This window comes from Uloborus diversus, chromosome 10, assembly GCF_026930045.1.
Source record: "Uloborus diversus isolate 005 chromosome 10, Udiv.v.3.1, whole genome shotgun sequence".
Classification (NCBI taxonomy): domain Eukaryota; kingdom Metazoa; phylum Arthropoda; class Arachnida; order Araneae; family Uloboridae; genus Uloborus; species Uloborus diversus.
In genome coordinates, this window is record NC_072740.1 from 121,210,883 (window position 1) to 121,355,061 (window position 144,179).

At 33.5% G+C, this 144,179-nt stretch overlaps 1 protein-coding gene across 1 annotated transcript; it reads right to left on the bottom strand.

Moving 5' to 3' along the window:
* Positions 1–3,112: 3,112 nt before the first annotated feature.
* LOC129231155 (carboxylesterase 5A-like) lies at positions 3,113–108,367 on the bottom strand. The gene is made up of 4 exons (XM_054865403.1): positions 107,201–108,367; positions 106,911–107,080; positions 98,801–99,080; positions 3,113–3,292 (listed from the first exon to the last, which is right to left on the bottom strand). The coding sequence occupies exons 1-4, from the start codon at positions 108,365–108,367 to the stop codon at positions 3,113–3,115; spliced, it is 1,797 nt and encodes a 598-aa protein (XP_054721378.1).
* Positions 108,368–144,179: the final 35,812 nt, after the last annotated feature.

The following is a 144,179-nucleotide window of genomic DNA, read 5'->3' on the forward strand; positions in this document are numbered from 1 at the left end:
ATGGAGACATCCGGTACAAAGAGTAGGTAAACATGTTTTGAGACAAGAGATAGTACTAGTAGTCCTGGTAGGTACTGCTATGCAGCAAGATTTTAAAAAGATTTTCAATGCAAACCTCATTAGGAACGTAACTATAAACTAATTATACTCAAAACTTGAAAATGTACAGCTAGATCCCTTTGCTTCTACATACCTCATTTCTGCATTAATCCGAGTAAAAATACATTTACTACATTTATAAAAATGAGAATTACAATCATTGTGACCTACTTCATCAGATGAAGTGAAAAAGTCACGATCATCAAGGATTTAAGCGCTGTGCGGTCTGTCTGGCACCAAAAAGTCACTGGAATCCACTGTAATGAGAACAAGACACATTAAGTGCTTGTAAGTAAAACATATCCAACATGAAAGTAATTATTTCCCTATATGAATGCTCGGAACTAAAGGAAAAGGAGTTTTTGCAGATAAAGAAGCCCATGCTTATAACCCTACAGTGGATAAATTGTGCATCTCATTACATACCGCCAAAATTGAAAGATTGACTTCATGGCGCTATTGTGGTGTTCGACTTAGTACAAAAAGAGCTAAAAGTTATTAATTTTAACTCAAATTAGTTATTAATTTTAATTGCATTTCATTTCCAAGCCCAGCACGTTAGCTCTTTAATCAGGGACGGAGTAGCCCCTCGGTCAGTAGGTCCTCGGGTCCGTGCGCTGTTACGCATTGACACACGTGCCCGTACGAATTCTTGCACTCTTTGCAATTCCGAAAAGATTAGCTAAAGTAGTTTTTATATTAAATCATTTAGGCATACTAAGTAAAAATTGATTAACATTGTATTCAACATTAAATGATTTAAACATTTTGTATGAATAAATCTTGAAGTTACTCCATTGAGCTTTGATGGTAAAATAAACCCATTTCTGACCAATTATTTCTTTATACCGGAGGTGAGAAATAATGAGCTCAATCTTTTCTAAAATAACGACGATCTTAAGACAAACACGTAACTTCAAATCCCAATTAACTTAGGTAAATATTTCAAACGATAACTATTTTAAAACTGAGACCATATTCATCTGCATTAAAATAACATTCTTCCTAACATCCAGAATTTTTTTTATCGCCAAAATAGAGGCTCCTCACAAATCATTTCAAAGACCTGCTCTGTAAAAACGAAGTCTACTCGACCTATAGCACAAGAACTTTAATCGATTACTGACCTAGCAGCATTTTGTTTGATCGCATAGAGCAAGGAGATAACAGCTTAGTAAGCAATCAGTTTAAGCACCAACTCGTTTCCATAAGAATCACTAAGGGCTATTCATTAGAGAGGAGACGAGCTGTTGAACTTAACATAGGATTTAGGGTAAGGAATTAGCAAAATTTCTTCACCCATGACCTCTGAAGGGTGTTTTCACCCTGAATTCACCCCCTTTGCTGTGCCACTGCCTCACGTGAAAGATAAAGTAATAAAAACAGAAAATAAATCAACAGTTATTTATGATAATCTTTGACCGATTACATTATAGCACATAATACTGCATTTAATGGAGTGCATTTTGAAAAGAAAAATTAAAAGTATTTAATAGAAATAATTTTAAGAATGAGCCAATCAGCATCTGCAATATAAGTACCCACATTTAGTTGATGTAAAATAATTTCATTCAATGACGTCGAACTCGATTGGGTTCGGTTTCTAATGCAAGAAACTTTCCTTCGGCTCGAATTTCGGCACAAGAAATATTACCTGGGCTCGGGGGGGGGGGACTTTGTTCACAATATGTATTCGGGCTTCCAAAATGAGCCCGAACTCATCTCTTTATTCATGACAACGCCCACCGCACTTATCTATCCCCCTCGAAGCGCTTCCACTTCCTACTTTTTTTTCTAGATTATACTATTGTGTGGTGTCCTGATATGGACATTTTACAAGCAATCGAGAAGGGCTACCAGCAGCTGAAAACTCCGTGGTGGCTAAAGTCGTAATCAACTCTTGCTTCATTGCGCGCCTTAAGGGAAGCAGCCGAAAGCGCTCATCTGATTACAGCGCCCATACCGATTAAAGAGTTCATTACGGAAGATAAGCGTTGTCTTTCGGGAGAAAAAGCACTGCATGCTCGTTTCCCTATTTATTTTTTTTCCGAATTTAAGACATCTATGTGTTTGAACTTAAATCAAATCAATTTTATTAAGTTCTCTTCTGAGTGGTGGGAGCTAGTCAGGCTATAGTTATAGCCTTTACTCCCACCTACTCAATCAGGAATTTTCAAATAGACAGGGTGAAATATACTTCTGTTTGTAATTTCTTTCCCGTTATTTTATCTGCGAAATTCATTTATTTTTGTAAAAAATATTACCCTGATTGAAATATAATGAATTGAATTAAATATTATGGTATTAAAACACTGACAACCTCACTCAAAATTTCTTAAATATGTTCCTAAAATTGTGCAAAAACATTTTTCAAACATTCTTACTCTCCACTTGTTAAAAATGATAAACTAAGAAAAGTGAACCGACTTACTGGCAACGGCAGCATCCGTGTTAGAAGTGTTGAGAGATAGCCTCCTTCGAATAGAGGACCACCTTGGAGCTGTAACAGGAACAGCACGTGCAGCACCGGGTACCAAAAAGGATGGTCGGGCAGGAGAGGCGATAGGGACTTGTTGAGAAGAATCCTGAGCAGATACAGCGTTAATCGGGGAAGCTTGAAATGATGAAAAATTTTGGAACGATGAGCTTGCGGAGGAGGCTTTTTTTCGGCGGGTAGGATCTTTAGGTGAGGCGCGCCTGGTGGACTTGGGTGAAGAGGTTGAACGGGGAGATTTTGGTGAAGGAGTTGAACGGGGAGATGTTGGTGACCTTCTTGAAGTAGATGGAGGGGAAGATGAACTGCCGGATGAAGAGGAAATCGAATGGGCGCGTCTCACTTGTGCGTTGTAATAACGTTTAGCTTTCTGGGTTTCTACTCCCAGTTCATTCCCAGTTTTGATGCACTGAGCGGATACTTTTTCACCTTTTGCAATTAATTTTTTGTATTGGGTCCAAAATTTCTTGCTAGGACTTTTCCGCTTTTTTTTAGCGCTTGAGTCTGACGAGTCGTAGCTCAATCTGGAGGGTGCTTGGCGAGATCGGGGCGATCTTCTCGGTGACTGCCCTTGAGCTTGCCCTGGGTCCTGTGGGTTGGCAGGAGACGCCACAGGAGAAGCCACAGGTGGGAGTTGGGCCGGTGATTGAGCGTTTGATGGAACAGGAGATTGATTGCCGCTGTTATCTGCATCAGGAACTGAAAAAATAAGTTGGAACTACATTATGACTTTTGTCGTAATTAAATATCGTGTCAAAACTTTGAGCGCACTTAACTTATCACGTCAAAGATTTCCACTCGGTGCATGGTCTAATAAATTAAACGATGAAAAAAATTCTTAAATCTTTTGCGTGAATTTGATGATGGCGAACTTTCCTAAAGATTTGAAGTTATAATTCGTTAAAGAAAATGCGTAAAGTTGACTTTCTCTTCATTTTACACTAACCTTTACTTTGTTTTCCCCTATAAATCTCGTTCTCTGGAACATTTGGCTACAAACTGGTAAAAATAACTGCTTTAAGAGGTTACGGGACACATTTTGAAAGAAAAATGTTATTAAATAGTTAAGAGTTTTTGAAATCTTTTGCACTGATTCACCATCTATTTAATAGCAAAAATATTAATTCAATTAAAAAATATAAAATATTTAAAGAAAAATTTCGAAAGATTTTTTTTAAACCACGTTTTTTGCAGTTTTTTTTTTTTTTTCAAATTTGCCGTATAAAAAATAAGCTAAACTGTTTGAAGATACGCTCCGAATTTCATTACTTCATCCGTTCTTGACTTATGAGTTTGAATGTAAAATCGGCCAAAATTGCATTATGGAGAATAACGCATTTAAAATTTCAAAGTTAAATATAATATCAGTTAAATGCATGCAAAAAAAATTCTCTCGTTTTAAATAAGATAGAAACTAGATTCAAACGTCCTTTTAAGCAGAAAAAAAATGGAGAAAGTTTTTTAATGATGAAAAAAAAAAATGCAAAATTAGACAATTTGTTTAATGAACCCCCTCAAACAAATGATTGTGGAAGCGACAACTACAATTTTTTTCATGAAATGTTAATTTCCACTGGAAATATGCCGCTAGTTTCGATCAAAAGTAAAGTTTCTTTGGATATTTGGTGTGTTTCATCATCTTTTCTCATGAAATAGTTCATAAAAGAAAAATCTTATCCAAAAGTATATTTTTATATCGGTGTCCTTTAATTTCTGTTTTTATTTTTATTTCTTTACTTATTTGGTAGAATTGTTAAAGTAAGCCAATCGACGAAAAAACCCGTCGTGGATTAAAAAATTAAAAGTAGTAAGTAATAGGGCAACAAGGATCTTTATTTTCACAGTTTAATGTATTCCCGAGAAACAGACCACCTAAAAAAAAAAAAAAGCAGCCATCCAATATACAGCTAAGTTTTAAAAAATGCCATCATACAAGATTTTAAATTCCATTAAAATGTGAGAAAGTTCTGTAAATTAAATTAAAGTAAATTAGAAGATTCACCAAATTATAAAATAATCTCCCAAATAAATGCAGGGTGCCCGTCTACAAAAGACTTACGGAGCTTTGAAAAATCAGTCAATTTCAAGCACACCAATTTCGCTTTTTTAACATAAGTAGAGAAATATTAGTTCACACCTCCACCTAGCTAATGACAATTTTTAATTTTGACACTTATTTTTGAAAACTTTAATGATATTCTGGAAACTTATTTTCTGCCATTCTTTTCGATAGCAAAGTTTAAGTTATGATAAAAACCCTCTACTATTCTGTAATTTTGTTGACAAGTTATAATACGAATGCTATAAACAAGGACCAAGCACGTTACTTACTTGTGCCGAATTTCGAAGTCAATAAAGCTTTAAGGGACTGGATAGCTGCAACAAGAAAAAAATATGCTTAAATTTAAATAAAGTCATAGTTTTATCTATATATTTTGAACTTTTCTTGATAGAAGATGAGAACTATTTGTATAAACAAATAACACATGTATCGAATAATTACTGTTATCATTGCAGGATTATGTTTCTTCACCAGGGATGTGAGAAGTTGGAACTATCAATTCAAAGTTTTAAAAAGCAGATTTTCAAATTACAACCCTTTTTCTTTCAAAAAGAAGTTATAGTCATAAAACAGATAAAATCAAGATGCCATTGTAGGGCCGTAAAAAGAAAATTTGGAGGAAGGTTGAAAAAACTTTCATGCGGAACTTTGCGCTACTTATGCAGATGTTCCAAGTCCTCGGGATATCTATTATAATAGCGTTTTATGCAATTAATATACATATTAAATACATTTGAGTTTTGGAACAATATTCTTTGGAAATTTTTTAATATAAGGGTTATTCCATGCGAAATGTGCAAATCAGCTGTGGCTGACATGTCACAAATTTCAATGAAAATCATTTAGGTTAACCATGCATATCTATGAGGGAAAGCAAAGTATGGAAGTTTAAAAACTGTTGCTTTATTATTGAAATTAGAAGTTTGTTTACGCTAAGCCTAAATTTTCACAGTTCATTGCTGCCAGTTTGTGACTCAATAACTCCATAAGTTATAAAGGTACACTTAAAAAATAAATATTTCCGCATTCTATAAACAAATCTCTATTGGGAAAGAGCAAAGCAACATTTATTCGGATCTTTTTTTGAATCTGAGATATTAACAAATATTGAAATTTTGCCAATTTACTTCAGATTTCAATTCACTCTTCTAGCTCTTTTAATGAAAAAACAGTAAAAATGATTTAGATTGAAAAACTATAACTACTATCTGCTTTAATTTAGTAAATGTTTATGAATTTCTCGATGGCGAAATCTTGCTTTAAAAAATCGAAAATTTCCGAAAATTTCATTTTTTCCTTTATTTCAGATGTTCTTGTAAAAATGAGAGAATGCTCTAAATTAACTCAATTTTTTTTTACGTAACCTATTGAAGTGTCTTAGATGCTACTAAATTTTAATCATTGGAATCAGCGTATTTTTGTTACTAGAAAAACTTGAACTAAGACAAAAATTTCATTAGTTACTTTTTATTGTAAGTTTAGCAAAACTAATCATTTCTTTCGTGTTTCATTTTCTCAGAAGCATGTTTATAAAGTACTTGCTAAAATGTAATTTTTGTAAAAATCGAAATAGATATATTTGCTTTTGCATCATCGAGTCGTTTATCTAGTTTTTTTTATTCTTGTAACTTCACATAAGGGTCAATCCATACAGATTACTCATTCATGTACAAATATTTCTGAGTTATAAAATTAAAATAATTATTAATATGTTTTTTAGTATAATGTATTATATAGAGCACAATATACATAACTTAAGAAGGTGCAATGAAGTTCACACTTTTTATTTCTGTTTTAGTGTGTGAATTGACTACCAAAATTGCTCAATTTTAAAGACCTGTATCTTTTTTACAAACCAAATACAAAAAACAATATGTATAACATGTATACTGCCGTGTGCAGGTAAACGGCAGTATCTATAAAAATGAGTTTGAGATATTTGAAGAAACGCGTTTTTGATTTCCCAAATATCAATTAAATATTGAAATTTGATTTTAGGCTATTCTATGTTTATATCGAAGTATTTTTTGGGCAGTTTGTTTCAATTTGATTTTGCAATCAAAACTTTAATTAATGCAGATACTGCCGTTTACCTGCACTTCGCAGTAGTAATTTTCATGTTTTTTACTGGTAATCAGCAGTAACTGCACAATGTACTATTGAATGACCAATAATTACAAATTCAACATAATACGGAGTAGATATGTCTTTACGAAGTATATTTATTGCAATGTGAATAATATATTTTACTTTAAAAAATAAATAATACCGTGTATACACTTGACATAAATTTAATATCAATAAATGAAATGTAATTTAAAAATAAAATAGGCATATGTTTTGATTGCTTACTACATTGTCGAACTCTTTAATGTTCATACGTTGTCACTTGGCAACTGGAAGATTCTTTAGGCATTTTTAAAACTACGACAAATCGCTTAATGTTCCGCACTTTGCAATAAAGCAATAAATATCCATGAAAATTTAGGCGAAAGAAATGCTTTGTGTGTTGATAATGACTCATCGAACTACTAAAAGTGCAGCAGCTTAGTATATATAAAAGATTGTGAAAAATATCGTCTGCGACAGAACAAAACAAATGGAACATAATCGTTCTGTTGGTACACGTTTATTTATCGTCTGCCAAGCATTACTTGTGTTTACTCGTATGTTATCTTCTGTAACTGTACATTAGCAAAAAATAATTTTGTTTTATTGTTTTTAGAGCACGGATAGGAAGAATTAAAGACTTTTTTTTTTAAATGTTTGAGGGCTGCGAAATTACAAAACATTTTCTTCGACTGTATTTGAAATAAAGTATGATTATTTTCCCCCAAGTATCTCCCCCTTTTAAGTATCTCTTTCGCTCAAGGACGAGAGACGGTAATTCCTAAATTTTGCGAAAGATAAAATACGACCTGGCACGCATACCTACATCTGAGAAGCGACTAGGAATCAGTTTGAAAAATGCAATATTTTCTTTAAATTTGCCTAATCAAGGACATTTGAGAGGTCACACAATGACCTCCCATCGGGGCGTTACTGCTTGTCCTTAGTTGAGCTAAAAAGAAATCGCGAAAACCGTTTATGCGTCTTGGTTCAAATTTCGGAGGCGATTCATTTATGTTGTATTCTCCAGACAATGATTATGGGCAGGTATAGAGCAATAAGTACATACTGCTGATTACCTGCATAATGTAGCGATAATATCGGTTACTGCTAACCAATGATAAAAAAAATGCTTTTATTTAGCGCTAACCAAATGAACATGTTTGCACCATAAAACTGAAGAAGCATAGATTTGAAAAAAAAAAAAAGGGAAAAAATTGCAGTTATTACCATTTACCCTCCCTCGGCAGAACGATCATGAGCAAAAAATTTAATGAAAATAAAAAAATTGTAGTTACTGCCGTTTGCCTGCCCACGGGAGAAAGTTTTCGTTCTTCCGAGTGCAGGTAAAGAGCAGTAAGTGCATTCTGCTAATTACCTGCAAAATGTAGCGACAAAAGCAGTTACTGCCGTTTACCAGCCCACGGGAGAAAGTTTTCGTTCTTCCGTGGGCAGGTAAAGAGCAGTATGTACATACTGCCGACTTCCCGCAAAATGTTGCTAGAAAGCAGTTACTGCTAATTACCACTGATAAAAAAATGTTTTTTTCTGCGGCAGCCAAATAAGTGTTTGTACCATAAAACTATAGTAATAAAGATTTCAAAAATGCAAAAAAATGAAATTCGAAAAATCTGCAGTTACTGCCGTTTACCTGCATACCGCAGTATAGTACTTGAATGGAATGTTCAGTTGGCCAAGAAATTTTATTTTTAATTCCCACCTCTTTTGGTTTACAGCGTACTGAAACTCATGTCATTTTTCCGATTTTTGAGGGGCTTTTATCCATAAAGGGCGCACAAACACACAGCTACAGTTACATATTCTTTTTAGCATGGTTCCAGTGATTAGTTTTTGCCGTATTCCATTTTGTGTTTACGTCTCCTACGCGTGTTATCCCCTTTGAAGTGAGTAAAATTTTTACATTTGACCCTGAACCTATTGCCGTTATTTTAATTATTAACTTACAGCTACGTAACTCAGCATGTAAGACTATCAATTTATACAGTAACATTAGAGTGTTAAATTAACTGTCATAAATGTAATTTAAATAGATTTTGGCCAAAATGCAAAGGTCTAAAAGTCGCATTTTTGACTACGAAAATCACTTTTGATGACCTCAAAAAAATTAAATGTCCATTTGAGTAAAAAAAAATAAAAGTGGCTTTAAACATCTATCATATCCAGCTTTTAGGGATATGAATTTCAAAAATATTAAAATGGTCGAGCGCACCCATCCGTCGAACCTGTATGGATTGGCCCATAAAACATAAATGCTATTTTTCTGAATTTTACTTTACGTTTGGAAATAAAAAACCAATTTCGAGTTTCTTCAAGCCAATAGAAACTCAGCTCTATATTCTTGTAGAATTTTAAGGTTGTCTGAATTTTCCCTCATTTGAATTTTTGTGTCTATGTGAAGGGGAAAATCATTTTACAAAATGTCATTAAGTTTAAAACTGATTTTGAAGCCAAAGGAGTTAAAATACAACTTCTAAAGTAAGGTATTTCTTTTATGATACCTTGCACATTATTGGGTATTAATTTCATCAAAGCTAATGCATTCCTTAAAGATTGAGATTAAAAAAAATAAAATGCTTAATGAGAAAATTGAAATATTTTCAATTTTTGAAACTCTGTTAAAAGTTGACTATAAAAGCTTTGAAAATTTTACTCTGACATCAGATTAATTACCCTACTCCATAGATTGCAACATAACTTTTATGTTTTCATTAAATAGTTAATAAGATACAAGACTAAAAAAATGCAACATATAGCATTTATGAGAATGCTGTTCAATTTGACCAATTTTCAATCGCATGTAACTATTCAAATAAATTAAGCAAACATATTTTTATATAGGCATAAAAGGATCCTGTATACCAAATTTTATAAAAATCTTATCATGCAGCCACCACTTTTTTGCGAATTTCGCTCATTTCGTGTGGAATGACCCATAAATGAACATTTAAATGCGAAACTGAAATTTTCGGGGCGGATTGAACCCCAAGAACCCTCTCCCGCCCCTTGTATGCAGCTCTGTGTCCTTGTGTACCAGCTCCAATTAATATTTTTCTCGATTTGACTAGTTATGCTAAAATTAGTAGTACTAAGATCAATACTCGTACTTAGATTTTACTTGCTTTTAAGGCAAATGCTAAACCAGTCCTCTATCTCCACACCTACAAAAAAAAATTCACGGCTGCCAATTCTATAATCGGGAGGCGAAAAAATCAGAAATACTTGAATAAAAATACTCTGCTCGCATGCAATTTATAATGTACCTTACAAACGCTTTTGGGAGTAGTCAGTTTTCTGTCTACTAATTAAGTAATTAAATGTATTGGAAAGTTATCCGTAAACACAGAGGAAGCTTTAAAATCTTTATGGTGTTTCTCAGTTGTTACAATCAGGGTGAAATCGTTAAAAAATTGTATTTTAACTGCACCTAGTATCAATTTTTTCCTTGTCAAAACGTTTAGACACAGAAAATTTCTTAACCAAATAGACAACCAAATAGATGACAGTTGTATACAAACAATGTCTTCCGCCACTCGCGGGCGTGCCAAATCAGAACAATGCACAGCATGGAAGAAAACTGTTTACACCAACTGCATAAACTTCCTACGTCACATAGTCATCAACCAAAGGAAGCTGGTTTTGGGGGAGTGTTTACCAGGAAACCATACGATAGTGTAATGATGAAAAGAAATAACTAAGAAACAATTAAGAGCACAGAGTAAAACATGTTTCTGGAGGTATGAATTTTCCCGCGTGTCTCCGTTGTTGAAACATGAACTCAAAGGCTGCCGAAAGTTTAAGAAAAGCGTCCAAATTGAGCGAGTTTTGATGAGCATTACAAGGCATCTTTTACGCGCTTTGCCGATGGATGTTCTGCCACATGCAGACGGTGAAGTTTTGTCCTTTTTAATTTCTCGCCCAATTCTTTAAATTTGTCGCTTTTTAGCAGTTCGGAAAATATTGAAGACTTTTTTCCCTCGGTAACGGGAGCCCAAGGGCAAGTATTTTTGCATCGAAAAATGTATCTATTTGAATATGCGTTTTCAATTGCTACCTATTTAAACTTTTTTCCATTTTTAAATTATTCGTGTAGCTCCCTGGCTAGTACTGTAAGAGTTCATAGTATTACTACGTGGGAGTGAAAGTAAGTTTAAGTGACGGATTGTGGAGAGGCAATAAATATGCAAAGATATGCTAATTATATTTTTTTCAACCCATGACATGCACATGTGGCGACAAAAGTGTCCTAAACAGTGAGAAGCAGCTTACGTGTTTAAAATTTAAGTTCGTAACAGTAATAAACGTGAACTGTATTTAGCAAATCGTCACTGTTTATGTAATTGGTTCAAATTTTATTAACGTCCTGCCGCCAGATATATTTCACTTACTACCCAGTATTACGCAAGTGCTTATTAATGCCTTATATCTCATAGAATTGGATGAATTATATACACATGAACGAAAAGTATCAACTCCAACTTCCTTTATTTATGTTACACTTGTTTAAAAAAGCTTCGAACTTTTTTTTCTTTTGAACATAATGTCTAAAACCTTCTCTGTATGGTTATTTAACTACAAACTAGCAAAAAAGGTAGCCGCAAGTAATCATTTTATACTTGCGTTATTTATTTTCAGACACTTTTTTTGTGACTTCTTGGTGCGATTTCAAATGTTATCAAGTTAATGGAAATCGTTTTGGGATATCTCGGATAATGCTCCCCCTCTCTGAAAAATGGTCTGTCACTAATTTTTGCCAAAGGGATATTTACTCCAAATGCTAAGATACTTTTGGAGGCCATAAACTGATGCTAAAAGTTTTCATCCGAAATGTTTCCGAGATGAGTAGGAAAAGTTTGGAGATTGTTTTAAATTGTACAAAATGGCCAGTTAATGTAAGTTCGGACCGCCAAGAAATTTTTTTGCAGTCCTGTGCTTCAAAAACAGAGTTGGGAAAACTTAAAGGCTTCAGCCATTAAAATATTTTTCCAAAACATTTGACGAGATTTCTGGTTTATTGAATAATAACTGTCCAATCAGCGGAAATAAATTAAAATAGCTATTAAATTGCATTAAAGTTCCATTAAAAAAGTTAAGACATTCAAAGTTCCATTGCATTCAAGTCCATATATTATTTGCCAAACTTGTCGAGCGACTACGTTATCGTAGCCCTGAAACATTTACCTAGCTTTAGGAAATAAAGCAGAGTCAAAAATATTCTAGAAAAAATTTTGCCTGTCGCACAAAACTTGTTTTTAAAAAAGCGAGAAAAAAAGGTCGCTTAGAAAATATTAATGTACTTGCAAATGAGAATAAATTATTACAGTTTGAAGCACAAAACATTTTAAAAGCAGTTATGAAGTGAGGAAAATGTTGCTTCAAGATTTGGCTGGAGACGCCACTTGACAGTCAGACAAAAAGCAGAAATGATCTACGCAATTTTAGCCATTGGCGGAGAGTCGAGATGATAAACTAAATACTGAAATGGGTTGATGAAAGCCTTCAAACAAGGAACTAAACAGCTTATAACTCTTAATTTATTTACTTGCTACATCGCCCGGCTTTGCACGGTCTACCTCGAAAATAAAAGTTATGTCACTTTACGCATGTTGACCTATCATGCTTCAATTTGAGAAAAAATACTGTAGCATTTCCCCATCAAAATTATTCTTAAAGAAAACGGCAAATCAAAAATTCACGAACAAATTAAACGCAACCCTCCATAAATACAACTAAACTCCTAAAAAAAGATAAATAGATAAAAATGGGGAAATTTTTACCTCAAAACAAAAAAATTTAATTAGTCATAGCAGAGAAAAAATGTGGCATTCTCAGTTCCATTAGGCTTAAAAGTACTTTTGAATTTCCCGGTGATTTTAGTTTTTTTTATTCGAAGGAAATGAAGGAACGCTATAGGTGTTTTTTGCGTGCTTTCGAATGGTGCCAACATTTAACTGATCGGATAATTATTTCGGATAGAAAGAGCCATTTGATGATATTTTCGGGCCCTAAAATTAAAATTCGAACGGTCCGGTTCTTTTTTTGCGTTTGAAATCCCCCCTACGTTCCTTCTCGGGTGCCTAAGTACCTTCCTGCCAAATTTGGTCAAGATCCGACTTAAACTGTGGATTGATATATAGAACATACACATTAAATATATTCTCTATTTTATTTGAATGGATTCTTTTAATTCGAACAGATGCCATCTTTAGCAGAAAAAATAGCGCTTCTGATGGGCATATGAGGCAGTGAGAAGCAAAGGAATGTAAGTGAACACTTAAGTTTCGAGTAAAACGCATTTAAAGCTACGGTCCTAGGTAGGCTTTAAATGATTTTTCCCCTTAAATCAGGCTGTATAGCAGCACCTACCAAGATCACTAGTACTATCTCTTGCCCCAAGACAGAGGGGAAGTTCACTTACCATTTGGATTGGTTATCTAAATTTTATTTTGGCACTCGCATCCCTTTGCTTCTCACTGCCTCATATAATGTTAAATATGCAAGTATTCTACCTCCTGATAAAGTAATGTAGAAATTGTATCTGAGCCCACCTATGCTCCTTCCCTCCACAGGACGGAACGAAAACTACCCTATGTAAATTTGAGCATCAAAGGACCTGTGGAAAGTTTGGAAAACAAATCGACGTAAACGTCAGCACGGACAGTAACTACCAACTTGCTAAAACCAAAGCTCCGAAAGCTTTTAATTACATGAAATACACCGCCAGCTCAGTCAATTCCAGCCGAGGACTGCAGCTTACTGAATATACCTGCCTTGCCTTCAGTATTCGAGCTGAACCAACCATTGCTTCAGTTACTCGACTGGTTCGTGCTAATTCTGTATTAACTACCAATTTGTTTGGCACTCTTGGCTTCCTTAAGAGATTTTCCACCTCAGTCACTACTATGCCGGGCTGATGAGTGCTAATAAGCACGAAACTACAGTCCTCGGCTCGAATTGACTGAGCTGGCGTTGTATTTCACGTATTCCTGCCTTAGATCTGGCTATAGGGCGGTAACTTACTGAACTTTTGATTAGCTATAAAATTATTCATTTAAATAAGTCATTTTTTTTCTTTCAAAATATCATGCGAGAGAAGAAAATTTCTCAGTTATTATAACAAAGTGAAAAGATCAAAATTTCTGCCGCTGTTTGTACGAACTGATGGTACTCTTTTGGAAAAGTGTCCAAAATTTTGCATCGTTTTTTTAATAATATTAAGAACACTATTTTAAAGCATAAAACACTAAAGCATAAAATATAGTATACAATTAAATACAATACAAAAAATTAGAAAAAGCTTTCAGAAGTAGTACTTTTGTCCGACTCCTTGACTTTTTTCTCGAGGACGGTGTTTCTCCTTTTTATCTCCTTTATGTCCCTCTTCATTTCTTTGTTCTCATTTTGAAGGGCCAAGTTGTCCACTTCAAGGGTCTTTAAGCGGCCATCCTTTTCCTTTTTGTCTGATTCAAGATCAACTATGCGGGCACCTGCGGTATTTTCAAAAACAAAACCCGTCAGAACACAGGAATGATTTATTTTAAATATACTAAAAGTAAAATAATTACTCATTTAATATGTTATTAATATTTAAAAGTATGATCAATTAAGCACTTTTACTTTTTTTTGCACTTTCTGTGAAATGGTATCAAAATTGTGGGTCGATTTTTCAAGTCAGTTACCAGACATTCTATTGATATTAGATTCACAATTAAGTTTTCAAAAAAAAACGAAACTCAGAGCCCTTGTCAGCGTGTTGTATTCTTTTAACAAGGAGCATAGAGTCATTCAAAACTTTATGGTTGTTTGATTTCGAATAGAAAACCAATTTCCTTTAAGATATATGGCAAACCGTTAAATTCTTTAGCAGTAGCATAGTAACAGTCTTGCCCTGTAACAGATTTGACCAAAATATCTAGCAAGGCTTACATGCGAATCTATATCAAATAAATGAAGAAACATTGAAATATGTACGGATTATATCAAAGCAAAATAAAGTTTTGTGCATATTTTTCACATAAAACAAGAAAATCCATCCAGAACTAAAGGAACCTACTTTCCCATATACCAACATCAAGCTTTTAGTATCTAATCGGTATTCCCTAAACAGCTAACACTACCAATTATAGGTTAAAACACCTTTTTAACGTTTTAAGTTGATTTCTAGAAAACAAAATATGCCTCGCCCATGATGATATACGAACATACGTAAAAAATGAATAAACGAACAAGTTCAGTAGTATTCTTTTTAAACAACGCAGCTGGTACAATCCATGTCAATTCAACAAGGGGTGTAACATGGTCTGATTTTTTGAATTTAACCATACGTTAAAATTCATAAAAAAATTAATACGTTTTTTTGTTTTGCCCAAAAATTTTCCTGGGCCGAGATACAGGCAGCCAAAGATGGCGGTCCTGTCATGATTTCTGACTTTGGATTTTCGTCCATTATCTCCGGATCAGTAGAACATTTTACTGCCGTTTGTTTTATTTAAAATGATTTTTTTCTTGTTTAAAAACATATGCAACATTTTGAAATATGTGCTTTAGTTTTACTTTTCAGTCTTGTGAAAAAAATTTGATTTTTCAAAAATGACAATTTGAAAGAAATTGACTTGTTCAAGACAATAGCTCAATTTGTCGCAGCTGAACAGTACATGTTCAGTAAAAACTGCATGAAAAATATTTTAGTTAAGTTATGTACATTATACCAAAAAAAAAAAAACATTTTAAGAACAGCAGCTTTTAAATTATTTTTAAGATGAATTACTTTAATTGGCTGATACATTTTCTCTTAATTGCAAGAGCTTTTCAGAGCCGTATTTTGGATATCGTCCCCTAAGTCTTATGTCCCATAAATACGCATATTCATCTCCCTCACGTAATAAAAATCATGGACATAATTTTGTTGCAGAAGTTTACTTTCAAACAAGTATCAAAACTAAAATCAGTTACACTACTAAGTTAAGAAATTGCTATTCATACCATAGGTCCCCGGTGCCTTAGAAATAAAAAACCGATCGTGAAGCAGTTTTAATTAAGCCATTCACAGCAACTCTTGGCCACAATCCAGCTTGTCTTTCGGTTTCGAAAAGTACTATCTAGTAAAACACTTCAAAAATCTTGGAAGGAGTACGCAGAATCAATAAGGAGTAAATTCAAACCAAATTTCCCTCCAGTGGTAAACTAAACCAGTGATTTAATTAATTACCCATATTTTTATCTGGAGATGGTATTAATCTCTACAAAGAACCAAAACTGACTGCTAGTGCTTCAGAAAATGCAACTATGCTACACATATTTTACTGAAAGAATTGAATGTCACTGAATTGGTTCAAGCAGTACACTTTGACACAATGTGCGTAAACACTGGCTTTTTAAATGGTGTCGGTGTTGTACTTGAAAGAAAACAAACCTAAAATTGTGGCTCGTTTGTCGGAATGGAATTGCCTTTCGGCAAAAATATTTAGTTCATGTTTTGGTACTTTAATTTTTCCATACAACTCCTTTACAAGATAAAGTGTTGTAGAAGATAGTCTACACAGTGTTGCCATACATGTTAACTTAAACAACTTTTCATTTTTAATATTTAAGATACAGGAAAAATCGTGGGACATATATTATTAACATTTTGAAAATGACTCACCTAAGCTATTTATTTTCTCCGTGAATTCTCGTTTTACAATCTGTAAACATTCACCCAAATATTGCTTGTTCACGTAATCAGCTAGGGAAGGGGAAAAAAGGACTCATTAAAAGGGAGAACATGTGAATAAACATTTTAAAAATAAATTGAAATATAAACGCTTAAGATAAAAAAAACATTTTTAAAGACTGTGTGGATGAATATTTAAAAAACACTAGGGGCAACGTGTCCGTAAAAGTTACAATTTCTTCAAACAATTGACTCGACATACAATAATCGAGCTTAACTCCTTAAAACATCGAGTTTTTTTCCGGAAGAGCAGGAAAAAGTGATCGACTTTTATTTGACAGCAAAAATACGTAGGTAGTGTAAATTATTTTTTACGCTTTCAGTTGTGAGAAGGGGATGACTGGGAAGTAGAGGGGGAGTATTACCAAATTTATACAAACAAACTGTAAAGCTTGAAATTTTACGCTGTAGTTTGTGTTAGAAGTTATAAAATTACCGCACTAAGGCTTAAAGTTCAGCGGAATTCAAAATATTTGTAAGATACTCTTTATATTTTTCTAAAAATCTCGAAACTCCAAGTATTTTGCCACAGCAGAAGACACTAACTTCGAGTCGCGAAATTTTGCACAGTAACTAATGTTAGCCTTAGTGCGGAAAATTTGCGACTCTCTAAGTACTTTGCAGAATTACGAGGTTTTTTAGTCCACTCTATTGTACAATAAGCAAGCTTGTACAGTAAATGTGTACAACTATTGTCCGTTTTTCAGGAGAAGGCACTTTACTCCTCATCACGTCGTAGCCGATGATCTTATTTCGCCGGTTTCGGCAGAAAGTATATTCAGATCACAGCATTTTGTCGTAAAAGCAGCAGTTTAAAATGTAAGAATAACTAAAATGAAAACAGACAAGTGATGTAAAGGACACTAAGACTTTTTACACATTAAAATGCACACCCAAGTTAAGGATGTCTGGTTGTCTCCTTTATAAGCGCGTGGATTGCTTGTTGTATAATTCCAGTGTCTCCGATATTACTTTTTATCTCATGAAAAAAATTTGACTAAGGCATTAAAAAAAAAAAAAAAACAATAGTTATGAAAATGTGCAACTGATTATTTACTTCCTCTAAAGCTATTTTACTCCTTTGAAGTGTGAAGAATTAAAAACTCAAAACCCAAAAAATTATTGAAATACAACCTAATTCGAATCCGTCATGCTATAAGATTTTTAGATTTTTTTTTAAAACTACGATGCTAATTTGTTAAGAAATAGAATGGTTTAATCTAATTCATTTAGGAAGTTTTTAAAAGCTATTTTAAACGCTGTCACACCTATCCCAATGATTTTGTCAAACCCGTCACGCCAAATTTTCCTAGAGAATAAATATTTGATCAAATTTAAACGTTCTACTCCTATTCAGACCTGCAAACATTAGAACTTTGGAAAATTTAACGTTTTTCCATGGATGAATACATTTGCTATGGCAACTTAAGCATCTTTTTTGTGACGGGTGTGATAGCGAGACCTTATAATACTACTTATAATAAAAATCCTGTTAAATAATTTGTTATGAAAAATTACGTGTTCTAAAGGATAGACAAATGTCCCAAATGGTAATACAGAGTACTATACAGTACATATATAGTACAGAGTCTATAAATGAACCCGATTTTAAAAAATCATATTTTCAAAAGTTCTCAACGGAATAAAATTAATGCGTAAAATTAAGAACAAAAGTACCAAGTTTTTATGTTACCAAAAAAAAAAAAAAAACTACGCCAGACGCTCCCAGAATTGAAACAACGCATTTCTGCAGCATTACAAACCATTAACAGAGACATGTTAGAAAATGTGTGGAATGAACTAGATTATCGAATGAACGTATGCCGTGTGACAAGAGGGTCCCATATCGAACATTTGAGGTAAAAAAACTTGGTACTTTTCTGCTTAATTTTACGCGATAATAATTTTATTCTGTCGAGAACTTTTGAAAATACGATTTTTTAAAATCGGGTCCATCATTTATAGACACCCTGTATATCTGTTACGGTTTTTAAACTTGATAAATCCGGCGATTTTGTACAATCCCCGATGATTGTTCACAATCCCCTCTAAAAGTGGTAAATGTGATGAATTATTGAACATTTAGCCCTATTTATCACATTTACTTGTTAATTTAAACAATCCCCGACTCGTAATGGGGAACGTAATAAAAGTTGATACTTCGGCAATTTTTTTTCAATTTGCTCAGCTACTTTGCTTTTTCTTATGACGTATAGTATCTCAACATGACGAGGGCTTTTTGTCGGATGCACTTGTCAGCGCATTTATTGACCATGTTAGGATTTTAATTTCAATTCAATTATTTAATAGGGTTTGGATTAGTGAGGGGTTAAACTAGATTTTGATTAATCCGAATAGCCATTAAGTGTACACTATAAATAAAACGCAATTTAGCGTAATAATGAGCCTTTGTAGGCCTTTTATTTACTTTTTGTTATGCATTTTAAAACTTCTGTTCTCGTTTTGTTTTATTCTCTTGAATTCAAAACACAATTTTTGCTGTGTACAGTAGTTCGTTTATGTACATCGACTCAATTTTTCGGCTATTTTGCTTAACCGTACTTTCATTAATTCGCACAACCTGGCTCCCCTGTTTGTACAGATTAATAGGTTCTACTGCATTTCTGATGCACTGGCGAAACCTTTTTCGGGATGTTTGCTTTCTCCCCTTTATAGGGTTTCTAATAATGGCCGATATGCTTCAGCGTTTCAACTTCAAGTTTTAGTAACTGTCATGTACTGGAAAAAAGTACAGATTGACGAAAGAAAAATATGACGATTCGTTAATAAATGTGAATTTTAGTAAAAACAAAGTTTGTGGAAACAAATAGCGTAAAAAATTCCGAAGGGTATGGTAGACTAAAAAGATGACGTAATGACAGTTCTGTCAACGTTTAAAGTCTAATCCATCCCGTAAACAAGACAGCTACAATGTTAAATTTTACTTGTAGTTTGAAATGTTTACCGTAATTCCTGAAACATTGATCAGTCGGCCACAGTGGCAGAAACAGAATATTAAACGAGCCCTTAAGAGGTACATAAGTAATATTACCAAAGCAGTTGATATTTTTCAATGTAATTTACAATACATATTGTACGCCAGAAAGTGTTTCATGAAATATCTAATGAAAATAAAGTAAAAGAGTTGCTTTTCCTCATTTATTTTGTTTGAAACATTACTGTACGTTTTAACAGCCATCACGACGTCTTTCTAATTAACTGCGCATTTTCAGAAAAGCTAAAAAAATTTCCCATCATTGGAATTAAGACCTTCTTCGAAAAATTCATCGAAATTTATTGTATTCCCATTACGAATCTAACTGTAGAGAAAAAAACAGTAAATTTGAACACTTGGTTTAATGGTGTTTATGTCTTCCGGGGCGAGAATTTGTACTACACCCCCACCCCACCGCCTGGACACTCGGAAAAAAGTTTATGCAAACATGAAGTTCATACAATTGTCAGAAATAAATTTTAATTTTTGTGGTTAATCGAAAATTCTCATTAAAAGACAAGTACAATTATGAACGCATTTTATAAAATTGCCCCACGCAATATTGCAATCAATTTTCTTTAAAATTCGATAAATTAAGCAATATAAGATTTTTTGAGGGACATTTATCAGAACTGCAATATTTGCATTTTCTTATAAACTGACTATTTTGAGTTTCACCTACCCCCCCTCCAGAAAGCTGCAATCTGGAGTGGACTGCTTCCTCCTTCCCCTCCCATAGTGACGCGTCCGATTACATTATGAATTTTTACATTATGAATTTTGAATTTATTACATTATGAATTTTGAATTTATGAATTTAGAACAAATTAGATATATAATCTAATTTGTTCTAAAAAAATTAAAGTAAAGCAAAGTCAGTTTTATTAATTTTATTTAAAGATTTTTGTGAGCTTTGATAGATATCAAACCTTGTTTTAATTGGTACAGTAATTTTTAATGTTGACAATATTTTAGAATTATACCCTCGTTACTCTACAGAATTATTCAAATGTAGTATTACAATCCCCAGCACGAGTCGGGGATTGTATAAATAAACCGGTAAATATAATAAATATTGAATAATTGATCACATTTACGAAGTTTATTGTGTATAATCACCGGTAATTATATACAATCGTCAATTTATCACATTTACCGTAATATATACACACACAAACAAAGTTATCTTGCTTTAAATAGTAATTTTGGACAAATGAAAGTACTATGTTTTTCCTAAATACAAGTTTTTTACATTACGTTAAATTTAGGCTCAAAAAATTAATAAGGTTACTTTTATGAAAATTCTCTTTATAATTTCATACACCTCATGTTATTGGCTTTAATTTGATTTATTACTTGTAATAAATCAAATTTCAACACTCATGTCCACTTTTTCATGTAACTGACCCGTAGTCATTTTGGACGTGAGCCAAAAATTTTAATTTCTTTAAAAAAACTTGTTCGACAACTGCATCTTTAGTTTCAATTAGATTTCAATTTTAAATATCATGTCCAATACTTAGAACATGGAATTTTTTAGCAATGATATCATCGGAAGAATCTTACACAATCGTGTTTTAAGCCTTGAATCAACGTGGAACACGTAGAATTTACTCCCAAAATTCACTAAAGTTCTGGGTTGATTCCTCAAAATTACTGGAGTTATTCCCGTTGCTCTAAAACTGGGTTTTATACATTTCTACAAACAAATGAGGCAGTGAGAAGCAAAGGGATGTAAGTGGACATTTTCAAGTTTTGAGTCAAATGCGTTTAAAGCGAGCTTCCTAGGTAGGCTTTCATTGAAATTTTTTTCTAAATCATGCTGTACAGCTGCAACTACCAGGGCTACTACTAGTACCATCTTGCCCCAAGACAGAGGAGAGGTTCACCTACCATGTGTACTGGTTATCTCCAAATTTTTTATTCTGCCACTTACATCCCTTTGCTTCTCACTGCCTCAAATGACAAAGAAAAATGAGTAATTTGCCTCTTGCTTGCTAACTGATAATACTGCCGTGGGCGAGTAAACGGCAGTACCTGCAGATATAAGTTTTCGAGACATTTGAAGAAACACGTTTCGGATTTAGTGCTAGCATGGAAATGAATAATTGGCCTTTTTTTTCTAGAGGCAACCAAATAAGCATGCTAGTACATCAAACTAAAGTGCAATACATGACAAATTGCAAATTAAAACTTGCAGTTACAACTCTTTTGGCGTCCACTGCAGGACAAATCTTAATATCTTAAAAGACCATAACACACGCTGAAATCAAAAACATGAACAGCGCAGAGAGAAATGCCCGCAATGTATGACAAAAAGATAAATACAAAATTTTTAATTCTAAGAAACGTTATTTTAAATTAGACAAAATTGAGATGAAAAACACATTCTAAAGAAATTTCAATGTCTGTTATAAGTTCGTTGGTTAGAGAGGATTTCAAGAACATTTCACCATTAAAGTATCTCAGAGTTTCAATTTAAATAAATTACCAATTCAAGTTCAATTTAAATTCAGAGTTTCAATTTAAATAAATTACCAATTACTGTCCAATCCCATTAAAATTTTAGAATAGGAAAACGAAATAACTTTTAAAAGAGAAAAATTTAACTTGCGGTAGTAAATAATTTTTATTACTAAAAAGTATTTTATTTTTCTTCAAAGATTTAATTTTCAGAAACTATTTGTTCCCTTTCAGTGGCAATAATTCATGTGACTAGCTATTACCAATCATAAAGCGAATCAAATTAATGCAAAACTACCGCAAAGTGAAATAAATAAGCAATCGTGACTGCATAAAGAATGTTTTTCGACCAATTTCGCACCATTCTACTTAATGAGGATTTTGCAACTTGATACAAAGATTTTTTTTTAATGACAGAAACTTAACCTACGGAAATTGTAGGTGTTCTAATCAGAAAAAAGTAAAAAACAAAAGATTCAAGAAGACCAAAAGCACATTTAACTGTACCAGTATGATAATATGAAGTATTAAGTTTTTCATGAATTGGTTACTGCACTTGCAGCAACTTCAGTAAACAAACTAGAATAATTTTCGTTTATACAAGCACAAATATGGAGCAGTACTCGAATTCTTAAATGCCTTGATACGCATTAGGGGACTTTGTTTTGAGGTTTTTTTAGCAAAATGTAGTACCCGGCAGAAGTGGCCAATCCTTATGGAAATTACGGATAAAAATTTTCAAATCTAATAATATCTTCTGTGAGAAGTACAACTTCAAAACTTGAAAATTATGAGCAAAAACAGAAATGTTGACTAAATTTAGCTACTGTAAAAATTTTATAACTTTGCCAAATGCAACAAGTCAACTGCGATGAAATTTGATATTCAAATCTCTAGAGGTCAGTCAAGTGTTCTTTACGAGAGAAAAAAATGCCTCCTGTGGTGCTTGAAATGGAGTGTAAATTCAGTATAATAAACTTTTATTTTTGATACTTTGATTTAAGCGTAATCAAGGTAAACGGTCAGTTTTGTAAATGACCATGACTTAATTGACATTTTGAGGTTTAACACCAAATTTCCTTACAGTTGATATCCTCTAACTCAAAAATACAATATGAAACTAAAATTGGTTAAAATTTGTAGTAAGAATGAGCCAATTTATTGGCATTGCCGAAAAGTCTGCCACATGACCATGACTTGACCCTTTTGAAGTTTGAACAATAAATTTCCTTACAGTTGATCTCTTCTAACGTAAAAGTACAACCTGTTACTAAAATTAGTGAACATTTGTAGTAAGAATGCGCCAATTAGCAGCGCCAATGAATGGACCACTTTGCCGATTATTCGGTGGATAAACATTTAATTTTCTTTAGATCTACCTTCAAGATATTAATGATTTAATAAATTTGTGAACAATAAATTTATACTTTAATTCCCGCATTTTTAAACTGGATTGCAAAAAACAATCATTTCATTTTGTTTGGAACCGACCTCATTTTGCATAACAACCAGAGGAAAAAATATTTTTTAAATGAAATTGTTTTGCGCATTTCTTTAGCAAGAAATCTATTCAAAAATTTATTAACTGTGCATGAATTATATTTTCTGCAACATAAGTACAATATGTAGTATGAAAAAAGACAAAAACAGTTCATAAAACTGTATTTAATGCTGAAAAATAATCCTCATAGCTGACATTCACCTAACATTATTGTGAATGATTAAATTCGGTACTTTTTAAGTTTTACTGCAAAAATATGAGCATTTCATCATTGTCAAGGAATAAACTTTAAGAATGCTAATTTAAAAAACAAAATTCATAACAACGCTTTTGTGCAGCGATACAATAAGAAATGGGAACATTTGAAACAAATTGATGAAACCGATTCGCTTACCCAAATTTACAGCCATTCTTGATTGATAATCCAAAGTTTGATAACGGCAAAACACATTCGAAACTTACGACAAACAGAGCGTCTTCCAGTAAGCGGAATGAGGATTCCTTCCAACAAGCAAAGTTGGAAACGTTGCAATTCAGTTGCTGAGTGGTTTCAATGCTGGGAGCTCATTTGCATAAGGACTGAAAATCAAGAAGGTGCTTTCGCCTGTTGATAGGTCATAGAATTTGGAAATTGTCAATCTGATAATAGTGTGTTTATGAACTGACCCGTTATTGAAGGAGTTCAAGACGGGAACTAATGATCGGGCCTGAAATCTTACACTGCTAAAGGAAATTTCTTTAAAAAAACTCCTTCAGATTAAACCATAACAATTTTATAATTTTTGATCCTTATCTCTTTCTTTTTTCTTTTTTTTCAAAACGTTAATACGGGTGAATTGGAGTTTATTCAACAGTAACAAAATTCGATCGAATAGAATACGATCAAATGTATCTACCATTCGTGCAGCCAGAAATGTCCTTTGTGACGAGCCAAGCGACAGAAAGCGCTTACTCTGACAGCTGCCTGAGCGCAATCAAGCAGGTCCTGTATTCTATTCCCATAGGTGCGCATGGTTATAGTACTTTCTGTAACATGTGTAACAGTCACTTAATTTCATTTGTATTTTATAAGCTTTCCTGTATAAGCGTTGATTGTTATCCTAAACTTACAATTCATTGCGGTATTACTATAAAATTATTTAATAAATGTTTGAAATTGAAAATGATTTGAAGGGAAACAAACGCGTATTTACGTCGCCGTCAGGGAATATGCTACTGCAGATGGGAAGGGGGGTGGGGTGCTCTGCAGTTCTTTGAATGAAGATGTGTTTTCTAAGCCGGAAACTGTGGGTTCGTTCTCATGTATTCTAAATCATTCATGTGTATTGTCCTTAGAATAACATTTGAGAAAAACGTTATGGAGGGGGGGGGGGGATTTTCATAGGTGGAAGCTTCTCCGTTGAGAACAACATAAGACCTGAGTTTGTGCTATCAAATCAAAAAGTGCAGAAAGGAACAAGAACTACTAAGGGGAACACTGTCCTGCAATAATTTCAAAGGGTCATAAGATTCCTTAGATAGTTCGATGTAACTCATTAATTCGAGAAATCACAGAGCTTCAAATTTCAGTTTTATTCTTCGCTTTAAATCAACCGACTTAGAAATTATTTTCAATCAGGTAATGTCAAGTGCATTATAACCGTGCAGGTAATTCTGCAGTATAACCGAACAGATGGTCTGTCACATGATCAAATGAATAACTTAATTTGTGAACTCACCCACATTTGGGTATTCATTGACTCTTTCAGGATTTTAAATCGTCTATTTACCTGTAAATGCACCGTGCTTTGAAAAGATTGATTGAGGTACGTAGACACGTTTTATGCATCGTACTGTTTGTTATGCGTGATACGTTTGGAATAGTTTTAAAAAATATGATTTTGTTTGTTTTTATGGAAGACATAAAAAAAATTTTATTTTTTGTAAACTGTGTTATTTTTATTAGTCGCGGTAGTTTTTAAAAGTTAGAAATCTCAGTACCTTTTTATTTACTTTTCTGAGAATTTATTTTTAGCAAACATTGACACAAAGCGATGTTCCACATATCAATTAAATGATTGACTGCTATATTCATCTACTATCAATTCAGTGCTAACTCGGTTTCTGGAAAGAAAAAAATCTTGCTATAAAAATCCGTTAATGAAATTCTATATGTATAAGAGAAAGCAACTGATACCATGTGGAAAGGCAGTGGTATCAACAGGCAAACTTAGCTAAGTAGAAAGATTCTACCAACCTGTTCTATACACCAGTGGTTCTCAAACATGTGAGCCCTGCCCCCCCCCCCCCCCCGGCTCAACAGACGGGGTCATGATCGGAATTCGAAACTGAAGTTGATTTGAATGGTTGAAACTAATTATTACATGAAAATTGGGACAATTTTTCGCACAGAAATTGTACTATTGCTACACTTACCTTTTTTTTTTTTTTTTCAAATCGCCCAAATGACGGGCCTGGTTTTTGTTTCAAAATTGAATTTACCCAGCTCTTCGCAATAGTTCATAATGCCTTTCTTGTACAGTGTATTTTGTCGAACTTTTTCTGTTCGCTGCAATGGTAATGTGATATTTTTTGCTCTTAGAAACAGTGTTATTTTTTACACAACTTCCTTGATTGGTCTAGCTTTAAAAAAAAAAAAAAAAAAAAAAAAAAACATAATATTCACCATACTCTAGAAACCTTTTAACTACTGTAAATTTACCAGCCACCGCGTTGCAATTGCTACGAAAATATTTCAGGTTTCGATAGTGAAAGTTAATTAAATGTTTCCTCTGTGAGGAATCACAAAAGGAAGTGATTGAAATAATTCAAAGACTGCAATCTCAGTTACAGGCTTGCTACAACAGCAAAAACGAAAAAACTACAACAAGAATTAAGGGTACAAGATATATTGGCAACTGTTTTTGTGACACATGAACGGCAAAACTAATTTTTTACGTTGTAGATGGGTGAATATAAGGTAAGTGATTCTTTTTATGTTCAAAAAGAAGAAGTCATCGGTTTCATTTAATATTCATTATTTCACTAGTTGCCGTTATGTTTGAATTTGTAAAGATGAAGACAGAAGAATTTTTATTTTTTTTTTTCAGTTTTATAGGCAGCAGGGGAAAATGTTGTCAGTGGAGTGACACTATTGGCAGAGTTATCTTTGTTATTCTCTTAATATTTTCCCCTTTTCCTTATTTATCTGATAGTTCCGCTTTTCTTTCTCTTCTAATTCAGAATTTTTATCCGGATCTTTTTTAATTTCTTGGTAAAGTAATATTTCAGCTTGACGCTTTTTCCCAATCTATCTCTCCTTGTTTTCTTCTTCTTAATGTCCGTCATGATATATGAATTGGAATGAGCAACTAGAACAAAAAATAAATAAATAAAGCTTCATAATCTTAATATAAATATGTATTCCCAGTGGCACAAAAAACGCCGGAGGAGTGACGTCAGAGAAGGGACAAAGTCACACATAACCTGTGAAAACAACATCACGCAATCTTTTTACTAGAACTTAAACGTAATCCATGATGTCTACACACAATAAACATTTCATTGTAAAAACTTACATTTATGTAACGATAAAATGTAAAAACATATACAACCAGGGGAAATACTGTAACGACTGGAGCAAGCACGCTTCGTGACACTTATAACGAGAATTGATACATTATTATTTGAATTTTGATCAAAACAGTTAGCTAGCTTTTAACTTTAGTCTGTATTACGTGGATTATTTGCGGTTAAGGAGATCCTTCAGTTTTAAAGTTGAATTTCAGTCTTTCAATCTTGCCAGGTGAGGGTGACACTATTATTCTGTGACGTAAAAAATCACTAATTTGTTGCATATTAATAAATATTTTTTCAATGTGTTTTGATAAAATGTATTTTGATGTTTATAAAGGAGTATGATTTTATTAAAATAGATGATGTCAGGTTATTTAGAAAAGGACGCTGAACGTGTTTATACAAAAAGTCGAAAAAAGGGTAGCCAGAGGAGTATACATTTTAAACTATTTTCAGCTTATTAATGCAAAATTGAAACAGTTCTCAAGAATTTTCTGTGTGTGCCAAATAAAAGACAATATTCTTTACAATTTAAGCATGCGATAACAATAATTTATTTTACCTAAAAAAAAATATGCGCGCCGTTGAAATTCAAATAGCGTATATTCACCCAGATCGCGTCCCTTTTTCAAATAGCCCAGGAATAAAGTGCACTATATTTAAAAATTGCAAATAATTGTGTTTTACTCGTTAGAAAGAGTAGAGAGGAATGAAGAGCTTAGATCAATCAGAAATGAATGTTCAAATCGCAAAAATATACAGAGCTACAGAATCTGGCATATTGCGTGAACGAGAAAGCAGTTGATTTCGTTCAAGGTCAATCAAGTCGAGCGTAAGTCGCAATTGCCTAATCTTGGAAGAAAAAATAAATTGTTCGCGTTATCAGAAAGTGTTTGAAACTGACTCTGTAGAATCGACAAATGGAAAACTGATAGCTGTAACAAAAATGAGTTTATAAGGTCTTTGATAGGCATAAATCCATTTATTTTGACAGCATTTTTAACGAAATGAAATACTAATCTATGAGGCATAGACGAACATAGAAACATTCTCTTGTTACTGAGGTAGCAAACAAATATTCTAAGTATGAATCACGTAAATTTGACGCTTTAAATGTTTTTTTTCTGCAACTGGAACTTATAACCTTGAAATAAAAGAAACGCTCAATTTCAAAATTTTAACGATTATATAGTCCAATAATCGATTTCCGCAAAGCACAACTAATAAATAAACAGAACGGAAGTTTCAGTTTAAAAATAGGAAATTTGATTTTTTGTTTCTGAAAACAGTTTTTCACTATTAAACCTGTGAATTCGCCAGGTTCTTCAGTTTTTTTTTGCTGTAAAAAATGATTTTTGTACAGATAATCCAAAGTTTTGTTTTTTTGCGGATTATCTCAATTTAAAAGCTCAAATCATTTATCCTCCGTTATCGACGCTGTTTGATAGCATTTTGTTCCGTAATTAAAAAAACTTTTAGCATGATTAGTAGTTATTTAGCAACATATGATTACATTAGAAACTTAATTCCTGTAGTAAAGTTACATTTAAAGTCGATATATATATATATATATATATATATATATATATATATATATATATATATTTTGAAGTAATACAGAAATTACTAACATTTTTTGCGTGCGTCTCCCCAACTTGCAATGAGCATATTGTCGTAGTTTTTAAGAGTTTATATTATTGGTAATGTGTGTAAATAGTCGTTTTGGCAAAAGTACTTTAGGACAAATCAAAGGTAAAAAATTCGCCTTTCTCCGATGCATATTTTTTCGCGAAATTTTCTTACCAAAAATTGCTATAACATTTATCATTACTAAAACACATAAGACAAATTATCCAACCATTAAACCTATTTCAAACAAAATATCTAAATTTACTTCCCCTTCAAATTGTGTTGAGTGTTTTAAATTAAGTGTTAAAAATTATTACTCGCAGTGTTCAAATATTACTAAGCACTGAAGTTCAGACTTCGTTAACTCTGTTTTCCGAGTTTTGTATCGCGCTTGTGTGGGATAATTTCATTTATTGATTCAAATTAAGTCATTCATAATTAGGATTCATCTCAATAAACTAAGCCTTTCTCTTATCAATATGACATCTACAGAGAAATATATTCCAATTTGTATTCAAAAATCATATTTAATATTCTAATACAAAGTACTAAAAATCTTTTTGAGTGTTTGTAATTTTCTCGATTTTTGGTACTAAGAATAGTTTTGTGCTAAAGATTTTTCACAAATGAAGGTTTGTTTTTTTTCGCAGCTAAAATCATTAAATTTGTTCACAAAACAACCGTAAAACACCAAGCATAAAATACTTAAATCAAGTGAACTGCTTAAAATTTAGTGGAAATAGATCGCATTAAAAATATATTTTACGAAAGGGATATGTTCTCTTTTGACACAAATCCCATCTTTTTAGAATGAAACCTCAAGATTGCCATACCACTGGACGGGGGGAGGGGGGAGGAATTCCAGGGCATTTACCATTGATCAAATCTCGTGACCTATGCTAGGGATTGAGCTCGGTTCGTAAGAGCGAAAGACTGGCTTTAACCAGTGGACAACATGGCACATAGAGGTGGAAGATCTGTTTAATAAGGAATAGAAAAAAAAAAGTTAAGTGCTAATCGGACAGTCCCCATGAAAGATATCTTCAAGAGGGGGGTGGGGGTGTAGATAGATAAACAGACTAAAACACATTTTTGATGTCTCATAACTCGGCATTTAAATCTTTGTTAGTAACTATTTACCTATTGTGACAAAAGGCGAGGGGGTAGAGCAAGAAGTGTGACATCACACATTTTTAAAACAAAAATATCATAATGATTATGAAAAATAGCTATGTCGGTGGAGGGGGGTATGGTGAAGTGTGAGACATTCTGACAAGAGGGGAGGGGGAGAAGTTAAATATGTTGAAAAAAGTGTGACATTTATGTGTACAGTAGGGTGGGTCATTTGAATTTTTTTTCGAATTGTTGTGGGGTAGAGGATTAAAAAGGAATGAAATTTTCTCAATCTATCACGTGTGATGAAACTTTATTCCGTTTTGATTAGTTTTTTTTTTTTTTTTTTTGCCTCCGGATTGAGTTAAGTTTGGATTTCCTTACCCAAATCGGATACGTTCCATGTAAAATTGCAGTAATAATAAATGTTACTTCGTTTACAAAAACAAGTGATCAAACTTTCAGTTTGCACCTGGTTTCAATTCACTCCTGCCATTTTAGGTGTTAGAATTGGCTGAAATGTGTGATTTTAACGTTTTTAATAAAAGTTGTCAACCAGGAAAGGTAAATACAATTTCCCAATCTATAAATAAAATATAATCCCAAATAATAATTTAATAAGAATCCCAAAAAGACTAAAATTGCTGTAGTTTTTTATATAAGAAAATTAAGGTACTCTCCTTAATTTATCTACATTTTTTCATGTGTACAAGTGTGGGTTGCACTGAATGAGAGGTTTGACACCTCAATACCCCTGAAACCACCTCCTCTGATTCTTTATTAATGCTTTTGTTTATAAGGTTTGACTGCAGAGGAGCAAAGGACCCCCAAAAACGCTTGTTTAGGATCAACATTAGTCGGGCCCTGAAAATATTATATACAAAGATCCAATTCGTCACACATCACGCGAAGCGAATATTTGCATAGCAAGAACTTACAAGTTGACCTTAATTCGTTGAAGCGTTGTTATTAAACTTGCTAGATATTTACTGGATGCAGTGAAATTTCCTGAACGTGACTGAACTGCAGACCGACTACAGAGCAAATGTGCTGGAAGCGATCCTTGTTTCAGAAGCCTATACTTAAATTTAGAAGGGCATAAAATGGAGTTAAAACTGCGTATTTTGGGTAAAACAGCTGAACTTATCTGAAAAGTAGAGCTGCTAGAGAAAACCTAATTTCATATTTTGATTCAGAGCCCCAGACTTATCTAAAATCCGTTCTCAAACTCTGGACACCAAACACACAACATCTTTTTGTTCCCTTGTGTTATTCATTATTGCAAGTGCTCTAAAGTAGATGCTGGGACACTTGGTGTTCCTCTCAAAGGGGTAAAATTAAGCAAACAAAATATTAACTGTTTTTAACGTTGTGTATAAACCGTTACACGCAACCGATATAGTGCGATATACAGGCGTCTCATATAAACGGTACTTTTACAACACGGTTTCGATATTACACGGTACCAAATTTGCGATTACTATAGCACGGTTTCGACATAACACGGTACGAAACTTGAATTTAATACTTCATGGTTTTGATATAACTCGAATGTTATATTTAAAAAAGATAGAATTTCGTTTTTGTTTAATACATTCTGTTAATGGTTGATAACTCTAATAAGTTTTTACTATGTTTTTATGAAGCTTGATTTCTGTATAACACGGTACACTGTTACAACCAGAGGTTCCAGACGAGTGAATATGTTCCCCCTAAGGTGAAAGCATGGGGCCCAAGGGTGCAATACTAGCCAGGAAGTAGAGCAGGGGTGCCAAAACAGCAGACAATCGTAGACAGGGGTGCCAAAACAGCAAGCAATCGCAAACTGACTTGCTAGCGCATGCGCTTCCGGCATACATTCACCATTCAACCACTTCAATATGGCGGATGAATGATAGGTTGCATCTAAGCGTGGCTTCAATGTCTTTCACATTGAATGAAGTACACTATTGGATCAAATCTCAACTTTTCTAGGATAATTCTTTAAAATAACAAGTAAGTACAGCTTTTGATCACTTTGTAGGTTTTAGGGCTTTCATACATAGTTAAAAGTACGTTTAATGCTTTTCAGTTACCGGTAGTTCGTTACGATACCGTAGTACCGTTAGTTGTTGATTTTCAGTTGACCGTTATTGTCGTGAAATTTCCATCATTCAAAACGCTACTAAATATATCTATCATTATTTTCTTGAGTACTCGATAAGCAACATTTAATCACCAAAATAATAACCGCAATTTATCACTAATCAACAAGTGAGAACCTAAATAAAAATGATTCTTGTGCTTCGTAGATTACTACACAACAGCGAGTGCAAAAAAATAAAAAGGAAATCTCTCTCCGTCTAGCTTTTTTTTTTTTTTCTTTTTCGTTCAAGTGTTTGAATCATTTCCTGCTAGCGTTTAATGTTTCGTTAGCGTTAGGAATTTCTTATTTCTTTACGTTTTTCAACTGTCGAAAAATTTCATATGCATTTTATTTTATTGTTACTCTTGATTGAAATTTTTAACGTTCGAGAAAGGATTTTGTTTTTCCATAACTTTAATATCCCAGAATATTTTTGGCTCTTCATGTAAATAATTCATAAGTACATCTACATTTTACTTTCGGTGCGGTTATTTCTCACAAATAATCATTAACTTAACTATGATATTGAAATAATTACTCCTCTTTAACTTTAAATATATTTGTGACAACTCTTTGATACCAAATAAAGTCTGTAGATATTTATTGTTTTATTCATTTTTAATATTACTTTGTAAAAAAAAAAAAACTTATCAGTACGCAGAGTTTTTTCACAAGTTTTTTTTACCGCCCCGAGAGTTATTATAATTATTATTATTTATTTTTAAGAAAAGGATAAAAATTTCACAGATCCGCAATGTTTTTCATTTGCTTTTACCGACCCGTGGGTCAAAAGAGGTTGAGAAACACTGATGTAGAGAATGATCAGATGAATTAAAGCAATGAGCACTCCTTAACTATGTTGAAAACTCTGAAATATGATCAAATGCTGTAATTACAAGTTTTAATCATTTCCAGTACTGAATTCATGCAATGTGAAAAGTGTGCAAAACGTAGACTGTCATGAATCAAAACAAAACTATTAAAAAAAAAAACAAAACACAATTATATTCAAAAAAGCACACAATACGGGGGAGGGGGGAGGAGGATCTACAGTAAGGGTGCCATTTCTCTCTCCGTAGGTTCATTCTTTTCACCCCGGCTGCCTACTTTTTGAAAGGTGCCAGTTTTTCACCCTAGTTAGAGGTGCAATTTCGGCTCCGTAATGGGTGCCGCTGGTGAACAAGCGTTTCACCCCTGAAAGGTGCCGAATGCAACCTGTAGTTTTAACAGTGTACACATGCCTTGATTTACATTAACTCCAAATCTCGTATAACTCGGTTTCGATATGATACGGAACACAGTTTCGATATAACACAATACATCTTATAACCTGATTTTTCTCATGCACATACATAATTAGTATTAAAAATAAGTAAAAATGTTATTTTAAAAAAACTCACGTATAACACGGTTTCGATACTACACGGAACGAATTAACCGTGTTATACGAGGGACACTCCTGCAGTTCAAAACATAATTTGACTAATTTACCCTTCAGTAAAGCTCTTGTCTTAAGTTGTATCATTTTATATTTATGAAATACAGTGTAACACCATAATATAATTTAAAACATCATATTGAACATTTTATTGGTTAAATAAAACCTTACGCGACGCATCGAGTTTACATTAATTGATTCATTGGATAATTTCAGCGCCACACAGAATTGATAAAGGCATTTTTCACCGTACACGATCTTTTATCGACGAAAAGTCATTGCTGCTATTAAAGTACAAATTTCCGAGAATTGCGTACAGAGTGAGTGTAACGAAAGTATAATAGTGAAAAGTAAAGCGGTGACACAAAATAGAAAAGCTCAGAGCATTGATACCATGAGACAACTTTTACGAGCCGTGAGAGAACTGAAGAACATTTTAAGAAAATTAGAGCTTAAAAAACATTGTACAAAAATTTTAAGAAAATAACAGTCCTATATTTAGGATAATTTTAGCAAGGAAAATTGAACATCTTAATTGAAATTTAAAACTGGTAATTTTATTGTTCCTTATTTATTCGATTAATTTTAATTGGTCTGATTTAATTAAAAAGTTATAATCTAATAAACTGATATTTTAAGTTCAAAGGAGTGACTTTTTATCGTGGTCCGACTGTATTTTCTATACACGATCTTCATCAAGAGCTTTTTTTTTAATCAAATTTGTTTGAAGCAAATTTGCCTTTAAGTTCTAGATTCAGATTTGCCTTAAATTTCGTCCCCGGCGATAATTTTGAGTTTTTTTTTTTTTTAACTGGTCCTCTCCGAGATCTTTCGAAAAAATGTTTCTTCGAATCTGACTATTCACTCCAAAGTTATTGGAAGGGGGGCGAACAGACAGATAGACCGACAGACACATTTCCTCCATCTCAATACCCAACTTTCCAATTTGTAATTTTTTGGTATTATATAAATAATTTTTTAATTTAATTTTTATCTACATTTTAAAGATGCATTGAGTCATCCTTCTGTCTGGTCAAAAACTGTCAATTTCCCTAACGCCTCTTCCCGATTCAAAGCGTAACATCCCTAGTGGAAAACCCCTATAGGGCTACTTACAATAATGTCAAAATTTTTTCAGTTTTTTTTTTAACCCCTCCCCTTTCTTACAAAAGATCATTTTTCCTCTTACCCCCTCCCCACTTTGTCATATACTACACTACTTTTCAAATGCATATTTTTATAACAAAGAGTCCTTGCCGCATTTTATGTTACACATTACCTCCACCATGTCACAAGTTAATATTTTCCTCCCCTCTCCCCAAACCATCGAAACGTGACATAATTTGTGGACAACTCCTAAAAAACTGTCCATAACATTTGTCATCATTTTTTCAATATTTTCGTCCCCCTCTCCTGTTGTTACTAACGGTTACATTTCATCTTAAGTACTCCCAACATTTTCATAAACCACACTGCTTTTCATATGCGTATATCTTTATAAAAATGGGGGTGATGTCACACTTATTTTTCCTTTCCACATGGTCACAAGCATTTGCATTTTCACTACCCCTGCACTCCTCATTAAAGCGTCGTGACATCATTTGTAAACAACTTGTAAAGGAATGTCTATAAATAAGTTATCCCAGCCCCGTTTCGAAACCACCCTTCTCCTTCAAAATGTGACAATACTTTTGGACAACCCATTAAGAGCTGCCCATAAATAATGTCAAACTTTTTTTTTCATTATTTTTTATCCCATCCTCTTTTTGTTACAAGGTCCCATTTTCCCTTCTTCCCACTTGTGATAAAGCGTCACTCCTCAGCTTATCCCCTCCCCACTTGCTCACATATCACACTACTTTTCATGTGCATACATTTATATCAAAAACAAGGCGTCATGCCACACTTTTTACCCTCCTTTTTCTGCCTGGTCACAAGCTGTCACATTTTCACAAACCCCCCGTCCTCATTCAAAGCGTAACATCATTTATGGGCAACCTCAAAGGGGCTGTTTATAAAAAAAATTCCTTTTTTTCAATGTTTTGACAATCCCTCTCCCCGTTGCCCCAGAGGATTACACCTCACCTTAAAGGGTTCCCAAGTTGCCACATACCATACTACTTTTTAAATGCATATCTTTATAAGTAAGGCGTAATATCACACATTTCACTCCACAGTCCCCCGTACCTACTACTGTTTGTGGCTGAAGACCGCTCTGATTTTTTTTTTCTTGACCAGGCCAGAAACCGAACAATCCCTGATCCAGCATCCCCAGAGGTATCTTTTCACTTGGACGACTTTGTGACCATGAGCATATTTAAAGTCCCTAAGTCACCATTAATGAAAACGGTGGTCTTCTATCCAGAAGATCGATCCCATAGGACCCCCCCCCCCCGGTATGAGTCCGATGGCTTTCCGGTCGGGTCACCACGGCCCCATAATGTCACACCGCTTGTCACCCCCTTCCTCCACATGGTCACAAGCTATCCCAATTTCCCTAACATTCTTCTCATTCAAACCGTGATTTAGGGACAACCCCTAAGAGGCGGTCTATAATAATCTCACATTTTATTCCAAAATGTTTGACTCCCTCCCCCTTATTCATGAAATTTAAAAAGAAAAGAAAAAGAAATGTAATTTCTGCGCTTTACAATCCCACGGCAAAATAAATGTTCATTGGAGTTCTGAGAGTCTACTATAATTTGGGTATTTCAGGACGTCTTTTGAGTCTCTTTAAAAGCAATTAAAAAACGAAATTTATAGTACGCCGCTAACTAAAACTGGGGCTGCGAAATCAGAAGGAATTTGACTAATGCCCTCTCCAATAATGTTTCTGCCTCTGACTCCTTTACCCCAAAATCAGTCAGGCTCTGACTTTGCAGCATTCAAGTGAATGCAACAAGAAAGAAGAAAAACTTTTACGGGAATTGTAGCAATTTTTCCCCGTCCAGTAACAAAGTGCTTGCTGAACAGCCTTCCAAATCTCTAGGGCGAAATATATTTTTATTAATTTTTGACCCTAACAAATAAAAAAAAGGATACCAGAAGGAAGGAAAAGGAGTCCAGAATTTTTTTAAAAAAAAAAGGTTGCGTTTTATGGGAACTCACACATCGCTGTAAAATTTAGTTTTCTAGTTTGCTTAAAATTAGTATAGATAAACAGCATACTTAAATATATTTCTTTCGCTAGAAATGCTACTAGTATTCAATTCATACTCGATTTTTTATGCTTTTATTTCTTTTTTCTAAAATATTCTTTTTTTTTTTTTTGAAATGAATATTTTATTTTGTGTTTACCACAGCTTTTCAGAAAATTAAAACAGTTTAAAAGTTTTCTAAAAAAAATTGTCTGTTGTTATTCCCCATAGAAACGATTGGGGTGTTTTCTTGCTCCGTATCAATAGTAAAGTTGGTAGCACTGGCAAATATGGCTCCTGTGTGGGAGGTGCAGCATTCGAAGTTTATATTCTACTTTCAAATTTTCATTTCCAGTATAAAACTTCTACATTTTTATGGTTAGTTACAAATTTTTATTTTGTTACAACTGTGCAAAAATAGACAGTAATTTGAAAATGTTTCTAAAACCGCTTTTCCACTGGGAAAAATGAGGGGAAAATGAAAAATTGGTATCGGGTGGTCTCTTGACAGTGGCGGCGCGAGAGCAAAAGTAGACGTCTGCAATGCAATTTTGCGAGGCCCTTTTAAACATAAAATATTTTCAGACAAATAATTGAATTCATAAAATTCAATTTTATACTAACTATCGTCACGTAGAATTACCAATTCATTTTTTAATTGCTGTAACAAAATCATTTTTTGGCTAGCAACGCAATGAAAAAGAAGTTATTTTGTTGGAAGGGGGAGGGGGAGGTACATCGAAGGGTAAAAAATGACCGAATAGAAAGGGGGGTCCGGGGGCTCTCCCCCGGAAAAATTTTGAAATTTGTAGTTTAAAAACTCCATTTTAGGCTTTCTTTGCTGATGTTAGGGGGAAAAAGGGTACAGGGGTCTCAGAGGTAATTTCTAGAAATTGAAGCCTTAAAAACACATTTATAGGCCATATTTATTGACTCTAGGGTCAGAGACTGTCCCCGATCGATTCTTGTTTTTCTTTAAAAAAAATAGGCCGAAATCAATTCCTTCTCCCCCCTGCAAGTTCTCAAAATTGAAGTTTCAAAAACAGAATTTCAGACAAACTTTGAAGATTTTATGGAAAGGAGATTCTGGGAGCTATTCCCTGGAAAAATTTTGAAAATTATGGTCCTAAAAACTTAAGCAATATTTTATATTCAGAAGCCATACTGCACATTAATTTTTTGTTAGTGTAGTTTAAAAAACCTAATTGCTTATGATATTAAAAAAAAAGGCGGTATGAGGACCCTTGCCCTAATATTTTCTGAAATTAAAGCCTTAAAAATGCGATTGTAAGGCCATATTTTGTAATATTAGCTCAGTAATTTTTGAAATTAAAGCTCCAAAAACGCAATTTTAAGCGATTTTTGATGTTGTTGAGTATTTGGGGGCTTTCAGCTAGAAATATCGTGGAATTGCGGATCTGGATGCAAAAATTTCAGATGCTCCATAATGCTTTCGGTGTGTATGGGGGGGGGGGGATCGGAGGAGCAGCAGCATTTTGAATATTTTCTTATTCTTAGACGAACTGGGAAAAAAGAAAAGAAATAGGACGTAGAGGGGGTAGTAGAGTTAGCTGATCAATAATCTGTAACTTTTGAATACTTTTAATTCAAAGATTTCTTTTATATGTATAATGGAAATTTCATTCATTAATTTCCTTGAAAAAAATAAAATAAATAAAACGTGATGCTGAAACTTGAAGAAAGTCGGATAATTGCAACCGTTTCAAATCTTTGCGCGCGTTGGGAGAAATCAACGATCAAGCACTGCTCAAATTTGTACAATCATTTTGTATAAGGCCCCGACAGAATTCTCCAATCTGGCCCCGCATTTGCTAAGGCTGGCTTAGTGCAGTATTCCCTTCACGCACTATTTTGAATACATTTGTATCTGTTGTATTCAATAAGAGCTTCAATTTAAAGCGTAAAAATTTCTTATAACTTCTGGGAATTTTGCGAGGCCCTATCTGCGCGAGGCCGTCGGCAGTCGCCGATATCGCAGACGCCTAGCGCCGCCACTGTCTCTTGATCTTCTTTTATGAACATAGATGGCAGCACAGGTTGATTTTTGTATACTCAAAAAAATGCTTGAAAACATATTGTTTCGTTGCCACATTTAATAATTTTGTACAAAAATTGTATTATTTATGAAAACGTATTGTGATCAAATATAAAGTGAAGAAACAAATGTCATAATAAAAAGTCGAAGAAAAAAAAAACATAATGCATCTATGGAATTGTCTCTAAGCCTGATACTCATTTAAGTGCTCAACTTTCCTGCAGTGGAAAATTATCTTTCCGAATTCACGCAGGTCAGTGGTACTGTTAACAATGCGTGGTACACCTCTTTTAATTGTCTAGAAGTTCTTTATCTTCAAATAATTCGATTTCTTGAGTGTTACTTTTCGATAAACCCTTTTGTATGTGTGTGTGTTTCTTTTGTATTATGTTACTATTTTTTTTTTTTTTAAATTTATAGTTGGTTTTAATTTTTTTCCAAGAAAGGACACTTTTCCAATATTAACACAATTTTCTTTTGAGCAGAAGAGGTTTGTGTTTACTTTTTATTTGTTCTTTGGTTTGAACCTTACGATAAGTTTGACTAAATTAGATCTTGAGTTTTTCTTATTCGTTTTCACTTTCTTTTCTAAATTCTTTACAGTTATAATTATGTAAGTATCCTCATATATATAACAGCCAATGATCGAGTAACGCTCCTGACGTCATCAACAATGAAACTCGCCCCGCGGCATGATACTTTGATTATATGTTTTGGTAATGTTCAAAATACCATTAAAGCCTTTATTGTGACAACGCTGTACTGGATCCGGTCACTTAACTGTTTTACTCGTAAGACTAATTTTAAGAGGATGAAGAAACGAAAAAGTGGTCCACAATGAACTCGATCTACTGGAGTTTAGTGTTAATCTACTGGAGTTAAGGGTTAATCTACTGGAGTTAAGGGTTAATCTACTGGAGTTTAGGGTTGATCCACCGGAGTTAGGGTTAACATTTAAACTATCAAAATATCACCAACCAGGCAATTGCTTAGTTCAAATGTGGAAGCAATTTTTACCCATCATACCTTGACGGGCCATTTTCTAGTCTGAAAATATGTTTCAATTTTTCATGCTTTACATCTATGAAAGTTTTCAAGGCACTATATGACTTCTAAATATTATCTTGCCTTGCATAAAACCAAATAGCGAGACAGGACAACAAACTACCATTTGTTTTGCTAACAAGATTTTGTTTTAATCAACATTTAGCACAGTTGAGACAAATAGTTAAAAAAGAAATCATAAAGTATCTCTGCATTTGATGGTTGGAATAAATTGTTCATAGGGTAAATGCATTCAAAAATTACATTCAAATTTAACTTTCGCAAAATTGAAAGTAAGTGATCAAGGAATTGGAAACAATAGAAACAATGCGCACGAAAATGCGATTCATCTCACCCATCTAGTAATGAAAACATCCTTTCGCAATCTTTCCGCTACTTTTATTTAATGATATTCTATTATACAATGCTTTTGAGGCTAAATTTCAAGGCATCAATAGATTGCTTTTAGTTTTGTATCACGGCAAAAGAAATGTACTTTTTAAATACAAGTAGATATTTGAAAAGTTAAATTGAAAATTCTTTAATTGAAACTATTTATTATTTTCAGCTAATGCCGAAAATACCGGTATTTTCCTCGGCAAATATCGGTATTACGAAATTGCGAAATTGCTCGAAATACTGGTATTCGGTACACCGATATTGCAATCCCTAAACGGGACACACAGATCAGCTTTGCGGGCCTTAGGTTGTTCACCACTGATCTAGAAAATTAAATAGTGTATGTTCACTTTTCTTTAAATGTACCACTCATACTGCTTACTATTCCAGGTGATCTGGCTTGTTTTTTTATGATTTTAAAGCAAATCCTTTTTTTTTTCTCAGTGAGTAAGTGTTAAGGTCAAAAACTAACAAAAAAGGAAGAAAAACTATAAAACAAACTTTAAAATGCCTTTACCAAGAATAATATTTAGTTATGAAGATTCCATATCCGCCATACCTTGCAATTCTACTGGATTGTCCGCGAAATCTCCTGGATTTCATCATTGCACCTGATTTTTTGGATTGTATTCAAAATATCCGGGTGTTCATAAACTTTGGAAAATGTCCTTTTTTATAGGCAGTTTTAAAGGAAAAGTAAAGAGGAGTTCATTTAAAAATATTTTCTTGAAGATATTTTTCTGACTTGATTTTTTTTTACAAACTTCAGCTCTGTTGTTCGGAAGTTTATGGTTAGAACTACAAAATATAGTGATTAAAATCTGGCAGCTTTGTTTCAATGCTACATTTTTGCATTTTTTAACTCTTTGTATGTTTTAATTACCCAAGTTTTGGTTGTATAATTACGCCATAGATCATATAGAATAGCACAAATTATGTTTATGATTTTCGTCATTAAAAATGTAGCTAACGAGAGAACCACTACGGCTAGATCCCCCTCCAAAATGTTTGTTCTGAGGATTTCTTTTTTTTTTTTTTTGAAAAAAAGACAGGTTTTTATTGATAAGTTGATGATGATATCCTAAAGTTTTTAAGAAGTAACGCACCCAGAATCTTCATTTTTATCGTTCAACTTTTCTTCTAATTCCATCAAATGTAGGCTAAAAGCCTTGTAAGGGAGGGTCCCTGAAGATCCCCCTTCCAACTCTTTCTAATTTTAGTATTAAAATGGGACTTGTAAATGCGAATTTCAAAAATCTTTCTGTCTATCTCTTGATCCCTCTGTCCTAAAGTTTCCAAAGATGATAACTTAAATTTACGCTTTTAAAATTTCTATTCCAAAAAAATTTCTTATAAGAGCGTAGTAACCCCCAATGTAATCACTAGTAGTTTAAAATGTAATTTTTAGAAATTCCTTGCAGCAAGCCCGAAAAAGTCGTTGGTCCCAGCAAAAGCCTACAACTAACTTTAATTTCAAAAGGTGTTTCAGGTAAGAATCCTAAACTCATCACTCCCTCTTTCTTTTATCTTTACCAAACAGAGCCTGATGTTTCATTTTTCAGACCTCAATACAGAAAAATTCTCAGAGAAGAGCTTCTGTATACCAAACATCACCAAAGCTGGTTTAGAATTACATCTTGAAGATTCCAATTTAGGAAAATTTCCCAAAGATCACCAAATCATTCTCCCTCTTTTAACTTCAACACTAAATTGGCTGCTAGTTTGATGTTCCCTACTGTCTGTTTTTTTCTTCCACAGTTTATTTTAACATTCATATTCATGTAGATGTTTAAAGAGATATCAAAGAACATTTTAACTTATTTGTAGATGTTTCATATGCACATTATAAATTTAATTTAGAGATCAATCTTTTTTTTTTTTTTCCTTAGAGAAAGAAGCTAAAGAAATTCAACTTTCTTATTCTAAAGTCTTCTTTCTTCTTCTGAAAATATAATTTTGGGGCTTGTAAGTTATGTTATCTGAATCTATGTAGCATTATATGTTTCAAATAGGCATTTTTTGTTTATTACTGCATATTTTTCTTTTAAAAACTTTATCATTATTAGTTTTTTTTCCTCCAGAAAATTATACTATCTCGTATATGCTCCAAAACTAAGTTTATATTTACTTTTCTAGCATATTTTCTTGTTGAGGAATAATAAATATTATATTTTTGTTTGACATTTGGTCTCCATGTGAAACCAACTAAAAAAAAATATTGTTCTCAACTTGACTATTTTAGATTTTTATGTAACTGATAGAAATTATTCTTTAACGTATTAAAGTTTTGCAGTCGAACTTTTGTATCTCAAAACCCTTGATGTCTCAAAAAAAAAAAAAAATCCTCCGCATTTTCCATAAATACTCCTGAGTATGTTCCGTAATTTTCTCGAAATTTATGTTTTGAAACTCTTGATATGCGAAAACTTTTTGCACAGAATTCATTTTCAATTGCCTCATCCACTTTCTTGGAAATTTTAAGAATTTTAGAGCTTAGATTCTATGCTTTCTTCAGAATATAGTGACCACTTTGAGGACAGTGGATCAATTCTTTGTCAGTTTTTCAAGAGAAAATGGGAAACCTGTATCTCGTCCTCATCGTTCTGTTTTTTTAACTCCTACAAAATGGCTGTCAAAAAGCTTTTGAATGTGCTATTGGTTGGAGATAAAATTAGAATTTTCGTGTCTGTAGATGAAAAAAGAAAGTTGAAATTGCTCCTTGTTCATTTCATAATCTCTAGCAGTACTATCCACAATAATAAAAAAAACTTTAGTTATTGAGACTAAGTAAGATGAAATAAATTGTTAAAAAACAAAAGTTAGGATTTCTGCTTATTCAGAAGCAGCTAAAAATCCAGCTTAAGAATATCTAGTAACCAGTCAAAAAATTGAATAAACTAGTTACTGTTACATACAAATAGGGATGCGTGATAGGACTGAAAAATCAACAACTCTTACACTACTTTTCTACATAACTCCCAAAATTTTGCAAGCATTTGTCATAGCGTGGCACAAGTTTTTGTATGCCTTCTTCATAGAAGGTTGCCGCCTGCATTTTCAATCATATGGTAACTTGTTCCTTCAGTTCATTACCCTTGTTGAAGTGTTGTGAACCAAGGAAAAATTTGTGGAAATTCCTTACCAAGAGCACTAGTTGAACACCTTTGGTTTTCCTTAATTGTGCAATTGCTTCAATTGCGCAGACAAGTTCATCACTCACCAAAGATGGACGTCCACTTCGTTCTGCATCGTGTACCTTATCACGTCTTTCATCTCATCACGTCGACCCATCTTCTTACCATTGAAACACTCATCGCGTTTTGTCCATAAACCTCACAGATTTGACGGTAAATTTCAATTTGTTTTACTTTCTTTGCATTCAGGCATTATTTTCAATCAACACCGACATTTTAAACAAGCACTACCAAGCATAGGTGATCAACAGAAGCCTCAAAATGGCGTCATTCTATTCTCCTTGACTCAGATTAACAGTTGCACATGCACAAAACTGCAAAAATGGCATTGCTAATTATAGTATGCAATTGTTAAATGTGTTTTTAATTGTAAAATTAATGTATGTAAATTGAGTAATGCAAAAATGACTCTTGCTGAAATTCTTACTTTGATACTCTATATTAATTCAACATGAAATGTTTTTCTGTTTCCATCTATATGGCCACATTTGATTCGTAATAAAAGTGCTCTCTCTTTTTTTTAGAATGTTAATCTGGAGAATTTTAAGAGCTTGGCTAGCAAAAGGGATTTACTTCGTTCAGCCATTAAGAGTCATGATGACAATGCTATAATAACTGTAAATTTGTTTTTCTTTTAATAAATCTTTCAAACTTGATTCAATTTCTTTTTATGATGTGAAATAACTTTGTTGAAGGCCAAATACAGTCGTCCTTCTCCATTTTACACTTCGACTTTTGCGGCTTCACTCCATCGCAGTTTTTTTAAGTACATTCATTAACCTTTTCTAATGGGCTCGTGTCAACTCTTTCCCTCAAAAGAGAAACAATGTATTGTTTTTAAGTGAAGAAACTCCTTTAGAGGAGTAGTAGGTATAGTAGGTATAGTTAGAGGTATAGTAGATGCCAGTTGAGGGAGGGGGGGGGGGTCAGAGGCTTTAAAGAACAAAATCTCAGCAGTCCAGAAGTCGTTGTCTGCTTTTAGCCGTTAAACTATTATTGAGATTATCTGTCACTGTATTATCATTAATGAGTTAAATACATCTGTAAATGGTGTTCAATTGCTTTCTTTTTAAACAGTAAGGTTTACCTTCAATAGGGTAGGGGAAATAATGCAGAGATGGGATTGGAGAAGATACTATCACTCATTTGTACTTATTTCAATATTGAACAAGTTGCACTATTCTCACAGTCTTGTGGTAGTGTATAAGAGTTGTGCTTGCGTGTACTTAAATGCACAACAATAATAGTGTGATACAAGAAAAGTCTTAATAACGTCTAATTTTCTTACATTTTTGTAATATACTGATACGATTGTAGTGGGTAAGGATCGTAAATAAGTTTTCTACTCTCTAATTAAGAAATTTCTTCATTTACATATAAAGAATCCTACTTTGCAGATATTTACTTAACATGGTGGAGTCTGGAATGGATTAATCATGACAAACAAGGGTTAATTGTACTTTTAACTTTAGTTTGGAATTCTTCCAAGTAACTGGATGTTACTGTAACTTAATTCTGCTTTATTTTCAAAGAGTAAATGCTTTCTTTTAATTACATAACGACCAGATTTTTCATTTATTGATACAAAAAGCTATGATTTTCAATTTTAGAGGCATAAAGTTTGTGAAAGGAGTAAAATCAACTCAAAACTACAGATTCCTCTGACCTAAAAATTGTTTATATTGTTCTGACCTCTTTTATCATCGAATTTAATTTATTTTGTTTCAATTTGCTTATAAATTGAAATATACCTATGCTTACTTTCAAGCCAGGTTTTGTTCTTCGGTAACTCTCATGCCATTTCATTTTTTTTACATATTGTGCCTTGAAAGTGTGATGTAGTTAAGTAACCTGAAAAACTTAATGATTTTTCCCATTCATAAATTTAATGTGAATCCCTTCCGGAGTCCATGTAAGAAATATATATAAATATAAAAAGTTAAAATATGATGCTAAATTCTAACTTATATTATTGTATGTTTTAAAATACATGAAAATAAGATGCCTTTTTTGGTCAACAAATTACAAATTGCTCAAAGTTATAATTGTCATTCTTATTTTTTGAATTTAATTCATGTAAGTTAAACACTTTATTAGCAATATTTGATCATAAACAACATGTCAAAGAAAGTGACCTATCTCAAAATTCTAGAAAAGGCTTTTCTGGTATTTTGAGAAAGAGAATAGAATCAGCAAAAATGTATTTGATCCTCACTGCGTGCAGAGGCTATGTGATAAACTAAAACTATTTCATCTAAAATTCAGTTTCCTTCTGTTTTCTCATTGATTTGTTTATCTATTTATTTAGGAAAAAAATGAAAAACCTATCTTAACTTAAATTTTCCAGAATACAGGTTTACAGGATCCCCTATGTGTCAGTCCCGAGGATGTCCTCATATCATCGAATTTTACATCCTGCTTTGAAAAATTAGTACAGGCAAGCGTGCTTCAAACTTGATTTTTTAAATGCGTTCTATCGCTAATTTTAGCTTCATATTTCATAATTAATTGTGACTTAAAAGTAATTGTACTTTTTTAAAGAATATTGCTCTTTAAAAATAAAATAGTAATAATAATAAATAAACAAACATTTTTACGTTTAGTTAATTTAAATGTTATTTACATAGCTTGTTTAAGTTTTGTACATCATAGTTCATTGTGATTTTTATAAAACCTTACTGAGAAAATTAATTAAAAAAATTTCCTTTCAACTTGAGATAAATCCTAAAAGTGATTGATTTTGTAGAGAGTTGGGATATCCTTAGAGAAAAGTCTTCAGGACGTCTAGAAAAAGAAGTCTGCGGTGCGTCCTGAAAAGATACGGATCACTTTGTTTCATCCTTAGGTCTAAAAAAAGGTTAGTCTATGAGACGTCTTGCGAGAGGTGTCTAAGGATTGCTAAATTTCATTGATTTTGATATAAGACCAGATTTGAGAGTTCAGGATATAAAATTGACGTCCAAAGGACGTTTCGTGCTGTCTGGGTATTTATTAAAATCAATATATTTGCTAAAAGTAAAGCTGTTTTGCTAATTTAAATAAAGTATCCTTAAAAATGAATGGTTTCATATTAATTTAAGCATTGCATAGTGCATACTGATTTATTTATTTATTTATTTTTAAAGTCGGAACTTAAAGTAAAATTTATTTTCCTTTATTAATGGTAATGTTAATTTCTTGCATTTAGAGTTCAAGCAATTATACTCTCTCCCCTCCCCTCTTGTTAGTAAATAGCATAGTATATTCTTACAGTTTCTATGGAATCTGACTTTTTATTGCAGTGAAGTCCAAAGACAACAAAATATTCCCAAATTGTGGATCTCAAAACCCCTTACTGAAAAATGTAGAACATGCAAATATAAATATTCTTGCTCATTGTTTGTTACTTCAGTGTTTAAAGGCTTGTTAATCTAAAGAAGTGTTAAGAAGTGAAAACAAATGCTTTAAAGTTTTTTAAAAGGTAATATATTATCTGAATCGGGGTTATTGTGCTAGGTATCAAACTTGTATCAAGTTAAACTGTCTGACATGTGTGATGCTTTCTCAATCTTAATTTGTATGCTTTTTGTAAAAATACAATGTGAAAACACCATGTTTAAAAATAAAATGTTCACCAGGTTGAAAATTAACGGACTAAATAACCGAGGAATTAATTGAAATAGTGAACATAAATACACTCAATACCATAATACATAATACACTCAATGCTGAATTTTAAAAAGGAAAGATCATTCCAGCTGCATTAATTGAGATTCCTTAAATGTCATATGCAAAATGCTGGCTTTAAAAACGCTGTGAAATCAGACTGCCAGAACAAGGACTCCATTCTAGACCGTGCAGTTACATGCCTAGTGCCCTGCTGACCCAGCTATCCAGCATTCTCTGTAACACTGCAAGGAGAAGTTTGCTATTTAACCAAATGAATCCACCTGGTAAAGCTCTAGATTAGCGGTGCCAGTTGCCAACGGGCGACCATTTCATAGAAAATAACTAAAGAATCAAGTATCAGTCCCCAAGAGTGGTGACCGTGTCTTTTTTTTTTTTATTTAAAATAATATTCCGCTACAACAACATGCTTTCAATGTATGAGGCCTTCTCTTGAATCTCTAGTAAGTGTTATCTTGATTTTGTACAGTTTTTTCCCGTCATGCATTTCAGAGTGAACATTTTTAACGAACGCTTTCTATGTCTCCTTGTATTTAAAAATGCTGTGTTTTATCTATCATGATTTTTTTTTTTTTCAAATTCCCTAAAAAACAATTGTCAGGCAACAGAAATTTTCTTACTAACGAACGAACAAAATCCTGCATGACTCTTCTTACATTTGCTTTCATTTAGTTATATTTATTTTTAAAAATATATAAAATACTTCCTATTGTTGTATAGGGGAGACTGGGGATACTTGATCCCTAGGGATACATGATGCCATAGCCAAAAATGTTCCAAAATCATTAAATAGAGATTTGAAACCTGAGAATTATGTTAAAGTTATACTTGTACATAAAATCTGGCAACATTAAAAAAAAAAAAAAAACTCAAGAAATAATTGAATGTGTCAAGGAAAACTTTTTTTTAGGAAAACGTACTGAAGTTTACATTATCCAATATATACAACTTAAAAAAAAATACTGAAGTGTAATGTTAAATTATAGACAGTTTTTTTATAATTGAAACATATTTTTAGTAAATTGCCACTGATTGTTAATAAATCTAAACACAATGAAAACAACATAGCTGTTGTTTACTTAGTGACATTAACTTTAAACATTCAAAACCATATTAACATAATAAAATCTATCATAGTATGAGTGATAGATTTATATAATCACTGCAGTAAATATGCTAAACAATAAAAACATCAGTTCGTACTTGTAACCCACATAACACTTCATACATCTAAACATAAACTAACTCTACTGATGAATTATGTTTTGATCAGCCAAATGAGCTTGAACAAGTTGAAATAGATGTCAATCCTTGTTTGAATGAAAAAAAAAAAAAAGATTTTGCTATCGTTAGATTTACATCAAAGAAGTTAGTTGCCTATTATGTAGACCAATTAGCAGATAGAATGTTAAGTCGGATTTCTGGAGTTTGAAATAGGTTTTCTAATGTAACATGCTTAATCAATCTATTTTTCCTGAAAAATTGACAAAAGTGTAGTAAATGAGAATAAATGTGTAAAGCTGCACACATCTCAGATGGGTTGAGCTGAACTTAAAGAACTACAATAAATTAATTGTTTGCATTTGACTTTTCATGTTTTGAAAATATATGCTAGGCTTTCTATTCTTTTCTATAAGTATGCTGAGACTTACGTTTTTCATCCCTCTTTTTTAAAATTAATTCAATTGATAAAACTCATTTTTTACTGTTGCAAGACAATAAGCAAATAAGTTGATTTTTGTGCTTTTGGTCCTTTTTCTTTTTTTTATTTGTGTAATTTGAGTTTTTTATTTCTTGATTTTTTTTTCGTTGTAATTTTAGCTTTTCTACCTAAAAAAAAAATTGTTGGTTTTATTTATAAAATATATTGTTCACAACTGTATTAGAGAATAAGTTACTGATCAAAAGCATCAAAGATTCATTTAAGTTGTGTACATTTTTTTTACAAATGTCCTAGGGGAATTTAAAACAACGTTATTTTGTGTTCACTTTATTATAATTTAATTAAAAAAAATAGAACTAGTGTTATTTTTAGAAACATTACGTAGAAAACTAAAATCCATAAATAAAGCTGAGCTAACGAAAAGTTTATATATTTTCTCAGTGGGATCAAGTATCCCCCATGAAGGGATCGCGTATTCCTTAATGTGGGGACACATGATCCCTTTATAAAGTTATTGAAAAAAAAAATTATCAAAACTATATATTTAATTTCAACTAAAAAAAACAGTCAGATAGAGGAAAAAATTATCTTTCTTCACATACTTTTTTTGAAAAAAAAAAATTGTTAATTTGCATCCGAGAAAAAAATTGAAAACTAAAGTGGGGATCAAGTGTCCCCAGTCTCTCCTACTTATATCTTTCCATCAAAAAATAAATCCAGGGAAATGTTGTTTGTTGCTTTTAAAGTATCATAATGTTTTAATTTGTTGTTAGTATTACTAATAGCCAATGGATTATTTACTTTTTGTGCTGCATGCATACTTTAAAAAAAAAGTTGTTCCAAAAGTGCAAAAGTGGCTACCATTTTTTGTGACTTTATTTGTCCGTGGCTACTTTTCAGAAAACCTAGTTTTAACATCTGGCTTTTAAAGAATATTTAATAAAAATAAAAAAATACCTGCATTACAAATGTGAATTATTTATTTTCTGCCAAAAGTAAGGGGAGTATATCTTTAAAATGATACCTTACTTTTGAAGTTTGATGTATTAAAGTTATAACATTCCCACAAAAGAACATCTTAGCAAAATAACATATATAATGTACTTTACATTTCAGTTTTAATCTAATTTCTTCTTGAGTGTAATTTTCCTGAATTTAGACTAAGTAAAATAATTTAGTCTAGAAACTCTGAAAAATCTGCAATTAAAAAATAGGAATAACGCTACCTTTTAACTATCACCGCAATGTAAAAATAATTTAAAAAGAAGACGACAGACGACAGCTTTAATTTCGAATTTTTCCGAAAATTTTTCAGTGCACGATTTTTATGGCGGGTTCATTCTCTGTCTCACCGTTTTTGACCGATTTTAAACAGTCAATATTTTATTTAAAAAATGCTGGGTTAATGTATTTAGAATCACGTAGAGACGGTATGAAAAAGTATTGGAGTACATCAATCCCAGGGTGCTTATTTTACCACACACTTTTAAAGCGGAAAGTTACTCTCTGTGTAACGCATTTCAAAACTTTAATACTATTTTTTTCTTTCTTTTTTTCAATATGGCTTTTATTCTTCAGAAATGAAAGTCAAAACAAAAATTGAAGCTTTTTACACGCCAATATGGCTATCAACAGAATAATTGAATAAGTGACTGAAACAACGTTGTATGTTACTATTTTAACCTATTTATTTTTGTAAATACGAAAAAAAATATATTACTTTTTTTATGAAGTTTTTTCTATTACTCAAAAACTAATTCAGTTCTCCAGTACTTTTGCCGAACAACGTTACATGTGGAGATCATAAAATAGGCAAAAGTGCCTTGCCCGCATTCTAATACAGTTCTGTAAAATGCAGAATTTGTAACAAGAAACGTTGCTCCCGTCACCCCATTAAGTTATTCAACATATCGTACATTGGCAAGGAAAGTGACACAACTCAAAAAAAAAAACAGCAATAGAGAAATTAAGGTTTAACTCAACAGTAATTTTAGGCGATTTCGTCTCAAATATTACAATATGCGCAATCAACTTATTATGTAATGTTTACTAATTGGTTTTTGTAGTGTGGATACATAATGCATACTTAAAGCTCGAAATATTTTCTTCAAAATTATGAAATTTCAATGATACACTGTTAAAGCCAGGAGTGCCTCAGGGGTAAAGAATTTCACTCTAGAGTGAAAAAACGGTGCCTCAGGGTTCAACGGAGGCTATCAAGTGTCGTAAAGGTGTTTTTGGTTTCTCAGTGGGTGAACGACGTTAACAAAAGTGCAAAGAGACCATTTAATAGGAGGACGACTCGTTGCGCATGCTCAGTGACATATCGTCCAACGGTAACTTCAATTTCAATGGCGCACGAAGGAAGCTGCAACTAAATTTACTTTCACATTGAAATGAAGTAGAAAACTGAAAATTCCATGGATTAATCTTCGAAATCTCGCGTAAGTAAAGGCATTTGATCATATTGTAGCTCTTAGGGCTTTCGAACATATTTAAAAGTATTTAAAGTACAACTGCTTATTGTTCCGTTTACCTAATTAAACATTTAATGTCTTGCTATTTATATCCTGAAAAAACTTACCTAAAACTATCTATCAGTAATATCTTGAACAACAACAACATTAAAAATAAAAACGTTCAAATCAGCTGATAACTGAATTGCTAATTCCGGAATAAAAACGCTTTGATATGAGCAGATATGCCAAATGTCTATTTCTTCTCAATGAAGTAACTATGTAGAGAAAACGAACAGAAAAACAGAGAAGGGTCATTCCATACGAAATGAGCAAAATTCGCAAAAAAGTGGTGGCCGCATGGTAACTGATTTTTATGAAATTTGGTATACAGGTTCCTTTTATGCCTACATTAAAATATCTAAAATATTTTTGCTTAAAATTTTTTATTTGAATAGTTACATACGATTGAAAATTGGTCAAATTGAACAGCATTCTCATAAATGCTAAATGTTTCACTTTAATGAAAACATAAAAGTTATATCTTGTTGCAATCTATGGAGTAGGGTAATCAATCTGATATCAGTAAAATTTTCAAAGTTATTATAGTTAACTTTTAACAGAGTTTCAAAAACTGAAAATATTTCAATTTTCTCATAATTAAGCATTTTATTTTTTAATCTCAATCTTTAAAGAATGCATTAGCTTTGGTGAAATTAATACCCAATAATGTGCTAAGTATCATAAAAGAAATATCTTACTTTGGAAGTTGTATTTTAAATCCTTTGTGTTCAAAATCAGTTTTAAACTTAGTGATATTTTGTAAAATGATGATTTTTCCCTTCACATACACACAAAAAATTCAAATGAGGGAAAATTCAGACAACTTTAAAATTTTACAAGAATATAGAGCTTTGTTTCTACTATTTGTTTGAAGAAACTCGAAATTAGTTTTTGATTTCCAAACGTAAAATAAAATTCAGAAAAATAGCTTTTTTTTTTTTTTTTTTTTTTTAATGGGTCAATCCATACAGGCTCGACGGATGGGTGCGCTCGACCATTTTTAATTTTTTTTTTTTTTTTTGAAATTCATATTCCTAAAAGCTGCATATGAAAGATGTTTAAAACCACTTTTATTTTTTCTCTCAACTGGATCTTTAATTATTTAGAGGTCATCAAAAGTGATTTTCGTAGTCAAAAATGGGGCTTTTAGACCTTTGCATTTTGGCCGAAATCTATTTGAATTACATTTATGACAGTTAATTTAACGCTTTGATGTTAAAGTGCATAAGTTGATAGTCTTACATGCTGAGTTACGTAGCTGTAAGTTTATAATTAAAATAATGGCAACAGGTTAAATTTCAAGGCCAAATATAAAAATTTTACTCATTTCAAAGGGGGATAACTCACGTAGGGGACGGAAACACAAAATGAAATACGACAAAAACTAATCGCTGGAACCATGCTAAAAAGAATATGTAACTGTTGCTGTGTGTTTGTGCACCCTTTATAGATTACAACTCCTCAAAAATCGGAAAAATGACGAAAATGACATATTTAGACCCCTATAAACCAAAAGGGGATGGAATTAAAAATAAAATTTTTTTGTATTTGGTTTGTAAAAAAGATACAGGTCTTTGAAATTAAGCAATTTTGTTAGTCAATTCACACACTAAAACAGAAATAAAAAGTGTGAAAACGTCATGGCACCTTCTTAAATTACGTATATTGTGCCCTATAAAATACATTATACTGAAAAAACATATTGTAATTTTCAAAATAATTATTTTAATTTGATAACTTTGAAATATTTGAACATGAATGAGTAGTTTATACTGTATGGAACATGTATGGATTGACCCTTATGTGAAATTACGAGAATTCAAAGAATTAGATAAACGACTAAATGATGCAAAAGCAAGTAAAACTAACATTTATATCAGTTTAAAAAATGTACATTTCAGACTGTACTTGATAAACATGCTTTTGAGAAAATGAAACACTAAAGAAATGGTTAGTTTTGCTAAACTTACAAAATAAAAAGAAGTAACTAATGAAATATTACCTTAGTTCAAGTTACTCTAGTAACAAAAATACGCTAATACCAATGACTAAAATTTAGTAGCATCTAAAAGACATTTTAATATGTTACGTAAAAAAATTGAGTAAATTTAGAGCATTCCTTCATCTTCAAAAAAACATCTGAAACAGAGGAAAAAATGAAATTTTTGGAAATTTTCGATTTTTTAAAGTACAATTTCGTCATCAAGAAATTCATAAACAGTTACTAAATTAGAGCAGATAGTTAGTTATAGATAGTTTTTCAATCTGAATCATTTTTGCTGTTATTTTTTTCATTAAAAGAGCTAGAAGAGTGATTTAAAATCTGAAGTAAATTAGCAAAATTTCAATCTTTGTTAATATCTCAGATTCAAAAAAAGATCCGAATAAATTTTACTTTTCTCTTTCTAAATAGAGAATTGTTTATAGAATGCGGAAATATTTATTTTTTAAGTGTACGTTTATAACTCATATAATTATTGAGTCACAAACTGGTAGCAATGGACTCTGAAAATTTAGGATTAGCGTAAGCACCAACTTCTAATTTGAATAACAAAGCAACAAACAGTTATTAAACTTCCATACTTTGCATTCCCTCATAGATATGTATGGTTTACCTAAATAAAAATTTTCATTGAAATCTGTGACATGTCAGCCACAGCTGATTTGCTCATTTCGCATGGAATGACCCAGAAGCAAAACAGGAAAAAAAAAAAAAAAACGCGCGAAAAGAAATCTCTCTCAATGTTTGACTCGTGACTTTCACATCGTGTTTTGGTAAAAGTATCTTTCTTTGGCATTAATCTTACGAAAAACTTGACATTCAAAAGAAGGGCTTTTAGATTATTTTGTACGCATAAGGATACTCAAATGTCGAATCTTATAAGTATTTATATGTTACGCTCGATTAAAATTTTAAACGTTAATGAAACGCTTTTATTTTCCCATGATGCTCATCTTATATTACTTAATATTTCTGGTTGTTCCGACGAATGATTGATAAATACCTTCCCTTTTCATTTTCGGTACGGACCATACTGTAGTAGATGTCAACAACATATTAATTACTTAGCAATCCAAATGTGGATATAAGAAAGTTAGTGCACGAACAGTCAAATTAAAGTCATAAACACTTCTAAACTATGGTTGAAAGTTGAAATGTTATTAAATGCCTTCGTATGAATAAATCAAAATAAATAAAACGCAATTGTATTCAAAAACGCACGCAACACGAAGGGAGGGGGGAATCGCTACAGGAAGCAATAAAGGTGCATTTGATCATAGAATTTGTAGAACTGGTTTACTACAATATGAAAATTGAAGAAGCGTTGAACTTTTGAAATTTTCTTCTTCTTGATTGTAAGAAAGAAAGTAATTAAATGTGCGGAAATCCGATGCATTAAAAAACATAGATTGCAACAAAATACTTTCACTAAATAATAAGTAAAAAATATTACTTTGGTATTAATAAAAAAACATTTTGTAATAAGAAATGCAAAGCAACAGTATATATTACTAAGACAACATTATCTAAAGAAAAAAAATGCACTAAAGCTTACAGTCCTTCTACAAAGACTACGTAATAGTTATCCATAAATAACTTTTCTGGCTTGCAGAGAAGCAAATTTGTCAGTTATTTCTATGAAATCCACTTTTTCTGAGATTTCGGATTCAATTCAGATGATGGCCAAATCCAATAGCGGCTTTATTGTGGCATATTATTTCTCAAGTATTTTTTAAGAATTTTTAATTTACTTATACTCCTTTCACGTGAACCCACATAAACAGGTAAGGTTTTCTTTTCTTATTGCTGGAGCAAAATTTGGAAAACAGGGAATGGAATCATTTTTTAGTAGAATTTCGCATAAAGAAAAACGGGCAAACGGACATTGCTTACTAGCGTTGTAAAACTATAGGCACAAAAATTCCTTCTTTCCTCTGTTTTGCTTTCCTAAAATGTACCGTTGAATTGAAAACATTTCATTTCCTCAAATGCATATTGAATTTCAGCACGCCTATGTCTTAAGTAATTTTACAGTTATATATTTTCGAAAAACACTTTCGCAAAAATCACTCCCGAAACGACATTGTGAACAATTAAACATTATTGCACCACCATTGGTAATTAATCATAGTACACCATGAAAAGAAAAACCTTTTCTACTGCGGATTTCTCGCTCTGCCACAAATTTTGCTATCAAGTGCAAAACGCTAAGAAACCGCAACTGAGCTAGGACCTGCCTGATATGAGTGGAGATGGAAAAAAAACCGGTTTTGAGACCTCCCAGAGAACTAATGAATATTTTGGGTGAATGTTTTTCCCGAAAGTTCTCAAATTGAAAAAATAAAAATAGCTAATGTGTTTTAGTTCAAACAACTGTTGCATATTTTTTTCCAAAGACATCCGGTGTGCGAAAAGTGAAAAATTCGATTAAACGTTTAAACAGTAGCGCATTTATTTTAACTTTGAACCAAACAGGTTCAAATGTAGTAAGAGCTCTGCTATAGGGTACGCTTCCTAATGACTAGGGTGACCATTTATATTTTTTTTCTTCTCAAAATGGGGCATTTGCCAAATTTTGACAATTGTACTCTATTTAAAAAAGAGGCTTTTTTTATATTTTATGACTGATAAGAACATAAATGTACACTTAGAAAGGGGGGAATCGATGTAGTTTTTTAAATGTAATTTGAATGAAATTTGTTTGCGTTAATTTGGTGTTGATTTTAAATAAGAATGAAGTTCCTGGCAGAATTTTATACAATTTACTTTTAAACTCAGCAATGCTTTTAGTACTGCGAATTGAAACTACTTTTTCACTAACCCACATCTCAATCATAAGCGAAAATATCCTTTCTATGAGTGCATTAGGCACGAGAAAACATAAAATATCTTGGATAGTTAAGTATGATTTAATTTTTATTGGTTTGAAAATACTTAAAAAGCTCCACACAATGACGCTTAATTGATGCATTCAGTGTAACGGTCTGTCTCTTCAAGCAGCGGGACATCCCAGTATGTGCAGAATCATGGGATAGGACACCTGAAAACGGGACCGTCCCATTCAGAACGGGACGTATTCTTACTAATGACTCTTAAGAAATGCGTTTTCCAGAACAGTAGATTTATTTACTGGTGTTTTTCATGCGTTTCAGTATCTGAATGATATTAAATAAACGTGTCATCTTTTGTTATCGATGCCTTTGGTTCCATACTGGTTACGGAAACATGATTTTGCAAATACTATTCAATATTGAAACATAAAATTTGGCATGCCTGTCTTATAAGTACTTGTTAGTGTAATAGACCGTGGATTTTGTAAACGGTAAAATGTATTTTTATCAACAACCTTTTTACCAAAAAAAAGGTGACTATTTTTCGAGAAATTTCTGGATAAATTTAAGTGATTTGTCATACATCTCAATACTTGAAATATGTCTTAACCTGCGGTCTGTTTCATTTGTAACAATTATAGATGTGAAATAACTTGAACAAATTGAATGTAACTAGTTATTAGTTTTTTTTATACAGTGTTTTTCCTAACTTGTAATTTTCAGTAATTTTTACCGAAAAATCACCAATTTAAAAAAAATTAAGGTTATTATGGCTTATTTAAGCTAAATTTATGTTTTAACACCCGTCTGTTTCCAAAAAAAAAAAAAAAACATTAATATTATTTAATAATGAGGTTGTCAAAAAAAAAAAGTTATCCGAACCTATAGGAATAATAGACAACCTTACTTACATGACTTAATTCACTTCAAACAAGTACATCTGTTATTTGCAACGGTAATCTAAGCTAAGCGACGAAGCAAAAAAAAAAAAAAAATGGCTCGATTGAGCAATCTTTAAACTATTTGATTTAATGAAATCAGTTTTACTTTGAATTTCAAGTAAGATTTTTATCGAGACTTCATGGCTTGTAGGAATGGATTGAATTTCCGGTAGGGGAGACCGGGGCAAGATGACGAGCCAGGCAAGATGACGAATGTCTTTTATTTTCCGTTTTCCACTAAGTAACCAGTATCAACTGGATACTACTGGTTCTCCTATCGGCCTTTCATTCAGATAAAGTATAGAAACGCTGAAATTGCATATTTTTGTTAATTCTGTAGCTCTGATTTTTTACCGCTGCCGCGTTATAACTTTTATGCATGTGTAAATAAGCTCTGCTACAGATACAGATAAGATATATCGTGTCCCCTTAGTATATATGAGTAACTTAGTTTTAATACTACCTATTTCTATGAATAAATGTCAATTGATCGCTTCCTTAATGGCAATGAGGACGAATCTTTTCAAACAGGCAGTCCGGCGCTCGATGACGGGCCGAAACACGGGGCAAGATGACGAGCTCGTTATAATTTGTTGAAATTTATGATTTTTTAACTTTATTGTTTATATTTTTACTTTTTTGAGCAAATGCGCTTTTTTATTTCTTAGAAAATGATGTTACAATACATTTCTCAACAATCATATTTTCGACCATACTCTATTCTAAATTGAAATGCACATGAGTGTAGTTAAAAGAAATTGTCAATGTAAGCTAAACAAACCAGTTCATCAATTTTATTATAAGGTTGTCGTTGATAGATGCTAGTATAAATCTAATACAAATTTTCTGATAATCATTTTTGGTAAAATGAAAACTGCTACTGGACACAGCAACACCATTGTTTTTCATTGAACCGAGTTAGAAATTATTTTTAAATAAATAAAGAACCGACTTTAAAAAACAAAGAGGAACTAAAAAGTAAAAAATAATTGGTCCTATTTACATACGATTTTCTACCCAAACGTATAAATCAAATTCATTTTACAATTCCAGTACAAAAATCAATTAGACTAAACACTCAACTATAAAATAAACACTGATTTTAATTGCTATACGATGAATTATTTTAATACCTAACAAATTATATAAAATCTCTTAATTTTTAATAACTATTTGAAGTCTGGGCCTCCTATAAACTACTACCTGACGTAACTGAGTAGGTTTAGTTTTAAAGACTTCCGCGTTTTGTTAAATTAGTGTTTAACTCAGGATTCGGTGGATTGTCAGTTAAAAGTGTCAGTATAAAATGTAAAAGTGATAAAAAAAATACAAGTGTTAGTTGAAAAATAAATTATTTTCGGAAAATGATAACAGTATATTTGCAGAAGACAGCCTGACCTGACATCAGATTTTTACCATGACTTAATAAATTGTCTTTAAAATGAAAATAATCAACTGTCTAAATTAATTATTGCCTTCAACGACTACACATCAGATTACATGAAATACCACTCTTGGTTGTAACAGTCCTCAACTAGTTCTGTTTATTTTTTCATTGAATAAAACAAATGCAATTAAATTGTTGACTAAAAATTAATAAACTTAAATCTGTCATTAAATAGCTTCATAAAAATTGACACTTGTAAATTTTGTTTAGAAACCACTTGCAAATGAACTCAAAATTTCTAAAAGGAGATAAAAGAGATGTGCATGAGAAACAGTGATGTCTTTCTCTCGTTCCTCGAAATAGTTTTTTTTTTTTAAATTGCATTTTTTTGCTCTGTTCAATTCGTTTTACCATTTTGAAAAGATTTAAAATGCTCTCAAAAATGCTCGTCGTTGATCAACAACAAACTTTCCTTTCTGCCACTTTCTTTCGAATTTTGTTGAATGGATAGTAGGGGAGACCGGAGCAAGATGATTATGTTAACAATTTTTGTTGTTTACTAATACATTTTTAAGGATAGTAAAATTAATTTTACATGAGCTGTTAGAGTAGTTTTTTGTAGTGTTAAATATATTACTGTTTCATTTATCAAATAAAAAAAGTGGAGAATATTTTTATTTTTTCATAACCTTAACAAATCGTCAACTTGCCCCAGTACGGGGGCAAGATGACTTTGGCCTTGGGGCAAGATGACAACACTGAAAAAGGTGGAACATATTTTATCTTTTGAATATGTAACACAGTTGAACAATTTATAACTGTTTTTACATCTTGCAAAGTATCAAATTAAGCATAATGCATTTTAGCGTAATATTGAAGTGTTAAGCTATGCATCCAAGAATAAATAGACACAAATAAAAATGCCATTTTCATAATTGGAACATTCCTCATGCCACCACTGTTGGCATTTACGGCACTGGATCTATTCTTCTGTTGAAGGGTCACAATATTCCTTTTTACGAGCAGGACATCTTATAACACCATCCTTTGAAGTTGATGCAACTGGAATGTTTGGCCTGCAGTTGTATAGACTTAGGCCTACAGGAAATTAGTTTGAGGGTTTTTTTACTCCTGTTTAAGCTTCACGTGCTTATTTTCCCTGTTTACTTTTTTTTTCTTTTTAATAAACATTTTCTTCCTTATGTTTTTCTCTTTGTTCTGACATTACTTTGATGGGTGTGCTTGTAAGAATGTCAGAGCTGAGTTTTCTTTTTTTCTTTTTTTCGCTTTTTTTTTCTTTTTTTCTCACGTGTTGCTTTAGTCAATGGTTTAAAATTAGAAACACTAACAGGCTGTTTTGGTGCATCGGAATCAGCATTTGCCTAAGTTCTGCTTCTTCTGGAGGGTTTATGTATTGGTTTTCTACTACCAAGGTCTGGGGATTATATAGCACTATTATTCTCAGTTTCATCGCCAACAACATCATAGTCTGCTAAAAACAAGAGAATTATGAGGCTGGCTGGATCCCACATTTTTCAAACCCTTTAATGAAATTTCTTAATGTAGCTGCTTCGAAGTAAGCGGTGCTCAAAAGCTCACCAATATTTTTGTCTATGATAGTTTGTCCTAGATTAGTGACCATAAAGTTGTCACATGCTTGACTATAGTAGGTTTTTATTAATTTATTAAAAGATTACCGCGATAACGTTTTACTAAGCAAAAAGATGAAAACTTAAGGATGTCAAAACATTCAACAAAAGTTTGGTCTAGTCGGATATCTTCACACCTTTCTATAAGCTAACATCTTATAAGCTAATCGATGTAAATAATATACTTCTTGCATCGAAAATGGATGCCCTAAACCCCGAAACACTTGCATACAGTTTCTTTCTTTTATTTATTTAATTATTTTTTTTTTGAGCATTTATGAACTGCTTATTGTTTTCACTTGACCTTTGAATTACGTCTGCGTCCTTGGATTTTTGAAACTGGGCATCTGCAATCACCACCATCGACTGGCCCCATTACTCCTCTGTAGCTGGTTCTCCACTAGCAGCACTGTCCACCGGAATTCGTTCCTCCTGGGCGGTTGTGCCCATATCGTACACACACGCACACAAACACACGCCTACACACACACACACACAAACGCCAACACACACGCACACACACAAACGCCAACACACACACACACACACACACACACACAAACGCCTACACACACACGCGCACACCACAACACACACACGCCTACACACATGCGCGCACACCACAACACACACACGCCTACACACATGCGCGCACACCACTACACACACATGCCTACAAACATGCATACGCCTACCACACACACGCCTACACACACACACGCCCGTCTACATATACACACACGCCTACACACATGCGCACACACACACGTCGAAACATACACACTTGCGCCTGCATACACACGCCGCAACACATACACACGTCTACATACACACACACGCGCGCGCCTGCATGCACACACACACACACACGATTGCAAAAAACATAATTGAAGTTCAAGATGTCAAAATTTCAAATTTTTTACTATCTATTATTTTTTCCTTCAAATTTAGTGCTTTTTTTACGTTGTTGTAGACATTTTCAATACTGAAATCCGATGAATTTCTTAATGTCTTTTGTCAGTGGGAAAAATTACGTATGACGTTTAAATACTGAAATGCATGAAAAATTCTAGAAAAGAAAATCTATTTCTCTGAAACTTTAAGTCATTAAGTCACGTTACCACATTTGAATCAGTCAGTTCAAGTTTAAAATGAACGCGTAATAGTTTCAACGTTAAAACAATTTTTTTCTTACGTGTGTAAACCATGTTTTTACACACGAAATCTTCGGAAGATATCTAAAACACATTTGCTGTAAATAAAAAGACAATATTATTTTTTTTCACTTTTCAATTTGAAAAGAATCGTCCATCGGAGAAAATTAGCCTTCAGGGTGGTCTAAAAGTTGAGGTTTTTTCCTCTGTTGTTGTTTTTCCTTGATACGAAATAGTAATCAAAAAATGATCGCATTCTCTGTTTTCCAAAATTTCTCTCGTAATTGTTTTCTTTTGAAACCTTGCCGGCTGCTGTGACTTCAGGTGAAAGAAGTTTCAGTAAATAAAAAACGGTTGAAAATTATTTGAGAAATAATCTATTCTAATAATATAAAGCAGTAGTGTTTGTTTGAACGCGCTAATCTCAGGAACTACTGGTTAGAATTGAAAAATTCTTTTTGTGTTGAATAGTCCATTCACTGAGGAAGGCTTTAGGCTGTATAACATCGCGTTATGACTAATGTGAGTGGAGCAGCAATAAAAAACGTTGTGAAAACGGGAAAATTTCTATTATAATATAAATTGCTTGGAACGCAATACATGCGTAGCTACGGTGGCTCGACCTGAAACTGCGGGCTTTGTGATCCAGTGCGTGATGGTTCGAGTCAGACATGAGGCAAATCTCGAGGGTACTTTTTAGGGAGCATCCTAAAAATTACTAAAAATGATTCGTAAAAAAAAAAAAAAAAAAATTATATGACATAACATTGTCTTATTTTTCTTATTAATTATTTAATTAAAAAAGCTGAACAGTTTGTTTGTTTGAATGCTCTCATATCAGGAACTACTAGTTAGAATTTAAAAAAATATTTTTGTGTTGAATAGTCCATTTATTGAGGAAGGCTATAGGCTATTTTTTTAAAATCAGATTGACTGAAATATTTGTTATTGCAAATTCAATGTTTAATTAATTGTTTAGTTCTATGAATTCCTAATAGATGGTCGGGTAAGCTAACTCTTCGAGAGGGCGCTGGTCGAGTGTTGATAACTGCAAGGAACCATGCCCATGCTACGCTGTTGTGATCAGCGAACAGATTTTTGAATGCGGTTTTTTTTTTTGTTTTTTTTTTTTTCGATGTTCGGGTACATAATTTTTTTTGTAAGTTTTTTTCTATTGAGTTTTGCTTTTCTTATTTCTTCAGCGTTTTTTTTTTTTCTTATAGTTGAAGATAGTTACATATCAACGAAAATAATTTGATTTGTCGTATTATTCAATTGTAATTGTTCTTTATAAGGTTTTTATTATATCATAGTTTATTAGGCGAAACACTTGAAATTTCCGGGGAAAATTTTGCTTCATTCGCTAAGGGGCATGGTTACGGTAGCGTGGTTGCTTGGCGTATTATGCGATGAACTATGTAGTTGAAGGATTATTTTGAGTTTTAAAGCTACTGTTAATCTTATGTGTTTTGGCGAATTGTTTTAAATTCCAAAGAGACTTTAATAGGTCGTTTGAAAAGGTGTGTGTACGCATTTCATAGTTGAAGAAAAATGATCATTTAACATTAGAAGGGGGGTGGGAGGGGGCGTGGATTTTTTTTTTTTTCAATGGACTTCATCTAACTTCTTCGCACGGGCATCGCCGTGCGGGTACTGCTAGTATGAAATAAGAAAGGCTTTCAGATGTGGTCATCATCTCTATAAACTGTATAGTTGCTCCATAACTGTAAAGTCTCTGAAAAAGTTCATTTCACCGAAATTGTTGACACATTTAAATCACAGTAAGCGAGAAAACCTATTTTATGGTTGATTGTTGGGTAGTCTGCGTAGACAGATTGATTTACATATATACTTTTCGCTCCACGATATGTGTGCTATATGTAGTTTTTCTATATATACCTATATTTTTTTTTTCAGAGTACTGTTGTTTTGCATTTCCTATAATAAAATGTTCATTTTTATTTCAGAAGTAAGAACTAAAAAATTCTTTTATGGTTAATGATTAGGTTGTCTACAAATAAAGATTGTTTTTCATATACTTTTCGTTCCACGAGATTTGTGCTATGTTTAGTATTTTTTTTAAAAAATCCGTAGATTGTTTTTTGTTTCTACGTGAGATCTTCCTCAATTTTCGATCGATTTCTTTGATTTACACCTCATTTTAAAGCTTATCGTGCAGGCTAATGACAAAAAATAGACCCACGGTCAAAAAATTGTTTTTTTTTTCTGTTAAAAAAACCTGTTTCAAAGCACCAGACTAAGGTTTTCGGTTCAATTTATAAGTTTAACTTACGCTGTGACCGACAGAGCAGAATAGCTCAATCGGCAGAGCTTTCGAATGATAACCAGAAGAACGAGTGTTCGGCTCCGGCCCGGATGATCTGCATCAAAAAATTAGACAAATGTCGCGCATTACATGAGAACTTGGAAACAGTAAATAACACAAGTAAGGTAATAAAGTAAATGTGATGGAAACGCTCCTTGCTTTTGCGAAACCCTGATGCAGCCTTCAGATACACTCTATGACAAAAAAAATCGACGCACCAAGAAGGAGTGATCCGATTGAGACGAGAATTGGTGGATAGGAAGACAATGCACAGGATAGTAAATGATTAAATTCTCAGAACAATTGAATAATTTATTTTAGAGTTACAGTAACAAGTTCAATAAGGTATTGACCCGCCTCTAGCCAAGCTGAAGCAGTGTGGCAAACACCGACAAAGCTCCCAGAGGTTGTCCTGCGTTATTTCCGGCAAAATTCGCTCCAATTGTCGGACGAGGTTATCAACGTTTCTCGCCAGATACAATCGCCATCCCATCATATCCCAGATATGCTCCATGGGAGGGAGATCTGGCGATCTGGCCGGCCACGCAAGAGTTTGACAAGCTTGCGGAAAGTACATAGCGACACATACCCTATGTTATCTGGCATTGTCCTGCTGAAAACCAGTCGAGGGTACTGCAAAAGAAACGGCAGCAAACCAGGTCTTAGGATGTCGTCGACGTACCACTGTGCAGTAAGTGTACCTCTAATTACGATCACAGGGGTCCAGTTATCAAAGGAAATGGCACCCCAGACCATAATGCCTTGTTGAGAGCCAGTGTATCGTGCGAAAGTAAAACCAAGATCCCTCCTATGCCCTGGGTGTCTCCGAACATGTCTTTGATGATCGTTATGACGCAATTGGAAGCGGGATTCGTCGCTAAAGACTATATGTCCCCAGTCGTTACCATTCTAACCTGATCGAGCCATGCACCACTGTAATCTGGCTCGGCAGTGTGTAAGCGTCAGTGGCAAGTGGCGTAACTTTTGTCGTGAGCGTAGATTTCGTTGTCCCAACCGTCTGTAAATAGTCATGATGGACACTAGTGTTTGAGTTGAACGTCTGATGGTTCATAGAAATGAAGATAGCGCTGTGACAGCTGATCGTGCAATCACTCTGTCATCACGATCTGTTACCCTAGGTCGACCGCTACCATCCTGACGCTAAACTCTGCCATTTTCCACTCATCCTTGCCAGCATCTTCGAATCGCCGCATCGCTTCGACTCAAATGACGAGCGATTCTCCGATTTGACCAACCGACCTCTTTCAATCCAATGATACGACCTTTTTTAAACTCTGACAATTGCTCGTAATGAGCACGAACCATGCGGCGAGGCATATTTTAGTTGTTTAAAGGTAATCTGAATCGCAATCAAACCGAAAGTTTTAACAACTGCTGAAGAACTGCTCTTTATATACATCTGCTGGTTGCGCAGTTTCGATGCGCTGGAGATCAAACTCAAGTACCAAGTATCTTTGCAAGAAAAGTTTCCTGAATTGCTTCAAGTTTACGAATGCGGATTACTCACTGGTGTAAAAAACATTTAACTTCCAGTTTGAAAATTAACTGAGTGCATTTATCAAGTGTATCGTCTTCAGTTCTAATACAGCCTATTCGGGATTTCTAAGCTCCTAATGAGAGCGAGTAAGTCCCTGGATAACTAATTTCTCAAAGCAAGAATTGCAGGAGGGATTTGGCATCTTACTTGCAATTCCGCCTTAGCCCTCTGGCAATGTGTGCGTCTATGCTTCTTGAGCTTACTTAGTAAAACTGGAAGATTCTCATAAATTGTATCATAACTACCGAATTTTCCTTGAAGGCTCTAGATTGGCTTTAACCGGTGAGACATCCATATTCTTCAGAAAGATTCAAGAATAATTTCAGGAAGGACTTTTACTATCAGAAAACGTTCCTGGTTTTTGTGACATATTTTACTGGCAGATATTATGCATATCAGCTGCCCATTAATTTTCAGAAACGTTTATGAAACGTTTCTACAGTGAACGGTTAAAACAGCCTACTATGGGAAGCTATATAAATTTTCAAAAATAAAAACACTTCTTTTCAATACTATTTATTATTTCTCTAACCTGTTCTTTTCTGTTACTACGCGAGATCATACTTTTTCCTAAACCATTTTCAATGTCTTACGAACAATTTTTAGCATTTCATGCTGGCTAATGACAAAACATAGACCCATAGCCTTTTTTTTTCTTTTCTTTTTTTAACTTTTCTTTTTGTCAAAACTTTTTTTGCTTTTTTTTATTGCACATTGCTTCAAGGAATAGCATTAAAAAACGAAGACATTTTTGCTCGGTTGGTTAAGGTGTTTTGCTGATGATCAAAATGGCGTCAGTTCGAATCCGCGCCAATAAATATCGTTTTAATGTTTTGTTTGGATTTGTTTTGTTTTCGTTAGAGTTTCACATAGGCACGATTGTATTTGCCACAACTCGTTTTTTTCACATGCACAGTTACTGCTTTTTCACGAATAAAAACTTTTAATGTATTCATGTTTGCATTGACAATACGTACAACCAAAAAACCAAAAAGTGAGCAATGGTTACATTTTCACTACTAACATTGTATTTACAGGGGTTTTGTGACTGATGTTTTCAAATTACATGTCTTCTTTTGTGCCAACATCCGTCTACTTTGGTTTATTCTTCTTCATAATATCCTTTCTTTGAAATTTTTAAAGAATGGAATGCCACATGAAACAATTTAAAGCACAGTGCGGAATTCCGCACGGGTCCCCTAGTTAAAGTATATTTTCAGAGTAAATACTGTAATACAGGTGATGCACTTCAAACTTTTTTTTGCATTTATATTAATGTTTTTCTTTTTAATTTTATATAGATAGATTTGTTTATAACATCAGCGTTGAGCATTAGCAAAAATATAATTTTTTTAGAGGGGCAGCACATTAGGTCACACCCTAAGATCGGCTCTGTTTGTATCGCAAAGGCATTTCTGTCAAGCAATCAGTAAAGTAAATTGCATATAATACCTATGTGCATAATTATATTAAAGGACACTTGACCCCGGATCAAGTCTTCTTGGTTCGAAAGGATCAATTATCCCCAAGCGTACTTTTGAACCATATTTCAAAACTACTGCACGAAAAAGGCTACAAATTGGCACTTTTCACACGTTTAACATCTTTTTGAATCTTCTACCATAATATTAAAACAATGCATTTATTGCGTATTTCTTAAAAAATCAAGCGACCTTTTTAATTCACAATCAAAAAATAAATAAATCCCTCCGCAGAAAACTGAAAATGACACGAGTATAGCCTCAAAAGCATATACAAAATTGGTAATATGTCACTTGGGTACATAGGCGGATTTAGGATGTGAATTCTAGGGGTGCAACAATATAGCAGTGGCGTACCTAGGAAGGGGCGGAGAGGGTGGTCCGCCCGGGGCGGCGATTCAGCCCTTTTGGTGTGAAAAAAAATCAAATAAGGGAATCATACTTTAAATCTAATACTGGATGCAAAGGAGAAAAAAAAACCTTTTTGAAATGTAAGGTTTTGGTATGACTGAACGTCATTTCAGTTTTCAAAATTGAAATATTTCCGTCGTGACTCCTTGAACCTTCTTCATTCACTTAATGTCTTTAAATTGTAATTCAACACTTAAAATGTATTTCTAAAACTTAGATTTCGGAAAATATTCAAATATGTAATATCAAATATATTTCTGAAATATAATATCTGTTTCTGTATATAAATATCAAATACATTTCTGTAAAAATTGTTTCTTTGCCAGTGCTGAATTAATGCAGGGAAAACAAATTATTGGAACTTTGTTACGGAATAAAAGCTGACTCTGTATTGTCCCCAAAGGCTTAAACTGACTTCAGTTTTGATAAAGGTTCGGTAGAGAACCCCAATTCCTCCAAAAGTTACTTTTAACTGCAATTTTTGATGCAAATTTAGAATATTTCTCCGAGATAGGCGCCTGACCCCGCCCTCTTCATTTTTGCAGGAAGAATACGGATTAAATTAGTTTCTCTTTGCTACCTTAAATGAAGTTTTCTATTTTGAGCGATAATTTTCAATGCTTTATTGTATTAGATACGTCTCAATGAAAAGGTGGCAAATAGAAGAACCGCCCCGGGCGACAGATACTGTAGCTACGCCATTGCAGTACAGGGGATGAGGGGGGGATACAGCACTGCAAATGGCGACTAAAATTGCTATTTTGACGGCAAAGGCGACTGTTTTGATGACAAAAGCGAGTATTTTGCAATCAGTTGTAAATACAGCGACTATTTTAGTAAATGTAACTAACATTCGTAAAAAAACTAGATTTTTTTTCTCCTAGAAGAAAGAAAATTGTAAAAAAATTAAAAAATCGCTTTTAAGTTTACCGTCTAGTTACCACGGAAAAAAAGGAAAAGTTGTACCGCGTTTAATTTTTGAAAAGAAAATGTTTTAAAAAGTGGGAAAATGAAATATAATAAAACATTCACGACCAGAAAAAGTGTGAAGTTTATATTTTTGTTATAAAAAAGTTTCATAAAGTTTCGTCGCGATTGTAAAAGATCACAATTTTCGTAACAATATCGTTTTTGTGAGTGCGATTTTTGTAAAGGGTTAGTTTTTGCAATCGCGATTTCTGTTTCTCAATTATTTCTTTTTTTTTTATTATTATTACTGTTTTTAGGTTTTTAATTTCTTTTATTCGTACTATACGTTCATTTTTATATATATATTTTTTTTAACGAGAGCTAATTTTCTTTCGATCGGAAATATGAATGTGACTCTTCTTATACAGTCAATATTTTACTGTTGACTTTAATTAACAGTCAGATAGTGATAAAAATATACTAGAATCTGTCAGTGCTGGTTTCTCTAGTGTTTATTCGGGTTGGGCTAAAATTTGGAAAATATTTTTTAAAGTTTTAAATTTTAAAGGTTGTTTGGAGGAAATTTACCCCACGTAGGTCTGTCCCAGTTCATAGCATTAAAATGATATAAATGCTTTTTTTTTTAAATAGGAGACTAATTTAGAAATTATTTTTTGTATCTGATAACTATTTTGGAGACTATTACTCATATTAAAGGCAACAAAAGCAACTAATTTTAGTAGCGGAACTCAGTGATAACACTGCCCCGCGCCCTTCATAAAATTTTGAAATTTTACAGTGGAAATGTTGGTTTTCAGTTAATTTCAGTGTATAAGAACTTTATATTGTTTTCGAAGAAGTATATCACAATAGCCATATTGTTTGACTTTATTATTCATGGTTGTTTCAAAGAAAAAGAAAATTGTAATGTTATACCAGTACATACCCAATTACAGAGTATAAAGTTATTATATAATACAGCGTTGAAAAACAATTAAATAATGTTTTTATTTGATTTATGTAATTATTTATCATCTTTCTTTTTTAAAAGGAGAAATACTTCTTTTTAATTCGTGTAGCACAATTTCTCTCGCACTGACCATGTGCGGTGACGGGGTCACACAATAAGCAGCCTATTATTGTATTTTCGGTTTTGCTTTCAAGTAAATTAACTTGCATTTAGCTGTAGAAAAATATAAGTCGTTTTACAAAATTCTTGAGGAGAAATATGTATTTTCTCCTGGTAAAATATATTTCATTTAAATTTTCTTTGAAAATCCAACCAAAATTGTTGGGGGTGCGGCGCACCCCCTGGCACCCCCGTAAATCCGCCTATGCTTGGGTATGTAAAACTGCCACGGCTTCTCAGTAATGTTGCCAGTATAAAACTGTGCGTCGTGATTGTTTAGGAGAGACTGGGGATACTTGTTCCCCACTTTAGTTTTCAATTTTTTCTCTACTCAAAATTATCAGTTTTTTTTATTTATTTTTTTTTTCAAGTACGTGAACAAAGGTAATTTTTTCCTCTGACAGTATTTTTTTAGTTGAAATTAAACAGATAGTTTTGGTTAAATAATTTTTTTCAATAATTTCATAACGGGATCTTGTATTCCCACATCAAAGGATACAGGATCCCTTCAAGAGGGATATTTGATCCCACTGAGAAAATAAATAGAATTTTCATTAGATCAGCAATTTATTAATGGATTTTAGTTTTCTACATAATGTTTGTAAAAAATAACACTATTTATAATTTTCTTTATTAAATTATAATAATGTGAACACAAAATACCACTGCTTTAAATTCCACTCAGATATTTTCGAAAAAAGTACACAACTTTATTAAACTTATGATGCTTTTGATCAGTTACTTATTCTCCAATACAGTTGTGAGCAATATATTTTATAAATAAAACTAGCAATTTTTCTTAAATAGCGTAATTATAAGAAATAAAAACAAATGGATGACAAGCACAAAATCAACTTTTTTGCTTCTTGTATTACAATAATAAAATTAAGAGTTTTATCAATTGAATTAATTTTAAAAAAGAGAGAAGAAAAATGTAAGGATTACTGTACTTATAAAAAAGAAAAGAAAGCCTAGCATATGTTTTCAAAACCTGAAAAGTCAAATGCAAACAATTTGTTGTTGTTCTTAAAGTTCCACTCACCCCAACTGGATGTGCGCAGCTTAACACATTTTGTCAATTTTTCACGAAAATTAGATTGATTAAGCATATTACCTTTTCACTTTAGAAAACTTATTTCAAACTCTATAAATCCAACTTTGCATTCTATCCGCTACTGGGTCTACATAATGGACAACTCACTTTTTTGTTGTAAATCTAACTCAAGCAAAATCATTTTTCCCCTTCAAACAAAGACTTGACATCTATTTCTCTTTGTTCAAGTTCATTTGGCTGATCAGAACATTATTCATCATCAATAGATAGTTTATATGTATTTAGATCTTTGAGGTGTTCTGTAGGTTACAAGTGCGAACTGATATTTCATGTGTTTAGCATATTTACAGCAGTGATTATTTAAATCTTTCACTCATGCTATGATAAATTTTATTTTGTTAACATGGATTTGAATGTTTAAAGTTATTTTCAACTAAGCAAACAACAGTTGTATTGTTTTCGTTGTGTTTATATTGTCATATAGACTCTTGATCCCTGGGATCATGTATCCTACAAAAAGAAGGGATCTAGTATCCCTAATATGCGATTTTTACAAACATACTTGTTCTATTATTAACATTCAGTGGCAATTTACTAAATATATGTCTCAATTATTAAAGACTGTCTATACTTTAACATTACACTTCGGTATTTCTTTTCAAGTTGTATATAACGGATAAGGTAAACTTCAGAATGCTTTCCTAAAAAAAAGTTAACCTTGACACATTCAGACAATCATTTCTTCAGCTGAAACAAAATGGCTGAAAAAAAAAAATTGTCAGTTTTTATGTACAAGTATAACTTTAATATGATTGTCAGGTTTCAAATCTCTGTTCCCTACTAAATGATTTTGGTACATTTTTGGCTGTGGGATCATGTATCACTAGGGATCAAGTATCCCCAGTCTCCTCTATTTATTTTTTTATTTTATTTATTTATTTATTATTTATTATTTTATTTTTTTATATTTATTTATTTTATTTATTTATTATTATTATTATTTGGTTACTGCTTTGACAGTTATTTTTTCTTTTCTCAGTTTTAAAATGCTTTAAAAAAAAAAAAAACTCTTCGTAAATTAACATCATGTTACCCAATTAGCTGCAACGGCATAAAAAAATCTACTTTTTAGAAATGGGGATGTTATTTTTCATTTATTCTATTCCCGTTGATGTTATATGCTTTATTTTTCTCTCAATCATTTTAGTACATTTTCAATGTCAAAATACTTATTCGAAATCAATAGGAACATTTCTTTAGCTTCCCCCCTAAACAAACATTACATTTGAACATACAAATAATATTTTTGACGAATCTGCATTTTATTCACCTGTCCTCAACAAGTTGAATGTCCTTTTCTGCACTAGTGTGAATATGGGAGACTTTTCATTATTCGCGCCGATCTTGATGTTATGAAAAACAATTCGCAAGAATAGAATTGACGTTTTCGGTTTGGGGAAAAAAGAGTCAGAGTAGGAGTCGGTTATATTCCCTCAATGGCCTCAACTTTTTCAGTGCTTGCGGAGTCGGAGTCGGTTATTTTCCCTCTAAGTCCGCAACTCTGCCGGTGCTTGCGGAGTCCGAGTCGGACTGGTTTTGGGATAAAAGAGTCAGAGTCGGTCATTTTTCCTCCGACTCTGCAGCCCTGTGAGAAAAGAACGATATACTCTTTAGCCTTTCTTGATTTTGAAAACATTGAAAAAATCCTTATAACATGCTTTGTACAGCCATGCTAAGCACAGATGTGGTATCTGCAGTAGAGCTCAAAATGAGAAATTGATAATTAAAATTTTACTACTCGTTTCTTTAATTTGTGATTTAATTAAATGTTCAAGTCCCGGTAGTCGTTTCGTAAATAACTTATCTAACCTACTTAAGACAACAAATTTTCTCTTCAACACCTTTTCATATACTAGGTTAATTTCACCATAAATGACTATTACTAGTCATTATTACGGGTATCTGCACAGATACGACAAAAATAGCTTAGTAAAACGTGTTTAATGTATCATTAAATAATACTGAAAATATCTGATTTATTTGTATTTTGCTGTCGCTTTATTTTTTTTAATACAAATTTAACAGAATTTGCTTTCTGAGAAATACCATTTTCAAAATGTCGGACGTGTTTAAAACTGTAAACCATAATAACTTTATGTTCTTTATATTCAAAGGATGTGTTGTTGCTATCATTTATAATGCTTTTTTTCTAGATTCATTTTTATCGAGCATGAAGATAATTTTGACAGCAGACGATACTTAAGCAAAAATATAATTGGCCTTAGAATGAAATGCTTCTCTTTTTTTGCATAAAAGAAATTATATATGAATATTTTACATGCATTTCGTTTTTAAGCATTTGCATTTTTAAAAAAAAATTAAATAGAAAAAGCTGAATATTTACTTGAACATTTATGCAACGTTTTGTTAGTTTTTGTTATCGACCTATATCAACTGTTCAAAGGTAAACTTCTTTTAGTACTCGGTTACAATAAACTGCTCCACTAAACGAATATGCTGCTAAGATATGAAAGTTGAATCTACATAACTACTAAGGGAAAAAAGAGTAAATGCTCAGACGCCACTTTAAAGGCTTATTTGTCACTTTCGTTCAAATTGCTTTAGCAAACTACGCAAAATATGCAGATACCACTTTTTTGCTATAGCTTTTTTTTAACATTTCGCGTTCACAAATCGTCAAAAAAATTTTAATTTAGGTAAACTGGATTACTAATGAACCACCCGGTGACAATAACTCAATTTTGACAAATGTGCAGACACCACATCTGTGCTTAGCACGGCAGTGTACTTGAATATAGTTTCGTGAAACTACATTTTATGGGACCTCTAGCCTAATATTTTAACAAGTGCATTTTAAGATTTTTTTAAATCGAAAACCGGTTTTCATTTTGATAAAAACCTTATTTACAAATGCTAGAATGTTTTTTTTTTATTTGACATTCCTATATTAATTGTATTATTCACTACAAAACATTTCCGATCAATAACCCTTTGACGGTTTATTATGTGGTCCAATTCTCCTGTTAAACTAAAAAGTGGCCTCATTCTTCTTTTATTTTGTAATCCTAATGCTCCAAAAATTAATAAAATGTTTACATAGTCTAGATTAGCTTTGTTAAGCAATGATTTTAGAAGTGGGATTCAGTTTGTCATATATCGTACTAAGATTCGTACATTTATCAGCTTGGTCGATGGTATCAAATAAGGTCATAAAATAAGATTTAGTATAGATTTTACTCCCCAAAGACTGATTTTCGGAAGATCGTCCGTAAGATTGTATGGCAACTATCTAGATAATATGTCAGTGCCTTCTATTAACTTACGTGCGTTGAGGGAAATGTTTCTATGTTTGTAAATAGTATAACTGCTTCAGGTTCGGGAACTACAAATTGGAGTTTTGTTTGTTTATTGTTCGCAGTGTTATTCAGTTAAGCTCGTTTATGAAGAGAAAGTTTTCAGGGGTTGAACCCCTTCCATATGAAAACTAAAAACGGAAAAAAATGTTTGGGGCGAGTCGGAGGAAATGGGCCACTGGAGTAAGCGGGTCTCCCCCTCAAAACTGAAATATGTTCACGGCTTTTATTTTATGTTTTTATGGGCAATTTCCAGTGGCGTACTGGGTCGACAATGTGTACCGGGAAAAACACTTGACCGGCGCCTTGCCCTATTTTGGTAACTCCCCCCCCCCCCCCTCCTCCACTAAGCTCAACTCATAAATTAAAATTGACGAATTTCCTATCAGAGGAATAGGTAACCGGAGGAGTAGGTCCTCGAACAACTGAAGCTTTTGTGCCCCCTCGCGTTTGTCGAAATGAAAGTTTTTCTTTTTATGCTTCCTTCGGTGATGTTAGAAAGAGGGGTGTTCTGGGGGGGGGGAGGATGTGCTCAACTGGAAGTTTTTTGAAATTAAAGTCCAAAACACGATTGTAGGAAAATCTTAGACAACGTTAGTGAACGGGGAAAGAATGAAGTTTAGGACTCTTAGACATTTTTCGAAATATGTCTCAAATACGCAATACAGTAAGCTATCTTAGGCGAAGTTAGAAGGGTTGAGTTTCGGAAAATTTCGCCCGGAATTTTTTCGATATTACAATCTGAAAAACGAAAATTCAGACGTTTTTTTAGCAATTTTGGACTAATGCTGAGTTTAGAGGTTCTCCTCCAGAATGTTTTTAAAAACTAGGTTTTAAAAGCAAAATTAATGATGTGAGAGGTGAGTTGTTTAGAATTTTTTCTCCAACACCCCTAAAACAGTGGCGCATTTTTTTTCTTGGAGTGCATTAAAAATTCTAGAAATTGAAGCTTTAAAATCGCGATTATACGCCATATTTATCAACTTTTGGGTAAGGAATGGAGCTACAGGGACTGACCCCGATCATTTTTTTAATCGATCGAAATCAATTATTCCTCCCCCTCCAAATTTTCGAAATTGAAGTTTCAAAAACGCAATTGTAGACAAATTTTGAAGATTTTACGAAAAGGAGGTTCCGGAGCTCTTTTCTGAAATTTTTTTCAACATTATGGTCCTTAAATGCAAGGAATATTTTGTATTTAGGTGCTATTCTGCTTTTTCTTTTTTTTTTTTTGCAAATGTAGTTAGTGTAAAGAACTTAATTTTATTTAATTACAGGAAGGTGGTTCGGGGACCTTTGCCAGTATATTCTCTTTAATTCACGTCTTAAAAACGTTATTGTAATACCATATTTTGTAACACAAGAGCCGGTAAGTTTTTAGAAATCAAAGCTCCAAAAATGCAATTTTCGAACTTGCTTGGTATTTGGGAGCGCCCCCCAGTAAATTTTGCGGAATTGAAGATTTGGAAATGAAATTTAAGATGATACATAATGCTTTCGGTGTGCGATTGGGGGGGGGGGCATCGGAGGAGTAGCAGTTTGAAGACTTTCTTATTTACAGATGAACTAAGAAAAAAGAAAAGGAATGAGGGGGGGGGGGCAATTTACTGACCAATAAGACGTAACTATTGAATATTTTTCATTCAAAGATTTTTTAAAAATAAATTAAGATTTTCCCCCGACATTATTATTATTTTTTATTAATTAAAATCACTTTGTTTTCCCCAACACGTGTTATTCAATAATGAAGAATAGTTTAAAAAAAATTAAACTCAGCATTCTGGGGGGGGAGGCTGTGAGCCCCCCCTTCTGGTTACACTGACTGAGACACTGCCCTCCAAGCAAAAAATCTTTAATAATTGCATATAAATTTTGCAAAAGGAACCTGTAAATCTTTTATGACATTTCTACTTTAACTAACTACATGTCATTGACTTTCCTGCTTCTTTTCAACGAATTAAAATAATATTGATTACCGATACACAATTGCTAACATTAAATATTTCATTATAATAAAAGGAAAATATGATACTTTTGGATTAAAAATTATACTTAAAAATTGTGATTACCGTATCATAGTGTACAAGAAATTGCTCTTTTAATCAAAATTATTACCACATCCAAAGCTAAAGTGATATAAACATAAAAAAACGTAATATAATGTTACTGAAAATAACGGAAAATCTATAAATAATTGTGAACGAATTTTACGAAATAAGTAAATGAGCTGAAGTCAATAATGGCAATTGTGGAATTAGATCAGAGAAGAGAAGTTATGAATTAATAATATATGTACATAATGATGTTTCTTTAAATGGAAAAGCGGACATTTTTCTAAAAAAATAAATAAAAAGTTATCATAAAGTTTAAAGGAATAATTTAATAAATATCCTAACAATGATAAAAGTCGTCTCTTTTTCATTGTAAATTGTAAGAAGTTTTTGTTATACCTTGTCTTTTCAAAGTTCAAGCTGGCAAAAACGGACCCTTCAAGAACTTATTCGTCTACAACAGAGTATAAAAAAATATCCCTAAAGAACTGAAAAAAAGGGGGAAAGGGGCAGCCCTGATCTACTTAACCACAGACGCCGCAGTACGGGGAGCGGAGCACACCACAGAGGGGCCCACGGCCAGAGAAACCAAAGAATCTTTGTTATAATAAATAAAAAAATTGTGCTCTAATTTAAAAAGGTGAAAATATTTCCAACATTATCATAAAAATCAGGTTATGAGCCCCTCATAGCTGCTCAAAGCCTTAAACAAATAATAATTACAAAAAAACTTAACATTTAAACGAATGAGCTCATAATTATAGTAGAAATATTGAAGCGGTCAAAAACAGTCACTCGTTTTTAAAAGTTAGTGATTAAAGGATTGCCGTAAAACTTATGCACTTCAGAATTTCCAGGAATCAGGAATAGAGAGCAGAAAAATCGTCAGTTAAAGGGGAAAAAAATATTTTTAAAGCGACAAAAAAGGGGGGAGGGTTGAATTAGAGCCCCAATGAAGTCTTCATTGGGGCGCCACGCCAGCGCTACGAAATTTGCAATTACTTCACTATAAGAGAATTACGAAACTGTTGAAATATTCCGCGGTGCTTCTGAATCATGAATAACACTAAAGGGTTGTGCAATGCTGTTATTTCAGTTTTATTTATTTTTCGCTGTTAGTTATGATTAGTTATATCAGTAGCGAAGCGAATCCATGGAAGGATCTACGTGTTTTTGTGTGTGTGGCTGGAGCCGCACTCCCCCGCCCGCAAATTTGATGAAACCAAAGTTTTTGCTTTTATTTTGCTTCGTTATAGAACCGACATCAAGACAATATAAAAAAATTTCGACCTCAGCCTCCCCCCGCCCCGGACTAAAACCCCTGCCTTGCCACTGAGTTATAGAGTGAAGGGCGCCGTAGGAAGGTTAGATGTTCAAAATAGACGCCTTGGTTCAAAAAAATCTTGGAACCACGGTATTAGACAAAAATTTAAATGGAAAGGTTTATTAGTTTCATTGAGTTCAAGTCCATGGGCGGATTTATGGGGGGCCAGAGGGGGGCAATGCCCCCCCCAGTTTTGGGAGGACTTTATGAAGGTAACAACACATCTTCCAAAAATTAAAAAAAAAAAACTTATTTTTTCTTTTTTAAATAGTTCAGAGGGGAATGGGTGGATTTATAGGAGGGGCATAGGGAGCAATGCCCTCCAGCTTTGGGAGGACTTTATATAGTAACAACACATCTTCCAAAATCTTAAAACAAAAAAATAATGACTTTTTCTTTTTTGAATAGCTGAATGAAAATGAAGAGAAAAGCGAATGTCCTTTTCTGATGGGAGAAAAGAAAAATAGTACAGTAAAATTAGGCCAAAAAATGGCCAAACCCAAACATCAAAAAAAAAAAAAAAGTGAAACCTGTTGCAAATTACTTCTTACCCTTCCAGCAAGAAGGGGTAAAAAGTCCCAGCACTTTGCGCGTCGGGTTTTGGGGGGAAGGGGGGGGCGACGAAATAATCCTCTATTTAAATAAAAATAATTTCTATTACTTAAAAAAAATTCTGAAACCTCGCAGAAACCACTCCATAATAGTAAAACAATAAACTCTCACATAAAAAATTTCTAGTTAACAGGGGTGCACAGACGGGGGGGATGGGGGGGGGTGTCCATGGAGCAGCTTTGCGTCATTGGAATTTTTAAGGCAGTTTTTTCAAGGGGTATTTCTTTCTTTATTGAGGACTTTTATTCTGGATGGGTACTCTATCACACTTAAAGGGTGCGCCATCGCTTTGATGGGGGGGGGGGAACCCTGAAATTACATTCTAAAATCAACTATTGCAGTGAAGTTCACGAAAAAATTTCCCTGACTTAAACTTTTCCGAAGTACAAAATGCCTCACAATGATATGGTAATGTCAGAATGATAATTCCAAAAGATCTAAGCTAGCTCAGTAACCAAATTATTTGTGACTGGAGTTATTAAACAGTTTAGAGCGCTGGAAAACAAAATTCCTGTGCAGTATAAAAAAAGTCCAAATTGACCAAAGTTTTCCTACTTCTTGATTAACTTACTTCAACTTTTCTACAATCTTTTGCCATCACCGTAAGGGTGGGACACACCTGAATTACCAATAGTGAGACGGGCAATGCTGCAATTCTGCACCCTCTAAGTCGGTGGGGGTTCTCATTTGCAAACACCAAGCTACCTCTCTTTTACGCAGCTGGTTATGTGAATAATGCTAAATATGCGGACATATACTTGCAACACTATCTGAAACTTTTGAGTACATTATGCGATAAAAAAAATTGATCACATCAAACATCAACTAAAACATCAGCTATCCATCGATCTAACGCAGTGACGAATTCAGGTGGTCTAGAACCTGTAGTGATTCAACGATAGAACAAGTCTTGATGAGAGCAATGAGCAATACAACAATAGAATGCTAAATATTTACACCTTTTTGTCTCTCAGATTGGAAATCACAATCCGTTTCTAAAGCCCCAGAAGTTTCTTCCCTCTCAAGTTGGTATGGGTATTGCTCGCTGATGATAAGGTGAGTTGCGATGAGACCTTTAACGTTCGGGTAGTAACATCAAATCATATTGAAGGCAAACAATTTTGTGGCATTTCTTTGTAAAGGAGGTAAGCAGTTATGTCTTTAGCTTCTGTTACGAGAGTAGTTACTATCTGTAAAGATGTGTAAGCCCAAACCATCTTTTACACCGAATGGTATGAACAGTAAAGATGGAATAACAAATTGCTAAAAACTTCTGGTACGAGTTATGTGCTGATCCTCCATCAGTATTTGATGAATCTGGTTTCAGAAGGAAAGAAATCCTGTATCGTTAAAGTACTATTATCTGAAGCAAAAGGTTCATCCACCATCACAGAACGAACAGCTGGTGTCATATATGAGGCAGTGAGAAGCAAAGGGATGTAAGTGGACATTTTCAAGTTTTGAATAAAACGCGTTTAAAGATAAGATCCTAGGTGGGCTTTCATTGATTTTCTTTTCTAAATCATAGAATCAACTACCAGGTCTACTAGTACCATTTCTTGCCCCAAGATAGAGGAGAGGTTCACTAACCATTTGTACTGGTTACCTCCAAATTTTTAATTTTGCCCTTTGCTTCTCACTGCCTCATATGTAATAGATGGAAGATACCTGCTTGAACATATTTATGGTAATGATATGTAAGCTTCAAGGAAATATGCCAGCAATGCAGTGTGTAGGTCACTTGTAAGTATGGGAAAGCTAGTGTCATTTTTGATGGGTGCAAAGAAAGCACCACAGAAATATAAATGAAGTCCTATTACAACAGTCAAGCCTTCTGCTCTAGAAGACTTTCTGCGTCTCAAATCTTGTGCTTGCTCTGATGGTTTCATTGAATATAGTGAATGTTTGAAAAATCTGAAAGTAGACTGAAGTGCTCAATTATATGCACAAACTGTGTTAGACATAGCTGCAACAATAACGATTTTGCTGAGGATCTAGATTCCAAAAAACATCTTGATAACGAAGACTTTTTGTTACAAGCTTAGGAGAAATCATTTGAAAGCAAAAAACAGTTCAGCGTTATTTTTCTGGCCATTTAATCAAATGTGCACCATCAGAGGTGGTGGGGGGGGGAGGATAATATTTTAGTATATAATTTCGTTTTGGGACGTGAGCTACTGTTCTTATGGGGTGGACAGTCCTGATTTAATGCATTTTAGATTTGCATGAAATAATACTTCTACTTGAAATAAAAGGTGGGGGGGGGATTTATTTTATTTGGCAGAGGGGGGGGGGTGTTGTAGCTTTGAGAGGAGGTGCACCATCGCTCTTGGAGGATGGACACACTTGATTTCTGACAATTTTCTTAGCATAAAGTAATGTTTCCATATGAAATGTATGGAGGGGAGTTCAGGGGTACTGCTTCGTTTTACGGGGATAGGGGGGCTCTGTAGCATTGGTGGGTTATGTCATCTCTCTTGGGGGTCAAACACCTTTAATTTCATGCTTTTAAATTTAGTATAACATAATATTCTCACTTTAAATTTATTCTAAAAATTCTGAAAAAATACCCAAAACAGCAATTTTTAGATGCCCCCCATTCCAAAACCCGACGCACAATGGGGTGGGACTTTTTACCTGTTCTTATTGGGAGGGTAATAAACAATTTGCACCAGGTTTGGCTTTTTTTTTTTTTTTTTGGATGTTTGGGTCCGACCCCTATTTTTACTGTACTAAAAGGGGGGGGGGACGAACATTAAATACAAATAGTACAGCTGTCACTGGGGTGTTGAAAATGTGTCTAAATTCACGATTTTGGACTGAAAACCATTTGGGCAAGTATATGAATGAAAATATAGGCTAAACGAGCAATACATTAAGCTGTAACACTTATATAATTGACGATTATTTCAACAAATTAGAACCTAAAGCAAAGGGGAAAAACTCCCCCCCCCCCATTCGCGCTAACAGAACGATCTACTCGTTATGATTTGTGTCCACATTTCAAGTACATTTGTGCAGAATATTTATGTTCTTAGTAGATTAATTGGCCTTTTGAGAAATTCTAAAAAAGTTTTTTTTTCCCTTCTTTCTCTCTCTCTCTCTCTCTTTTTTTTAATAAATACTATCGAAACTGAATAAATTTCAGACATCTGAGTGTTCTGATTGAATGAAACTTTTTACTCAGAGGGAAAGTACAATTTTACTTACTTTGTAAATACTGTTTAAAAAGTAAGGTAAGTCATAATTATCTAAGTGAGTCAGTCCTTGTCATCATTGAAATTTAAATAATTGAGTCATCAAAAGTTTTGGAAAAATTTACTGAAATTTTATAAAAGTCTATAAAAACCTAACAAAGTTTGGTAAAATAGTAAAAATCCTTTAACCGTAAAAACTGACGAATATTCGTAAAAATTACAAAAAATCAAGCAAAAATTTGCAGGTAAGAGTGAATTTCAAACAGCCTATAAGATAAACAAGCTATTGCTCAGAGCCCCTGCTTTGAAGTGGGTCCCTAACTCCCAAAAAATTCATGATTCGTTCCTTAAAAAATGGAAATTGCTTGAAAAAACTTTTATTTTTAAGTGCTTGAAAACCTTGAATATTTGGAAACGTGTGGCTACAAACCTTAAATTTTAAAATTTCTAACGAACAGTAGAGGGGGAGGAATGCCAAAATGTGTCAAATTCAGCTCCTTGCCACATCCTGTATTAAAAATGTAAAAATCATGGTTCTCACGTTTGTAACATATTATTTAAAATAAATTTTTGTGACTCACATGTTTCATATCTTGCTATTTATTCAATCCCGAATGCAGTATTTTGGAAATTCTTTTGTATTGATTGCTTTTATCTTACTTCTTCTGCACATTGTCGATCTGTTTAGCACAGATAAAAATACACACTACTTCTATTTCTTTTCGTTTTCTGCCCCATTTGCAACTGAAGAAACGTTGTTGTCATGAGAAATCTATGGTTTCTTTTTTCTTTTAAATTTAAAATAGCTATTTCTCACAAAGTTAGAACAGGACTGTAAAAGTTTACAATCAAGTACTGAAATATCAGAGACTGGAAAGTATAAATGAAGTGCGTTAAATCATTTTATTTATTCTAGAATCCTTGAAAATAATTAGATAAGTCTTTGAAAATCCTAAGCGAAGTGGGCTCCAATTACTTCTACTGCATATTGTTAATCTGTTTACCCATGGGGAAAAATGGTACATTACCTCTATTACTTTTCGTTTTCTGCACTACTTATAATTAAAAAAAAAGTTGTTGTAATGAAAAATCTATAGTTTGTTTTTTCTTTCAAACTTAAAATGGCTGTTTCTTACAAAATTTGAACAATACTGTACAACTGTATAATCTAGTTATCAATTTCTATGTCCATCCAATTAACCTTTATAAGGCTACGAAATGCAGAATTTTATATCCATTTTACAAAATTTCCTCCGGGGGAGAAACCCCCGGCCCCCTAAAATTAGAGATATTCTATTTCCCACTTTAAAAGGAGCCCTGCGTCACTCTCTTGATACCAGCTCTTTCTCTTAAGGTCAATTCAAAAAGGACAGCATGAAAACACACATTAATGAAAACGACACTCAAAAAAGTAAAGCATGGACTTATGCATCACAGGAAACAGACAAAAACATGGGAGTGGAGGGCAATAAAAATGTTGCTAAAGAAAAAAAAAATCCCGCCCCCCCAGGAAGTCGGTCCTAAATCCGCCTATGTTCAAGTCGGCGCTACTTATTGTTGTTTTTAAGATTCGTAAATTGTACTTTAAAAAAAAAAATCCTATGAAGTAGTACGGTCGTCTTACTTGTTCATTTCACACAATAAATCTTATGGTAAATGGCGCCGCAGTATCCAGTACAAAATCCTAAAAAAAAAAACGGCATAGGCACCGGCGTAATAAGGACACCGGCACACCGGGAATTTTCCCGGTATCCCGGCGCCCCAGTACGCCACTGGCAATTTCATCCCTGCTTTTAAAAGAAATTTGGGGTTACTTTGCCCACTCGATCCGTACCAAAAATGGATCCTTACTTGAAAATTTATGAATGAATAATATTAGTATTAATATATGTCTGCGTTATTACTTGGTTCAAAGAATCTTAGCAAAATGCCAGGAACATATAAAGGGAGACGAATGCATCGATAATATGTCTCATACACAAATGCTGTGCTCGACAATGCAATTTGTGATGTTGTTGAGCTGGAGTTGTCAATTTGGCAAGGTTGTCTATTTGGCTGAAAAGCATGGGAATCTCCGAATAACTGTGGGAAATCTCAATGTCAAAACATTAAACAACCTGGAGGGAAAACATGTCTAGCATTGGCAGATTAAAACGAAATAATCAAACAAATTTTGGTGTGCGCAAATTAGGACATGCTCTGTCATCAATAAATATACAGATCGTTGCTAAAGATTACTGGTCTTGAGCTGGCAAAGTGTGTGTGTGTGAAGTTCAAGAATAATCTTCCAATGGTAGATTGGTTTAAGTCATTTTTGAATCGTCTTAAAAAAGAGCTCTCACAAAGTAAATGTCAAAATATGTCCCGTTCTAGAGTCGAGTGGGGGTCCTGAATCTATATCTTCTTATTTCGGTCATTGGTATGAATCCTTGCGTACCGTTCCACGCGAAAACACATTGAACTACGATGAAACTGATCTCAGTGATTTCCCGGGCTCCATATTAATGATATTTCGAAGTAGACTGAAGTATATTGAAAGCAGTATTAATAGCTTCAAAGCAAGTATCTCTCTAATCTTTGCTAATACTATTGCTGGTGAACTACTACCTTGCTTTGTTGTGTATTATGCAGAATCTTTTTACATACAATATCATAAAGTTTTTTTCATTGTTTCTGACTTTTCTTGTACATTTCAATGTTTATATTCATTTTCTGCATTCCTTTGTTCAATAAATATTTTTACTTCATAGACAGTGGGGCTTTATTGACCCCTGATATAGTTGATTTTGCCCAACAAAATACAGTTGGCTCTCTGTTTAACGACGCTCTATTTAACGACGTTCTCTGTTTAACGATGGCTTTTCACGGTCCCAAATGGTCCACTGTAGTGTTAAAAGCATTCTATTTAAGGACGTTTTCTACTTAAGGACGATTTTTTGTGGTCCCTTGAAAGTCGTTAAACAGAGAGCCAACTGTATTTGAAAGAGTTTTCCTATGAAAAGTATAAGTGGGCAAAGTCACCTCTTTGAGCAGGTTGACTTTACCCCCCCTCCCCCCAGTTTTTCATTTTTTAAAAATATATCAAGTGAGTCAAAAATTAAATGGCACTGGCGATTCCGATTATTTTTGCCGTCCCCCAAACCGCAACATTTTCATTATTCAAATTCTCTTGCGGAAAGTACAAAAAAAAAAAAAAAAGAATCTAAACTTGAAAATTGGGCAATGTTACCCCTATTTACGGTACCCCGTAAATTCTAACTACTAGGGGTAAGTGGATCTCATAATATTGACGATTTTAAAATGAAAAACAACTCTAACGAAGAAATTTCTATGAATAAAATACAAAATAATTATAATGACATGCAAGGAAATGATAGTTATGTTACAAAAATTGCAAAAACTTTAAATTATGTACTTGAAACTTTCATCAAAGAAAACCATCAAGTATAATGTAGCTCTAAGTTTGTAAGCTGATGATGCAAATGAAAAAAAAAATACTGCTAAATTTGCAAGAAATAATAGAAATAGCCACACTTTTTATTGGTCTGATGCATATGATGTTGGAAACTAAGGACGAAAGTGATAAAAATTCTCCCTTAGCCAACTTTAAGGAGAAGCTGTGATTGTTTGTTTTCAATTTCTTTTTCCACATATAACGTTGACTAATTTACCAAAATTGATATTGATTAATTGTGTTACGCCTTTTTCAGCAATGCAATGCATGTATACGTAAAATGCATGCCTATTCGTTTTCAATAAATTTCAGATATAGTTGTTTTTTTATTTTATAATTTTCTATCACGGGGGGGGGGCAGATTTAAAAATCAGTAGATATCTCATGAATGGATTCATTTGTAAAAAAATATTTCATGCTAAAAACTAACATACTTTATCAATTAAGACCAATTTACCCCTTTTTTAGATGTGCTTGCTTTATTTATAAATAAAAAGTGCTTGGTCCAATTATCTCTTCGTAAGTGATACATCCATCTGATTTTTTACAAAATATGTAATAATTTGCAATAATATTTGAAGCATTAATTTAGAAAATAGTGAACTTTTGTTTATTACTTAAATCCAAGATAAAATAAGTCAATAAATTTACATTTGATTTTGCGAACTGTTCTAAACAGGTGTTCCACTTACCCCAACCAACCGTAGAGTGAATTTAAGTAAATTTCATAATTAAAATGTAAGCACAGTACATTATACCTTCTTTTTACGTGGATTTATTTTACGCGGATTTGATTATGTGCTGTAAGATTTGTGGTTGCCCGTCGTTTTCGTATGTTACGTCTTCGGCAAGTTTTCGTACACCCTTCAAAAAGGGCAAGTTCTTTCTTTTTTTTTCCCCCGATAGAAAACTTTTCTTGCAATTCTTCAACCAAATCTTCAGTAAACTGCCGCCTGCCAATAGAATCTTGAGTAGCAGTTTTACATAAAACCCAAACATTGATTATCCGCAAGGTTCAAAATATTACATAAAACCACGGCCAATTTCATATCAGTGCACAAAAATCCAATTATTTCACCATCTTGGCCTGTCTGCATTGTATTCTGAAAACGGGATGGTCACCCCCCCCCCTTTTTTTTAACAATCAATGCAGTTAAAATACACTATATGACCGAAAGTATTGGGAATCTTTCAAAAATTCACTATTTTACGGATTTCTCGAGAAATAAAAACCCAATTGCTCTTTAATTTTCTTCACATAAAAAGTATACTCCAGCTGTCATCTTCCAATAAAAATTAAGTCTACTATTCTTAAGGGGACTAGCAACAAATTGAGGAAACAAAAATAGGTTTTTGATCATTTTTCATTGTAAACAGCTGGGAATAAGCTATAAATTTCAGAAATAAGTTAAATATCTATCAAATATTTATATTTTCGTGAAAGTATCTCTCATACTCACGGAGATATAAGCATTTCTTTCAAAATTGCAATTTTTTTAAAAGGTTTTCTGCTCATATCACGCAGGGTTTTCTGCCAAACGTTACTAACCTTTCTGAATATTTGAAAGCATATTAGAGAAATATAATAATAAAGTTTGAAGTTAAAATATTGAAAATTTAATGAAATATGAGTGTTTAAAGCAATTAAGTTTTCACTGCGCATGCGTGAAAGATAGCAATTTACAACTTTCATAATCCAAAACTCACATATAGTTCTACAACTGATAAAAAATTCCACCTGAATATCTTTAAAATTTGAAAAGTTATCAGCGATCTAATGAGCCAAATTTTTATAATTCTTGGATAGTCTACGAATGAGATAAGTAAGGGGTCGTTCGCAAACTGGCAACACTTTGATGATATCGTTGCAGATTATTTGCGAACTATCCTTCACGGTTCGTCGTCTGGGCAAGACTTATTAAAATTCGGATCATTAGATCGCTGATAACTTTTAACATTTTAGAGATATTGATGTGGAATTTTTTTATGAGCTGTAGAATATGTCTGAGCTTTGAATTATGAAAGTTATAAATTGCTATCTTTCGCGCATGCGCAGTGAAAAATTAATTGCTTTAAACGTTCATATTTCGTTAAATTTTCAATACTTTAACTTTAGTTTTTTTATTATGTTTCTCTAATATGCTTTCAAATATTCTAAAAGCTTAGTAATGTTTGACGAAAAACTCTGCATGATATGAACCGAAAACCTTAAAAAAGAATTTGCCTTTTGAAAGAAGTGTTTATATCTCCGTGGGTATAAGAAATACTTTCACGAAAATACTTTTAAAAATGTTGATAGTTTTTTTAACTTATTTCTGAAATTCATAGCTTATTCCCAGCTCTTTACAATAAAAGATGATCAAAAACCTTCTTTTGTTTCCTCAATTTGTTGCTGCTCCCCTAAAAAATAGTAGACTTAATTTTTATTGGAAAATGATAGCTTGAGTAGATTTTTTATGTGAAAAAAATTACAGAGCAATTGGGCTTTTATTTCTCGAGAAATCCGTAAACTTTGATTGAAAACGTTTGCTTTTTACTTAATTTTACAAAAAAAGGAAGTCTTGTATTCGCGAAAAAATTTTCACTCCAAAATCGGCCTTAATTTTCATTTTGCTCACCCCCGAATGAATGTTGAGATTTTTTTTCGACCCGACCACACGTGGATATATGCCTTGGAACGTACAGACACCCGAAATATCCATTTTGACGATCCCCGAGTTAATTACAACGAGTTTTTTCGTGACGTCCGTATGTATGTGTGTATGTATCTCGCATAACTCAAAAACGGTATGTCCTAGAAAAGTGGAATTTGGTACGTAGACTCCTAGTGGAATCTAGTTGTACACCTTCCCTTTTGGTTGCATTCGAATTTTCCTAAGGGGGTCTTTTACACCTTTTTGGGGGAAATCATTGTTAATTTCAATGCTAACTCAAGTGGTGTTATAATTTGTCAATCACTTGTTGATAATATCGCCAAGCTTTTGGCCGCCTAGTTTTGTTGCCAACGTGGCGAAAAATTTGGCGATTTTTTTTTTTTTTTAACTTTTAAGTCTAGTTTTAACTCGGCCAATGTTGGTGATATTTAAAGAGTTAACCGCTGAATAACATTGAAATTGCCAATAATGGGGAAATAAATCTGCGTAAAACGTGTTTTTGCTTCGGTTCGCAAGAAACTAGGGGTAAAATATTTAGTGTTTCCTTGCTTACTCCAAGGCGCTAGTATCATTAAATTGGTGTAAAAGGAAGTCATGTGATGCACACATCAGCTCGTTCCTCTTCCGAGGCAGCATATTTTAGGAATTCAAGAGTGATTGAGAAGTATTCCACAATTGTTTCTGAGAAAATGCTTGTTTCTCTTCACTTTTACTTCCTTTTACAAAAAAGGAAGTACTGTATTTGCGAAAAAAATTTCACTCAGAAATCAGCCTTAATTTCCATTTTGCTCACCCTGGAACGAATGTTGAGTTTTTTTTATCGACTCGACCAGACGTGAATAAGTGCCTAAGAACCTACAGACACCCGAAATATTCATTTTGACGACCCCAGAGTTAATTACAACGAATTTTCTCGTGACGTCTGTATGTACATATGTATGTGCGTATGTGTCTCGCATAACTCAAAAGCGGTATGTCCTAGAAAGTTGAAATTTGGTGCGTAGATTCCTTGTGGGGCCTAGTTGTGCACCTTCCCTTTTGGTTGCATTCGGATGTTCCTAAGGGGGTTTTTTGCCCCTTTTTGGGGGGAAATCATCGTTAATTTCGATGTAAACTCAAGTGGTGTTATAATTGTCTTTTGGTCGCCAAGTTTTGTAGCCAACTTGGCGACAAATTTGACGGATTTTTTTTATTATTATTATTTTGGTTTCAATTTGGCCATTGTTGGTGATATTTAGAGAGTAAACAATTGAATCACATTAAAATTGCCAATAATGGGGAAATGACATTAAATTGGAGTAAAAGGAAGTCATGTGATGCACACATCAGCACGTTTGCTTTAAAAGCTTTTTACGAGTCAAATTGACACACAATGCTGTTCTAGGTATAAGTGCTAAGTAGTCGGAAAATTATTTATATTGCGAGATTTTAAATGTGTTATATTGTTGTTTACCTTAAATAATTTAATGTCAGAAAAATAATTTTTTCTTCGATCAAAGTCATTCATGCAATATACCAGACAGCCCGGTTGCTCGATTTGCTCGCATATGTGTGTAATCCGTTTGCAATAATAAACGATCCTGTTTTGCTTTTTCATGCGTTTTTTACCTACATTGTTATTGTTTTAGCTTAAATGTATGCAAGTGTGTGATGTTTTTAAGCTATTTTATACACTAAGATCGTTTTTTTACATGTTTTTCAGATTATCCACGGGTTCGCTTATCCGCGATTACCGTGCCACCATATTCCGAAGATTATCGGGATTTAACTGTGTGATATGACTTTTAATAGGGTGAAAATTCACTAAACTTGAAATAGGGTTGGGATTTGCGGAATAGATTAAATTTTTAAGTTGATTTTTCTTTTCTGGATTTAAGAATTACATCTTGCTGAAGAGCGATATGAAAAGAGTACAATTTAAACATCCCCTCAAATGTTGGTGTCCTAGGCCAGTGTCCCATGTGCTCATGCCTTAATCTGGCCCTGCCCACAATAATTGATTGGGCAACACTACAAGTGCCATGTATTTGAAAATCAACTTGAAATTTTAACAAGCAATAAAAACCATCGTTATTTTGAATAAACTCCCAGGCAACACAACGGCGAGTAAGAAGCTAATAAATAAATAAATAAATATCAATAGTATATATCGCTGAAAAAAAATGCTGCTCTAACGGCATTTGAATCAAATATTAATAAATCAATGTAAAGGATTTCAAGCATGAAATTGGGTCACGTGTATTCTCATACTTGAAGCACGTGAAAGTTATCATCAGCTGTTCGAACCAGATGAATGACATTCGTAGTGGAAGATATCATTTTTTTTCAGGTCAGTCCTGAACTTTGTGACCGCAATCGGAAGTTCTTTTTGGTAGGGTCAATCTATCCGGAATGAGCTCTAACTTTTTTTGACCTATTGGCACGGTAACCGAAGTTCATTTTTGAGTTTGATTGCATGCACTTCTATTCGCAAGAAGAAAAAAAAAGGAGAGATATATACTCCTTTCAATTTATGGAGTATGTTTCGAAACTAATAGGTGGAGAGAAATATTTCATCAACAAGCATGAACGATCTAGATACTGTCAACAGTGCAGTACGTTGAAATTATTTCAGAGGGGATCATTAAGCTCCGATAAGAAAATTTTGCTTTCTTACGAATAAAAATAACGTATCCAAGACAGATTTATTTATTTATTTATTTATTTATTTTCTGTTTTCTTTGAAATGAATGTACTGACTAATACTGTCCTGGGATTTTAAACAGCAGTATCTGCAATTTTTTCGCTTTTTTTTTTTTTTTTTTTTTTGCATTTTTGTCATTGACATTACCTTATTTTACTGTACAAACTTGCTTATTTAGTTTCAGCTGGAAAAAAATATGTACAATTCTAACATTCACTAGTGTTTGTACGGAATCAAAAACACGTTTCTTCAAATGTCTCAAAATTTATTTATTTACCATTATTATTTAATATATATATATATATATATATATATATATATATATATATATATATATATATATATATTATTTTTTTTTTTTTTTTTTTTTTTTTTTTTTTTTTTTTTTTTTTTGCAGATATTTCCACTTACCTTCCCACAGCAGAATGATTTCTGTCGTTGGCAGATGAATGGCACAGAATTGAGTTTTCGAGATATTTGAAGAAGCAGGTTTTGGATTCAATGCTAAAATAGGAAAAATTTGGAATAAGACGTTTTATTCGCGCTTTTTTTATTGGCGGAAACCAAATTAGTAAGCTCATACAATAAAGCTATCGTACCGTACAACAGATGAAAAAATACAGAAAGAAATGGAAAGCTATGAGTTTGCCTTTGGCTGTCCACGGCAAATTTCTTAATGCACAATGTAACGAGATGTATGTTTATTTAAAAGAAAAAGTTTTAATAGAAATTTTATAAATTCAAATAAATGGGATTGGGTACAATTCAGACTAACACATTGCTCGATGATTATCAAACATGAACTTTGATTACGAATTTCTTAGCCTTTTCTTTCTTGGTGTCCCTTTATTGTGTGAATCAACATTACATTTGGGGCTGCTCATAAATGATGTCCCACTTTTTTCAACATTTTGACCCCTCCCTCCCCCCTCTTTTCACAAAGTGTCACACTTCACCATACACTTCACCATACTCCCTCCCCCTTTGCCACATGTCATGCTATTTTTATGAACAGATTCATAAAAAAATGCGTGATGTCACACCTCTTGTTACTCCTTCCGTCTCCCTTATCACAAACTGTTACAATTTCACAACCCCCCCTCCCCCAAAGCGTGACATCATTTATAGAGAGCCTCTTTCAGAAATCAGTTTTAAAGCATCGCGTTTTTTCCTCGAACGGATTTCACCCCAAAAGTTGAAACAAATAACGCTAGGGAACAATTTGTAACACAATTTCTGTGAAGTTTGATTTTTGAGCGTTGAACGTTTTGAACTTTGTTTTAGAGTAAAATAGAGGCATGTTGATTTCAAAACCGTTTAGTTTTCTTCTGCCATGTTTTTTTTTTTTCCCTTTAGGCCTTATGTGAATGAAAGGACTTTCTGCGGGAGAGTGCGTATCACAGGAAGGCCTACTCTCTCCTATTTGCTGAGAAAAATATTTTGAAACAAAGGTAAAGTTTCGATTACAAAATATCACTATTAGTATTATTTTAGACAAATTTTAATTCATTTTATTGTCACGGCAAAAAATTGAACTTTCAGAACGAAACGAGTGATGATTTCGTGTTCAGCAGTAACACAAAAATACAAAATTGTAGGGGTTTTTTTTTTGTATTGGTCATGCAAGGTATATTTGATGCCGCAGTTTTTATCACTATTTTTGACACCTTTCCCCTATTTTTCACAATGTTACACTTCACCATACCCTACCTCCTTGTCATTCGTTGTTTATTGTCACGGCAAAAAATTGAACTTTCAGAAGGAAATGAGTAATGATTTCGTGTTCAGCAGTAACAAAAACAAAATACAGAAATATTATCTTTTGTATTGGTCATTCAAGGTATATGTGATGTTGCAATTTTTATCACCATTTTTGACACCCTACCCCTTTTTTCACAAAGTACCACATTTCATCTTCCCTCCAGCCCTTGTCACATGTTACGCTATTTTCATAAACAAATTCTTTTTTTAAGAAATGTGTGAGGTCATACTTCTTGTTACCCCCTCCCTCCCCCTTGTTACAAACTGTCCCATTTTCACGAATTCTCCTAATGTTCTAATATCTTGCACATTTATAATTCTATTTGCACATTTTTTTTTCACATGCATCATATGACTCATAAAAATAAAATATAAATAAAACCAAGTGAAAATTTAATTTTCAGTTAGGTTTTTCAGCAGCTTTAACAAAGAAAGGCGATTTGGCCTAATTATATTAACATGTGTCCCTAATAAGGCCCAATCTGGACAAGTTCCAACCTCAAGCTGAGTTAACGACAAAAAAAAAATGAATAAATAAATAAATAAAAAAAATAAGAGAACATGGGGCAAAGTGAAATGGTGAAATAATTTCTCTGTTTTTAGCTCCACCTATCTGGTATTATTTTAACTATATAGTACCATATGAGGAGCATGATTTAGAAAAAAAATTCAATGAACGCTTAACTAGGACGTTATTTTTAAAAGCGTTTTACTCAAAAACTCAAAACTTGAAAATGTCCACTTACATCCCTTTGCTTCTCACTGCCTCATAAGTAGTCTATTCCTGTGAGGAAAAAAATTTGGTCGAAGATAACAGCATTTGGTAATACAGGCAATTTTCAAAAGAAAAAAAATGATACTCATATTGTAATATTTTGTTGTAAATCAAAAATTATTTTCGTTAGTATAAAATAATAAAGTTATTGTTATTAACATTTCAATATTAATTGAGACCTACTAATATTCAATGCAGTATTAATTTAGTTAATATTAAGCTTGCGTGTATTTGTAAAAAATTGTACAATTAATCAAGTATATATGGGGCGAAGTGGATGGGGTAAAGTGAAATAGTTTGTTTCATTTAATCACTCAATCAGTTAGTATAAATCACTCACGTTTTCATTAATTAATAAATCCCTTTTTAATTTCTTCATTTAGCAGTTCACTTATATTTATTCATTCATTCATTTATTTTCTTATTCATTCATTATTTTACTCGCTCATTTATTTTTCTTCATACATTAATTGATTTATTCATTTTACTATTCGTTTATTGTTTCATTATCGTTTCATTCATTCATTCAACCTTTTATTTACTGATTCTTTTGATCAAAAATATGTTTTATAATTGAATAGAGAATATTTCACCAAAAAAATATTTTATTTTTCACTTTGCCACATGAAAAAAAAAAGTTAAAATTTTCAACTTTTTTTGAAGACTCAAATTTACTGCCAAAAATTAAAAATAGTGTTTCAACGCAAGTTTTATATCAAAATACAATGTTCTTTCTTTATGTACCGTAATTTTCAAAACAAAATTCCGATTTGTTCGTTTTGAAAAAACTTAGTCATCTTAACCATTTCACTTTGCCCCATATTCCCCTACTTTTTAACTAAAACAAATTAAAAATTCTTTTATATCAATATAAAAACATATTAAACCACATTTGATAAAATGAAAAACATTATCAGAAATTCCATGTGTACTTCAATGGAAAAAATGAGCTGATTCGAGGAATTGTTAATTCCTTACTTCTTACTTTTTGTTTTTTAGTCACTCCTGTGAGCATTCGTGAGCAGCATAAGCAGCACAGGATCATATTCCCCACCCGATAGTTGGGGGCTAATAAGGCAAAGCATGGCCTTATTGGGCTACAATCTACTTTTCTAGGCTGTCAAATCACAAGAAAAAGTGAAGGTAAGCATCAACATTTTCCTTTTTGCATTCTTCAACGCACAAATTAGGCTTCAACAATTAGACATAACTTTGAAACAACTCTTTAGTTAGACACCTTTTTTTTTACTAATAAACTACAGCGAACCATAAAGAAACAAAATTTACTGCAAAATAAGAGCAGGTAGGTTTGACATTACTCTTTTGTAAGAACCTTTGCTACACTGTTGTCTGGTAAATAAAACTGCTTGTTGGAAAACGCTAAAAATCAGTTTAGCTTTCTGATGACGATGAAGTTATAGTCTAGCGAATTTTGTTATGCACATAAAAAGGAGGGTACGGCCTCATTAGTCTGCATGGCCTTATTTTAGCGCACCCACCTTATTCTAAGGCTGTAAGTTATTAAGAAACAAATCACAGATCGAAGGCGACTGAATCGCTGTTCCCTAGTGTAAAAGTATATCGATCACTTTGAAAAACTTCGCAATATACTTCCAACGTTTATCTAGGTAGCAAAAAAGTGACGTATGCCTAATTGATTTAATTTTACTATTAGGTCTAATGTGTCTGGCTAATTGTTAAAATTTTGAATAGCGTCAATGCTTGAGGTGTGTCTAACAAAATGAGAAAATATGACATTATTTTGTAATCAAGATCAGCTTTCAACTTGTAAAAGTTTCTGCATGATTTGTCTTTTAATAAATATTTTAGCTTTCTTTTCTGAACCGGTGTTGAAAGCATTTTGGTCTTCAGAAGTTGATTAAAAATGGTGGGCACGCCGAGCATGCATCCAAGGCCTCAACTTCTGGGGGCCCACATAACCACAACTTGACACGTTTTCCCACTGCTAAGGTGAAATGTGAAACCTATTTCACGAGATCAGGGTTGAAGCTGAATGAAAAGGCTAAGAAATGATTCTTAATCAGCCAGTTAATCCCTTGTGGCGTTGTGGCTTCATTATACACTGGCCTCAAAAAGATGAGGTACAAGATGTTTTTCGAAGCTCACCATTAAAAAATTGGCAGTAACAATAAAATGTATAGTTTGCATATAAGATAATAACGAACTTTAAAACCATTTATGAAAAAACGATAGCTGCCACTTTTATTTTATAGAAAAGAACATATCTTTATGAGTAAGAGAAAAATATGCGTATATGAAGCTTTCGTACTTTATGTGTAAGTTGCGTTGATTTTCAACTGTTGTTGGCAGTTTCGGTCACAATAGCCAATAGAGTTTAGAAAATGTCTCAGAGACGTCGTTTGCCCATTTTGTTAAGGTGGTGGGCAGTTGAATGGGTGGAAATAGGATTGTTTCTGGCTGATGCCGCTAGACGCCTCAATGTGTCTCGTAGTGTTGTTCAGCGACTTTGGAATCAATCCCAATGAGAAGATTCTGTGTCCAGAAGACCTGTTCCGGGCCGACCATGAGCTACAACACCTGTAGATGACCGTTTTCTAGTTCTTTCGATCCGAAGGAGAAGAACCACTACTGTGCCGCAGCCCGTTGCAGACCACTTTGCAGCATCAGGAAGAAGAATCTCTGCTACTACGGTGCGAAATCGTCTTCACAAAGAAGGTCTCTATGCAAGATGGCCAGTTGGTGTTTGTTCCTCTCAACGGACCACAGCGAAGGATCCGCTTATGCTGGGAAAGAGAACATGTTTCCTGGACCCAGTAGCAATGGGCTTCTGTGCAGTTTACTGACGAGTCCAGATTTAAATCGAAGAGTGATTCAGGGCGTCTACATATCTGGAGGGAACGGCGCACTAGATACCATCAATCCAACACTATTGAAAGGCACAGCTATAGAGATGGTGAAATCATGGTTTGGGCAGGGATCTCGCTCGGTGGTCACACTGTCCTGCATGTCTCCCATGGAGGAGCACTAACTGGTCTGAGCTATCGGGATGAGATCCTTCATCCTTATGTCCGCCCATATGCTGGTGCTATTGGTAATAACTTCATTCTGATGGATGGTAATGCACAACCTCACCGAGCTCGAATTGTTGAGGAGTATCTTGAGGACCATGGTTTGAAACGAATGGAATAGCCAGCTCGATCTCCAAACCTGATTTCAATAGAACATCTTTGCAGACTGGTTGCTGCTTTAAATCTTCCTCCAAGGTCATTACATGAGCTGGAACAAGACTTAATTTGTGTCTGGTCTTCGTTTCCTACTCCGGTGTCCGACAGCTTAATAAACATCATTGAAAATCGATGCCGCCAATACATTCAAGTTAGGGGGGACACATTTCTTATTAGAACACATATTTGTATTGTTTCTATGACATTTTACTACATAAAACTGTAATGTTTTGTTTTCTTCAAGAATGGACTTTTCCGCAAAGATAACTTTTTTTTGTTATAAATTGTTTTTGTCATACACTTACACAAATTTCTATGACGCCATTCAATAAAAAACTATTTAATACACATATTCTCCAGTTTTTTTTTCTTTTTTTTTGTGTCTACATTCATTCATTTTCAAATTACACGCAAAAAACTGGTTGAACCTTAATTTTTTGAGGCCAGTGTATATGGTATAGTGGCAGCTTACCGCCTTTTTTTATTTTTGCCAACTCATACGGTGAACTCAAAAAGAAAGGAATAAAATGCATTTTTATGTTTTTGGCCTCAAAGGTTTAATGCCTCATCTAGTTTTTAAGACGAAAGATGAAATAAATTAATTTTGTTTGATATTTAATGCTTCAACAAAAACCAAAACATGCATATACTTTTTTCACTAGATGAACCACTTTTTGTAGAAAAAAAATCTCAAGAGTGAAATCTTGCAAAATTTCTTTCTGTTGTGATTGCAGAAGATTCAATGATCTTATTCTCAGTGTAACTTTAAGTTTATACGTAAATAATTAGCTTCCAAAGTTAAAAAAATATATATCTATTATTTAGAAGATGAGATGACTCCGAAAACTCTTTCGCCGTTTGCAAGTAAAGTGCAGTATATGCAGAAATGGATTTTGAGATATTTGAAGATACGTTTTGGATTTCATATTAAGAATAGGGAAATGTTGGAGTTAGACTTTTTTTTTTCTTGTTTTTTTCTATTATTATTATTATTTTTTTTTTAGCGGAAACCAAATAAGCGAGCCTGTATAAAAGGCTTAAGTACAGTAGATGATAAAAATGCGAAAACATGAAAATGAAAAAAAAATGCAGATACTGCGCTTTACCTTCTCAAGCCAGATTTACTATAGTTAGCAATAAGATCGTGTTTCAAAAGCTTGGTGCATTACTTTCAATATTAAAAAAAAGAATATTTCTATTTATTATTTTAATTAAATTGTCGTGATTCGAGTTAGAAATTATTGGACGAGTAAAATTGAGACAGGAATTCAATGACATTTTCAAAGTTTTATTTAAAAGATAAACTGGTACATGTAAAAAATAAATCGAATTATCGAACACTAACATAGTCGATGGTATAATCAGCAAGACAAATTACACGATGAGACATAATGTAACTTAAACGCAAGTTCACAAACATTTAATACGAAATAACAATGAAATGAATTTAATGAAACGAAGAATGTTAGAGAATCACAATAATTAGGTCATTATTTGGCGATTAAACATCATTCTAATTCACGACAGCAAACCAGCAGCAAAAACGTCAGTTCTATAGGGGGGGGGGGGGAGAGGACAGCGAAGCTGTCGTTGTATCTATTGACAGGAAATTAAACTAATGTTCAAGTAATTTACATCAAATCATCTACAAAACAATTTCAAAATAACGGGCTGTTCCTCTGAAAATTAACGCTACAATTCATATTTTTAGGCAAATATTAAATATTTGAATTTAAAAAAAATTAAAAATAGTTTCCGAATCCATAAAGAAGTTCGCAAATATAATTTTTATATAATCGCTTAAATACTCCAGCATTAGCCTTTAGATGAATGAAAAGGATCATATATACATATAAAAAGCATATGAAAGCTCTTAACAGTGTACTTTAAAAAATAAAGTATCAAGTATCCAGTATGCATTTTGTTAAAATTGTACCGATACAATGATACATTTAATAAAAAATGCTCACTGTTATTGAAAATGTATTCTGGTTCTCCTTTGGATGACTCCAAAATCCGCCCCCCCCCCCCCCCCCCCGCCGAAAAAAAAAGCTTGCTAGATTTTCATGACTTAAAGTTGGACAGTGTGATAGGATGATCATAACTAAACACAAAATTATTAAGAAATACTGATTCAACTTTTCAACATATTCCGAAGTCAACTTTTTGACAGTTACGAAAGTTTTCTGTCACATCCAGCTGTCTGTCCAAAAACATTGATCCGACATTGCGTAGTTGTAAAATGTTACCAATTTACAGGACCAATAAATACATAGAAAAATATTACTCAATATTTTAACTACGCTTTCATTCACACCGATGCGATTAACATCACTAAACGATTTGATTCGCAGCACTGCAAAATTACGACATTCATCAGGCACAGACTCTTTTACAGTTAAAAAAATAAATTTTTGAAGAGATTTATTCCCTTGCCCTGATTTAAGAATTAAGTAAAACGTTATGACTTAATTAAAAATAGTAATCATAAAATTAATTTAAGTAAGTTTGGACCGGGATTAAATTTTGCTACATAAAGTAAAACATAAGAGGCATGCAAAAACAAGTGACATACCTTTAACGGAAAAGTACCCTTTTCTGCGTTGAAACTACATTATTTTCTCAAGAGTAAATGTACTCATATTTCTCAAGAGTTATGTATGCATTCATGCGTAGTATTTTTTCTTCTATATGCAACAATCAAGGAAATTGAAAAGAAAATAAACATTCGAAAGAAATTCAAACGAATTAAATTGTAGAATTCATATGGACAAAAAAGAGAATTAAACCCTTATACCTCCAAAAAAAAAAAAAAAACAGTAGATCTTCCTACTTTTCGTTCGGTTATTTGTTACTTACCGATTACAAAATACAGTAGGCGCCGCTTAATGTGATCGCTTTGGGACAAATACAATTTGATAAAAATAACCGACTGATAACAATAACCGAAAAGAATCCAGGAGACACAAAATAATGATTTTTTTTCCAATTAAGGTGCATTTATTTTGGCAACCTCAAATTAAAATCACAATGACTCAACTGAACGCAGTTTTAAATTATAAATTATTAAATTAACAGAACGGAAATATCTGAATTATAAAAAGTTAAAGCTAAATTATGCAATTTTTTATCACATAGTAATATGTGAAGTAAAATATGACCGTTTTCCCTGACATTTGTAAACCAGTTTCAAAGCACATTCTGCTTTTCTATCTTTTCCAGCATGGTTTTGCATGTTGTTTAAATTTTAATTTAACTTCGCTTTGTTTTCAATCTCGACACAATTCTTTAATAGTTCACAAAGTAATGGCAACAATGGAGGTCCTACATCAATGCCTGCAACATGTCCAGCGACTGAATTTTTTTAGGTGCAAAAGAAAGTTTTCTTAGGGGGAGTCTGTGGTCACTGGGGGGCAAACTTTCTGTAGCTTCATTCCTAGAAAAATTTTGAACTTCTATTGAAAACCACAAAATGCTACAAAGAAAGTTAGTCTCATCAGGGTTTGCCTATGTATTTCTGTTAATTGAGGAACAAAAACGTGAAAAAAATTTAAAGTTTATGAAAAAGTGATAACAATAAACGAAGACGCCGATTACAATATCCGACTTTTTTAACATGTGTTAATATACAAGTGTTCCGGGACTTCGTGATTCTGATAACATTAAGCGAATGATAACATTAACCGTGATCACATTAAACGGCGCCTACTGTATAATGAAAATCTGAAGCATTTACTGTAGAAAGATTAATGTCGAATTAAAAGTATGTATAAATATACATTTTAAGTGCTGTCATTTGGAAATTTCCAGTCTAGATTCTTTGAAATCCAGAGTATTTTTTTACTTTAATTATAATAACCACAGTGATCATAAACAAAACCATTACGCCACATAGGAGCCCAAGCATCACACCTGGAGTAATGGGTTTCTCCTGCCCATGTGAATCAACAATCAGACGTTGAGATGAGGCTTGGACAATTGGCAGGGGGGATGGGAAACATTCAGAATCGGCTACTGCAGGGATGATGTCATGAAAGAAGTCCATGGCGTCTTGGTTGGGGCTCTTTATAACAGCACGTTCATCAGCTCGGAAATCCATAATGTAGCGCGCTTCTTTTGTATATGGCAACCATGGATCAGGCCCCAAGTAATAACCATCTGGATGCCTGGGGAAAGCATGTCAGGTGATAAATTGAGTGTTCGATACGAAAGGTTAATACATATTAAAGAAAAAAAGTTACTGGTAGATTCCATGTCAACTCAACAAGGGGCGTAACTTGAGGGTCTCGGATTTCTTTGAATTTAATATAAGTTAAAATTCATAAAAAATTAAGCAATACTTTTTTTTTCCCAAAAAAAATTCCTGGACCGAGATACAAGCCGCCAAAGGTGGCGGTCCTATTTCTTACTTGGAGTTTTTGTCAAAATATTTAAAGTACATTATCTCAGGAACGATGGAACATATTTTGTTGCGATTTGTTTTCTTTCAAAGGATATTTTTGCTTTAAAAAAAAATGCAACATTTTGAAATGTGTGCTTTAGTTCATTTCTACAATCTTTTGAAAAAAAAAGTTTTTTTTTTTTCTCTCGAAAATACCAATTTTAAAAGTTTTATTTTTTTTACAGTTTATTAGTACCACTGCACTAGGTTTATTTCGTTTAACAGATTTTAGAAGCATTTGAAAAAATAAAGGTTTATACACTTTTACATAAAGTCAGACCTGAAAATTCAAATTTTTTTTTCGCAGCAAATGGCCAGAAAACACTTTTAATTCAGTCATATATCGAAATTTTCATATTGAGTCGCCATTTTATTCAGGATATTGAATTTAGTGAGAACAAGATGGCATTGCGCTTCCGATTCTGATTCCGATTCCGAGTCACAACTGACTACAACTGTATTTATGTCGAGGACTGCATACTAAGTGCCTTGCCTCCATTATTTTTTTATACCGATAGATGGCAGCACCATCACCGGATCGTACACTTAATGAGGATTTAGAACTAGTCCAGGAGCTAATAGCTACCTGGTGCTAGCACCCCCAGAGGTATCGTTTCACTTGGAGGACATTGAGACCACGAGCATATTTAACGTGGCCCAGTCCCCTTTAATGACGACGGTGGATCTTCGACCATCGAGGTTCGAACTCAGGACCCTCCGGCCCCGAATCCGACACTCTACCGATCGGGCTACCACGGCCCCTGCATTGCGCTTAACGATTCTTTTGGCGCTACGCTGAGAGGTTACATGGGGAAATGCAGCGAATCGGCAGGAGACTGCGTTATTGTTTTCATATAAAATAAAACTCATGGATAAAGTGGTGACTTAAAATGAAAATTTCGGTATATACACTACTGGCCATTAAAATTGCTACAACAAGAAGGCGACATGGTACAGACATGAAATTTTAATGACAGAAAGATGATGTGAAATGCAAATGATTAGCTTCTCAGCGCATTCAGAAATTGTAGGCGCTGGCAGCGACACTTACAATGTGTTTAAATAAGGAAATAGTACAGCCAATTTCTCACGTGCAAATTCAATTTGAACGTTGTTGCGTGTTCGAAAATTGTTGTGATGCCTAATGTAAGAAGAAGAAATGCTTACCAGTTCGTTTCTGTCTTTGATAGAGGTCGAATTGTAACCTACCGGGATTGCGGTTTATCCTACCGCAGTATAGCTGCTCGCGTCGGTCGAGATCCAATAACAGTTAGCAGAATATGGAATCAATGGGTTCAGGATTGTAATACAGATCGCCGTGCTAGTTTTCAACGGCCAGTAATCACTAGCAGCTGAGAGGACAGGCATGTTATCCGTATGGCCATAGTGGATCGTACAGCCACGTCACGAGCCCCGAGTCAAGAAATGGGGGGATTTGCAAGACAACAAGTGTCTGCACGAGCAGTTTGGTGACGTTTACAGCAGCATGGACTGTCAGCTCGGAAACCATGGCTGCGGCTAACATTGACACTGCATCACAGACAGGAGCGCCTTCGATGGTGTGATCAGCGACGAACCTGGGTGTACCAATGGCGAGACGTCATTTTTTTCTGATGAATCCAGGTTCTGCTTACAACATCATGATGGTCGCATCCATGTTTGGCGGTATCGTGGTAAACGCACACTGGCAGCGTGCATTCGGCATCGTCATACTAGCCCATCCCTTGGCGTGATGTTGTGGGGTGCCATAGGATACACATCTCGTTCACCTTTTGTTCGCATTGACGGCACTATGAAAAGTCGGCGTTACATTTCTGATGTGTTACGACTCGTGGCACTACCCTTTATTCGAGCCCTACGAAACTCTACGTTTCAGCAGGATAATGCACGACCGTATGTGGCTGGTATTGTTCAGACTTTCCTCTATGCGGAAAATGTTCGACTGATGCCCTGGCCAGCACGTTCTCCAGATCTTTCACCAATAGAAAGCGTCTGGTCAATGGTTGCTGAACAACTAGCTCGTCAGCAAACGCCAGCCACTACGATCGATGAACTGTGGCATTGTGTCGAAGCTGCATGGGAGTCTGTACCTGTACATGCCATCCACTCTCTGTATGACTCAATGCCCAGGCGTATAAGCACTGATATTGCTGCCAGAGGTAGTAGTTCTAGGTACTAATTTCTTAGGATCTATTCTCCCAAATTTCTTGAAAATTTAATCATTTGTTATTTCTAACATTATAAATGTGTCCAATAAATATTATCTTGTTATCTGCATTTTTTCCTGGTGTAGCAATTTTAATGGTCAGTAGTGTAACTCAATTAAAAGTGTTTTCTGGTCACTTGTTGCGATTTTTTTTTTTTTTTTTTGAATTTTCAGGTCTGCCTTTACGTAAAGATTTCCTTAAAAACCCTAGTTTTTTCAAATGTCACTAAAATCTCTTAACCAAAAAAGTGGAAGCTCTCCCTTTCAGGGAACATAGTGCTCTGTTGTACTAATAAACTGAAAAAATAAAGAAAAATTTTGAAATTGGCATTTTCGAGAAAATCAAAACAATTATTTTAAACTTTTTTTTTCTTTCAAAAACTGGAAAAAAAACTAAAGCACATATTTCAAAATGTTGCATATTTTTTTAAACAAGAAAAAAAATTCCTTTAAAATAAAACAAACCGAAACAAAATATGTTCGACCGTTCGTGAGATAATGTACTTTAAAGATTTTCACGAAAATCCCAAGTGAGAAATCATGACAGGACCGCCATCTTGACCATCTTTGGCCCAGGAATTTTTTTGGGCAAAAAAAAAAAAAAAAAAACTTATATCTTATTTTTATGAATTTTAACATGTGTTAAATTCAAAAAAATCCGAGAGCATCAAGTTACGACCCTTGTTGAATTGAAATGGATTCTGCCGACTAAAATTTTGATATACAGTAAACTCCCGATTATCGGTGGTCTTATTGTCCGCGGTTCGGATTATCCGCTGGTGTTTTTAGATTTTTTTAATTGTCATAAAATGCTTTTTAAACTTATGACTGTGTCATTGTTCTTTTCTACCTATAACATATATTTTTACATTCAATGGTAGCAGATGCAATATAGCAATGTTTTAAGCTATAATTTAAATATATGTATGAGTTATTCATATTTTTTTTGCTATTGTATGCAGTAGCATCGTTTTTTATCTATTATTCGGATTATCCACGGTTTTTGCTTATCCGCGGTTACCGTGCCGTCCGCGGATAATCGGGAGTTTACTAATTTGTTAACGCCAAATTTTTCCACTGCTAAATCGAATCACTTCATTATAGTCTCCCATTGAATCGAAACCTAAATTTCATCACTGCGCTTTTGAAATGTAAGCTGAGTTGTCACTAGGGGCTCTTTAAAATAAGTTTTTTCGATGTCTTGTTTTAGAAACGTAATTCTGTTATCTTCGGTAGTTAAAAATTTTCCTTATATCCCCGCCATTGAGTAATAACAATCCTTTCAGAAATTAAATGGGGTTAGCTTTCTTACATCGTTCTTCTTAAGCCCGGTGCTCAACTCATTCATACATTTCGATATAAGTTGAGTAAGGAAACTCCCTGCTTGGTAGATTGTAGGAAATGACGTACTCTTTACCTCTAATTTTACATATAAAAAAACGTTAAGTTTTAAAATTTACTGATGAGTACGCTTTTGTTGAATTTCATTCAATTTTGTTTGTACCAAAGTAACTTCACAGTTAAAAAAAATGTGTAACTTTACTCCGTAAAAGCGGTGGCAGCTTAGCTGCCTCCATAGCAATGGAGTAACTTAACTGATAAAACTGGTGTAACGCTCATATGTTACACCAGTTTTATCAGTTAAGTTACTTCATTTCTATGGAGGAAGCTAGCCGCCAGAATAAGGTTACACAAAGTGCAAAATGCTGCCAGGACTAAGGTTACACATTTTTTTTTCTCTAATGAAAAATTGTGTATATGCAAGAACAAATGCAAAACAATTGCAACAGTTGAAAAAAAATTCATTCATTTCTATTTTTGAAATCATTGTCATGCATCCTAGTGAATATTTTATGTACTTTTTGGATTTATAGTATTTTAAAGTCTAAAAAGAACAACAGAAGTACAGCAAGAAAGATACTGAAGTGCACACACGTACATATTTAAACATAGTTTACATACATATTTATAAACGTGTGTTGTACGTGTGTACATTAATATTTACGAGTGATTACAGTATGAAAAGTAAACTTTGAACAATCATAAATTTTACACTTCATCTTATTTCTTTAAAAAATGTAACTAACATTGATAAAATGAAAAAACAAACAATTAAAAAAACAGAGCTAAGAATTGCTGAGGAAATTATTTTATTTTGGAATAGTTATTAACTTCGGTGTAAATTTTATTTTAACATCATAAATCTTGTACAAACATAATTTACTGAGATGTAATCTTACTTTTCGCGAATTCTACTATCGATACTAAAAAAGTAATTTCTTAATGCTCATCTTCGTAGTAGATTGTAATCTCGTATACTAATTTTGAGAGTAATGAAGAAATGATAAGTAAAAAGGTTTTTCAGAATTTCAGAAAATATGAAATGAATTATTGCTTCTTTAAGAGGTAATACTTCAAACTTAAAATATAATTTTCATGCACTGCAGCAGTTGTTTTGTCCAACTCAGGATTGATGGCGCTTGGTCTTCGGCGAGTCGCCTCAAAAGCGGTTGAAAACAAGATAAGCATAATCAAGCGTTGGGAAAGTAAGTTTTTTCTTGAAGCATTGTTATTCGTTAAAATTAGAAACAAACTTAAATTGAAAACTGCCACCTTCTCTGCGATAAGGTAGATTGTACAAATCATTATTTTCTTATCACTTTTACTGCCCTCTCCATTTCCAGCGAATTCCTTTTTTTTTTTTTTTTTTTTTTGACTCTTCCACTGAGCGCCAACAATGTTGAGCCTCACTTTACAAATTTTTGAAACACAATTTATCCATTATCTTCATTTGGTATGATTTAATGTATGTTCAACTGAGAAATGTATTTTATTTTATTTTATACTTCCTGCAAAATAAATAAATGAATGAATAATAAAGTTGGTTGGGGAAGTGGGTCACCCCCCCCCCCCCCCATAACTGAAATATGGATAAAGTTTTCAAACTTTTTAGCTCTGATCATGTTAAATTTTAACACAGTAATTGGTTTTGCACATATTTGGGTTTCGTGAAATTTTTTTCTAATTCATAGTACTTAGTAAAAAAAAAAAAACATTAGTTATAACATCAGTGCATAATACGCGTGAACACATCATACTTGATTTTTTACATATTAATGAACAAAACAATCAGAGGGCTATGCATAACGAACATTAAAACACACGCCGTGAATCTGTTTCTAATATTTGTGAAACTTTAATACCCAAAACCTTTTCGAAAAATGGAAATGTTTAATGTCCAAACATTTATCTACTAAAATGTTATCCCACTAGATAAAAAACAAACAATTAAAACTGAATTAGTTACCCATATTGATCAAACTAAGAAGAGAAATAAATAATTTTCTGATTGTAAGTAGAAAATGTATTTATCGAAGTAAATTACATCGAAATTAAATTTCAACCTGGACTCATCCAATGATTCTTTTCAAGAGTTTTTTTTATTTTACTTGTACCAACTGAATACCTTCTTTCATATTTGTTAAAAACAAAGATGTCATTCTTTTGCATAAAATATTTGTAAGTTTTAGGAGAAAGCCCACAAATGCTCAACAACATCGAAAATTGCTCAGAATTTCAAAAATTACTGACCCTAATATTACAAAATATGGCCTTACAATTGCTTTTAAAGACTTGTGTTTAAGAAAATATTCTTGAAAGAAAAAATTAATTTAAAGGACAAAAAATTTAAGTGGCATATCTCCTGAATGTAAAACATTGCTTAAATGTTTTGGACCATAATTTCGGAGAAAACTCCAGGGAAATGCTCCAGATCCCCCTATCCATAAAATCTTCAAAGTTTTTCTGAAGTTTTGAAACTTCAACTTCGAAAACTTGCATGGGTGAGAAGGAATTGTTTCAATTTAATTGATGACATAATCGATCGGAAACAGTCCCTAAGCACCCTCCTTCCCTTACCCCAACGACAATAAACATGGCCTAAAATCGCGTTTTTATGGCTAAAATTATGTTTTTAAAACTAAAAGTTTCAACATTTTGACAAGACAACCTCTCCCCCTTTCTTATCCGATCAAAAATTTTTTTTTGTTTGTTTGTTTGTTTTTTGTTCTTTCAATGTGCCTCCTAAAACTTTTTTCCGGTTACATCCCTGCACGCAGGGGCAGAATTCAAGCAAATTGGGTGAGAACTAGACAAATCCTGCTTCAATGATACAAAGGAAACGAATGTTTTGGTGACTTAGAGAAAGGAGTATTTTTGTGCCCTAGGAAAAAAATACATTGCAATGAATCTCTATTTAGTGTGAATGTCATCGTGTTTCGTCGAAACTAAGGACGCCCTGCGGCGCCCCCTCATTTCGTGGCGCCCGGGGCGATTGCCCCGCTCGCCCCTCTCCCTTCGGACGGCCCTGTTGATAGTTCAGCTACAAAAACTGCTAAAGCTGGTGATTATGTTTTTGTGAAACATGCATGAAAGAAAATCATTAAGATTTAAGTAAGACTAATGTTGGAAGTTGATGATGCAAATTAAAAAATGCTGTTGAATTTGTAAGAACGAATAGAAATAGTGACACTTATTCGCATGATGCAGGTGATGTTGGAATGATTACTGAGTTTGACGTGATAATGGTTCTACCTTAGCTAACTTTACATAGACGCAGTCACTTAGTGCTTCCAATTTCTTTTTCAACTTATAGTTTTGGCTAATTTACTCAAATTGATCTTAATCAACTGTATTACGTTTATTATACACACCTTTATAATGTAAAGGTAAAATCTATACCTTAGGCTTTCAATAAATTTTACAATATATATATATATATATATATATATATATATATATATATATATATATATATATATATATATATATATATATATATATATATATATATATATATATATAATTTTTTTTTTTTTTTTCGTTTTAAAATTTTCTGTGATACAGATTTAAAAGATAGTAAATACCTCATAAATGGATGCATTTACAAAACAATAATTCGCACATTGAAATTTGTACTTTATCATGTAAGACTCCCTTACCCCTTTTTTAGATATACTTCATTTAAATTTAAATAAAAGGGCGTGACCCACTTACCCCTTACTATGGGTAAGTGGAACACCAATCAGATTTCTTAAAAAATGTAATCTCAAAAGGGGTCCTACTTACCCCAACCAACCCTAATCATGAATGATTCATATTTAATGAAATTAAAATATTTATTTCAGATTTTTATTTTGAAAAATATATATAGAAATTTAATGCACTGTAGTTTAGGGCTTATTTATAAAATGGGGAAAAAATATTTTTTAGTTTTAATGTAAAAATGGAACTAAAAATATTATACTTTATAACATATCTTGCATGCAAATAACAAAAAATATTTCTTACCCAAAACGAGCAAAGTTGGTGATACTGGAAAGCATCTTATATGTCAATGTTTTCTCATGCTCAGTCAAATTTTTCATCTGTAAAGGCAAACCAAAGCTGAAGAGGACATCATCTCCATGACCGGCTTCGATGAAGGCTGGATGAATTGAAAAGCTTGCTCGATGGCTTAGCTGATAGACGAAGATATTCCGTTGATCCTTTAAACTGGTGTCGGCCAGTTTTTCCAAATGAGAAGTGACGAAAATGTCCCCGCAAAACTTAACAAAATTTTTTCTTAAATCCGAACTCACGTATTTATACTTGTTAATAGCCAGCTTGTTCAGTAGCTGATCAGTTTTTTTATACATAAAATCCATGCTGTCGGTAAGGAGGTCTTGAAAATCAGTTTCGTTAATAGTGTTATTAACTATTTTATTGAATAGTGGAGATTGAGCAGCTTGCAGTCCAATAGTGCAGAGTGTTCCTTCATTATTGTTCATTCCCAACAAAATGTCAACAGGATTGTATGAAGATGTAGCAGCTGCTTTAATTGGTTCAGTATTAATTAACTTGAAATCGAAAACTGGTCGCCATGATTGTTTAACTTCCATAGAAGCTTCGAGAAGTTCTTGAGCTGGGATTTCCCTAAGACAGTTGATAGTATCACTCAAATTCATAGAAAGGCACTGCATTTTAGCAGCTAAAGATAATGTAGCATTTAAAGGATTTCGATCGAAAACCCAGTCTCCAACTGGTACACCACTCTGAAGTATAATTTGTTGAAATAGTTTTTCATTCCGACTTAGAGGAGAAAATGCGTGTATCGCGGCACTCATTGCTCCAGTAAAACGACCAAAAAGCGTAATTCTATCCTTATCACCTCCAAAGTTTTCTATGTTCTCATTAATCCAATTTAATGCCAGCCTTTGATCATATAAGCCAACATTTCCAGGAGCACTATCAGTTAAAGCTGACAAGAATCCGAAGACTGATACTCGATAATTGACAGTTACGAAGATAACAAGTCCGTTAGCTGCTAAATAACTTCCGTCGAATTGACTGGGATCAGCATAGTTGAAACCTTCACCGGCTAGAAATACTATCACAGGGAATTTGCTTAATGTTTGGGACACAGAAGGAACATAAATATTCAAAAACAAACAATCTTCATTGAATTCGGCCCGGTTAAGATGCAACAGAGGGCTTACCACAGATGGAAGATGCGGTGGCTGTAAGCAACTTGGCCGGAAATAAGTAGCATTCAGTTCAGTCGTTTGTCGTAAAGCCACGGGGGGTCGAAATCGCAACGAAGCGAGAGGAGCTTGAGCATAAGGAACGCCAAGAAACATTTTCACCTTCTGGCCGAGAGTGATTCCTAATTTGCCATTCACCGTACCTGAAGTTGTCGAAATCCTCAGATCGTCAGTTGCAGCCGTACTGCATGCAACAACCAAACATATTATCACTGGGAGATTCATTTCAACTGGTTCACAAATTAGTCAACTTCAAAACAGGAATTAATTATTCAGTGGAAAACATTGAGCTGCAGTCATCCAGAACTTTCCGTAAATCGTATGGCAAGTTATTAACAACGACGAATGCCGAGATGAAAATAGTCAAAGTCCTTTGATTAAAAAATAGTCAATGCGATCGGACTCCCGGTAACGCTCGCGGCGAAAGCGAAGAGTTAAAACGGAAAAAATCCTTCTCGGTTTAGAGAGCTGGAAGCACAAACGTGAGCTGCTGAAACTGAAATTTATTTGAAGCTGATGCCTTTTATATACTCTCAAGGAAGGAAAAGAAAGAAAAAGCAGAGCAGCAACTTTCCACTTCAAAAGGTGGAGCTTAGAAATCCCCTCTTTCCACCGCACCACGCTTCCGAACTTGACTAACTGCTTTTTGATCCCACCTCATTTATCTCCTTCTCATATCCTCACACCTCGCATTTTTTTAGGCAGCGCAAGAGCATGAAGCTAGACATTAAAGCTCGAGCTACTAAACCCTATTTCCCAATCAATCAGAAGTCCGAACGGTTTACAGCCAATGAGAGTGAAAGTTCAGAGCTAATAGCCAACTCGCTTCCCTCTCACACATTCGCAGGAAAGTTTGCCAACGATTTGACATGATTTCACTTTTGGCGAAATTTATTTTTTCAAAATTCAAACACTCGTTTCGATTTTTTCAGTAACTGCAGCTACAAAAAAAAAAAAAGACGAAATAAAATGAATGTTCCTGATTTGGGATTATTGTAAATGTTTCCATTTAAGTGTACGTACTCATTGTCAGAAAATGAGAATGAAATGACTTGAAAAACACTCATTTCTTTTATGGTTTTGCATTGAAATGAATACACACCTTTAGGCAACTTAGTAACAGTCAGAGGTGGACTGGCCCGCGGGCTGGTGTACCCTCCTCCTGTGCGCCCTTGCGTTCTCAAACCTGTGCACCTTTGCGGTTTTTTTTTCTTTTTTTTTCGCCCTTGAACTTGTGCGCACTTTAGCACAAATTAGCAACTGATTCTTGACATGTTTAAAGGCTTCCAGGAACCCCTTTTCCAATGCGGCAAAGGGTTAGCTTTTGAGTGTAATGTCTTAAGACAAAAGTCAAAAGTTTCGGAGCTCCTTGAAACCCCGAAACACGTGTCTGCAAACATTTACTAATTTGTTCATTCATAAAGTTGTTTTTCTTACTGTTTATTAAAGTATGGCTCAGAAATCTTGAAATTTGAAATTAATTGCGACACGTTTTACGTTGAGATAACTCAAAGATTTTCTTTTCTTTCCAACTTAGGGGGTTGCATGGAAGATTTATTATGAGCTGAATTTCGCAAGCAGAATCAAAAATTGCAAAGAAAAAAATGAACAAATAATTTTAATTTTGACATCGTGAATTCAAATCACGTTTTTCGCGATCTCGAGTGTGTAGGTGTGTGTGTATTTATGTAGGTGTGAGTGTATTTGTGTAGGCGTGTTTGTATTTGTTTAGGCATGTGTGTAGGCGGGCATACGTGTGTGTGTGTGTGTGTGTGTGTGTAGACATCTGTATGTGTGTAGGCACGGGCGTGCACAGGAATTTTTGGGCCCGTCGCAAATGACCCCCCCCCCCCCTCCATATTGTTTACCCTCTACATCCATTCATACATTTCACCCCTCATATTAAAAATCTTGGGCACCCTTCAGACTCGGGCCCGGGCCAACAGGTGTCCCTTCTCCCTTCCGCCCCTTTTCTTCCGAAATGATCTTCGTTTAATTAGCAATTTGCATCTAAGTCTTGAGTGTAATTTTCTCATAATCAAAACCTGGTTTCTTTGTACCGTAAATTTTAAAGCAATAAAATTTGTAATATATGACAGCTTATATTTTTTACTGCATGCGGACTGAATCTAAAATACAGCGAGCAATGTCCAAATTATGCAACATTATAGAGGAGACCGGGATCCATTTGATACGAGAGTTTTAATTCTGGAGTGAGCTCAGAGCTGAGAGGCGTCAGGGAACAGGGAGAAGTAACAGACTTGGCTGATGTGACCTTCGTACGCGGTAGAACCTGTCTTTTTCAGTTTGGCAGCTATTTTAAAGATTTTTTTTTTTTTTTTCGCACACTGGAGTAAGTTTTTATGGTTTGCTTTCAGCTTTCATATATGGTGTTTAAGTAAATACAGTACATCCTCGATTTAACGATTGTCAAGGGACTGGAAAAACTTAAAATCAAGGATATCGTTAAATCAAGGAGCACGGACATTCAATGCAGCCAAATCCGGACCAGTGAAATGTGTCATTAAATTGGGGAAATCGTTAAATCGGGTATCGTTAAATCGAAGTTATACTGAATTTAATATTAAGCAAGATACTACTGTATTCCTTGATTAGAAGGTATGATTTTACATAAGGGAAGTTGCTCGTATTCGAAGCTGTTTTTTTTTTTTTTTAATTGTTTTTGAGTTAAAGTAATGGCGTTGCTTGGTTCAAGTTGATACTTCGCGTTTGGGTTAAGTATATTTGTGTAATAATTAATTTATCAAATTTTTAAGGGTTTTTTCTTTTTCCAGAAATGCTTAGAAGTGACCAAAACATAGGAAATTTCTCTTTACATAATTGAAAGAGCGTATTTCGCAGAAGATATCCATAGCTATAAATCAGAATTACGTTTATCGTTTAACTCGGATTAATATTTCAAACATTTTGCGACACTCTTCTATTAAAACAGCTCCTATAACCTTCGTTTCGTTGCTTATTAGTACGTCAGCATAATTGTGATTTACTTGTGCATCAACTTGACCCAACGTCGGTCAAGTTAACACATTTCGAAATAAATAAATTAATTAATTAAAATGTTCTTTACATAAAAAAAATGTATGAATAAAGGTTTTGAAATCAATATTTGATTGGAAAATAGTAATAGTATTACATGAAGTTTTATTTTGTTGCGTAACATTAGTAAGAAAAATTAGAAAAATCGAAATGCAAAGAATGTACCAACTATACCCAGTTGCCCCAAATTCAAAATTTTTTAGCTTAAATATTGAATTATTTTTGAACAAACTTGCTGTACTGCCCATAACGTATGAGACCTGTTTGAACCAGATTTGGGAAAAACGGATTTGTCCTTTTTTTTCAGATGTTCTGCTTTAAAATATTAATTATTGAAGAATTAAACAGGATTTTAAACCTTTTGCACACTGATTTCATATATTTCTGTTTAAAGTACGCCCCCTCCTCCCCCCCCCCCACACACAAACAATTTTCAACAACGTGTTAGAGGAAGTCAACTGATAAATTATTCCTCAAGAAATTTTACAGAACTCTAAATTTATGGTGAGAACTAGCTGTCAAAAATAATCTAAAATGATACATACATATTTCCAAAAAGAAGAAAAAGTGAAGAAAAAAAATTAATTTGAATTTTGACATCTTGAATTCAAATTATGTTTTTCGCAATCACGAGTGAGTGTATGTAGGCGTGTGTATTTGTGTGTGGGGGGGTATGTGTGTTTGTGTGTAGGGGGTATGTGTATGTGTGTGTAGGCATGTGTGTTTGTGTCTGTGTGCAGGCATGAATGTGTGGGTAGTTGTGTGTAGGTGTGTGTGTATGTGTAGGTGTCTGTATGTATGCGTGTGTGTTTGTGTGCGTGTATGCGTTTGTGTATGTATGTGTTTGTGTATGTGCGTGTAGGTGTATGTGTGTAGATGTATGTATGTGTGTGTGTGTGTGCGTGTGTGTGTGTAGTTGTGTAGGTATGCGCGTGTGTGTAGGACATGGGTGCAACCTGGAGAAGGTGGGTGGCGGTGGGAAAATAAAATGATAGGACGCCAAAAATAGTCAAATGAAAGCAATAAGCAATCGTGATTGCTCAATAAAATTAAATTTGTTTATATTCAATGTAAAATAACTATTAATGCTTTTTGTACTGATAGTACGAAAATTAGTACCAACAATCCATTTTATAAGGCAGCTTTGAAATGTAAAAATAATAAAACAAACTGCATTAAATTCCAACTGGATGGTTAGCAAAACACTATTGATGCAATCGAATAGCTTTAGTTCAGTTCCAAATAAAACTGTTTACGCTGTTTTCCCGTTAAAAATGACAAAAATGCGTACTCGTTGCTCATTAAATGACATGTTGAGACATCATTTCACCCTAGCGTTTTATTTATTAGAAAAGTAAGCTTGCAGTTTTAGAAGAATGTATCTGGCTGCGAAATGGAGCAATAAATAGTGTATTTGATACAGTAGAGAGTACATGTTTTTCTTTTTCTATAGAATGATTTAGACATGCACTTTTTAATTTATTATTCGGTACACTGTTAAAAATTCAGGAAGATTTTCTGGTAATTGTTACTGTTGTCTTACAACATCGCTGATTTTTAGGGTAATTTATGCCGGAGAAATAAGCGATAACAGCTCCAACTGGTTGCTGTGGCCTACCGAGGAAACCGTGAAATTTTACTGTAACATTTGATTTTTATGGTAATAGTTACTGGCAACATGGATGCCAGTAACAATTACCGTAAATTTTCCGGAAAATTTTTAACAGTGTATGAAGTGAATATGTAAAAGTAACTACCTGCGTTGCCCGAGTTTCACGGTATACCTCGAAAATAAAAGTTGTCTCAAGTGACACATGTTCAACAATCAAGTTTAAATGAAGGAAAAAAAAATAGCGTAACATTTCCGTCAACGTGTACAAAAAAAGATTAATTTTATGACACAAAATTTAAATTTACACCTCTTTGGATTTTTTTAAATTCCAAAAATTCAATCATTGTTATAAATAGGAGCATTGAAACCTCCCATGGGGCGACCCAACTCCCTCCTACGAGCCGCCCGACCTCCGATCCCCCCTCCCCCTTCGTTTTCTAAATGAAAAGTTGATAACTTCCGAAATCATTTTTTTCTTTTATCAGAATCGCTGTACTTGCGTTGACATGACAAATATTTCTCCAAAATTAGAAAAAAGTAAAGTCCGAAATTTCAAAAATGTTTTAAAGTTCCATTAATATTTTGTTAAATTTACATTTTTGAACAAATCCTCGGTTCAGCACAGTGAGAAGAAAACACAGCATAACATAAGTCAAACACATTTCCTTCGCAAAAAAAAAAAAAGCAAAACTGAAAAATCCCTTTCTGTAACATAAAGGGAAATAAGTTCTTCACATTGCATTTTTTTTTTTTTCTCTTTAATTGAAGCATTTTACATCTTTCTCCATTCAAATGTAATAAAATATCATCCTTTGAGAAATGATTTTAAAACTTTTTCTTCAGCATTTTGTCGCCAAGTAAAAAAAAAAAAAAAAATCCGTGGTGCCGAAAAATATTTCGGCAACCATACGCAACTTCATTAGTCTGTAATCATCCAGATCTTTGCTTCGTTGAGAATGAAAGTGAAATCCTCGTTTCGAAAATAGAAGTAACAGAGAACCAGATAATAATAATAATCAATACATGTATAATAAAGTCTTTAGATTGTCTTTGATTTTCGGTATGTATTTAGTCGTATTGTCTGATTTTCATCAGAACCGTGTGACAAAAAAAAAACTTCAAAATGCTTTTGACAGCATACTTACTGATTCTTCTGAAAAATGACCCCCTGGACCCAAATATGACCATAGTTTTCCCCCATTTCCACACCCCCCCCCCACCCGTCACAAACCATTCGGAAAAATCATGTGAAATTTAAAAATTAATTTGATTTTTGACATTTTGAATTCAAATTATGTTTTTCGCAATCACGAGTGTGTGTATGTAGGCGTGTGTGTTTGTGTGTGGGGGGGTATGTGTGTTTGTGTGTAGGGGGTATGTGTATGCGTGTGTAGGCATATGTGTTTGTGTCTGTGTGCTGGCATAAGTGTGTGGGTAGTTGTGTGTATGAATGTGTGTGTGGGGGGGGGGGGTATGTGTATGTGTGTGCAGGCATATGTGTTTGTGTCTGTGTGCAGGCATGAATGTGTGGGTAGTTGTGTGTATGTGTGTGTAGTTTTTGGTGTGTGTATGTGTGTGGGTGTCTGTATGTGTGCGTGTGTCTATGTGTTTGTGTGTATATGTGTGTGCGTGCGTGTGCGTGTGTAGTTGTGTATGTATGCGCGTGTGTAGGACATGGATGCAACCTGGAGACGGCTTTCGCTATAAGTGTAGCATCGTGAGGAGCCGGTTGACGGTGATGGTGCGGACGGTGGCGGTGGGAAAAATCAAAAGACGCCAAAAACAGTCAAATGAGAACAATAAGCAATCGTGATTGCTCAAAAAAAAAAAAAAAAAATCATGGATCGCGCCGCTTGTGGCATACGACTCGCACCTGATTTAATTTTTAATCTTGATTATATCTAAACTCACTGCAACTCACAACGACCGTTACAGTTGAATAGGGGGTAATCCTAGGGTGACGGCTACCCGCGCGAAAAGACCCAATGTGCTACCCCTCTACAGATGTTTTCACATTTTGACTACTAAATATTTAACGTTAAAATTATGAACTCATTACCTTATAGGAGTAATAAAAAGTAAATCGTAAAACATTAATTAAAAAGCAAGTAAAAATTTTACTTCAAAACTTGACCAGCTAATAGGTAATAAAACGAACGAAAAATTTTTACAAAATAATAAACAAACAAAAATCAAATTTGAAACCAAATTTGGCATTTCATTATTAGAAACGTAAAGCTGCAGAATTTTCGCGGAAAATATAATCTAATTCTTCTCAGAAAATATAGTTGTAAATCAAAAATCTCGTGAGTAAAAAGTAGAAAATGTAATCTAATTCTTCTCAGAAAATAAAGTTCTAAACCATAAATCTCGAGAAGTAAAAAGTAAAAAGCGAAAAGTACATAACTTTGTCTTTCTTCCAAGACTACCTACTAACAAATGCAAAAAAACTTTTCTGGATTTATGATTGAGAAAAAAGCAAGTGTGCCAATAATTTTGATGTAATCAGTTTTTTTTTTTATTTTTTTTTTTATTTATTTATTTTTTTTTATTTATTTTTTTTTTTTTAGCGACATCCAATTTAGTAAAATGATGACCTACTTTGCTCGCCTTTCTGGTGTCATATCTGGTGTCTCTGGTGTCATTTCTCAAGTAAGTTTTAATAACTTTTAAGTTTCTGAAACTTCGTTTACTTAAAGTCATAGAAACAACCAAGTTTAAAAACAAAGGAAAGTTGGAAAACAGGGAGTGTGATAATTTTTGTCTATTACTTCGCGCAAAGAAAATGGGCATTTTCTGCGAGCATTTTAAAACAATGGACACAAAATCACTTTTCCCTTTGACGAAAACAAAAAAGAAAGAAAAACTGGTTTTGAGATCATTCACACAGAAAGCTATTAGTGAGTGTTTTCGAAAAATTGATTTTGCGATATTTCGCAAATTGAAAAAGTGTTTTTGTTTAAAGAACAGTTGTTTATTCCATTCTCCGACGATTTCGTGCATGAGAAAGTGAAAATGTAATTAAACCAAAACGTCCATTGAACCGAACCGGTTCATCTGTAATAGAACTTAGCTGTACCGACTCCTGCGTAACATGGGCGTATCCACAGGAAGGTCAGGGATCGCAGCTGCCCTTTCCAAAACACATAATATTCAAAGAAAAAAAAAAAGATTTTTTTTTTTAAATTTAATTACTGACGTTTGCTTCAACTTCTAAATTTTTGGAAGAGCACTACTCTTTCTTGATGTTTTGCTGGTGTAATATTGCAATACCACTATGAAATAAAAGCAAGGTAAATACAACATTAAAAACACTGCCCCTTTCCACAAACTTCCCGCATAAGGTATTCTTTCTTTTGAGAAAGCATTTTATGCCATATAAATTAGCTGGCCATATACCATAAAATGCTTTAAACTTAGAAAAGTTCCTCCTCCAGGTATGTCATTTTGAAATTTTACAGTGTGCGTGTGGGAGGGGGGGGGGGGTAATCGGTATAGACAAATACATTTTTTAGGGGAAAACAACATTTTTACGTAAGTTCATAATTGCATTGTTTCTAAAATCGAAGCCCTGATTCCCCAAATGACGAGCCCCTCCCCTCTCCCTTCCTTGTTGAGCTGGATACGTTATTTCTGCGTAATGACTCAAAAAAAAGTTATAACAATAGACTCTTTTTCTGGGACTTTTCATGCATTTCAGTTCTTAAATGACAGTAATTAAACGTGTCATCTATAATCTGGCAAAACAACAGCGAAAAAGCTATTTGGGGGGAAAAAAGCATACTAGTGTTTCTGGGTTCAAGGCAACCCTTTATCGATGCTTAGTCTTTACATCGATAAGTTTACGAGACGATGCAAGTTTATAGATGAAAAGACAATCGGCAAAACAATATTTTCTGTTATTATTACGGATTAAACGAAATGTCCCATAAATTGAGCAAAGTTACACAGGAGGGGGGGGATTGGGTCCCCCAAGAGGACACCAACCTAGACTCTTAAAGGGCGCACAGATTCGAGGGAGCAAAAAAAAAAAAGAAGACGCATAAGTTCGAGGACTAGTCCGCCCCTGAAGGTACATAAACAAACTACTGTACATAGTAAAAACTATTTTTAATTCAAGAGAATGAAATATAAAACCGCATAAGAGACAATTACAGTTCAAAAGCCTAGCAACAATTAATGAGCGCATCTAATGTGCATCTAAATGGCTGTTCGGATTGAGTAAAATCTAGTTCAATACGGTCCATATTAATAAAGGTTTACTATATTTAAAATTCAGCATATTTGTTCGATTTATTTTAAGTTTGTTTTAAGAAATTCGTAAAAAAAATGCCTAGAACTAGATTGATAAAATAATAAGCATTCTTTGGCCGCCCCTTGTTTTGGCTACCCGCGTGCGGTGCTCGCGCTGCACACCTGCTAGGAATCGGCTCTGCAGCTGAATGTAGCATGTCTGCTTGAATTGCAGAAACCTCACAACAAGTAACATTTTCGTGCGGTCTATATTGAAGGGAATGAACCATTGACTGGCAAGCGATTTTAAATATAGTAAAACCCCTCTTAACGGACACCCCTCAAGGGCGGACACCCCTCTTATACGGACATTTTTTAATTCCCCGATTCCAATGCGAATAACATTATTAAACCCCTGTCCTGCGGACACCCCTCTATTATGGACAAAAAAATTGTCCCGTTAGTGTCCGCATTAGAGAGGTTTTACTACTGCCACAACAAAAAGTCGGGTCAGGTGCAGGGCCGAATTCAGCTCCATGCCGCCCGCAGGCAGATTTGAAATCTGCGCCCCCCCCCCTTTAAAAGAAAGCCAAAAACTCAAAAACACGCAAAAAGTGTTCCCGAAATTTGAACTGTCAATCTTATGAAGAAATGGTGATGTTTCACATAGGGCTCCCCAATGGGAGGTCACAGCAGTCTTCCAAAAAATTCCTTATTCTGCAATTTTGCTCTTGATTCAGAAAATTTAGAGATTACATTGCAACATATTCTTTTTTCTTTTTCAAAATTCTAAAACTTGTTTTTTAATGATACCTAACGATCCTCCTCATTAGATGTTATGTACGTATGTATGATATGCGTGTAAGCTCGTGTTTTATCATTCGGTAAAATAAGAACTACCAGATTTTTCTAGAATGCTAAGCATGTTAGTATGTTTCATATAAGACAGCAACTTTATTTTCAGAAAAAAATAGCTAACTTCTTTGTTTCATTATTTGTTATCGTTTCCTCAAAAAGACATTTTGAATTTAGAAGATGAAAAAAAAACACGATTAGATTCTAAATATAATTTTTCTGCTTTTTTTTTTTTTTTTTTTTTTTTTAAAGTTACGCATTAGTGCTCTTTTGATCAAAACTGTTTTGAAGTCAAACCTAGCTTAATTATTTAATATCTATATCGCTGAATCTTTGATGAGCACTGACCTTGAGTGTTTTGTGCGTTAACCATTTTATCAGTCGTTATCTTTATAGCAGCATCTTTATCCTGTTTTCTTTTTTTTTTTCATCTACAAATCAACGATTTGAATAATTTCCTCTGTTATTAAGTTCACTCTCTTGTGTTCTTACCACTCCTCACTGCTCAATGGTATTTCATTAGTAAATTGTAACTGGATTACTTTGTTTGAAGTAAAAGTTTCCGCTTTTGAAAACTGCCCATTTGAAAAAAACATATCATGTTAAAAAAAAATGACTTTTTTATTCTTCGGTTTTTAGTTTAGCATGTTTCCTTTAGTTAAAATCATTCAGCCTTTTTCGCTCGTCACTCATTTTTATCTATCTCCGTGACTTAATATTAACAGAAAACAATTTTTAAATATTAATAACGCAAAAGAGAAAATAAACGTCAATCACTCAAGAAACCAGTACTGAATAAACTTAAGTACACCACTAAAATCTTAGTCAAACTCCAATCTTGTTGCGATTTCTGGGTAAACGCAACGACACTTTCTGAAATTGACACCCTTTTTTCGTCTTCACTTACTATTTTACTCTGATCAATTACCATGATTGAAAAAAATTTGATTTTCATAAGATGTGTGAAAGTAATCATTATTAAAGAGCAAGAAAAAATTGTATCTGTGAAAAATGAAAGAATGCCAATATTTTACTTTCAAGAATAAAAAAAAACAATTAAAAAAATGTGTGGTTAATGCAAAATTTGCCGCCCTAGGCAGCTGCCTATTCTGCCTATTGGGATATTGGGCCCTGGTCAGGTGGCGGTCTATGTTAAAGAGGAAGAACGATAGACAAGTGATCAGGGCCTGATTAACGTATGGTCCTACAGGTCCCTGGAGCTGGGCCCCACAATTTTAAGGGCACCAAAATTGAGTTAATTTCTTTCTTTCTTCCCTGTTTAGGAAACAACTCCTTTCAAATGAGAGAATTTTCTTGTGAGAAGGGCATCAAAATTATTCCAGGACCTTGGCATCAATTTAGCTTAATCGGGCCCTGAAGGGTATTTTAAATAGCCCCAAAACCAGAAGTCGACCGGAGTCAGGTTGGGTGATCGTGGAGTTCATGTGTCCATCCGATTTTTTAAAGCTAATCCATGCTGTTGAAAGTTAATCTATAAAAATAGAAATGCTACTGCTCCATCAAGACTTCTTATGATCTTTTCGTCCGCCAATGAAGTGCAAAATATTTCAATCCTGGAAGATGCTGCGTTTACTTTGAACTCAATGACCAAAAAACGATCCTCTATAACGGACTGTTTTCATCCTAACCACCAGATTTGCAATTAAATGTGTTAAAATGATCTAAAGAGTCAGTTCTAATACATCTATTTTTTTTTTCTATTTGATTTTTGCTCGCTATGTATTTCCCGCATTTTACGTTTTTTTTATCCGGTTCCTTGAGAAGCGTAAAATCGGGGCTTCTTTGAATTTTTTTCGTTGTTTTTGCTCAGACGAACTTAATTGCCACAGAAAAGCTCATGTTTTCTTTCTGGTAGAATGCATTTTGTTCTTAGTAAAGAAAGTTTTCTTGTGCATAAGAGTTTTATTTTGAGGCATGTAAAATAATTAATTGTATCGTTGATAGCAAATCTAATTTTGGATCAGTGGGCCGTTGTATGTTTTGGTTTCCAGTTTTCGTTTGTATGTTTTAATGATTCGAAATTTCAGCGGTTATAAAATTTGCAGCATAAGGCTTTGTTTTGATATAACACGAAACAAGTTTCGATACAACGCGATACACGTTGAAACACCGAATTTAAAAAAAAAAAAAAAGAAACATCTCTTTGAAAAGAAGAAAGAAAAAAAAATAGAATTATTCAAATTGCCGTTAATTAGTTTATTTATTTATTTTTTCAGTCTCTAAAGACATTGGCTACTATATACAGTGAAACCCCGATTTTACATTTCTCAAGGAACTGGGTAATAAAAACGTAAATTAAGGGAAAAACAAAAAAATCGAAAATCAAATAGAAAAAAACCCATAAAGATAGTTTCGATGACTCTTTCAAAAGGTGTAATATCTATAATGTACAAAAAAAAAACATTATTGTACGATTATACGTACCATTTTAAAATCATTTTAACACATGTAGTTGCGAATCCTGGCGTTTAGGTCGAAAATGTCCGTAATAGTGGATTGTTTCTCAGTCAATGAGTTCAATGTGTTTAAGTATCTTCTAGGACTGAAATACTTCGCAAGATTTTTTCTGGTCTTTATGAGAAAGCAAACGTGCTGATGTGTGTATCACATGACTTCCTCTTACACCAATTTTTAATAGTGTCTCCCCATTATTGGCAATTTTAATGTGATTCAATAGTTAACTCTCTAAATATCACCAACAGTGGACAAATTGAAACCAGATTTAACGAGCTGATGTGTGCATCACATGACTTCCTTTTACACCAATTTAATGCTATTTCCCTATTATTGCAATTTTAATGGGATTCTCTCTCTAACTCTTTAAATATCACTAGCAATGGCCACATTGAAAGCAGATTTAAAAAAAAAAAAAAAAAAAATCGCCAAATTTTTCGCCAAGTTGGCGACAAAACTTGTCAACCAAAAGACTGGCGATATATCGCCAAGTGACCGCCAAATTATAACACCACTTGAGTTTGCATCGAAATTAACAATGATTTCCCCCCAAAAAGGTGCAAAAGACCCCTTTAGAAACACCCGAATGCAACCAAAATAGGAGGTGCACAACTAGACCCCACTACGAGTCTATGTACCAAATTTCAACTTTCTAGGACATACCATTTTTGAGTTATGCGAAATACATACGCACATACGCACATACGCACATACGCACATACGCACATACACACATACGCACATACATACAGACGTCACGAGAAAAGTCGTTGTAATTACCTCGGTGATGGTCAAAATGGATATTTCGCGTGTCTATACATTCTTAGGCACTTTTCCGCATGTGGTCGAATCGAAAAAAAAACTCAACATTCATTTGGGGGTGAGCAAAATGGAAATTAAGGGCGATTTTTGAGTGAAAATTTTTTCGCGAATACAATACTTCCTTTTTTGTAAAAGGAAGTAAAAATTAAAAAAAATCGCCAAATGGTTTGCCAAGTTGGCGACAAAACTTGGTGACCAAAAGACTGGCGATATATCGCCGTCTGCCAAATTATAATACCACTTGAGTTTGCATCGAAATTAACAATGATCTTCCCCCAAAAAGGTGCAAAATACCCCTTCAGAAACACCCGAATGCAACCAAAACGGGAGGTGCACAACTAGACCCCACTAGGAGTCTACGTACCAAATTCGAACTTTCTAGGACATATTGTTCTTGAGTTATGCGACATACATACGCACATACATACGTACATGCAGACGTCACGAGAAATCTCGTTATAATTAACTCGGGAATCGTCAAAATGGATATTTCGGGCGTCTATACGTTCTTGGGTACTTATGCACGTGTGGTCGAGTCGAAAAAAAAACTTAACATTCATTCGGGGATGAGCAAAATGGAAATTAAGGTCGATTTTTGAGTGAAATTTTTTTCGCGAATACAATACTTCCTTTTTTGTAAAAGGAAGTAATAATATTTCACTATTTGCAAGCTCTCGAATGCAACATTGAAAGAAAGGACAGATTGCGCTTCAGGTTCTTGTTCATCTTCCTCGGGCAGACGAAAAGCTTTTAAGCGTTTTAATGTTTCTAAACAAAACAAATGGTAGAGGAAAAGGTGTAAAAATGCGCTCAGGTGTAAATATGGGCACCCCTTCCTAGTGGCTGTGGGAGTTACTGAGTCTGGCGACGAGGACTGAATTTGATGTCATTTACTAATATAAGATAGCAGAGAGCAGTTGGAAACATTCTTTCAAGTAGTGTGAATGCAGCGTGAGTTATTGTACAAAGCCGGTGTTTTTTTTTTTTTTTTTTTTGAGAAGTATGTGAAACCATTTTCTTTTCATGTTCTTATGTTTAGCTAAAAGCAATTTCGCAGTGATATTCGGAAAACGTAGATCTTAAATCACTTTTTGAAGCACACCATTAGACACACACGCTTTTACATTACATGTGATTGTGGCTATCTTTCTGACGTGTAGTTGGTGGAAATATTTCCAACTACACGTTGGAAGCAAATGATGACTGATTACTTCACATTTGCTGCTTTGATTGGAGCTCATGCCGGAACTTTTTTTTTTCATACTGAGAAAGATTATAGGATTCTCGGAAATGCCATCTCAAGTGAAGAAAATTGCTTCAATTCCTATCAAAAGAGGCCACACGAAACACCTGGAAATAATGATGATGGCACTGCAGTAAGGTATTCGATTGACTAAAATATTCTTGGAATCGTTAAAAGATCACTTTTATGAATTTATTAACTACTTTATTTATTTTGATGAAACTTTTTGATGCCTCAGAATGCAATTATATGTTTTCTGCAGTACCTTTTTTGATGCTACTTTTTCATGAATATAAATAACTGAAAGTGATAAAGGAGAAAGAGTTAAGAGCAATGAAAAAAAGAAAAAAAGAAGCACGATATATTCTTTGACACGAACGTGTAAAACCTAAAATGGAGTTACCCATGACCAAAGCTTTTCAATTAAAATTTTCTGTTCGCCTTATACTTAAAGATAATCTTAGAAACTTGGAAAAGAAATGCGAAGAAAAATGCCTTTGAACATAGGCGGTTGTTGAGCAATAAAAGTGGAGGGGGGGGGGGTCAAAGAGATCCGTAGGGGGGGTAGGTGGCGCTACCCCAAAAGTTGATTATTTGCCTCGATATTCGTAAATTTGAGCTACACGTTATATTGTGTTTTCACGATATTGATTGACCACTGAAAAATGTAGAATTTGGTCTCGAAAAACGGGGCAAATGAATACAGTGGACCCCCCCCCCCCCCTTTCAAGTAAAAGTACCATTCTTATGAAATAGCATGAAAAAAGTCCATTTGTTTGGAATTTATAGTTTTTATTTCTGTGAAATAAATCAATCTACCAGTAAAAAATCATTTTTCAATCAATCGTTAATTTTTAAATCTGAAAAGTGAGAAGCCATTTACATTTGGATATGAGGGAGCAGTCACCCCTTGTCCCTCTGTACAAGCCGTCTATGCTTTTGAAATGATTAAAGCAATTGCAAGGTAAGAAGTTTAAAAAGCAAGTAAACCTTATATGTAATACAAAGATATAATTAAATGTCTTGTTAAAAAAAAGTCACTTAGTGGAAAATCACAATTAGCTTTAAAACATCCCTGGTTCTTTCTTGAATATTGAGAACTAGTAAGAAAGTCCTGTTTTTTTTTTATTTTTTTATTTTTTTTATTTTTATTGACCTGTTGCTAGTCAAATGCAATTTTTGAAATCATACGTTCATCGAAATTGAGAAAGTTAGAAATTTGCTGCTTGAATCTTTGAAACATTTCAAGACCGGTTCAAGTTAAACGTTTTATTATTTCACTTTTGAATTCATATTTACTATGAATTTCAGTGCAAGTAGGGTAAACTAACTAGCAAATAAACACTTATGTACCGTTTTATTTTTAAAAGTATATATATATATATATATATATATATATATATATATATATATATATATATATATATATATATATATATATATATATATTTTTTTTTTTTTTTTTTTTTTTTTTGCTTTATGTAATTCTTTTTTAAAAATTGGGAAAGTTTTGGCGGTTCTGCGTCAGTACTTTACAGGAAGAGGGTGGTAAAATGAAAAAAAAAGCTAACTAGTAAATAAATACCTATATCTACAGTATAGAATAGCTGTCCAGGAGAAAACTTTTGAAAACTTATTTTTAAAAAAGAGAAAGAAAAGAGCAGTTCATTCTCTAGTGGATCAATAACTTTGTTCTTGATTCTGTAAGGTTTTTATACTCAGTGCGTCATAACTCAAAGGACTGACTGGGTTCGCTTATTGGGCTACTGGTACGAGTATTTTGAGTTTTTTGTTCATTTCCAAAAAATAAAACAATCATCTCAGGGTTGAGACAGTACGGAGCGAAAAGAGCGTCAGGGGCACGTTTAGAAGTAAGCCAGAGTAGTAAGACACAGTAAGAACGTGCAGAAATGCGTCCCGATGTCAATGCGTAAACTTGCCCCGTCGCACAGTAGGGCGAAAACGCCAAAAAGTGCTTAAAAATGTTTTTAAACCTCTCTCGCTTGCTTGTTTACACAGGCATGTTATTATGGAGTTTTTTCGATTTGTTTGGGTGCAGGGTTCAAAGTTCGCAGGTTTACGCAGCTAATTCCTTTTCAGGGTTTTTCTACAGACCATTTATGACTAATTAATATTAATTTCTAAGAGGACATACGATGAATTTTTTTTTTTTTTTTTTGTAGAGTGTTTTGAAAAAAATAACCTTGAATTCCCAAGTTTTCGGTGCTGATCAAAATCGATTTTCGGTTTGAGAGTTCGATTACTCATTTTTTTCTTCTATTACTATCGTTGGACACGAGAGAAATTAAATGTACCCGCCTTTAATAAGAAACAAAAATTATAGACTGCTTAAAAGCAATTTTTGTAAATTCCCGCACTCATGGTTCTTCAACTTCCTAAAGGCTCCCTTCATCTTTGTTTTGGACGAAGGGCTCTGAAATTCCAGTTCTGATTGCCTAAGAGGTAGGCCTGTGCAAATTTATTAATCTTCAATTGGTTTAATATAGGAAAAAACCCCATTTATAAGCGTTTTTCGGCGTTTTCGCCCCACTGTGCGTTGCCAAGTTATTTATTTTTAACGTGCAAAAAAATTTCATAAAATTTCTGTTCATGCAACTACAAATCTCAAAAAATGATAAAATTTTACTAATTTTTATTTATTTGTTTATTTTGTATAAGTATTATTTATTCAGTATAAACTTCAAAACATTCAATACAAAATTTACTCAACTTGGTAAAAAACAGATTATCCCTTCCGCATGCTAGACCGAAACTCAGCTGGTGCTCAAAAACTTGTGAGAGTATTTTCTAGGGAGCAGCATCAATCTGTTATGACTTGTGGCTCTCCAGTCATAACTCGTTTAAAAAAAGGGTACTGCGTAAACGTGCCTCGGGCTACTCTATTCATAAGCTCAAGGCCCATACAAGTCAAATATCTCAAAACTTTGCCTTGAATATCGAAAAAATTAAATGAGAAAACTTTTTTGTTTCATTGGTAATGATCCTGACTCAAATAACAAATTTAACTTATTTTCAATTATTTGGGAAGCCATTGACACAATAGTTTGCTCTCACGCCCTCTTTCTCCTTTCTTCTTTATTTAGCATCGCTTAAGGGTAAATCTCAAATTTCTTCGCTTATTTTATTTATTCATTCCTTTTTTGTTCTACACCAGCGGTTCCCAACCCATGGGCCGCGGCCCACATGTGGGCCGTGAACAGCCTGATACTGGGCCGTGGACACTGGTTGATAATCTGAAACATCAAGATAAATCTTGGGGTATTAATTTCCATTTTTTGCAAAAATTCACTTATTAGAAAAACCGTCACTCAGAAACTCTCCCTGGCTCACATTAACCAATAAGAAACTTTAGATTAAGATTTTTCATATTTCTTAGGAACTTTCCCCTATAATTGAAAATGAAATCTACTGAATCAGAAACTCCTGTAAAGAAAATTGTCAAAGAAACTTGAATTAGCTGCTAATTCAAGTGAAAAATGCTCCTCCTTTGTTGAATTGGCATGAATAACCAGTGAATTGAGGCACTTGATGGGCTTTTCGACAACCTACCTATTTGAGTGAGACTTTTCGTTGCTGTTTAAAAAAAATAATGTAGAAATGCATTAAATATTGCGATTTATTTGAGACTAAAACTGTCCATTTTCAATTCAAATATCAACTCCCTCGTAGAGAATGAAACAGTGTCAAAAATCCCTTGCAGCTTTAACTTTGATAACTTTTACACTTAAAGGACAGTTATGTGAGCAGATGATCCCCCCCCCCTCCAGAAAGTAAATTTCGACTGTGCAAGTAAAATACAGTTGTTAGTGGACCTCAATGGTGTTTTCTACGAAACCGGTGGGCCGCACAGCTAAAAAGGTTGGGAACCGCTGTTCTACACAAATGGATTTACAAAATAAAAAAATTATAAAAGTGTTTTTGGAGAAAATAGACGTTTTTTTTTTCTAGCCTATGATCAATTTAAGTCAACATAGAGGGGAATGAACTGTTAGAACTCAAACTTTGAAGGTAATGACAGGTTTTTTTTCAATGGGGGGGGGGGGGGGGTATGCTTCAGATAAAAAGCATATTGACGACACAGGAAAAGCCAATTTTACTCGTGCTTCAAACAGTTACTACATTAAATTTAGGGAAGAACTAAACATATAATTTTGTTCGGAGATTCGGTTGTATAATTTAAATGGTAGTCACTGGTTCTTTTTTCTTCGCTGTGTATGAAAGATTAGTACTTCAGCATAGAAAGCCTGCAGAGGGCTGAACGTATACTCAGTTTTCCCGTGAACCAACACAGAGATTAAAAAATAAATAAATAAATAAATTAAAAAAAAAAAAAATGAGACGAGCAAAATAACCAAGTCAAATCAAGAAAAGTATTGAAACCGGGTTTCTGAAAAACAGAAAGGCACGGGAAAATGCTTTGGGAAAAATCTAAGTATTTTAAAAACAAAATATATTAATATTTCATTAATTCAAGTTAATGTAAGAAATAATAAATAAATTAAAAATATTTAGTGAGAGAGATAGTTATTATATATTAATTTAAATATACATTAATGTTATCCCTTTGGGAGGAACCGTTTTCTGATCTGAGTATTAACTAGATAACTGTTTAGCTAGTATTGAATGAATTAAGAAATTCGCTGAACGAAGAATTTGTGGAAATTTTTTTCCAAAAATCACTTCTGTTTACCGTTTCACAAAATAAAGTATTTTAAGGAAAAAGTTTTTTTTTTATATAATTGTTTGCATTAATTACTGAGTTGCCGTATTATGTGCGTTTGCTAAAGAATAAAAAAAGAGCATTTGGGAGAGAGGAGGGGGAAATCTTTGTAGTAGTTCAAAAGTAGCGCTTTTTTTTCTTTTTTTTAACTATAGCAAGGAGTGAGTCAAAAGCTAAAACCGGCACTAACCTGCAACAGACCAAATTGTATACGCTATAAGTCTCGCCTTTCTCAAATAAACTTTTCACGTCATCACTTCACGCCCCTTTTCTTAACAATTAACCCATGTGTACACACATACATGTGACATGTTTTACATAAAATAGACTATCATTTTGAGAATATCTTGGCTGTAACCAGGGTCTGTAGCTGAACCAGGGGCTGTAGCGCCTCGCTCATACACCCACTTTTTTTTTACTTTAAATTAAGAGCTCTGTGATGGTTTTTGACATTTTCTGGGGTCAGTTTTCTTAAAAATTGCGTGAAAGGAATTATATTATCGAATTAATTTTAAAAACTCGATTTGTAAGACCTACCTGGGCCAGACGAAATCGGGTCGTTGGCCGGATGTAGCCGGCGGGCCATAGGTTGGAGACCCCAAGCCTAGTAGTAGTTGATTTCGAAGAAATAATTTTTTTTCGAGAAAATTTCTTTTTTTCTTTTGGAACCGCAAATTTGTGCTTTCCAGACGTGCGCCATTTGAGAGTCAAGGTTAGTGCCAGGGACAGACTGCGTCCCTCAATAGGGCACTAACCTTGACTCCCAGTTGGGGCAAGTCAGGACGGAGCGCACAGGTTCGAAGTGTAAAAAAAGAAAAAAAATAGGCCCACAAATTCGAGGGCGCAGGAAGAAAAAAAAAGACTTGGTAAAAATGTGTTTGGAAAAAAAAACATTATTTTTCCTCCCTCCTAATAAAACGATACCAAGAAACTTCGAATCCGTGTTTGAGAAATTAAACGTTTCTCAATAATAGAATATTTTCGTGAAAAGGAAGTACATAAACGCTACTTAAAACGGTTAAAAGTTGTTCTTGTTAAAGTTCCTTAGTTGTTTTAAGATCATTGAAAGTTTAAATTGAGATCCAGCAAGGCCGGGCTTGCAGAAGTTTTCAACCTTTTGTACTCAAGGACGACATTAAATTTTTTTGAAGGCGGGATGGACAAAAATTCAACAGTATTTCTGTTCAGATGATCTAATTAGCGCCGCGCTCATACACCTACTTTTTTTTTTTTTTTTAAACTTTAAATTAAGAGCTCTGTGATGGTTTTTGAGATTTTCTGGGGTCAGTTTTCTTAAAAATTGCGTGAAAGGAATTATATTATCGAATTAATTTTAAAAACTCGATTTGTAAGACTCACCTGGGCCAGACGAAATCGGGTCGTTGGCCGGATGTAGCCGGCGGGCCGTAGGTTGGAGACCCCAAGTCTAGGAGTAGTAGATTTCGAAGAAATAATTTTTTTCGAGAAAATTTTCAAGTTTAAAATTAAAAACTTTCTGAGGTAACGTCTCTTAAAAAAATTGCGGAGGAAAAAAAAAAGGTGATTTACCTGAAATTGGAACTATGAAGGAATCAGCAGTTACAGCAAATAATGCAGGACACATTTTTACAGTTTTTGCTGAAACCTTTTAGTAACTGCTGATTCTTTTATGGTCCCAAGCAGAAAATCGTTTAATGTAACCATTACAAGGTATTAAATATCATGTATTGTTATTCAAAATTTTCGAAAGACACTGTTGTAAAATTTGTAGTTTTAAATAGTATTTGAGGAAAAATACTTTTTTATCGAAATGTATTCAAGTTACATTTCAAATTAAAGTGCATGCAATTCTCTTTAAAATGAGCTATTATACAACTCTGTTGCTCCCATAGAACTTGAGTTCTAAATCCCTACCAGCAAGTTAAAAAAAAAAAAACGCTTTTTTTATGAGTTTCAAAAACTAAAATTTGCTTTTGGTTTATTTGTCATACCCACTATTAAAATTTAAATTTTCATGCTTGTGCACGATTTTCATGTCGCTCTTACTCAAACGCTTTCATTATTATTCTCAGAGCCTCATCCGAGGACAGTGAACTTATTTTTAAATCATTTTGTTTTCCCTTTTTAATCGAATTCCTTGAATGTATTCTATGATTACATACCCTCCCCTTCATTATATCGATGGTAGAACACTAAAATGAAATTTTATTTTAATGTAAACATCTTCGCTCCGAATAATTGCTTTCGGGACACGAGCAGTTGAAATGAGATTTTAGACTCGCATGGTAGGTTCTGGTGAAAAGCCACCCACAGAGTAAGGTCATTTGAGTACACAAAAAGACGGGCAACTTTTTAATGCAAAAAAATACTAAGAACAATGCTCAATTTAAAATAACCCGAAAGAGTTGTGTTTTAAAAAAGAGATTATTTCGCTTTTCCAACTCTTAGGCGTGGTAGTTTTAAGGGAAATTGGAATTTTCTTTCAGTCGTCCACGCTGTTAAAAAAAAAAAAAAAAAAAAAATGTTTTCTCGAAACCTGTAGAAAAGGGGTAGAAGGAGAACCCAATGAGAGTTTTTTGGGATTTACTCGAGTGCCTCAGGTGAATATGCGGTGGTGGTGGAGAGGGGGGTATACTTGCCTACTGTCGAGTACCTCCACCAAAAATAAGCCCTTTACTATATGGGGCCGGGCATCTGTCAGATTAGTAAAAAAAAAAAAAACGGGCTGTGGAGTCAGAGGAAAAAATTGACAGACTCCGACTCTGGGAGTTTTAAAACCTACGACTCCAACTCTTTTACCCAAAATCAGTCCTACTCTAACTCCGACTCCGGCACCGCAAGCACTGCCAGGGTTGTGGAGTTTGAAGAAAAATGACCGATTCCGACTCTTTTAACCAATAATCTATCCATAAAAAAAAGAAAGCATAAACATAAAAGTAAATATAACACAAAGAAATATATTGAAACGCAATGAAACTTTTACTAATTATTGTACTGAAGTTACTCGTAAAGCCAACGTTACGAAAAAGAAATGAGGAAAACATCTTTTTTTTTTTAATAAGCAGTATGAACAATAATATCCTTAATTCATGTTAAAAATATTTCATTGCGAATATTTATCAGTAGGGTTATCTAACCATCTACTGAAAATGGAGATGCATTTTTAGAAATTCGGAACGGAGAAATGGAGAAATGAACTCGAAACGAAAGTGATGTACAACGCAACGAAAGAAATAGCAGTTGCTGAAATGTGCCCATATTTGTATTAATCACATTGCTCAACTATGTATAGTTACGCAAATATTTTACTGCGGATCAACTTTCCCACTTCACTGACAGATACAGATGCACATTTTGTTTCCTTTAAACTTTCCTCTTCTCGAGTTACGTAAATTCTTCTCTTTGTTGATTATTATTAGAGCTCGCCTTTTTGAATACAAAACGGCGATTGAAGAATATCCCGCTTAATGTTATACATTTTCAGTGCACCAAACCGTTGTAATTTATCATTTTGATTCCTAATAATGGAATATTCTTCTCATTAGAGTAATTTTACTTGACAAATTATCTGCTCTACTGCACCATTCTATTCTCTTGGAAGAATCAACTTAGAATTATTTTGAATATTAGGAAAATCACAAAAGTTGTTCCATGCTCACGAACATTGCCGATTCGTTCGAGGGAAAAAAAAAAGAGGCTTTGCCTTCCAACTTTTTTAAGTTCAAAATTAAAGATACGATCAGTCGAGAAAGGATAAACTTGATCAATTTACGCGTTGAAAGAAAGAATAGTTGACTTAATAAGCGTGTTTAACACTTATCTCGTGTTAATTTATTTCATAAAAGCTAAAATGGAGCTTTTGATGGGAAGGAGATAGTCTACTGTGTGTGGCCTTTTTAAAGCAATGTCCCGAAACGTCTCCCCCCCTTTCCCCACTCTTTTTGGTGCACCAGCCGCCTATGTCACGAAGAGTTTGCCGTAATTGTGCCTGAAAACTCGACTATGGGCACTTTTTTGCGAAAATAATTATGTATACCAATGAAAATTTCATTGATTGATAGGGTGAAGTGAAGTGTCAATTTTTATTAATGAAACTAGCTGCGTGCCCGGCGTTGCACGAGCTACTTAAAAAATGAAAGAGATATCCAATTGATGTTTTTGTATTACTCTGACAGCAGTTTCTAAAGCGCTAAGGAGTAAATAAATACGCGTAATGCAATGTTTGCAAAACACCAGTAGAGCATATTTTTGGCAAAAATCTCTTTGACGTTAATCAGTTATCAATGATACAAGTTATGAGTATTTTCAATTAAAACAAAAGATGAAAATATATGCATTATCAACTATAATCTATGCTAACGTCAAAATGAATTACATCTGATGGACTATACCTGAAATATTTACAGTGGCTCCCAAAAGTGTTCGTATACTTTGAAATTTATTAGTAAAACCAAAATAACGCGAAACTGAATTCGAATATGAAGTCCAATATTTTTTTACATCATTCCTATGTCATTCTAAATGAAACCCTGTAGTTTTTAAAAAATATTGACGGATCTTCTTTTTGAAATGAGTCAAAAAACAAAAAGACAGAGAAATAATACGCCACAAAAGTCATCGTACACTCAAATAGTTGCGAATGAATTCGTGATTAAAACTATCATATGTCCTTTTTTTGTTATTTTTGCATTGTGTTGACTCTTAAAAGTCATTTGGCTTGAATTTTTTGTTTATTTATTCCTTATTATTGTGCTTATTACTTCAAAATGGCTGGTATTCGTAAAAAACAACAAACACCATTCGAAATTTGAATTTTTTCCTCACAGTAACGCTAAATTGGTTTGAAATGTCTCTACATTAGTTATTTTATTCCATTCTATAGTAAAGTGCTTGATAAAAAGCTTTAAAGAAAAGAATCGGACCGAAAATAAGGTAAGAAAAGGTCAACCGGCAAAGTTGACAAAGCGTGATCGGAGATTTACAGTTAAAAAATTTATGAAAAATACACATTTGAGTGCTGTAAAAGTTTCTCCATAGTTAAATGAAAATTTTTACATTTAATTTTCCCCTAAAATTGTTCGCCAAGTTCTCTGATTAGCTGGATTAAATGGGACCTCTTCCCGCAGAAATTTTCTTGGCCGTGCGAAAAACAGAAAGCTTATGCTTTTTGTCGCAAAATCAATGATAAATAAGCTCAAAACGTTTTGGAATTACGTCTTACCTTCAGATAAAAATGAATTCAACATTTTTGGTTAAATTGTTGCATAGTTGTAAGTAGAAGAAAAAATTAGGAACTTAATCTTAAGAATTTAGTTGATCAGTTAATCAGGATGATGAAGGTGTTTTTGTGTGAGGGTGCATATCAGCATTAGGACTTTGTAGTTTGGAATTTTTTGATGAAATATAATGAATAATGCTGTTCGTTTAAATGTTTTAAAAACCAATTTTAAACTCTTAGCCAAATATTGGGTTATCGGAAACGACTTTGTTTTTTATCAAGATAACGATAAGAAGTTCACGATTTTCAATGTTTGCGTCTAGTGCCTTAAAAATTGTCTTAAAAAGTTTAGAGAATACCCCGTTAATCTCCAGATTTGAACTTAATGTAACATATTTAGAGGTATCTGGAGGCTAGAATATGAAAATACGGCTTTGAAACGAAAATAGAGCTAGAAACAGTAAGGCTCGAAGAGTGGTTGAACACTTACTCAGAAATTACGCAAAAAAAAGACATAAAAAAGTATGAAATCTATTCCAAGACGTTTAAAAGGAGTTGTTGATAGTGCTTAAAATTCTACTAAATAATAACTTAATAAAAAGTTAGATTATTCAATAATATATAGACAATTTTTAAAGTGTACGAAGACTCTTGTGACATAAAATTTCCGGCACTTTTTGGTTTTTGATTTTTAAAAAAATTAATATTTTTTTTAAAAATGTCATGTTATTTTGTTGAAAATTGATCATGGATCTTATAATTAAATATCTATTCCGAAATATTAATTCTAACCAATGGAGAGGGTCCTATTTCATTGAAAGTCGTAGGTGTACGAACACTTTTGAGAGCCACTGTATGTACAATTACAATCAGCTTTTTATATAAAATGACACACTTTTTGGTTGATTACGTAAAAGTAAAGACCAAGACTAAATAAATACCAATAAGCATTAATTTAATACCATGTCATCGGATTCCAATTCAGCTTTAGTTAAAATCCTTAAACACAATCTTTTTTGTTCAACTCTGTTTCACTTAAAGAAATCCAAACATTCTTAATTTAACATGTTCTTTTAACGATACAAACTGTATTTCAAATATATAAACAGGAAGAAAAAAGAGAGTTTTTACAATTCGAAATCTCACCCATTTGATGGGAAAAGGTCCAACAAAATAAACATAATTAGTCGCACATCCTAAATGTACCAAAATATGAGGCCGGTGAATGATAAACTTACACTACAATCAATAAACATAGCTAAAGAAGCAACTTTCATATGCTGAAAAGAGTTAAGAACGTTGAATGCAAAAAATCAAAAAAAGACAGACGATAAAATAAAGGCTATATCCGAATAGAGCAACCAATTTTAAACTAATTTAAAATGAAATTCTAGATGGAAACCTTGTTTTAAGATTTGGATAGCAGCCAAAAAAATCTCCTTCAAAACAATTATTAGAATTATACTTGCTCACCCATATGCGAAATGGCAACAGGAAAGAAATAAAAATTTCTGAATAACGTTATGTTAATTAACGTTTTAATTAATATCTACGCTAATTAAAGTCGCACAGTTACGAGATTAATCCTATTGTTTTCTTTGGGAAATTTCGAATTGATTGCTATCTCGTTCGACTCTCGATTCGCAGCGGTTCTCTAGAAGATCGATCTTCAGACAGACAGACAGACGGACGCGAACAGATTTTAATATTATAGTGGATTCTTACTATTTTTGTTGATGTACTGAATGGTCTTTGAATCGCTTCTAATGAGCTCATCATTTACATTTTTCTTGTGAATATTTTCAATTGTTTCATCAATCAAAATTTGAATGAAAAAAATATGCATTACATTGAAAAATAATAAATGAAAAGTAAATTTAAAAAAAAATTTTGTTGCTATTTTTCTGAGGGAAAAAAAGAATTTTTTAAGAATTAGTTCTCTTAGAGATCAATTCTGTTGTGCAGAGCGTCTCGCATTCTTTAATTTCAGTTCGAATTATTTATCTAAAAAATACCTTTCGAACGTTGCTTGCAAGATTGCTTAAGAAAAAAACCTAAAAAGAAAGAACGTCCTCCGAATTGCAGGTTTCAGGAATTAGTTGCGAAAATATTTCGTATGTTCCCTGTAATACCTCTCTTACTACTTTATCTGTAAGTATTGGCAGTTTGCCCTCCTATCTTATCCTACCTCCCTTCTTAGAAAAGAGGTCAAAATATTCCCTGCCACCGATTTCGAAATTTTTTAGGGAGTGCGGGTCAATGAAACGTAGGATAACGTCCCCGGAGCACTAACTTTAATAGGCCTGTTATCGTTGGCCTTGTCTGTTTTACGGTCAATAGAAAATCTTGACTCAGTGTCCACATGTCTTACCACGTCGCAATATTCTACGAAAATTTGTTAAATTGAATCTAGGACAAATGAACAGCAAGAATTTAAACTCCTAGTTTATGGCTTTGTTCAACAGAAATAATAGAGATAAATATTATGAATAAAATACTTTGCATTTCTGCATAATATGATTTTTTTTTTTTTTTTTTTTTTTTTTTTTTTTTTTTTTGTAATGAGAGGTGAAAATGAAAAATGAGGACTACACACATCTTCTGTTATTTTATTTACTTCAATGATTAGATTATGTCACTATCAGCCGCACTATATGGTGCTAATTCTTAAACTCATTTCTCGAATACAAGGGCTTTCCTGGTGTTTCATGCAAAGTTCTAATTCAAATCCTTTAACTAAAACCAAAACTAAGTGGTATGCAAATCACTGGAATTAAAACGAATAAAAGTTGCACGTTTTGCTTTGCCACCAAATAATAATAAACGTGCAAAAAATAAAACAACGGCCAAACTCATTCATATCGTTGCAGAAAGTAGTTTGGAAAAAATTAATTTGAATTTTGACATCTTGAATTCAAATTATGTTTTTCGCAATCACGAGTGTGTGTATGTGTGTGGGGGGTATGTGTGTTTGTGTGTAGGGGGTATGTGTATGTGTGTGTAGGCATGTGTGTTTGTGTCTGTGTGCAGGCATGAGTGTGTGGGTAGTTGTGTGTATGAGTGTTTGTGTGAGTGGAGGCGGGGTATGTGTATGTAGGCATATGTGTTTGTGTCTGTGTGCAGGCATGAAAGTGTGGGTGGTTGTGTGTATGTGTTTGTGTATGTGTGCGTATGTGTTTGTGTGTATGCGTGTGTGTAGTTGTGTATGTATCCGTGTGTGTGTAGGATATTGACACAACCTGGAGACGGCTTTTGCTATAGGAGCAGCATCGTGAGGAGCCGGTCGACGGTGATGGTGCGGAGGGTGGCGGTGGGAAAATAAAATGATAGGAATTCAAAACAGTCAAGTGAGAACAATAAGCAATCGTAATTGCTCAAAAATAACATTATTTTAAACACATATTACGGTTTCCAATTAATTGAGTCAAAAATATATAATTTGAATTTCGTCTGGTTAAAGAAAGCACGAAGACTATATTTATTCAATACTAGTTTAAAATGTTTCCAAGAAAATTAATAGTTTTAATAAAGTCTTTTACTGTTTAGCAAAAAACAAAATAAATAAATACATGAAATAATAATTTTAAAAAAAACGTTACTTTTTCGGCAGAAATGTTATAGAAAGTTCAGTTCAATAGGAAAGAAAATATTTTTCGAAGTTTGTGAGAAAACAAAAATATTTGTCTAGAACGTCAATACAAAACAAAAATATTTGTCAAGTCTCTTCCAGCAACTAAACATCTTATCATTTTCTTCGCAATCGGTGAAAGAATTCAGCGTTCCTGTAAGCTATTATGCTGAAACGTGAATGACCGATGCTTCAAGGCTAGATTTGTTTGGACTTATCAAATCTGTTTTCATCGACCATTTTTATGTTTCTAGAGCAATTTTTCGTTTATCCTTCTTTTTTTTTTGTCATATTTACAAGCAAAGATTAAATAAAAACACAAGGCAATATCCGAAAATCGGCCTTGAAGTATTGGAAAATATTATGGTAAGCGATTTTGATAGGAGTTTCCTATATAGTGTGTAAATTTCTGTGAAATTCCGAAATCTGTGTGAATAATCTGTGTAGAGATGTAAAATTTCCGGAAATTTTGAAGTGGTGGAAAAAAACGGTTTTTTACCGGTTTTTTTCGGGAAAAATTGGAAAAAATGGAAAATTTGATTTCTTTATGAATAAAATTTGGGTTTCTTAATAGCTCTGTGTTTCTTGTAACATTTTCACACTTCTTCTTTTTCTGCTTGGCAGAAATACACTTAAAGGTAAGATTAATTAGAAGAAAAAACCCTTTTTGTTTTATAATTAAGTTGAGGGCTTTCATGGTCAAACCCAGAAATAAGTCAAGTCGTCACTCAAGCAATAATATTGGGTAATGTGTGTCTAATCATATCAATTACATTTTCTATTTTAGATTGCCTTTGAAACTTTTGAAATTTTCGACTTTCAAACATGACTGATATTTTTTTTTTTTTTTTTGAAGAAAAATAATGCAATGTTACTGTCTGAAAATGAAAGCTGTTGAGTTTTGATTTTTTCCAATCCAGTCTAAGTCCGAATCAAATCTAAATTGATTTTTCTTAAGCTGAACCAAAATTAAGCTGGAGTTTATTCATACGGCCGTGCTAAGCACAGTAGTAAAAGTAGTCATACCAGCCTTTTTGAACAAATTTAAGTTATTATAACCGAGTTTTTCTCTGTTTCGTATTTTATTTAATAAATAAAATGTTTTAGGGTCATTTGATAAAGAGCTATTGTTTTGAAAAATTCTTTAAAAAAAAAAACATCTGAATCAAATATATGGAAGAGCCACACTTTAAAATACAATATCTCAGCTTGAGCCCAACTGCAAAGTTCCCTTTTTTGCTTAGCACGGCAAAACACAGGGTGCAGTAAAAAATATCGGACAAAAATTGTATCATCGAATGGAAGAAAGGTAATTTCATTTTGATGAGTACCTAATTTATTTTTGTTTCTCCCTTTATTAGGAAATAATTTACAATATATTACCTAGTTTATGTATTGTTTTTCGGTTATCTTAAAATTTTAAGTGAAATACCTGTTATTTTAAGTTGTTTAACCAAATTGAACGACAGTTCGTTTGCTTGTTGTGCCTCGACAAACAGTATTTGAAACGGCATGCCGTTTCAAGTGGCTTGGAAATGATAGTCGATGTCCGGAAAGTGTACAAAAACGAAAGTGAACATTTCAGTTAATCGTTAGGCCATCCAAAAGTGAGTTCAATGAAATCCTCGGGTTTCCAAGAGAGCAGTCGTTTGTAGGAATTTGTGACCGATAAGTGCGACTAAGGGAAAAAACAGCTCAAACAGAAGTTTTGCCAAAAATTCAGGCATTCGTATGACTCTAAAGATGCCAGAAACGTTTGAGACGGGCTCGCAAGTCCACGCTGGAAGAGATACCTTTCGCTGATTTACCGTTAAACCGGTTCATATCCCCCAGAACCATAGGATTTGGTCTGTAGACACCATAGGCTCCCATATAGGGGGAAGTGGGGGCTCAAGCCCCCCCCCCCCTTTGGAAATGAGAACTTCCTTCCTTTTAATACTTTTTTCTTCGTAAAAAATGTAAAAACATTTTTTCTCCAGCCATTAATGAATTAGTTATCAAAAATGTTAAATTTTATTACCTCTAATCTGTACTAAAGTCAGTTTCCATGGGGAAAATATCCTGCTAAACCATGGGGGAAATATCAGAGTGACCCCCCTTAAAATTTTGCATATGGGTGCCCTTGGTAGACACTCCAAGCACCTTAGAAAGTGTTAGATATCGCCAAAATCTGAAGTCAGGCTGGTCTGAGATGAAATCAGGACAAGCGACAAAAAATCTCTAGTTTTTTTTTTTTTTTTTGATGAGGGCCGTAAAATGAATCAAAAAGAGAACCAGAAGGACATTTTTAAAGTTATTGTACTTCTGTGGGCCTAAGAGCACTTCAGCATTGTAGAGACTGGACATTTTCCGTTAACTCCACACCGATTCATATGGCCTAAAAGACAAGAGTGGTGCAAAGCGCATTGTTTTTGACAATATATTATCTTTTGAGTGGACACTCTACTCGCTCGACCTCAATCCCATTTATTTCACTGTATGGCCTTTTTTAGAGTCATAGGTCTACCCTAAACTACACATAAAATTGAACTCTCTAAACCAATTGTTTTATAGGGAATAGGATTGATAAAAGGACTTGCTGTCCTTGAATGAAAATTTTAATAAGCTGTTGCATCTCTGTATTACTGCAAAAGGCTGCTAGTTTTAAATCAATTAGATTTAATGATTGCTAAAGGTCTTCTCATATTATTTTTAGTGTTTTGTTAGTTTATTTATTTTTAATAAAGTTTCTTGGAAAATTGTTTGTCCGGGTTTTTTTGCCGCTCCCTGTACATTTGGTTCGCAGTCAGCAGAAACATAGTTTTGTGATTAAAGTTATTCTTGTTTGTTTTATGAAGAAGGAAAATAAATTCTTCACTAAGGTTATGGGTTTAAGCTTTTTTGTAAAAAGTATTATTAAACATTTTTTGATCTATATGCAAATTATATTGTCTTACAACAGCTTGCATTAACGTTAGACAGTATTTTAACATAAAACGGGAGGGGGGAGGAAATTGCATCAGAATTTAAGCGTGAGAAATTTCTAACCACTTTTTGCTGAAAATTTCAATTAAAATCATGAAAAGCTGAAAAAAATCTTTTTTTTTCCTTCAATTTTTCCGAATTGGAAATTTATTCCTTCGGAAAAAAACGGTTTTTTTCCGTTTTTTTCGGAAATTTTTCGTTTTTTTCCGACTGTTCTCATCTCTAAATCTGTGTGAATAATCTGTGAATATCTGAATATCAACGAGTAAAAGTCGACATTCTACGATTTCGGTTTTTTGCGGAAGTATATGTACTAGAAATGTAGCAATATGATCTCGGAGTAGTCTGCATCGTGTACCTTAAAAGCAGAAAATAGAAATTTATAGAGAATATTATGTTAAGAAAAAGAAAGGATAATTTATAGAAGTTACAATTCTAAAAAGCACTCTGCCATTACTTGACATGTCATGTCCATGTAGCTTTAATCCTTCTCCTGCTCGAAATCCCAAAATCTTTGAGAGAGCGGGGAATTGTCAGACTTAAGAGGAAAAACACAATTTTTACTTTAGGATGATTAAACTCTACACTGTGGCGTCCTGCATTATCAATGAGCAATAAAACTTTAAAGCTCAAATTTTTTTCTCCAAAAACTTCTCTACTTCTGGAATAAAATAATTTTTGAGCCAGTCTTCGAAAATGTTTTGCGTCATACAGCCCTTTTTATTTGTTCGCCAGAAGTAGGGTTTCCAATCCCGCGCAGATTTCTGTCCCGCGGGATTTCGGGATTGTATGGAGCTAGTATCCCGGGATCCCACGGGATTGACTTTATTCTTCTAAAAATAGAAAAAGTTATGCTTTTTAATAAGGACTGCTTTTGTTACTTGAATTAGTAGTTTTTTGAATTCCGTACACCAGTTGAAGAGTACTACAAAGTCGAATTTCAATTAGTAATTATTGTTTGGTACGCAAAAATGTGCCCTAAAAAGATGCAATGCATCTTAACAAAACATTGCTAGTACAGGATGAGAAAGCTCAAAAAATAATATGCTTGACGAAAACACGTGCTGTGGCTCCACTTTTGCAAAAAATTACTATTATCTTTATTCTCTTCTGAAATAGATTTTTCTGCTCCTATGCCTAGTTTTTTCCCCAAGAACTGCTAATTTCGGATAAAAACGATGGCTATGTATATTTTGTTGTATCTAAGAGTTTTTCCATAATGTCACTGATTTTTACCTCTCACTTTAAAGAGACATTCAAAAACTTAGCATCTTAACTTACTGCACTGTCATGCGAGTCATTCTATGTTCCATCCAAGTTTCTGTCGCCTCTTAAAGAATCGTGCCGACTATATAAATAGTGGCCGATTTTACATTGCTTTCTTCTTTGCAGAAAAATATTGTGCACTTTAAGTTACAGGTTTTGAGTGCATTCCTTAAGCTTACAGAAGTTCTCCAATATTGCATCGAGGCTACCCCAGCGGGTTTTGCTGTCTCTATTTTTTCTAAAGCGTAATTTTCTGGAATTTAAATTTCAGTGATGGTTTTCGAAAATATTTTTAAATTAAACGCATTTTCTCAATTGCTGAACGTACGAAAACGAAATCCTCCGGTTGAGAATAATAATTAAATCTCAGAAAAATAAATTCAATTTTCATTGTGTTTTTAAATGAGACCAAGTTTTCCTTGATCTTCTTGCAGATATAAGAGGAAAGTTCTTCAAACTTCAGATGATGCTTGTGAAAATAGTCATTTTATGAACGGCAAAAGTTGGAAAAAGTTTACATGGAAAAAAATTGCGGGGTGGAAAACACCGCGGGATTTGGCTTTCAGTCGCGTGGGATTAATCCCGCTAAATATCATGCGGGATTCCGCGGGATTTGAGATCGGGATTTCGGGATTGGAAACCCTAGCCAGAAGACTGGTTAGATTAGACTTATCTATTTTTTTTTTCATCGCTTTGGGATTCAAGGCACGATTTATTACCATTGGCTTCACTAAAATGTTTCCTGATAGGTTACTACACATGAGAAGAGTAACACAATCTTTGCAAAGTTTATAACCTGATGCTTGTTTCATCCGTTTTGAAATAAAAGTTCGTGACGGCAGTTTCTTCTAGTATAAATCTGTCTCATCGGCGTTGAAAATCTGGTCGGCTAAATATTAACCCTCTTTAATAACTTGTGGTAATTCCAGTTTAAATTTTTCGGCAGCCTCCACATCTGCTGAAGCTTTCTCCCCTTGAAATTTTATATTTCCCAAAGAAAATACAGTTGACGCTCATTATAACGACCACACATTATAAAGACCGTCCCATTATAATGACCAGTGGTTAAAGTCCCAACTTTGTTCCTATAAACTCTATGTTAATTTGCTTTCGTTATAACGACCGTTCTGTATCGTCTAATCCAATACAGCGACCGAATCAGAGGACGCTATTTCTTGTGTTCTTTCCAATAAAACAAATTTGTAGCTTGGAATGACATTATTGTTTACGGACATCTGCCTGAAGTTTTCAATGTCAAATCCAACTTTAAGAGGGGTGGGGCGGGAGATCACCATTCACCACAGCTAGCACAGAAAAAATAATGGGAGGAAAAATCGAGAAATTTCCAGATTCCTAAGAAAAGGGAGTTGACAGGTGTATTGGTAGTTTGGTGTTTGAATTTAGTGGTTTTAAAGATTTGGGGTTCTCGATTCTTTGGAAAGCAAGAGAAACACAATTTATCACCTATATCTGAAACAGAAAATAATGTTTTGCAAACATCACGTCTGCTAAAAAGGCAGACCTCTGTTTCTGGTTTTATCTTCAGAAATTGTTGTAGTAGTAGTAGCAGATTTGAAAGTGTGTAACATTTTCCTCCCTATATTTTCTACTTTAAAACTTGTTTAATATTCTGTCATGATATTTTGCACACGACTTTTCTAAAAATTCCTATGATAAAAAAAATTTGGGCATTTACTTGGGCATGCATGATGACGGTGTACATTTTTTAAATTTATACCTCTTATAACGACCACTCGTTATAAAAGACCTTTTTCTCTGAGACAGAGATGGTCGTTATATCGAGCGTCGACTGTATACTTTTTTTTTTAATTTCCGAACCACACTTTACTTGCTACAAAGACTGGTTTGGTAGTTCAGAAGAAAAAAAGTTCATTTTTCTTTAAATGGTCATAAATTCTAAGTGCTTTTTGCTTAATAATATTTGTGCTCAATGGGATTTTTTTATCTAAGCAATCTTCCATCCATATTAAAAGAGCATATGTTCCATTTTCACAATACTTACGTCTCGTTAGCGGAATACACGTTTTGCGTCTTGCGAACAGCCAGCGGTAACATTTTTTCTCATTTCAATTTCATTTCTTAATATTGTTCGAACAGTAGCTTCATTTACATTTACTGATTTTGCAATGGAATATGGCTTTTCTCCGCTTTTTAAAATACCAATCCCGCGATCTAAAATTCCAATTCTTTCTTCGAGTGAAATAAATTTTCGTCTAAATTTTCGGTTCTTGTTCTTACAAGACATTTTCTAAATTTAGTATTCAATAAACGATACAATTTAATTATTTTTCATACCTCAAATTCAAAACATTATAAATAGCAACAACAACAAAAAAAAAAAAAAAAACACTTTACGGCTTTGTTTACTAAGAACGAATGGCATATAAAGTCAAAAAGAAAATCTGAGCTTTTCTGTAGCAATAAAAATCATCTGAGCAGAAATAAACTGTAAAATTAATTAAATAGAATTATTCTATTCAATTTATGTTATATTTTGTTTCGGGTTACATTTTTTTAAATCGTTTGCCAAATTTAGCCATGTTTAATCTTAATGTTCATTTCTTATAATGTATTGGAAACAAAATAATTGTCCTCTTTTTTATTTTAGAACACTGATGGGAAAAATAAATGTTTTAAAAGTTACAGTTTAGTGTTATACGGGAAAACCAAACTTACGAGCTGAAGAAAGACAATTGTTCTTAAAAGTTTCATAAAAATAAAGTGAAAACTTATTAGAGTTATTATCATATATTTTTAACAGTGTATTAAACAAAAAGGAAACGCCATCCTTTAAAATTCGAGCTATAACCAAACCGTGTAGTATTTAATGCAAATTTCGCACCGTGTAATATCGAAACCGTGTTATAATAATCGCAAATTAGGTACCGTGTAATATCGAACCGTGTTGTAGAACTACTGTGTTATACGAAGGGCGCCTGTATTTGTATTTCGTTAAAACTTATGTAATAACGGGTTTTTTCTTTTAAAAGTATAGAACTTTAAGTTCAAATAAAGTACAGTTAAATGGTGGTAATTGCCATGAATTTGGCTTTATTCGAAAGATGATTCTTTGCCATTTTTATTTAAATATGATTTCCGGCATATGGCCACCTCGGCTGACTCGGAGAAAGTAAAATCGAGAAGTCCAATTTTCTCACTCTTGGCAGCAGTAGAGGCTTTATGCCAGTGATAACGAGGTGAATGTTCTCTTCCAAGGCGTCAATCGTCTGTGGCTTATCGGTGTAGTTATCGGTCGGCTTCACTAGTGAAGTGCCGGATAGTTAAAAATGTAGATCCCCGGATACGGATCCGGATCATTAGAGTCAAGATCCGCGGATACGGATACGGTTATCCATTTTTTTTTTTACACAGTTCAACTATCCAAGTGTAAAATTTGTTACGGAAGGTATTCCCGTCAGAATAATGGCAGTTTCTTCAAAAAATGTCAACTGCGGCAAAAATATAATCAAGACTATGATTTTCTTTTTAAAGAAATCTCCATTCAGCATAAATGCAGCGCTGACCCATTCCACCGAACTTCTCCGACCGACGAAATACAGAGCCGGGAACAACTTTACAAACAGTAAATAGAGAATTTAGTCTCACTTTTTTAAAAGGATTCCGAGAAAAACAAAAATGAAGAATAACAGAAACCCCTAATTAGTAACAAAAACTAATATTAAATTAAAAATTAAAGAAACAAAACATGTCCCAGAGAGCCGACTTCATATTAAGATGAATTTCGCGGGTCAGAACACACATTTGTTAACAAATATGAACTGACATCAGGTAAAAATTTTAAATCATTGAGCTTTTTCTCCTTATCTTCCGACTATGAAATCGCTACCAATCACGCGTATAAAGGCTTAGAATTGCATTTAAAATTTACTTAACAAGATTATAGTTCCTACTGTATATAAGTT

Bases quoted from the DNA above. Each gene is read 5' to 3' on its own strand.
- LOC129231155 (XM_054865403.1), bottom strand. From the start codon at position 108,367: ATGAATCTCCCAGTGATAATATGTTTGGTTGTTGCATGCAGTACGGCT. The intron at 107,081-107,200 runs GTGAGTTCGGAT...TTCGTCTATCAG, and splicing joins CTATTAACAAGTATAAATAC to CTAAGCCATCGAGCAAGCTT. The intron at 99,081-106,910 runs GTAAGAAATATT...TGCTTTCCCCAG, and splicing joins ACCAACTTTGCTCGTTTTGG to GCATCCAGATGGTTATTACT.